Below are 139,738 nucleotides of genomic sequence, written 5' to 3'. Positions count from 1 at the left end.
CTCTATTGAGGATGATGTTTTGTTTGGATAGTGAGGTTGATTCAAAGCTGTCATATGGAATGTGTACGAAATCAGAAGTAAGTTCCTCTTTCTTAATTTATTTTATGTTAATCTTTTGACATCAACTGAATAGACGTGAAGGCAAAGCTTGATATTGTTTTCTTATTTATGTCGTTTAGAATTTGGACGTACCTTCCAAATTCCGTCCGGTTTTCAGTGGTAATTCCAGTTGGTTTCCAATTGGTTTGTGCATGTTTGGCATCATCCATTTTGCGAATATTTCAACCTACTTTTTTAACCATCGTTACTTTGAAAAGTTTTTGAAGAAAACATGTCTTTGAAAATGGTGTTAGAAATAATTAATTAATTATTGGGTTTGCTTATATTAATTACCAGGTAAGTTCCTACACCCATGGAAAGAAAAGAACTAAGAAGTATAGTGCTGATACTTTGTTATCTGAAGTTTCTTGTCCTATATTGACATCACCCTTGAATATCATTGTCTTGAATATCATCGTCTTTGAATATCTTGATTATCACCATCTTTGAATATCATCGTCTTTGATAGTGACCGTAGTTAGTGGTTTGGTTTCCACCATCTTTGTTATCTGAAGTTTCTAAATTTTGAAGTTTGTCTTGTTGCAAAATCAATTTTATAAACAATTAATTCTTTCGTATCCGAAGTTTCCTTCACGTGATTTAGCCAACGTATAAACACGTTGAAAACTAAAAATTATTCTAAAAATATGAGTGACCGTATTAGGTCAATTATAATATGATAGCAAACATATTATATTACTAATTAGTCGATATTAAACATATTATATTGTTGAACTACTTAGTCAATTATAATATGGTAGCAAACATATTATATTGTTGACCTTATTAGTTCAATTATAATATTGTAAAGAAGACATTAAGCTACTCATTACTATAGTTTGGTGGTATTTTGTTTTCACTTAAAAGTGAGAGGTCTTAGGTTTGAATATCATGGATAATGAATTCGATACTAAATTTGGTTGCACATTGTGTAGCTTAACTAAACTTTCGATTCTAACTTAAATTGCTTATTGTATGATTTAGCTAAATTCTCCCTTCGTGTAGTATAAAAATATATCGTTAAACTTAAAAAAAATAAAAATTATGAAAGCAAGCATAAGTTTGCTTTTTTAAATTACTAGGTAAGTTCCCAGACTTCTGACATTTTTCTCTCTTTGCCTGTCTATATATCTGCATGCACACTATTTCCTGAGCATTCAAATACCTCTTCCATTCAAACCATCAAATCTCACAAACCATATCATCATCAAGTACCTCTACCTCCCGATATATCTCCATCTCTACCTACCTTTGTGCAGAATAAAATGAGTTATGTTGTTAATGCTGCTTGGGATCAGTATTTAAAGCTTTTTCTCCTTGCAATTACAGTAACGCCAACCCAACGGCTCAAACTTCTGATAATTGGTCTCATTGATCGAGATCGCTATTCCGATCGTAATCTAGAAGCTGCAAGGCAAGAAGTTGCAGACGGGAGGACTAACAATAAGTACGACAACAACAACTTAGATTGGGCAACAATAATCGTAATGTTTTGCGGAATAGCACTTCTCCCCTTCCAAGTTCCCTCCAGTGAGCTCCATCTCCCTATAATCTTTTACTTTCTTGGACTCTCAATCTTACTTGCCTTCACTTGTATCTTGGTAAGCAAGTTTATTCACTTCAGCTACTGTCTCGCTGGAATAACAATCGCCCCGATTTTCCATCAATTTGGTGTCTTCTTTGGGGTCACAGCCTTCTACATATCCATCTCCATACCATTTCCTTCATGGTTCAAATGTGCTGCCTTGTCTATCTACGTCGTCACCTTCCTCCTTGTAGTTCTCTGCAATCTTCACTTCAATAAATATTACAAAAATCATGGTTTTAGGTACCCTACCCGCGCCATTGATCCTAAGGCAAAATCATGCGGAGGCAGTGCTAGCACCATTGATGATCAAGCATGCACCAGTAGTATTGAGTGACATGAAAATACTATCATCTAATAAGGATACGTGTGTACACACACACACATACTGATTAGTGCACTGAAGTACTAGTGGCTTCCTCATATTTGTCATAGGTTTTTGAAATGTCAACCATTGTTTATTCTATTTGGGGTTTAGTTGTCTCAAGCCTCTCACTGATGCTATGTTTCAACAAATCTAGTTAATTAATTTGCTACTTCTATATATTTCTTTTAGTGAAAGTATTTGTGTCCACCATTCGTAAGTGTTTAGAGTTATCGAACTTCTACATATTTCTTAAAAAATAAAAATAAAAAGTCGTCCAAACAGAGAGAAAACGTGGAATACAGCAAACCAACTCGCATCCCTACCATACAAAAACACGTGAGAGAATTCAGTTTTGAAGCCTGCACTCCACGGCATACAGCAAACCAACTCGCATGGCTGCAATCTTAGTTGTTCAATATTTGCTTGAAAAATACTAAGGGGATTCTCTTAAAAATAAGACATTTTATGGACTTCCTGTCATTTCATATTTTTTGTACAGTATTTTATATATTGGCACAGAAAATAACGTTAAACTTGAGTCTAAGAGAGTCACATTAGCATTTCTCATATTGGCTTTTAATACAGTATCTTCCAGCAATTAGAATCTACATGGTTCCCAAAATGTCTCTGGTTTATATTTGAATGTACCATCGTTAGTTGTTCAAAAAAATGTACCATCTTAAGAGTTATTTTCAGGAACTCTTAAATTTTATTGCAACCTCTTTGAATTCAGGAACTCTTAAATTTTAGTTCGAATGTTTCTTTTTATGTTTGTATCAATATTTTCAATTAGTATCAAATAAATCGTCATCATTTCACCTAAAAAAAGGTCATTATACGCCAATAATTTTCTGGAGTGGCATTATTATAATAGAATTATATGCGGACTTTTCCATTTTTCATCTTCTTTTAACAAAATTTTCATAAAAAAAATTAGGTAAATTCATAATTATTTGGTTTATATTTACTTGATAACCAGATAGTTTCCAACTTAATTTTTTTTTTTAACTCAACGATCACAGTGAGGATTTTCTACATTATATTTGGATGAAAGAAATAAAATTAGAATTCGGATAAAGTCAGAATTTATAAATTGACATGTACCAATTCTCTTGTTTAGATTTATAAACATAGAAATTTAGAGTTTCCGCGGAAAAAAAAAAAAAACTTGAAATTTGGGACCTCCAATTCTCAAGTTTAAATTACATGTAAATATGTGTCATTTCCTAATTTTTATGATTGAGAGTTTAAAACTAACAAATCTCGTATTCAATTCTATTGTTCTTTTAGGTTAATCAAATAAGAAAATACACAGATTCTAGAAAGTAAAATCTTGTCATTTTAATTTTCGTCATTTTAAAATTCTTAATAATCTTAAATTTCTTAATCCAAACATAACGTTAGAGTAGACCATACTGTGAATTTTGAAATAAATTCCACTAATCTCTAATAACAGATCATCAAATGTATCATGTAATGCTCTTCAAACTATATCTTTAATTTGCTTTTCTTGGTAGTCAAAAAGTATAACATTTCTGTCCAAGAAAAAAAGTCAAAAAGTTAACCATTATGTATTTATGGGTGTCACAACTTTAACCAATTGGAGTCATTGGACCTACCTCTCTTCCTTGTCTTTTCCACCTCTATCCTATTAAAGGAAATGAAAAAGCAAATACCTAACCTTCTTTGGTGATGAAAACGTCATGCATTAAAATGGGGCACATTTGTAGAGCTTAGGTAATCAAAAGTGAATAGATTTGCATGCTCTTCCATTTGTAATAATGTTCGAAGTTTTATGATATAAAAGAACTAGAGTATTGCTTTAGGATAAAGAAAAGGATTGATCGCCCAACCAAAGAAGCCAGTTAGATTTTTTTTTTTTTTTTTCATTTTGAAACAATTTTAAACTTTGCAATTTTGATATATATTGATGTGCAAATTTAAAGCTATTTTTTAAAAAATTTATTATTATTAACGGAAGAGGGGGGAGGGTTCAAAACGTAGACGTTGAGAAAACTCGATCCTCAAATTTCATATGTACTCAACCTTTTAGTGCATATGTTTTCATCCTGTAAGGCTATATATGCTTAAAAACATTCCTATCATCATCATCTCTACTAATTAATAAAACACTCATTGTCAACCAAAACTCTATGAAATTACTAGTTTAACTCTCTAATTAAAACAGAACATAAATAATAAATATGGGGTAGAAATGTAATTTCACACAACCAATTTTGCTCTTTTTTTTTTTCAAAGTCTCACATACATGTAATCATAACATATCTCTAATTAAATTAAATTTAAAAAAAAAAAAAAACACAAATTCCCACTCCCACATTCTCTATAACTCTCTTCCTCTCTCTTTCTATCTCAAAAACAAAAATCACACATTTTGTGTGTACCCATAAGCTAGTTTCTATTATAAAAGCAAATATGTTTAACAATCAAGGGCAATGTTTCATAGCTTATTTCGGATATCTTTGTAGGATTTTGTTTTTGATTCTTTCTTTCTCTCTCTCTTTCTCTAAATCTTTATCGTCGTATCTTTTTTTTTTTTTAATTTGGCGATCGGGACTTGCATTTGATTTTGACAAAGTCCGTTATTCCGTGCAAGATAGCTCAATATATAACAGTTTTAGGTGAGTCTCAATTGCCCAGTACATATAATTTTGTTTCAATTTGTTCATCTTCTTCCGAATTTCTATGCAATCTTTTTGAAGCCCAAATGATTCAATACATATAATTTTGCTTCAATTGATTGCTATACTTTTCGGCATCATGCTACTTTATGATGCATTGGTGCAACGAGTTCTATAGGCACTCAAAAGTTACATAAAGAATTTTCTATAGTATATACTAGGGTAAAGTACAAAAAATTACCTCAACTATTGGTGTCACGACACTTTCACACCTCATCGTTTAAAATTGACAATGTCATACCTCATCTTACGAATTTGTGTCAATGTTATACATTCCGTTAGCTTGGCCGTTAGTTTCTCATTTAAATTCTAACGTGGCTTGATCCGGGACCCTTTTTTATTAAAAAATTATTAAAAACAAAAAAAATCATTTAATATTATTTAAATATTAAAATAATAATAAAAAAGTACATAAAAAAATTTTAAAAAAAACCTCTCATTTCGTGCATCTCCCCTCTCTCTCTTCCCCATCATCTTCCTGCAACCCAAAAAAAAAGATGGAGAAAGAAGAAGAACAAGAAGAAGAAGAGAAAAAAAAAAAAAAAAACCCAAACCAAACCAAACCCAGTTCATCCCCTCTCCCCCCACCACAAACCCAACCCCCTGCAACCTAGAAATGAGGAGGAAGAAGAAGGAAAAAAAAAAAATCCCAACCTAACCCGAAGGAGGAAGAAGAAGAGGGAAGAAGAAAAAAGAAGAAGAAGAAGAAAGAAGAAGAGGAAGAAGAAGAAGAAAAGAAAAAAAAAAAAAAAAACAACGGGAAACCCAGTTCGTCCCACCCACCCAACCTGCAAAAGAAGAAGAAGAAGAGGTAAGCAGAAGAAGAGAGAAGGAAAAAAAAAATAACAACGGGACCCAACCTGCAAAAGAAGAAGAAGAAGAGAGAAGAAAAAAAAAATACCCAGTTCGTCCGGCCGCACCCCCCCCCCCCCCAAATTTTCTCCTCACCCAAGAGAATAGGTTTGGCGAATGTTTTTTTGGGTTGTAGGTATGAACAGATGAAATCAATCACCAACTTTAACAATTGAAGAAGAAAAGAGTATACGAAGAAAGCTTGTAGAAGAAGAAGACTTGAAATCTTTATATCTATTTGATTAACACTGAATGAATCTTGAAATACAGATAGGGAAAAATGTCTTATATATCTACTTCTAAAACTACTAGGCGTATCACATAAGCTAACATAAAAGCTATGCTGATGTGGCAATTGCTAACATGTCACATATACTCAATACCCCCCCCCCTCAATCGTAACTGGGAAGTCCCAGTTTGAGATTGCCAGTGTGTTGAAGAAAATCAGGACCATGTAAGCCTTTAGTGAGAACATCTGCAACCTGATCTTTGGTAGAAACATATTGAACTATCAAATCACCCCGTTGGACACGTTCACGAATGAAATGAAAATCTGTTTCTAAATGTTTAATTCTGGAATGCTGCACTGGATTTAAACTAAGGGCAATTGCTGACTGATTGTCACAATATAACAGAGGAGGATTAGGCAGAACAACACACAAATCCTTTAAAATCAACCTGAGCCAAGCAATATCAGCAGCTGCATGAGATAAGGCCTTGTATTCAGCTTCTGTGAAATTCCGAGAAACTGAATGTTGTTTCTTAGACTGCCAGGACACAGGATTAGCACCCAAGAAAATGACATAACCAGTAATGGACCTCCGTGTATTAACATCAGCTGCCCAATCAAAATCACTATAACCCTTGATTTGCATATCAGTTCCAGCAGTAAAGGTCAAGCCACAGGTCATAGTCCCCTGAAGAAAGCGCAATATTCGCTTAACCAAACCAAAATGTACATCTGTTGGAGCACTCATGAATTGACAGACATTGCTGACAGCAAAAGCTATATCCGGTCTGGTAAATGTCAAGTACTGTAAAGCTCCAACAAGACTGCGAAAGAGTGTAGGATCAGATAATAATTTCCCTTCAGCAACAAGGACAGAGTTATGTGGCTGACAGGGTGTAGAACAAGGCCTACAATTGTCCATACCAGTCTTATGTATCAGATCTGTGATATACTTTTCTTGATTCACAAAGATATCACCATTAGATTTATAGTGGATTTGTAAACCTAGAAAGTATGTAAGCTAACCCAAATCCTTAAGATCAAACACCCCAGCCAAATCATCTATCACAGATTGAATGAAAACTGAATTTGAACCTGTGATGATAATATCATCAACATAAAGTAAAAGAATGACTACATCTGTATTCACTTCTTTAACAAACATGCTGGAATCTGAGAGTGACATTCGAAAACCAAGAACAGTCAAATAGCTTGTGAATTTGGCATTCCATGCCTGTGGAGCTTGCTTTAATCCATATAAAGACTTGACAAGTTTGAGCTTGCTTTAATCCATATAAAGACTTGACAAGTTTACATACATGTGAAGGATACTCAGAGTCTACGAAACCTTGAGGTTGTTTCATATATACCTCCTCATGTAATTCCCCATGTAAGAAAGCGTTTTTAACATCAAGTTGCCTAAGGGACCAACGATTTGTAGCTGCCAAAGCAAGAATAATCCTCACGGTGGTATGCCGAACCACAAGACTAAAGGTTTCTGTGTAATCTAAACCTTTTTCTTGACTAAAACCTTGGGCTACTAATCTAGCTTTATATCTAGAAATAGTCCCATCAGGATTTCTTTTGATTTTATATACCCACTTGCAGCCAATAATGTTCTTATCGAAAGGAGAAGGAACAAGAGTCAATGTACCTTGAGCTTGTAAAGCATCAAACTCCTCTTGCATTGCTTTCTGCCATTGAGGAATTTGAGAAGCAATTCTGAAATTTGAAGGCTCAAAGACATCGACAATGTCTACAAGAAATGTAAACCCTCCAGAAAAATGATTACTGTCATGTAATTCCAAGGATTGAATGTGAGGAAACATTGTAGCAAGAACACTATAATCTTTCCGGGTTATAGTACCAGTCTTTAACCTTGTTTGAATACCGTGAGGAATGGAATCAGGTGATAAAGCTTCAGAACCCAAAGGAACAGTAGCTGGTACCACCACTTCCAACCGTCGAGAAGAATGGATAGGCACCACAGGGGAATGTGAAAGAGTATCATCTAAAGGGGAATCTTGTACATTGTGTTCAGAAGGAGATTGACTGGAAGTTGGAGTACCAACCGATGTAGGAGATGGTGCAGAGACATGTGGAATATCAGTACTAGAAGAAGCAGGTCCTTGTCTCGGAGAAGAAGAGACTAAATTCACAACAATAGGCCGTGTAGACACATTGGTATTATTAACAAGCCCAGAATTGTCACACTGTGAAGAAACTGAAGTACTAGCAAAATGAAAACAGTCCTCATCATGAATGACATGCCTAAATATTAAAAGCTTGCCTGTAACAAGATTGTAACAGATAGCACCTTTGTATCCAAAACAATAGCCCAAAAATACACATTGAGAAGATCGAGGTTGAAGCTTATGAGCATTGTAAGGTCTAAGATAAGGATAGATAGCTGAACCAAAAATTCTTATAAAAGAGATGTCAGGTGTCTTGTGGAACAAAATGCTAAAAGGAGACTTCATCCCAAGAATGTTAGCTGGCATTCGATTAATCAGAAACACAACATGCGCAACAGCATGATACCAGAACTTGAGAGGCAATTTTGCAGCAGTCATCATAGTAAGGGCAGTCTCGACAACATGCCTATGCTTCATTTCCACTAAACCATTTTGTTGTGGGGTGTAAGGACAAGAAATAAAGTGTAGGATACCATGAGTATGAATATAGTCTTTAAAAACATTACTCAAGAACTCACCACCACCATCAGTTTGAAGAACTTTGATCTTAATATTAAATTGATTCTCAACATAAGCACAAAATCGAACAAAAAGACCAAAAGTTTCTGATTTATTCATTAAAGGGAATATCCATACAAATCGAGTAGCCTCATCTACAAATGACACATAGTATCGAAAACCCTCAAGAGAAGTAACAGGTGAAGGTCCCCAGATATCACAATGCACTTTATGAAATGGAATATCAACTCTATCTATCTTTTCTGAAAAGGGCAATTTACTCATCTTGCCACTAAGACAATCAGAACAAACATGAGTAGTTACATCACTAGCTACTAAAACCTGAGAACTCTGTAACATGGCTGCTAGAATGTCATTAGAAGGGTGGCCCAACCGATGATGCCACAATGAAGACTTAACAGCTTTTCCTAATAACGCAGAAGAACAAAGAATACCTGGAGTCAGTAGCTTGGGGAACACATGCACAGGAATCCGAAACAATTCATTATGGCTACTCTTTCCTTGGTAAAGTACCACCCCTGTGGCCTTGTCCTGCACAAAGAAGTTTAAATCATCACAGATAAACCAACTGTGATTATCTTTGCACAACTGTTTTACAGAAAGAAAATTAACGGTCAACATGGGAACATGTAAAACATTACGAAGATAAAGATTATTAGGTGGATTTTGAATAGTCACAGTGCCAATATTTTGAACATCCAAACCTGTACCATTCCCAACAATAATCTTCTTATCTCCATTATAAGGAACAGCAGATTCTAATAGATTAATATCAGGACTCATATGATGTGAAGCCCCAGTGTCCACTATCCAACACTCACCCTCAGAAGCAGATTGTGTAGGTAAATCAGGCACATTTGACGACATAGGAACTCCAGGAATGTCAGAGAACATATTAGACTGTGAAGCCTGAGTCATAAAGGCAGAAGCTGGTGAAAAACCTGAAGAATAAGACTGCGCAGAAGTGTTGCCTGGAAGACCATAAGGAATATGATATGCAGGAGAAGGCCCCGAAGGAGGATACTGAAAGACGAAGCTTAAATCCTGATAAGCATAATTGGCACTGAGAGAAGGAGGTGGAGGAGCCCCTTGATAGGAAAAGTTCCCCCTGTGTCTACAGTCAACTGCAATGTGACCCCTTTTTTCACAAATCTGGCACTCCTGAGGTGGTTGAGTATTGTCATTTCGATACAAACAAGTGACTGCAGTATGTCCTTTCCTTGAGCAAATCTGACACTCAGGAATAACCTCTTACCTATTTGATGTATTGCCAGACCAAACATTGCCATTTTTAAAACCATTAAACTTGGGTTTAAAACCCCCTGAACCTCTGCCTTTATAACCTGTAGTATTGCCATAGGACCGATTGCCTTGACCACCAAAAGTGTTCCCATTAGGTTGAAAATTATTTCCATGAGGCCCATTAGACGTATGAGAAAAACCAGATTGCTGAGAAAAACCAGTAGGTTGTGAGAAACTAGGAGACTGAGAAAACCCAACACTGGAAGAACCAGGAGCTACAAAACCATATCCATAATTTTGAGGAAACTGAACTGCAGACCCTGAAACACTAGAAGAACCAGAAGAACTCGTCATAGGATTAAATGTAGGCAAACCAGCATTACCATACATTGCAGCCATAGTATGAACAAAAGACTGCATCCGAGTCTCAAGATTCTTTTCAGCCCCTAACAATTGTGCCCGAAATTCCTTCAGTGTGATTGGTGTTTCTCTTGCTAGAATTACTGTTCGAATCATGTCAAAATCAGGTGGAAGACCGGTCAACGCCGCTATAACAATATCATGATCTGAGACTTTCTCACCAGCAGCAACAAGTTTATCTTTAATGACCTTCAACCGCAACAAAAACTTGTCTACACTATCACCACCTTTCTGAATAGTGTGCAACTCAGCCTTCAAATGATTAATACTAGCACTAGAAACAACCATATATCTGTCTTGTAATGCAACCCAAGCCTCATGAGAAGTTTTACAACTAACTACATGCTTCATAGCATCATCACTAAGTGTAGCAATGAGAAGACTTAACAAAGCCATATCGGCCTTAATCCAATCTCTATAGGCAGTATTAATTTCCTTGGTAACACCTAACTCAGGAGTCAAAACATATTTAGGAGGGCAAACAGAATCACCAGTGAAGTGATCAAACAAATCATACCCATGAAGTACAGAACAAAACTGAAAGTTCCATTTGATGAAATTATCATCATTCAGTTTGATAGTCAACATCCCTAAAAGACTCTCCAACTTCACCGATTCATACATGATTTGGTAGGAAAGAGACAATTACAGAAAGACCCAGATGGAACCAAAATAACCCAGATGAAAAACTTTACAAAAAATCTTGAAATCGGAAAATTCTTCAATCAAAACTGTCAGATCTTGATGAACACAATAGTTATCGACCTTAATTCATCAAACGACATCGGCCTTCAGAACAAATTATTATCAACTCAAAAACACTATCATCATCAAACGAAGCAAGTTTGGCATCGGCCTTCATCATTACAGAAATCAAGATTGTAACAGACAGAACTATGATACTGATTCCAAAAAAAATACCCAGAAATTCAACTTCACAAAATTCTTGAAACAGCAAAGATCAGAGAAAACCTCGAGAAACGAAGCAGCGGAAATCCGTCCAAGATCAATTGCGCGAGCAAAAAAGGCTCTGAGATACCATATTAACAGATGAAATCAATCACCAACTTTAACCATTGAAGAAGAAAAAAGTATACGAACAAAGCTTGTAGAAGAAGAAGACTTGAAATCTTTATATCTATTTGATTAACACTGAATGAATCTTGAAATACAGAGAGGGAAAAATGTCTTATATATCTACTTCTATAACTACTAGGCGTATCACATAAGCTAACATAAAAGCTATGCTGATGTGACAATTGCTGACATGTCACATATACTCAATAGTAGGTAGTGGGTGCGAGGTTGGGTGCAGATGGTGGGGTGCGAAGGTGGGGAGGTTGGGTGTGTGGGTGCGGGGAGAAGAGGGGGTAGGGAGCAGGGAAAACAAATTGGTTTTTTTTTTTCTCTCTCTTCTTTTTGTTTCTGGGTTGCAGTTGCAGAAAGGGGAAGAAGATGAAGATGGGGAGAAGGGAGAGAGGGGGGAAGGGACGAACTGATGTTGATTTTTTTTTTTAATAACTTTTTTTATTATTATTTTAATATTTAAAAAATATTAAATGATTTTTTTTAGTTTTTAATAATTTTTTAATAAAAAATGGGTCCCGGATCAAGCCACGTCAGTATTTAACTAAGAAATAAACGCCCAAGCTAACGGAAGGTATAACATTGACACAAATTCGTAAGATGAGGTATGACATTGTTAATTTTAAAAGATGAGGTATGAAAGTGTCGTGACACCAATAGTTGAGGTAATTTTTTGTACTTTACCCTATATACTACCTCACATAGAAGGCAACAATCTGTCGAACACCTTGAAAGAATTCAACATGGTATCAGATTTCACGGTTACGGGTCCATACAAGTCAAAGGCTTGTCACCAAGAAGTATAAGCTTGAAAACAAGCCTGGATTCTTAACATAGCCTCTAAGTTCTTAAGAAGTATTTCTTGAAAAGATTGAAAACAAGTATGAACTTCATTGGAGCCGACCTCTGAGTTTCAATTGCCGATGTGTGGATCTCCACGTGTGAACCACTTTTAAATGAGCTTACACGTGAGGGGGCGTGTTGGCAGTCCCACATCAGTGGGGGTAAAAAAAAAAAGCAATGACTTTCAATAGGATTATCTTACTCTAACTAATACTCAGGCCTTTTGTGACAAAAACTCCAGACCTGATGAATTGGGCAGGTAGTAATTAACAAGTTCATGATTACCACCATCGCTGTTGCAAAATAGACCAGAACGTAATATTTATAAGAACCTCACAATGTTTTGGTCACTCAACAATCCGGATATCTATATATAAAGTGTTGATATTTCAATGCAGAACTCACTGCATTTCTCTCGAGTCAATTCTCATTCATCCTGTTATGAAACATAGAGAGATTCAAAACTTAAATCATTCCAGGTCTATCTATATAAACGAAACACATTTTTAGCTTAATTTGCTACATTGTGCATTGCATTGAACACCAAAACGCGATAAACTCTTCAGAACAGTTAACAATGTCATGATATAAACTGAATCAAACTAGACGAGGCAAAAATTACTATCTTCGGCACTTAATTCACCCTGTTCCGTTGTCCATAGTCAACCAACATCAGTGTTCCTTTCGGCTTTGATTAATTTGTAATTTTTGTGTATTGTGAAAGTTGAATGTGCGGGAATCCATTAGTTCATCTTTCGTGTATATGGAGACTGTCGTTTTCTGCTCTTTTATGTCTTGAGTCGGAAAAAACACGTGATTCAACTCTGGACCACGAACTTTCTCCCTGTGAACACGAAGGCAGTGAGTGCATGCTTGAACCTCCTCAAATAGTCCAATTAGGCCCCTGCTCAACATCAATTAAATTTAATATTCAAGTACAAATTTCGCAACGATTTTCAGAATTTTTTTTGGAAGACAAAACAAGTAAATAAATTACTTGTATTACACTCATAAATATTACAAAACACAATCTTTCAAAGAAAATTTTAAAAGTTATGACACTCTTTCACTTTTTAGCACACTTATTGCAAAGACTACTTACTTACATGACTCCTCTTACTTCTTATTCTTGGTTATTTGCTGGCTTCTCTGGCGAGAGATGAAGAGGAGGTAGCAACGAGTGTGGAAGAAGTTGCCTCTCCACCGAAATTGAAGAACGCGAGGCAAACCAGGGAGGCGAGAGTTGCTGAGGAGGAAGCAACGAGTGTGGAAAAAATAAATTGCTTATTCGCACACATCGAAGAAGCTGAGGCAAACCAAAAATGCAAGAGTTGAAGAGGAGGTAGCAACGAGTGTGGAAAAATTTGCTTCTCCACCTAAATCAAAGAATCTGAGGCAAACCAATAAGGTGAGAGATGAAGAGGAGGTAGCAACGAGTGTGGAAAAAGTTGCTTCTCTGCCGAGGAAGCCAGTGACTCAGGAGGTAGTTGCGGCTGACGAAGACGGAGAGGACTCGAGGTTTATTCGCAAACCGATGGAAGATGAGGAGGCTCGTAAGCAATACCCCAAGAGAAATGTGGGAGAGGTGAGAGATTTTGTTTCAATATATATATATATATATATATATATTTAAATTTAGTTTGTATTTTGTGAAAATGTTGGAGATTTAGGGGTTATAGATGATCAAGCACTGTGAACTTCAAGGATGGTAGTAATGTAAATTTGCTTGATTGGTTGGCTGGGTTAGCTCATATTGCTACGAAGGCTACCTTTGAGTTAATTTTGATGCTGCTGTGGAGTATTTGGCGTGCTAGAAATGACCTGCTATGGATTGGAAATCAAACGTCGCCAAGTGGTCTCTTTGCGAGCTATGGAATGGCTGGAAGCTTTTCAGAATTGGCATCTATTGGATATACATGTGCCACATAAGGCAATTGCCACGTTAGCACTAGCTTTAGAGATAAGCTACTTTTAATATGTGGTATAAATAGGCTTGATAGTCTTTCATTTTCGGTAGAATCAGTGCTATGTGTAAGAACAGAATATCAGAGAAATACAATTCAGCTTTCTTTCTTCCTCTACAAGATTACTAGGGTTTATTTTTCTCACAGATTCTTCAGCTCATACAAGAATGTTAAGATGGTATCGAGAGCCAGATATGCTTGCGCGATTGATTCTGGTTGTGTTCTTTCCGCTGCTCAGTGAGATTTTCTTGATTTTTTCTCTCGATTTCGGATTTCTGTTGTGAAGAAAATTTGGGGATTTTTTTTTTTCGGATTTCTTGGATTCATTTGTGTTAAAGGCCGATGCCTAGATGAATCATCACAGATTGTGTTTTTTAGTTGAAGATTTGATTGTTTTCTTGAAGGCCGATGCCAATTAATTTCATATTGGTTGATGAACTAAGGTCGATAACCAATTGTTCATCAAGATTGTAGATTCTTGTTGTTAAATTCTGTGTTTTCGAAGACGATTTCTCTGGGTTTTTTTGTTCCCATTTCTGTGTGGTGTTCATTTCTACTCACGCATGATGACTGACTCGGTTAAACTTGAAAATCTTTTGGGAATGTTGACTATTAAGTTGAATGATGTGGAACTTTCAATTCTGTTCTGTTCTTCGTGGGTATGATTTGTTTGATCATTTTACTGGTGCATCAGTTTGTCCTCCCAAATTTCTTATTACTCCTGAATCGGGGGTTACCAATGAAATTAGTACTGCCTATAAAGCTTGGGTTAAAACTGATATGGCTCTTTTGAGTCTTCTTATTGCCACTTTGAGTGATGATGCCATGGAATATGTTGTTGGTTGTAAAACTACTCATGAAGCTTGGACTGCCTTACAAGATAGATATATGTTTGTCTCGAGTGCTACTGTGAATCATTTGAAAGCTGAGTTACACACTATTCAGAAAGGAAGTGATAATGTTGATAAGTTTTTGTTGAGGTTGAAGACAATTAAAGACAAACTTATTGCAGCTGGTGAAAAGATTACAGACAATGATTTGGTTATTGCTGCATTGACTGGTTTACCTGCTGACTTTGATACGATCAGAACTGTGGTATTGGCAAGAGATACACATATTTCGTTGAAAGAATTCAGGGCTCAACTCTTAGGGGCTGAAAAGATTATAGAAGCTCGGATGCAGTCTCTTGCTCACAGCATGGCAGCTATGTATGGTAATGGTTCTGTTCCATTTTCCTCTGGTGGTAATTCTGCATATCAATCAGTTTTACATGCATCCAGTCCTTCTACTGGTTCTGATTCTACGGTGCCACTTTCATCCAATGTTGGCTTTGGTCTTGTTGCTCCTGATTACTCTACTTCTGGTGGCTCAGCTTCTCAAACTTGTCAGCCGTTTCATCCTCCTAGTGCCAATGTTTTTAATGGGCCTAGAAATAATTTTGGTAATCAGGGACCTAGGCCTTTTGGTCATAATACTGGCCATACTTCTTTTGGCAATACCTATAGTACTTAGTCTGGTCATAGTGGTTCTAATTCTTCTGGTCCTAACTATGGCAATTCATTTGGCGGTAATGGTTACAAAGGCAAAGGGAACAGTGGCTATCGACCTAAGTTCAATGGTAATCGCTCTGGTAATTACTGGTCAGGTAACACTACAACTAGACAGACTGTAGTTCCTGAATGTCAGATTTGTTCAAGGAAATGACATACGGCAGTGACTTGTCTGTACAGAAATGAAACTCCTCCGGTTGTGCAAGAATGTCAGATTTGTGGTAAGAGGGGCCATATTGCCATTGATTGTCGACACAGGGGTAACTATGCTTACCAAGGGGCTCCTCCTCCTCCTTCCCTCAGTGCAAACTATGCTTTTCAAGATTATCCTTCTCAGTTCCAGTATCCTGTTGTTCCATCTCCAGTTCAGTTTCCTGACCTTTCTGGTTATCAAGGGGTTTCTGTCACTACTCCACAAGTTCCTCCAGATTTTCAAGCTTCTGTAAATCAAGGCCAGTCTTCTCTTATTTTATCTAGTTCTCAAGATCATGATGTTTCATCTGATATAACTGCTTTGAATGCAAACGTCGCCAAGTGGTCGCTTTGCGAGCTGTGGAATGGCTGGAAGCTTTTCAGAATTGGCATCTACCTCCCAAGATTTCAAAAACTGTGCAGAAGTAACGATGGCACAAACCGGAGGGGGGATGGATCAAGTGCAACTTCGATGGGGCGTGGAACGAAAGAACATGAATTGGAGGTGTTGGGTAGTCTTATGTAACTACAATGGTGGTTTTATTGGAGCATGTTCAGGGAGTTTTGAATCAGTGACTTCAACCCCTGCATGCTAAAATGATTGCAGCTTGTAGGGCTATTTGTTTTGTAATTCAAGTTTGCTCCCGCGATGTTCGAGTGGTGTTTGAAGGAGCCTCATTAATCACGTTGGCTGCTATGAGGAATACAGGGGATGACACTTTGATATTGGGCCCTATTATGAATGACATCCGCTTGTTTTTGCTGGAACTTGCCCATGTTAAGCTTAATCATGTTCGAAATGAGGCCAATCCTGCTGCCCATCGACTTGCTCGATCTGGGATTAGCAGGATTGATGAATTTCAATGGAGGGGGACTGCTTATGAGCTATTGCTGGATACTCTTATGGAAGACAACTCTTTATAATTTTGCTTGTTTCTCTCTCTTGGTGTGAGGATAAGTAAAGTTAGTTGTTCGTGCATAACGCTTTGTTTCCCTTCGATTGGGTTAAAAGCCCCAACAAGATTTTTGTCAAGGCTCATTTAAGCATACTATCCTCCACTTTGTATATTTTTATCTTATATTAATAAATATCGTACTTTTCTATTAAAAAAAAAAAGTGGTACATGTTAAGACAAATAAATGGGCTTTAGAATATTTGTGTGTCTAAACGTTAATGTAGCTGTAACATTTGTGGTAGGATTAATACTTTACCCATTTCCTAAATTCATATGATTTTTACCTTTGGGTGTTGTCTAATATGGTATCGAAGCTTTGGTTACAAGAATTTTTGCCTTATAATATTGTACATGAGATCTTATGGAAACCGAAGTTGACTAAATCAATGAAGTTAACTTAAAGTCTTTTGGCCACTTAATACCATATTTTGGTGGTATTCATCTTCACTTGTAAGTGAAAGGTTTTATATTCGAATCTCGTGAATGGGAAATTCGATACCAAATTAGGTTGTCCATTGTGTAACTAAAAATTATGCGATGATATGATTTGATGTGATGACAAAGTTTGATTCTTGAGTAAATTTATTAATGAATTTTAATTTCATTGTTTGTTAATTATGTCATAAGTTAAAAAGGACAATTCACATATAATATTTAAGATGGGTGGAAAGAGATATTATATAAGTTTAAATAAAATTTCTCTTACACAAATTCTAATATATTTAACTCTTTCGAGAACCGACTTTGCGCTGTCATTAATGAAATCACCCGGAAGTTATACCACAGGTTGTATATAAACAAACCAACATTAACCATTAACTAATCTTGTTACTAACAACTATCTCTAAGACACCAATCTTTGTGCAGAATAAATTGTGTTGTTAATACTGCTTGGTATCGAAACTTAAAGCCTTTTCTCCTTGCAGTTATTGCAAAGACAATCCAACTACTCGGACTTCTCCTAATTAGTCCAGTCGATCGTGATCGCGAACCAAACCCAGAAGCCGCAATGCAGCAAGTTTCGGATTGGAGGACTAACTATAAGTCCCACAACAACAACAACTTAGATTGGGCAAGTATAATCCTCGTGTTTTGCTTGACAACGGCTATTGGACTAGCGCTTCTCCTCTTCCAAATTCCCTCCAGCCAGCTCCCTCTCCCTAAAATCTTCAACTTTCTTGGACCATCAGTCTTACTTGCCTTCACTTGTATCTTGGTTAGCAGATGTATTCATTTCAGCTACTGTCTTGGCGGAATAACAATCCCCTCGATTTTCCATCATTTTGGCCTTTTCTTTGGAGTCACAACCTTTTTTATATCCATCACCATCCCATTTCCTCCGTGGTTCAAATGTGCTGCCTATTCTATCTAGGGCACCGCATTCCTCCTTGAACTTCTCTGCAATCTTCACTTCAATAAATATTGCAAGCCTCATGGTTTTAAATATCCTACCCCAAACAATTCAATTTCAAAAACCACCATTGATGCTACTGTAGGATCATGTCGACGCAGTACTAGCACCATTGATGATCAAGAATGCACCAATAGTATTAAGTGATGTGAAAAGCTCTTATGTAACGAGGATGTATATATGTATATATACTGGTGACTCCCTTATATTTGTCGTAGGTTTTTCAAATGTCAACTGTTGTTTATTCTGTTTGGAGTTTACTTATTTGCAGTCTCTTACTAATGCTATGTTTCATCAAATCTAGTTAATTAATTTGTTAATTCTATATATTCCTTTTAGTGAAAGTACTTGTATCCACCATTCATTGTCTATAACATCGTGATGCATTTTAACCATCCAAATTGTCAAAACTAAAACGGTTAAGGGCTCGTTTGGGAGTATTTTTAAATTAACTGGAAGATTTTTTGTGAAAATGTTTTTGAAACCATTTATTAGTAAAAATTTAAGTAGATTCAGAAAAAACACTTTAATTGCTTCATGCAAGAAGCATATATTTGCTGCTTCCTGTAAGAAATACATATATGATGCTTCTTCTAAAAAGAACTTTAAGTATTTTTGGAGCCTAAAATTAGTTTCACCAAAAACACTTTTAATTATTTTAAAAATATTTACAAACGAGCCTTAGTTTTTTTTTAATATTTAATAAGTTAAGAGAAGTCCATAATTGTAAATTTGGGCCGATTCTTGTGTTGTGTAGGTCGAGACTTCAGAGTGAAGCCCAACTTTGGCCTTGGGTTATTTATACATATTTATTTACATTTTGGTTTTTTGATATAAGTGACTTTATATATCTGTATATTCTATAAAAACATAATTTTGCAAGTCCAAATAAAAAAAATTTCAAATGAAATAGGTAAAGAAACAAAAATTAAAAGCAAAAAAGACACAAAAATAGAGCAAAAAATAACATAGAAATCATTATTTTTTTCGAAGTAAAACCACTTTCATGAACCAAAAGATTAAAGAACCCACATACGTCTAAGTAGTAGGTAGCGACCATTAGTACACTTACACGAAATTGATTTCTCTTTTTGAGTTATTGAACTTTCTTAATTCTTTTTTATTTTTGTTATACACAATAAGTTATAATTTATGAAAATAATAATAAAAATATCGATTATCATACATGTGAGCTATCGTCAACAATTAATAATACTTAACATTACACCATATAATATTTACGAAATTAATACGTTGTCTCTCTCGTATTACAACTCTCTATTAACTGTCATCATGCATTCATCGCTTGTTTACGTTTACACAACTATAATACACATTTATGTTAAATTTGGTAATTAATATTATACAAATCGGAAAAAAGTCAAAACGTAAACAAAAATAGAGCCAAACACACCGAAAAGTTAACCCCCGCAACCAAACACCCCCCAAAGTCCTTAGGCTCCAAAACCAAACGTCACCTCAAAATTCAAACCCCACTTTCCAAATTTCCCGTTTTCCCGCCCACACGCCGCGCACTCCCCACTCCATAATTTCACGGCCCACTATAAAACATAAACCCCAATCCAATCACTCACGCCCTAAAAAAACCCTATCCCCCATTTCTCTCTCTCTTTCCTCCCCTCTCTTTCTCTCTCTAAGATCCACCGTCTTCTCCGGCGATTCACCCTCTCTCCGCCGTAGGCAGAATGGCGTGCAAGCGGAAGTCGAAGGCCGGAACCTCTTCAGGTTCTCCGCCGAAATCGAAGAGGCCAAGGCAAACCAAGAAGGCCAGAGTTGAGGAGGAGGTAGCCACAAGTGTGGAAAAAGCTACTTCTCCGCCGAAATCGAAGAAGACCAGGCAAACCAAGAAGAAGAGAGTTGAAGAGGAGGTAGCAACGAGTGTGGAAAAATCTACTTCTCCGCTGAAATCGAAGAGCCCGAGGCTAACCAGGAGTGCGAGAGTTGAGGAGGAGGTTGCAACGAGTGTGGAAAAAGCTGCTTGTCCTCCGAAATCAAAGAACACGAGGCAAACCAGGAAGACAAGAGTTGAAGAGGAGGTAGCTACGAGTGTTGAAAAAGCTGCTTCTCCGCTGAAATCAAAGAAGACGAGGCAAACCAAGGAGGGAGGAGTTGAAGAGGAGGTAGCGGCGAGTGTGGAAAAATCTACTTGTTCTCCAAAATCGAAGAAGCCGAGGCAAACAAAAAATGCGAGAGTTGAAGAGGAGGTAGCGACGAGTGTGGAAATAGCTGCTTCTCCGATGAAATTGAAGAATCCGAGGCAAACCAATAAGGCGACAGTTGAAGAGGAGGCAGCAATGAGTGTGGAAAAAGCTGCTTCTCCACTGAGGAAGCCAGTGACTCAGGAGGTAGCTGCGGCTGATGAAGACGGAGAGGAATCAAGGTTTATTGGCAAATCGATGGAAGATGAGGAGGCTCGTAAGCAATACCCCAAGCGATATGCGGGAGAGGTGATAGATTTTGGGATTTTTTTATTTTTTTTATTATTATTTTTTTTAAAGAATTTAGTTGTATTTTGTGAAAATGTTGGAGATTTAGGGGTAATAGATGATCACTGTGAACTTCGTGGATAAATGGTAAATGATAAGACAAATGATGGGTTTTAGAATCTTTGTGTGTCCAAGCGTTAGTGTAGCTGTAGCATTTGTGGTAGGATTAATTCTTTACCCATTTCCTAAATTTGTATGATTTTTAACTCTTGGTGTCGTCTAACATGGTATCGAAGCTTTGGTTTCAAGAATTTTTGGGTTTTAGGCTTTCAACCTTGATTTTACAGTTCTTTGTTGGATTTGCACAATGTTAAAGTAGTTGAATTTACAAAGTGTTTAGTGGTTGTGATGGGAACATGAGGGATGAATCTTGTGGTGGTGGCACGGTGGGGTGTGAAAACCTCCCTCCCTCCTGTCTGCCTCCTGTCCCAATAAAATGTGTAGAAGCAGGATAAATTCTTTCAGTTGTAATATTGTCACATACAATTATGCATTGCTAGTAATCAATTGTGAGTGTTCTATGTTATTCATTGGGTCATGAAAAGAAAGGAAGAAATGTTATGAAAGGACAACTACAAAGAGTATTCCCCTTTGGTTATAGGAAAACTTGAGAAGCAAACTGATACATTAGGTTAGTTATTATGACCAAAAGAGGTGAAGGTGATTCATCTACCACTGTATTTGCTTCATGAAATACATGCTGAAGATATTGAACTTGAGTGTCAACCAATGGTATTAGCTTGATATATGTTTGTGGAATGCTTTTTGATTTTTTGCCCTTGTCTAGTTTTGACCTTGATCCTTGCATTGGTGCAGAAGCCAAAGAGGAATGGGCAAAACAACTCCAACGAGTAAGTTTTAGTTCTACTTCATCTGTATATTTTTTTGTCAGCTTACTCCAAGTAGTCCTTCTTTGTTTCAACAGGTTGGTTACTGTTTGTTTGTTTTCTGAATGGATTTTAATATTCAAAATAATTGAAAACAGTGATGAAGATATCATTCAAGCTCGTTGTCACTACACAAAGGCGTTGGTGGATGGAATCACTTATGATCTCTATGATGATGCCCATGTGCAAGTGAGTTTTCATGATTAGTTGTTTAGCAGTAATAAATATAGGAACACGTACAAGTGAAAAGTAAGACTAGATAATCGGTTTACTCCATTATTTGATTGTATAATCATAATTGTTTCCCTTTTGCATCATTACAAAAATTAGCAAAATAGATAATTTGAAGATTTAGTTTTGATCACAGTAATGTTTTATTGCATTTGTATCCCAAGTTGACTGTTTCTTCCCTTCTTAGAAAACTAACTTTACCATTTAGCCGTATGGGTGGGATACAAAAGTGATGTCCATTTTTTGTAGCCTTTTTGTTTTGAGTGCTTTAACTTATTAACTTTGACAGAAGACTATATTGACATAAAGGGTGATGTTAGGGATGCTATCTATTTAAACCTTATTCTGTAAACCATATTATGTTGTTGTTAATGATTGGATTATTACTTAAGTGTTGATTGCTAATATCAAAATAACTTTTTGACCAATTTTCTGCTTATCAATCCATTTGGTAATCTCCATGATTGTTGGAATCCCCAAATTGTATGATTCCTGACATGCCAATTCATTGCAAATTTCACATAAATGGTTCTTTTCCACAACATAAGGGTTATATTTATAAAATTTGATGTGCTATATTTCAAAGTAGAAACATACTCAACTGAAATTTTGGTTGTAGTGAGTCTTCATGTGCACAGAATGTTTTTATGTACTTTTGTTTTTATTTGCCTATTATGTGATTTGAGTTTTGACGATGTTTCCCATTCATTTTTATGTTTAGGGAGAGACAAAAGAAGAACCCTTCATTTGTAAAATTGTGGAAATGTTTGAGGCAATTGGTGGGCTATTATATTTTACTGCACAATGGTACTACAGATCACGAGACACTGTAAGATATTTCAAAAGAAACCTTTTCATGATTTTCTTTCCAAATACTTTGTTTCATGGTCTTGTTACGTTAAAAAGTAAGAATCCTGCTATTGGGAGCTGAATTATTAGCTTTTTGCTTTCTTGCAGGTCATAAAGCACTGTGCTACTGTTGCTTGTGAGCGTGTATTCTTTTCAGATGTCCGAGATGACAACCCTCTGGATTGTCTTGTTGAAAAACTTCATATTGTTAGGCTGACACTAAATGTATGCTTGAGTTTCCATATTCATGCTTTTTTTGTTGTTCATGAAGTCCAACATGAATGAGTTATCCTTTTTCTTTCAGGTTGATCAAGATGTGAAGAGTAAATCAATTCCAGTGTGCAATTACTATTGCGACACCAAGTATTTACTACCATATTCTACTTTTGTCAATCTGCCAACAGGTTATTGTTCTCTTTCTACTTACTGTCATGATGCTGGTTTTTTCTTTCTTTCATTTGGAAGGCTCCAATGTGTTCACATGTTATTTCTGGTTTTGAAATTTCAGAAAATATGCAGTCTGGAAGTGATGACTCAACTATCTCTGTTGAGGATGATGTTTGTTTGGATAGTGAGGTTGATTCAAAGCTGTCAAATGGACTGTGTGCCAAATCAGAAGTAAGGCTCCTGGACCTATATTCTGGTTGTGGAGCGATGTCTACTGGCCTGTGCCTTGGTGCACATTTGGCCAATGTCAATCTTGTTACAGTAAGTTCCTATTTCTTAATTTATTTTTTGTTAATCTTTTGACATCAATCGAATAGACGTGAAGGGAGAGCTTGATATTGTTTTCCTGTTCATGTCTTTTAGAGATGGGCTGTTGACTACAATGAATACGCTTGTAAGAGTCTAGAACAAAACCATCCAGAGACAGAGGTTTGTATTTGTATCTTACTGTTTTCCTCACCCTTGATGTGATGCTTTAGTTTATTTATTTGCATAATTTAGTGTCTAATTCACACATCAGGTTCGAAATGAAGCTGCTGAAGATTTTCTCACAATGCTCAAGGAATGGAGAAAATTGTGCATGTGCTTAAAGTTGGTTGAGACTGACAATTTAGAGGAGGATGTAGAGAAGAGTATGCTTGAATTCTTTAGAAGGGAAGATGATGAAGAGGAAGATGAGGAAGAAGAAGAGGAAGAAGATGTTAGTGGAAATGAGAATGATGATTCTGAAGTTTTTGAAGTTGATTGCGTAGTAGGAGTATGTTTTGGTGACCCAAAAAAAAATGAAAAGAAGGGAATATACTTTAAGGTATCAACTTCGAAATTTATAAATGCATGTTCTTTAAATATTTATAACGATATAGTATGTGAGTGAATGGTTAATGCACATCTATATTCATTAGTTCCTCATGCAAAATTTGATTGCCCTTTGATGTATGTAGATTCATTGGAAGGGCTACGGGCCTGAGGAAGACACCTGGGAGCCAATGAATGAATTGGAGTATGCAACTATTCTTATTTATGCTTGCAGTATTATCTGTTGCATGTTTTAAATCATTTATGTACTGTGATGTTGTAAAACTGAAGCTCATGTTTTTCTGTCAAACAGGCATTGTAAGAAGGCTATCAAAGGCTTTATTACTGAAGGTTACAGATTGAAAAAATTGCCTTTACCTGTAAGTAAATGAAATTTTCACTGTAACCTTGAATTGGAATTCGTCGATGCTTGAGTATAGACTATTGTCATTTAATATTGTTTTGGACATTTTCTGATATCTTGCTGTAGGGTGATGTTGATGTGGTGTGTGGGGGACCCCCTTGCCAAGGAGTAAGTGGTTTCAACAGGTTTAGGAACACAGAAAGTCCATTAGCCGATGAGAAAAACCAACAGTTAGAGGTGTACATGGACATAGTTCAGTACCTTAAGCCAAAGTTTGTTTTGATGGAAAATGTTGTCGATATTTTAAAATTTGCCGATGGATTCCTTGGACGATATGCCTTGGGACGCCTTGTAGATATGAACTATCAGGCGAGGATGGGAATGATGGCAGCTGGTGCCTATGGGCTTCCACAGTTCCGTATGCGAGTTTTTTTGTGGGGGGCCCGTCCTACTGAGGTATGATGAATAAATTATCAAGTTTTACCGTAGTGCAGGTTTAATCTCATAGTCTAATTGTTATGACTTTTGCAGATCTTGCCCCAGTACCCTCTTCCTACACATGATGTTATTTCAAGGGGTGTTATTCCTACACAATTTGAGGTACGAGTTCAAGTGCTAGTGTTGACTTTTTTATTTTATATATATATTTTTAAAGATTTTGTACTAAAACAGTGTATGAAAATGCAGGGTAATGCTGTTGCTTATGATGAAGGTCAGAAGACTCAACTAGCAAAAAGTCTTTATTTGGAGGATGCGATTTCCGATCTGCCTGCTGTAATGTCTTCTAAAATTTTTCCTTTTGAGTATTATGTTATTTTTTCCCTTTAACAGTCCTTCATTCTTATTTCTATCTGTCTTCTGATATAGGTTGAAAATAATGAAGAAAGAAATGAGATGCCATATGGGGGCCCACCTAAGACAGAGTTTCAGAGGCTTATACGACTAAGCAAAGAATGTAAGATGCTCTATTGCTTTTGAAATTCGTGATAGTTGAATCTTTGGAATTGCAAGTACTGGTTGAATATATTGATTTTCATGCTGCTTTGTAAATGCTTATGTGTCTTACAACTGTCATATCGTACAGAAGTTGATTAACATTTGTTTGATGCAGACCTAATGGGGACTTCTAGGGACAAGTCTTTACAAAAGGTTCTTTATGATCATCGCCCTCTGCAGTTGAATCCTGATGATTATGCACGTGTTTGTGAAGTTCCCAAGAGAAAGGTCCATTCTTAATCATTGAATGCATGATCACATTGCTTTGCCATTTAAACAGTTCCTTGACAGAATCCTATGCTCTCGATAACAATTTATGTGTACTTTTGTTTCTTGGAAACTAGGGTGCATGCTTCAGAGATTTTCCAGGTGTTCGTGTGCGCGGTGATAACAAGGTTGAGTGGGATCCGGAAGTACCCAGGGTGTATTTGGCTTCTGGGAAACCATTGGTAAAAATCTATCTGTTTTCTACTGATTTAGTTTTCCTGCAACTTTGTGTGATTCTAATTACATTGTAATGGTAGGTCCCAGATTATGCTATGAGTTTCGTGAAGGGGTCTTCATCAAAGTAAGAGTTAGTGTTGTTTTATTCAAAATTTGAAACTTAGTGTGGTTCAGTTGCTTAATATGATTTTTGAATGAAATTATGCAGACCTTTTGCCCGCTTGTGGTGGGACGAAACTGTGCCAACAGTTGTGACAAGAGCTGAACCACATAACCAGGTATACTCTAATGTAATTTGACAATTATTTTCAGACGTAGAAAGACAATCATCTGCTCACAATTTCCTGTCTTTCTTTTCAGGCAATTATGCATCCCGAGCAAGATAGGGTGCTGACAATTCGTGAGAATGCCAGGCTACAGGGCTTTCCAGATTTTTACAGGCTCAGCGGGCCAGTAAAAGAAAGGTATCGTATTTATTTAAACTGTCTGTTCTCTGTATTTTTTGTCAATCAGGCTAAAGGAGTTAGAATTTGAGACATCACTCGATTAACCGCCAAGTAATTATTTTTGGAACCATTTCAGGTACATGCAAGTTGGAAATGCTGTCGCTGTTCCGGTTGCGCGTGCACTGGGCTATGCATTAGGTCTTGCTCTTAGACGTTCTGCTGGTGCTGATCCCGTGTTCATATTGCCTGAAAGTTTCCCAAACATTCAGGATCAGGTTCATTCGGTGTCATCTGAAGAAGCAGATTGATTCACTGTTGCCGTTACAATATGATTTATTCATTGCTGTTGTAACTCTATTGTTTTAGTACTGACATTGGGAGAACATATTAATTCAGAAATGTATTAGTTCTTGATCTTATAGAGCTATTGCTCGGATGAACAATGTTCTTTGATTACTCCGAAATGATAATTTGAACCTTTCTGTTCATTTTGAGATTTTAAATCCTTCTAGATTTTGGGCTCGAGTAACATCTAGTCAGTATGAATTTTGTTCTCATTTTACTTTGGGCTTGTTTGGAAGAGCTTTTACAAGTAACTTAAGCGCTTTTAGATTACTGAAAGTATCGCTTTTCCTGAAACACTTGCATCTTTTGATAGTTTCTACTACGAAAATGATAGGGAACTCCAGAATCAAATGAAACACAAACAAGAAATTGAGATGTGCCAAAAGGTGAAATGTTGAACCATCTAATGTTCATCGTACAATCATCATTCTCATTCACAAAATATAAAAACATCCATCAATGTTACGTCTGAGTTCGAATCTCATATGCCGTCACTTGGAAGAGTAGTTTAGAATATCGCCTCAACCGAGATAACAAAGAGTTCAACACATGTTGGGATGAGGATTTGTTGATCTGGCAGTTGGGAATGGCGGCTAGCGAAGCACAGCCATTGTTTGGAGAACTGGTTTGGTGTCGTCTTTGGCTGGAATGAAAGTAAGGAGGCTTTGTAGACTTGTCGTTGCTGCTGCTGGTGTCGCCTGAGCGTCTTATTGTTTCTTCTCTCTCTCAGGAATTTTGCTTCTCCCTCTAACACGACGGCGGCGCTATTTTCCTTGTCGAATGGTGGAGTTGTGAGCAAAAGTATGGGCTTTTTAGAGCCCATATATTTTACCCAAACGGCATGACATATGAATTTGGATACCAAGTGGTCCAATATCAATAAAATTTTCTTTTCCTTTTTTATAGAACGATCCTTACACATTTGTTTGATCACTTAGCTAGTCCGACCAATCAATAAATGACTCAACGTTATTAGTTATTTGTAAGGTGGACTTCACTGACAATCATATTGCGTTAACTATGTAGTTAAAGTATCAATAATGTTAATAATATAGACCACATGTTGATAATCTGTAACGGATCGATGTATTTATTGTTATTGGTTGGTCAGGCTAGCCGGCTAGTCATGTAATATTCAAAAAGCATACGAACAAGTGGAGTATTAAAAAGTTGAAAATGAGGAATGTTTAAACGTAGAACATAATATGTTGAATAAAAAGATCCTAATCACTAGAACAATTCATCATTTTTTTTGTATACATACAATATTATCCACACGAGCAAGCAATAATAATTTGGCTTCGAACGAAGGTTGGAACTCTTGGACTGGTCTCTGCAGAATAAAGGTGCCGGTTAGAGACAATCCACTATAATCAAACATGTACAAACGAGACTGACGTAAAGCCAACTTAATTACTAGAGCTACACACTAGAAGGAAGTTTCATGAATACAATAGAAGACTTGCTGCTATCTGCTCATCGTTTGTTTCCGCTGACACAACTCTAAACGCAATCGTCAATTGAATTGGAGCCTGAACCATTACCACAGTCTAAATTTTTTCCCAGATGGTGCTGTAAATTTCAGTTTAGGAGTGCACTTTTAGAAGTTTTTTGATCGGTTAAGGAACAAATACGATCCAAGGCCTCCAAAGTGCATGTGCAATAACCAATATTTGAAAAGGGAATTGTTATTAGCACTTCAAAAATCTCATTCTACACTCTAAACTTTCTATTTAGGAAAGAAAAATACATTTGTGAGGAGTGTAAAATGAGATTTTTGGAGTGCCAATAATACTTCTCTTTGAAAATCTCGGAATTTGCTTCCTGATCTGCTGTAAGTGATACCATTCAACCTTCGGACTGCAAACCAAAGAAGAATGCTTCATGTTATCAATTGTGGAAGTTCATACACTAACAGTAAAGTGCATAAATTTTTTTATTGGTAGCACCTTTAGCAGGAGTACGTTCAAACTTTCAATAAAAATGCAAGTATTACTTGAAAAAGTAGCGCCATTTCAAAAAAAAAAACTAATAAAAATGATTTAAAAACTTTGAGTTTTAACTATAAGGACAAAATAAAAGGTAAAATGAATAGTACCAGGCAGTTCTAAAAGATACTAGGCGCTAGTCGAGCGGCGGGCTGGAGCCTAGCACCTAGACGGTTAAGCGGGGTCAAGGCGGATTTAATTAAATCTATTGTATTTCGTGTAAATAAGTGCCTGTTTATACTTAAAATATATATGATTTCATCATAAACTACAAAATGGAATGACACGTATATTATGAGCTATTGGAACATAATGAAAACATGAGGAACAAGTATATAATGTGTGTTCTTTTAAGTATTCAACAAGTCTCTTACAATTTATTGAAAAATAAAATGCAAAATGAAAGTTATCTATTTTCTGTCTAAGTGAGTCGCAACCTAGGTAGAAGTCTAGATGGGTATGGGCGGGTTAGGTGGGTGCCTATGCGATCTAGGCAGGCACCTCAATAGGTCTAAGCACCATTTTTTAATTTTCAAATGCCTAGGCATTAATCGGGACAGTGGCCAACCGCCTAACGCCTAGGCGGCGCTAGGCTGGGATTTTTAGAACAGTGGTATCAGGATTGACTTTTTAGTGTAAAAATGTGATTTTTTGTTAAAGTGAACAGTAACAAGTGCTTTTCGTTAAAGTTCCATATTTTTAATCTATTCTATCAGACGTAGCCATATGCGTACTAAAAGTTTTTTTTTTTTTGTTATAATATTATGAGCCATTCAATGTGTGGATGGCCAACCCACTACATCCCACTCATCCCACTCATCCCACTCTACATGTCCTTCCACTAGGAGCTGCCACTGCTTGCTTTTGGTGCTCCTGCTTTGCCTATAAATCAAAGGAGCTACGAAGAGAATAAAAATATAGAAGAAAAACGGATGAAAGAAGATAGAAGGCTCATGGCAGAGAGAGGAAAAAGAGAGGGGAGAATAGAGAGAGTTATATTTGTAATCTTATTATTTTAGATTATAATGAAAGCACCACTACTGCCCTGAGGACATACTCTGGTCACACTGACTGTAGAGGAATCTCGTAAATTTTGTGTCTTGTTTATTTATTCCATTGCATACACTGTTAATTTTACAACATTTTTTATATTATAAAAGCACTTTTAAATAAGTTCTTTTATTTCAATCCATGCATGATACATCCAAATGGAAAGAGATCCTCTCCAGATCTCTCTCTCCAAAACCCAGAGATCAAGTGATTTGAACCTTTAAAATTTAATCAAATGGCTAAAAATTATTATATCTTTTAAAAGTTTTTACTAATTTCTTTGTTTCTAGCCATTGGATCAAATTTTAAAGGTCCAGATCATTTGATCACTGGATTTTGAAAGGAGAGTTCCTATGTTGAGGGAAAAGGATCCTCATCGGATCCATTTCCTGGGGATCTTAGGAATTCCGTGATCGTGATCGTTCATCGTACATCGTGCGGTCAGAAATTATTTTAGAATTGAAAATTAAAAATTAAATATAAATAACACTTAATAAAAACTGATCGTATGATATATGATAAATAATCACGATTACAAGATACTTAAAATTCTTAGAAAAAGAATCCAACGAGAATCATTTTCTAAAAGCAGTAGTAATTCTGGTGAATCACTTGAGTTGGATATGACTGTACATTGTCAGCACTTTAATTGCTCAAGCCACTAATATTACTCCTTGGGGTAATTCAAACATACTTAGCATCGCACCACCTGCTATTATTGTGGGAGACTTATGGTGGGAACCGAAAGTCCCTTGACAGTGACATTCTTATTTACAGCTTCTAATTTGAGCTGTAGAACATAGTGATGTGCCATATTTTATTATATAAAAGAAAAAAAAATTTACCTGTAATTTTACTTGTATAATGTATGTACTTGTGTTTCACACATACTAAAAATTCTAATTTAGACTCGGTAAATTTATTTTACAAATTACCCTGTGTAATAAAATACAAAATGGTACAAAAGTTACCGCATTGCAAGTCTCAATTATTTTTCCTTCCGAGCAGTACATTGTACGCACTACACTCCACCAGAGTAACTACAAGAAGGCCTTCGCTCTCTGCACACTTCACCATTTGCTCATGGCTTCAGCTCCTAGATCAAGCTCTTGGCTTTCCAGTCTCTCGGAGAATTGGCTCCCGATGGCTACTATAATACTCGTTTGCGGATTTGTTGGTTACGCTGTTTACGACGCTGTGATGGCCACCGTGTCCGAGCTGCTGCAACGTTTGCTGGTAATTTCCCCTTTGCTTATAGTCATTGTAGTTCATTGGCTCTCCACAGGCAGCCAAGTTAGCATCAGCATTCCGGGGTCGGAGCCCGAAGCCATCCACAGAGCCGGAGGATCGCCTTGGGGCGTGGCCTTTCTACTATCTCTGCTCTTCTTTCTCATATCTTACCAGCCTTCCTTGTATGGCCTTCTTTTCTAGTTTAATTTATGCCTCTCTTTTCAAGGGGTAAGTATGAATATGTAATGTCCGCTTCTCCTTTGTATGATTTGAGTATCTTTTGTGACTGTCTTTTCTCTATGGAAAATTATTGTGTGGAGAGACAATAGTAGTAATTTGTATGTAATTCTAATTAAGCATTTGCTACTTCTTCTCAACTTTGGTACTTTCTCAAGATTCCTCGAGACCGCTCGAGCAGTGCTTGAACCCTCTCGAGTGGTTAAAATTTTTTAAATTCGGAAGAAAAAAAGTACTAAAAGTAACAAAGTTAAAACAAATTTTGATACTCTCATGGGAGATGAATTCTTCTTTCTTAATTCCAACTTCGAATTTGATACTTTCTATAATGTTTCAAAATTCTGTATCACAATATTTCTGTGTGGTAGCTGTTAGATCTTAGAACCCGTTATCATGAAAAAATTCAGACTAATCCAGTTCCATATGCCTTACTGCTAATTTACGTTTAATTATCAAGTAATGCTAGGTATGTCAAATTTTTAGACCATATTTGTAAATCATGAGATGTGTCAATTAAGTATGTTAATCAACACAAATAATAATTCAATCATCAACAACCACGTCGTATAATTTACAAAATATATTAAATAGATAGTCTCCCAAGCAATATCATTAATTATCTGCCATTTTTGGTTCCTTCAGCCACATCGTTTCTTTATTGATATCTTCTGCCCAAGAAAGGAGCAGTTGGAAAACAAATGACATATTGCTGACTTTATTCTGTTTGATTAATGGGGAAATGAAATTATGCAAAAGCCAATCTGAAAAAGTGTTATTGTTTACTTGAGTGTACTACGAGCATTCCAATGGGAGAGCCGGTGCAACTTGGGAATGGACCACTTTCTAATTAGAAATCTAAACCGTTAATTATCGACCAATTAGTTTCAGTAAGCCAAGTTTAGACCTGATCCCCCACCCTAATGAATAGAGGCTTTATACAAAGGATATGGACCAACCGTATATGGTTCTAAGTGATCCTCTGCATATGTAATCAAAGATTTGAACATCTTTTTCTTTAAAACAATTTAGATTTGAGTCAGTTTTTGAAATATAGCCACTCTAGGTCCGCTGAGAAGAACTTTCAATACACTTGGTATGCGAGGGCAATATCATTGACTAATTACACGTTGTCACGCGGAAGTGATTGGATTGAGATACAGTAACCATAGGATTGAAATGATAGGTAGGTTTGTCTCACTCGAGCCCCTTGAGCATTGTTCAACTTCGAGCCCTGTAGAGACCCCTCAAGCAATGCTGGAACCTGCGGTTGATGATTTGAGCTCCTCCTAAAACTCAAGTATGTTTTGGTTAATTGCTATCCTTCTCATATTATTTAAGTCACTGTTGGGTAAAGGTAAATCATATGGCCATTTATATTTGACATTTCGAATATTGGGTTTAGACAACCATATATATGCTCTGGTGTGCTCTGCCTGCTGCAGTTTTTTGTGAAGTTTGGTTACAATCAGTGTTGAAGTTTTGTGAGTCGGACCTGGCCGTCCGTACGGACCCTGTGGGCGGTAGGGCTCCACTGCTTCATGTCAAGAGTCACGTGATACTGACGCCTCTGACACGTGATCTAGGGCCCTCGTCCATCTCGCTGACTGCGTTATATTGTCTCTCATTTATATTGGGAAGTGCTTAATAGCTCATAAATTAAATTTCTTATTCAGCGTTTCATTCAAGAAAAGAGATAAAACCTTTTCTTATTTTTCCGACCATTTTTTCAAATCCTCTTGCCTCTGAAGTATGGATTCCAGTTCCACGGTGAGCTATTGCTGGTAAAAGTATGGTACTGTTTTCCACATGAGTCCCATCTGAACTTTGAGTGGACGATTGATACAAAGGAAAACTAATGAAAATAGCTTGAAAACTTTGAGTTTTAACGATAAGGACAAAATAAAGGGTAAAATGAATAATACCAATATTGATTTTTTAATGTAAAAATATGATTTTTCGTTAAATTAAACAATACTATGAGCTTTTCGTTAAATTTCCCTTGATATAATTATAATTATTTTTAGAGTTATGCGTGATTACTTATTGCGGACGAATTTTAAGTTCATATTCACACGGGACGTCTGCGTTCAATTTATTCCGCTGATGAATCATAACAATGGTGGCTAGGAGAGGCATCAATCATGATGATCAAATGAGGCTGAAATGCTTCTTGAATCTTTTGGATACATGAAAAGGTAAATTGTCATAACAAAGTCACTAGTTGACCATTTTATAAAAGAAAAAGAACTTTATTATTACCCTTCATCTTGGACACCTTTTACCTTGCGTATACGTCTCTCCCAACTTTCCTTCCCGCTTTTATATAATTTATTTCTCTCATGTATTTTCACTATCTTCTTTTGGTCGATCTTTCTTCTTTCTTTAATTATTGTAAAAATAAAAATAAAAAACTAATACAAAATAATTAAGGGACATTTTAAACTGTAACTAAAGTACTCGAGACTACTAGCTAGTTAAAGTTTTAGACCCGTAAAAATATTCCTAAACCAATTTAGCAGTCTAGCTGTTTAGCAATTTAGTCCAACTGATTCTATTTGGTGATGTGATTCGAATGCCAATTCCAGCTATACATTACAAAAAATGGGAAAGGGATTTTCTCTGGATACTTTTTTTTTACTTCATTAAATTAGGAGATTTGAACTATTAAAATTTGATCTAACGACTAAATTTATTATAATTTTAAAGTATGCCCTTATTTGTAATCATTGAATCAAATTTCAATGATTGAGATCTTCTGATTTGATGAATTAGGAGGAAAGAATTCGAAGATGATCAATTTCCCAAAAAATAGAGCCAAAACGCCAAATGGCACCCTCATTTCGTTTGCAATTAACATCATTAGCTTCCCAGGGTCAACACACCCTTTATTGCTTGCATAGGCACGTACACTTTACCAACCACAGGCAACCAAGGATTAATATATGTTTTCCATGAACAACCACAGCCATGATTGAGGAAGAGAAGATTATTTATGCACCATATATTATATGTATTTAATATTTCTCCCACACAACTTACGGAATAATCCCGTCACTATGTAATGTTAATAAGAAATACTTACAGAAACAACACAGTGAAATACAAAATCTAACTTATAGTACAATAACTAATGTCAGTTGTTTTTTACCATGACATGGTTAGTTTTGATGGACTTAATTTGTGAAGAGTTGATCCAATTTTCCTAGCAAAGTAATATAATACAAAAGAACTCAGCAATGTGGGATATATCTTGTGAGGTAGTTGTATTGTAAGATCAACGGGCCAATTACATCCCGTTAGAGTGATGTTACACTTCACATTTTGTATAATATATCATATATACTAAAACCCGTAAGGGTTGAGCACTGTGGATGACCAGTGGGCGGACGGTTTTGCCCCTGGATTTTTTCTTGGTTTCCCTTGCTGCTTGCCCTTTTGTGCAGTGCAGTGACTGTTTTGCCCTCATTTGCCTATGCGTCCCTCATTGCTCCGCCTTCTTCGTTCGCTTTTCTGCTTTTTGTTTCTCTGTGCACAGCGTTGCCCACGCGTCCTCATCCGTGTGCCTTTTTGTTGGATTTTCTTCCTGCTATACACGTGTTGCTCATCCAAGAACGGAAGAAAGATGGAAAATCAGGGATCTTCCATTTGCTTCCACGGATTTCTCGATCTCTCTCGAGCTCAGGTTCGTCTCTCTCTCTCTCTCAAATTTTTTTTTTCAATTCGTGATCGAATTTTCTTTCCAAATAATGTTAGGTCCGTTGCCTTCGGGAAGAAAGTTTAAACCTAGAAAAGCATGGTTTTCAGGAAATCGTCAATCCTGCAGAAACCTTGGGTTTCCTGGTGAGTTCTCCAGCTTATTGTTTTTGAGTTTTCTTTTATGTGTTCAAATTTTTGTGATTTTAAAACCTCTCGGTGGCTACAGATTTCATCAATTTTTCGATTCGATCAGGATCGGTTTTTTACCCACGAAATCTAGCATGTTCTGGTGAGTTTCGTGACTTCTCCGTGTGGCTGTTTCGAATTTTGTTTATGTGGTTTTCAATGTCCACATGGGTTTTTTGTTTGAGTTTTGTATTTGTGATTTTGCATGTTGTTTTGAATTTACAGATGGTTTTTCTGTTTCAATTTTGATTCTGTGATTTTGAGAGTTTGTTTATATTGTCAGATCCAGCTTGGGTGTATGATCAGGAGACCTTGCTGTTTGTTTTTGGGCTTTGGTGTATAGACTTCGAAGCCCTTTGTGCACAAGGTAAATAATTTAGTATCTTCCTTTGAGGATTTTGTGTAAAATTTTTTTTACTTTTTGTATATTGTGGAGGTTGAATTTTGTATATTGTGAACGTTGAATCTGTGCAAATCCATTTGTTCTTAATTTTTTTTTTGTGTATTTGGAGAATGTTGTTTCCTTTTTTTATGTGTTTTAGGTGGTGTTGCATAAGTTAGTCTCTTTTGTTCTAAGTTGTAAATGATTTTCATTCCATGTTATGTTGAGTTATGTTATTGCAGTATTGAAAAGAGATTGAGGGTTTTGGTTTAGTCTGACAGATGGGAAGATAAAGAGAGAAGTGGATTATGTTCATGAATGGGGGATGTAGTTCATTGTTTCTAAGTATTTGAATTTCAGTTTTTATTTTTGTGGTTCACCTGTATTCATTTTGGAATTTTTTTCTTTCTATTTTTTTTACGTATTGTTTTTGATAATGTGATTGGAGCTTTTAAAAGAAAAATATAGAGGTTTTTCTTTAGCTAGAGAGAGGACGTGAATTGTGTCAATCTTTGGCTATTCGTGTGGACCATTTTGATCATGGGTGTATTAATCTATGGAAGATTTAATGAAAAAGATGTAATGAAAACACCATGTTTACTCAAAAAGCATATTGATTCCGATTTCAGTTTCTTACTGAAATGGGGATATAATGTAGGCATAATATACAATAAAGACTATAAACACGATAAAGAGGAAATCCTGATTAAGAGTGAGTTTTAAAACAAAAACAAAAGAAAAAATGAACACAGTGCAATCTCCTTTAATTAGCTCTTAAACCCTAATTTCTCTCTCTCCTCTCTCTCTCTCTCTCAAATCCATTTTTCATTTTCTGAAAAGGGTTCAAGAGATAATTGTCTCTTTGTGTAGGTGGTAATCGAAGAAGTTTGTTAAGCGCCAATGGGACAAGGAGGATTGGATTTCAGATTGGCAGAAATACAAGGCCTCCCTCTCTGTGCATTTCCAATCTTTACCCTCCTCCTATATTTTCATCTAAATCACAATTTATATGATTATTTTACTGATTCTATTTTTTGGTATTTGAGTTTTTATCTCCTGATTATTTTTTCCAGAGGTTGTATTAATTTTCCTTTGACTGGAAATTTTGGGTTTCTTCAGATTCGCCTATTCCTATTGGTACATAATCATATGAGAAAATTAGGATTTGAACATGTTAATTAGCTATGAATTAGTTTACATTAGAGAATATATGTGATTTTCGATTCGTGTTGGTGTAGCTAGGGGCAATTATATATGTGAATAGATGTTGGGTTGGAAGGTCTACTCATAAAGAAGAACAAATCTAAGAGTAGAGTGAAACTGAAAAACAGCCAAACTCAAAATGTAATTTGCCAAAGAGCACGATTGGCCCTTTGTTTTAAAATTTTCATACTTTACTTCTCATTCTTATGTACCCTTATGTATGGGTAACATGTATTCAACTTTAGAACTTTATCCGAAACCATTTGGTGGGTGTTTGGAATTTTGGAATTAGATTTTTCAATTTGTTTTTTGAATTCCTAACATTTAATCTCATTTGGGTCTAAGCCTTTAGCTATTTTTGTTATGAAATAGTTCATTGATTGCATATTGTTAACTTGATACATTCTGTTTGTGGTAGCTCCAATTTCTTGCTTTAAGAAAACCACTTGGTTGGTTTTAAGTTTTTCGTACTTTTCGTTGTCCTATTTGCAGAAAAACATGTTTTACAAGTTTGGGGACTGATCTGAAATCATTTGGTGGATGTTTTTAGTCCTAATTGGAGAAGACTCTTTTTGCTCTGAAGTTTGTTAGTTGACAGAGATTACAAGTATAACATGGTGTTGTGTTGGATTTTGGTTGGTTTAGGTTGCAGAAGATGGGGGCTTTGGATTTAAAGAAGGTGGTGACAGGCACCAGGGGTGGCTTCTCATCATTTGCAATTGGTTACATGGGGTGTTTTCTATTTATTGGCTAATATGTTGAGCCTTTTAGTCATCGGATACTGGTTGGAGAAAGAGTTCAACTTTGGTATGTATTTGAAAATCAGTTTTTTTAGTCTAATTATGTGGTATATATCTTCTGCAAATTCAGAGAACTTTGTGATTATAAGCATTTTCATCATTCAAGGGAGTCAGAGACTTAAAATTCTTGGCACTACAACTTAGTCATGTTAGGCTTTTATTAGCATTGAGCGAAAACGATTTGGTGATGTAGGTTTTGCAACTGATCATGTCAGACTAATAATTTTTCCATTAATTTCTCATCTTTTTTTTTCTTTTTGTTTTTATTTTTTTATTTTTTTATTTGGGGTTTACGAACGTTAATTGTTTGATCCATGTTATACTATATTGAATGATAACATGTTAACAGTAGTTTTAAACTAACATGATCTTGCCCCATTTCGAAAGCAAATTAAAGAAATAATGATGGACATGCATGTTAAAAATATTATGAATTTAAAGAGGTGAAACCCAACTCACAACTGCGACCTATTTAGTTGAACACAATTTTCCTCTGCTTGGTTGATGAGAAAATGTTGGGAAACAAAGGAGCACGATTTGAGTGCTATTGTTATGATGGATGCTTATTTTGACGACCTTATTAAGTCTTGGATAATTTATGAATTTAGGATCTTCAATTTTAGTATTTAAAGAGTAATATGGTTTTTTTTTTTTTTTTTTTTGTGGTGCAGCGGTTAAAGAGGGGTGCGAGGAAACTTTAGAAAATATTAAGGAAGGTGAATTGATCATGGTATTTAAATTTTAACAATTCAATTTCTTAAAATTGGGTAAATGCTGGCATTTAATAGTACTTTGAAGATGGATTTTTGACTTTGAGTTTTGACTCTTTGTTGTGCTTTTTATTTATTTATTTATTTTTTTTTTTCAGTCTTTGGCAAGCCATAATACATTATAAACAAAATAATTGGGTTTTAGTAAATATTGATTTTGTAAAATTCTTTATTTAAATTTCTAGGTTCTGATGAATTCTCATTTAGAGTTGGTGACAACCAATCGACTCATCACCAACTTTAGATCAAGATTCAAGCATGCCTTAAATGTGTAAGTCATGTTTTCATTCTATTTTGTTGATTTTGTCATCACAATTTATTAGAAAGTTGGGATATCAGTTAATTTTTAGACGTGGATTTTAACTTTTTATTTGTATTTCTGGAAAATTGCAGAAAGCTTGCATTAAGATTCAGCTCTCCGATCCGAAAGACCTTAAGATTGATGGCTGAATTATTGTAAGTATGTCTTTTGTCACAGGTTTACCCATGTTCTTCTGTCCAATGATTTCTTGACACTATATTAGTAACCCCAATTATTATAAGGATTAACAGATTAAGATCCATTTAGATTCGATATACACATTTTATATCTGGAACTTAGGTTAGGTATTGTCTATATATCAAACATAATGCATGAAATATATTAAAAAAATCTACGATTTGTTGTATGTGGATTGTATTTGTTAAATATTTTGTATATAAATTTTTTCTAACAATTTGAATGTAAATAGTATTAATCTTCTATCTTACAATCTTTCATATGTTTGGAATACAATCTTACATACAATTTTTAATCCCGCAGCAACGCGCGGGCATTGATTTCTAGTTTGTACTATTTCTGTAATATATGATACATATAAGTCGTGATAATATAAGTAAGTTACATCTATTAGAGATATGATACATATATAATGTACAAAATGTTATAAGATCACATTTTTGCATCCCACTAGCACCACCACATTAAAGAAACCATTGAGATATATAATGCCATCATCAGAAGAAAAATTATGGCCAAACTAAATAGGAGAATTAAACAATATGATGCTTGATAAAATTGTATTTATCGGATAACAAACAATTTTTATGTGATGAATACTCAATGATTAATGGTCAGAATTCATGCATATATAAATAATGAAGTCGTGATAACGGGCCTGACAAAAAGATAAAGGAATATCACAACACCAAGTTGCATACAGATCTCAAAACAACAGGTACTATTTAGGTATAGGCAGTTTTGTGTATGCCAAAACGATCAACAGACCAAAGCCAAAGCTTTAGTACTATTACAAATTCATATTACATGAACATCCATTTGTATATATATACCTAACAAAACCACATCATCATCTACTCAGTAAGGGAAACCAACGTTCCTGGAAAGAAGACTGGTAAGAGATCAAGATCAAAAGGAACACAAGCACGAGTCCAACGCCCCATGGAGACCCTCCGGCTCTATGAAGGGAATCCTGCTCCGGCAGCGGCAAGAAAAACGACAACCCACCCGATAAGCAGTGGACGATGAGTAGCAGAATGATTGGAACGATCATGAGGAAGAGTTTTACTTGTGTCATCAAGTCCTCAAACATGGACTCGTAGTTTATGTACCATGTGAACCCCAAGATGAAGACGAGGATGGAAATGAAGAAACAAAGGTGGAGAGGGATGGAGAAGTAGTCCCAGTAAGAATAATAGTTGTAGTCCCTAGCCATGTTAGGGTTTTGAAATTTGAATATGGGGTTTCAGTGAAGGTTTTTTGTGCGACGGCCTTCTGTGTAGAACGAACATGGATTATATAGGGAATTATGAATTTATATATTATATATCTGTATATATTATTCTCATATTTCTTATTTCAAATTTTATTACTTACTCATGTAAACAACTGTGTTCTGTCCTTTATTTTTTCATTTTTCTAAATGGTTCGAGTAACTTTATCTTTTTTGGGTTTATGTAGCTTTCTTTACTTGTATTATCGGGATTCTTCTTTTTCTTGCAAGATCCATCGGGATAATTCCAAGTGACGGTGGGAGCCATGCATGGTTGAGATTCGTTAATGGAGGTGCCAGCCAATGAGAAAATACCACGTACGACCGACCATGGACTACCATGGACAGCAACGTGGGAAGATGAGAAGAACAATATTTGAAAAAAAAAGGGGGGGTTTTGTTTCAGTGACGGCAAAGTTGGAAGGGGAACGAAAGTTGTGCCAGAATGGTGGTCCAAGTCACCTTTGCATGCTTTATGTATATTTTAAGCTGCTAATTAAAGGAAACTAATGAAAGGGAGAAGATGTATGTTCTTGGTTTTTGTACATCACTTTTCTTTATGTGCAACTGAATGCTTTCTTCAATTTTAATCGGAACATATATAAAATCATCAACACATGTACATGAATATGTATATTAGGTGTATACAGAAACTTTAGAAGCAAAGTAACCTTTAGCACGCGATCGACCAGTTATGTATTATTAGTTAAATAGTTATTTATGTCGCACAAAATGCAATCTCATTTATACATATAACAATCAAATTTATTAATATTTACATACATTTTGACATAATTTTTTTTTCTGATTTTCATTTTATTAAATTAAAATCGAACGGTGAGTGATCATAATTTTTTTAAAACCTTAAGCTGTAGGAGAATATGACTCACATGCATGAACTGTTGTGTGGCCGTTGAAAATGGTCAAGACTTCTCCAAGGCTTAGAAACCACACATGCACAAGCCGCTGAAAATCGTTCGGAGTCCCGTTCATAATTAACCGGGTTTATCTAAATATATACTCAATCTGGTTTGTGGTTAAAAATTTGGAAGGGGGCCTACTACTATCGAGCAATTTGAAATATAAAGATTATTTCCGCATCTCTTCCTCTTAATCTACTAAGTTTGGGGATCTAGACCGTTAAAATTTGATCCAACGATTACAAATAGAAATCCATTTTAAAAGTTATAATAACTTTAGTCTTTGAATTAAATTTCAACGGCTCGGATCTCTAAATTTGATAGATTAGAAAAAAAGATCCAGAGAAGATCATTTTCCATTTGAAATCACTTGGCACTTGGCAGCATCTTGATGTCTAAAATCAAAGTTTTTAATACCAAAAAAAAAAAAAAATCAAAGTTTTTTGGTTAAAAAGAATCAAAGTATATGTGGTGTCCTATTAAGCGTCAGCACATATGTGATGGACGGTGGACCCATCCAATGATCTTTACACCAAATTTCCATTTTATGTTGGTCCACTCTCCATACTCATTTCTGAAAACACTAGTAGAATTTAGACACACTTTGAAGCACCTAAAAATCATCAAAATGTCCTACATGATTTTAAATTCACCCATTATGGGTGTTTATGGGCAAAATTGGTTTCAACATTACTATTGTTCACATTATATACAATTAAAAAGAGATTTTTTTGAGTTTGCATGATTTTTTGAAAAAGTTCTCAGGCCATTCACCTAACTGATGAAAAAGTCCTCGAAAAGATGACCGGTTTTCATAAAGTTGATTGGCAATCGGAAAAGTGGCCGGAAAATTGGTAGAATTAAGTGGCAATTACATAATTATCTTGAAATATAATACCATTTATAAAATAATTTGCGTGGTGGAACTTGGTGAAAATATATTTCATGATGTTTTTGTAAAAATTCGCAAAAACATTAAGAGCCTGTTTGATATCATATTTGAAATTTTTTATCATTTCTCAAAACATTTCTTAAGAATATTTATTGAAAACAAATTTCTTTAATACTCAAAAAATTGATTGGTTTGGTATTTAAAAATTTTAAATCTTATAACTTAAACTAGACAAAGAGATCTAAAAAAAGGGGGTCGTAGGAGAGATTGAAGGAAAGAGAAAGAAGGGAGAGGATCGGATGAGATAGAGAGAAAGAGGGTGAGAAAAACCAAGAGAATGAAGAAAGTGGATTGAAGAAGAGACAAAAAAGGTAAGAAAAAAAAAAGAGGAAAGAGAAAGAAGAAAAAAAAAAGATTTGAAGTGAGAAGGGAGGAGTGAGAGAAAAGAAATGAGCGAGTTTAAGTTTAAAAACTCTAAAAACTCATTTTTTATGTTTTAGATAATATACTATATTTTTGAGTTAGTCTTAAATTCAGTTTTTGAAAATAGTCATATCAAACAAGTTTTTAAGGTCCAAAACTTGAAAATTATTTTTGAGTTTAAAAAGTTGAATTCAAGTAAAGTACCAAATATGCCCTAAAAAATTGGTTACCGTTTGCTCACATTTTTCGTGAAAAGTATCATCATTGAGTTTTATCAAGAGACTTTTTCATGAGCTTTATGGAAAATGTTGTAAGCCTTTTAGAAATGTTCTCAGCATTTATTAAGTTCCCAAAATATTGTTTACGATAATTTTTTTAATCTATAAATTAGAATAAATGATAGAGAAATACTACATGGGCTCTAAATTGATATCCGGGGTACTAAAATTCTTCAAGATTCCCCACATGTTTGTTAAGAAAATTATGGTGCGGCGGAACGTGAATGGAAATAAGTTTTATGATGGATTTCGTAGAAGTTCTGTTTGTACGCGATTTTGTACTTGGCCAATAAGTTTGGAGCCGCAAAATTAAAAGGTCAAGATGATTTTAGGTAACTTATTAGATGTTATTATGCTTTTGATAATCATAGTATTATCTGATGGGTGATTGACAATTATATTGAAAGTGCTTGAGGATCATGATTGGCATTTGGATGGAGTTTGAATTAACTGTATAATAAGATTAGGTTCAAAATCCTTGTTTGAGTTGAAGAAGGCGAGGCGGAGATAGATTTTTGGTCGAGAATAATTCCAAGTTTATTCTAAGAATATGCCGAAGAATCAGAATATAATCAGAATTGTACTATTCGGTAGACTTTGGCATCAAGGAATTCGTCTCTATGAATATAAGGTATTTGCAACGTAGAGAGGACTTTCAACTCAACACACAAACCCTCGCAAGACCTCACTCTACGCGAATTCTTCACACACTCTGAAAAATTACTAATTGTCCTAACTCCGTCACCACATCTTCAGTTTGGAGTAACATCATTGTGTTGAAAACCAACAACACTTTCAATTTAGATTAACAGCACTGGAACCGTAGAATCAGGCAGTCGAGAAGTTCTACAGTTTGGATTAACAACACTACTTCAAGTTTGGCGTGCTCTCATTCACCATAATGATGTAGTCAGCTCATTAGTTAATCGGCATGTGCGCCACGTAGGCTTAGTAGTTTGACGGTCAACAAGTTCACTCTATAATGGCCAAAATTGTATGTGACATGTGAGTCTATATATATATTTATTTAAAGTGAGTTTGAAATTATTTGTTTCTCTCTATAGGTCAGGTTTTCCGTCAAAACTCTGGTGTCTCATATCGCCAGAGAGAAAATGGCATATCCTATATACAATATACTGCATACAAAGGGGACATAGTGGTTTTTCTCAAAAGGAAAATGCTTTGTTCAAGTGCCGCCTTCCATCACATACAAAATAAATTCTTTTTATTCAATACTGCCGTCTATGAAACTAACATATCAATAAGAGATATCCAAGTCAGTCTTGATCGAAAAGCATTCCATTAAAACATAAAAACTTGTCACAATTCAATTACAACCAAGCAATGGCCAAATCAAATTCCAAAACCCATGATCAATAATGCAACACGTAAATATTATACTCCACGATAGCATCACTTGAGGTGAGATTAAAAGTGTGAGTTCTCAATTCAGCATAACCCCTAGCAAACCTGAAAGCCCCACTTCCACCAATCACAGGTAGCTCCCTCACCTTGTTTAATATTGAATTTCTTCCTAGCAAAGTTATGGTGCTTCCATTAAACTCACCTGCAACAAAAGCAAAGTTCTGTGCCATCAGGAGGCTGAGCTCCACCTGCCCTGCAAATCCGTAAAACCCTTGAGCCCTAGCCACCAATTTTGAGCTCAACTCAGGACCTTCAGTTAGTGCATTATCAAACATTCTCACTAACCCAAAATTCGTCTGGGACTTATTGGAGGGTGCCGGGACAACCTCTATGGCAGAGGGATGGGACCCACCAACAATGTCATGCCAGTATAAGCGAACGTGGGTGAGCTTTTCTTTCTGCAGCCCGAGAAGCTTACGGTCCACGGTGCTGTGAAACCCTAAATTTTCTCCAGAAACTAAGATCAAGGTAAAGGAAGAGAGGAGGGAGAAAATTGTGAATTGGAAAGCTGACATTTGAGACAGCCTAGCCATGGTATTGCTGGTATGTCTTCAAGGCTTTTGATTGTTTTGTAGGGTTTATGTACACTGAAGGACAATGATACCGCGTTAAGCAAAAGTCTTTTTCAAATGATGCGACTTGCCTTTATTGACTGGAATGGAATAATAAGAAGGAATGAGTTGTGATATAAATCGTGGAGTCATTTGCTAATTTGGTTCATAATCAATTATTTAGTGTAATTAGTAATGAACACTTGACAAAAGAATAATAATACTCTGGTGTGTTAGGTTAGTTAAAATAGCAATGTATCTGCTTTTTGCACATAACTTTAATTTCCGTTCGATGAATTAAGGTAGTTTAATTACAATATGATCTTATAGAGAATAAGAAATATTTCCCAGATCCAATTAACAATTAAGCAAGTTTTGTTGCAAGGTTATAATTTCATTGTATAGCCCAACAAGTTGGCATGTCTCATTTTCTTGACTGTTCCCATTAATCATGGGTTAAGTCACCCCAATATGGATGTACCGCCACCTGCATCTGTAATGTTGGGATTAATATTCTAGGAGGAGGCCGGTGTACGAGTGGACAGAATAATTTGGGGTTGGTGGGTTGATCTCACCTAACCCATTTCTTATTATTCTGATGGGAGAGGAGTTATATGAATTAAATAAAATTTTGTAGAAAAGTTGACAATTTGGTTATTTTTGTGTTAATGGTGCATAGGCTAGAAGACCAGAAGATCGAAAATAGTTCGAAAATCGTTTCCAACCGAGGGCTAGGTCAGAGGGCTTATGGGCCCCACAAAATCTGAAAGGACCAAAGGGCTGGCCGCACGTAGCTAGCCAGTCAGCCCGAGGTTGGCCAGAAATTCCAACAATCTTGTCGGATATAACAGACATGAATGCTTAAACAAAAAATTGAATCCAACGACTAGTTGACGCCAATTATTGTTGGATTCAAAATTTTGGCCTTTTTTTTAATTCTTAAAAATTCTAATTTTTTTTTCCTATAAATACCTAAACCATTCATTCACCATTCCTAAATTTAAGTTGTAGTTTTTAAATTTAAGTTGTTGTAGTTTTTAAATTTAAATAATAAATTATGTTTGGCCCTAAGTTGGAGACGGTTTTTTGTGACAGGGCTAAAACAAGTCCTATGACCCTCGGTTGGAGATGGAGGCAAATATGACCGTGTACTGTTTATTAAAATGTTAATATCTTGAAGGGCCAGAGGGCTAAAACGAGCCATCTGACCAGCTATCAATTGGAGATGGCCTTAATTTATCTCTCGTGGCATTTTCACCATACAATATGTTGTATGCCCCTCTTTATTAATTTCTCTCTCTCTCTCTCTCTCTCTCTCTCTTCACATTTTTAACCATCCAATGAGGGAGAGCTAGAGAAAGAATACCAGATATTGTTGAGAGATGAATAATGTTAGGGAGATTAGAATTTTTACATCAAATTGCAAATCAAATGATTTGTCATCAATAATAAACAAGCACGTTAATCGATACTTAATTAATAATTCAATCATCTACAACTATATCATTTGATTTAAAAATTTTGATCTTTCTATCATTATCCGAATCTCCCGAATCTTACTATCAATGAGATGAATGATTTTGCATGAGCTTATAAGTAAGTTGATATAATCTTCATATTGCCAATTAATTTTATGGTGGAACCTCAACTTCTTTATGGTATTAAAGCAGGTTGTCCATGTTAGAATTCCTTTGTCCCACATCGGCCAAAAGACTTGAGAGCAAGCCCTTTAAATAGAATTACCTCACTCTAACTATCACCGAGGCCTTTTGTATTAAAACCCCACACATGACAGATTAAGCAGGTGGCCAAGTGGGGACAGTATCGATGTTGTTGGAGTGGGACCATGGTCCGTCTACCTAAAATTTAACAGTCCAACATGTAAAGACCAATAGCCACACGTGCTTCACGTCACCCTATTCGTGTTGTTCATGTGTTAGACTTCAAAATTCTCCACACGTGGGTGAGCATGCTACATTGAGAGGAGGGACCTTATTTGGGCATGTAAGTAATTTCAGTTACTTTCCATATTGTCAATTAATGTTATGGTGGAACGTCAACATCTTTAAGCTTATTTTGGCTATGCCCACTGAAACTTGATTTTAATCGCACTTTGCTCTCTGTAACTCAAAAGTCATCACTTTACTACCTGAAACTCAAAGTTTGCTTCACTTTGTCCCTTAAACTCGATTTCGACCTTATTTTGCTCTCTGAAACATAAAAGTTGTCTCTATAAAACTCAAAATTCTATCCATATTACCTTAGATTTGTTAATTTCTTATGGGAGTTCAATTAGGGTGCGTCAGGCTAATCAATTTCTTTTTTATTTTTTTCATCTCTTCAATTTCTTTGAAACTTAATATTCCCTTATTGTTGAATGTTAACGTGCAATAGAGATTTATAATCAAATTTTTTGTACATGTGACATAGTCTTATTAAGTGTTGGTCCCACATATATTTTAGGAGGCGCCTTATAAGTTTCAGGGAGAAAAGAGAGTTCACAAGTCAAATGAAATAAATTTTGAGTTCTAAAGAGTAAAATGATGACTTTAGAGTTACAGAGAACAAAATGAAATCAAAATGAAATTCCATGAAGCATAGCAAAAAATAAGCCAACTTCTTTATGTAGTTATTCCAATTCCCATCCAATGAACCATAATTTATTTTATTTTCATTTATCCGTCCTCTGTGGAGTTATTGACACCAACCAAATGCATATAGCCGGCCAATACTTGATAAAGTAAACTCAACCACGCCCGCTAAAATGAAAAGAAATGAAATGGTGGGTGGCCAACATATTTAGAATCTACAACCTCCAAAGAAAAAAAGGAACAAAGCAAAAGCCATCAAGAAAAAAAGAAAAAAAAGACCTTCATCAATAATGCAGCACATAAATATTATACTCAACAACGGCATCTCCTGTGGTTGGATTGAATGTATGAGTACTTGCTTGAACATAACCTCTTGCAAACCTGAAAAGCCCACTGCCTCCAATGACAGGCATCTCCCTCACCTTGTTGAACACCTGGTTCCTTCCTAGAATCGTTATAGTGCTGCCATTGTACTTCCCTTGGTTAAAGTGAAAATTCATGGCCATCAGCAGGCCAACTTCTTTCTGTGAGGCAGACGCATAGAACCCTTGAGCCTTTCCCAGCAATTTTGAGCTCGACTCAGGGCCTTCAGTGAGAGGATCATCAATCATGCTAACAGAACCAAATAGGGTTGATGAATTGATGGGTGGATTCACCACTCCTACTGCACTTGGATTTTTACCGCTGTAGATATCATGCCAGTACATCTTAAAGTGGCTGAACTTCTCTTTCTTGAGACCCAGAAGCTTGCGGTCCAAGGCTCTAACAAAATCTTGATCTTCTCCTTGGACAAGAATTAGGGCAAAAGAAAATAGAAGTGAGAGAATTATGAACTGAGTAGCCAAGATTTGAGGTGTTGTAGCCATGGTTGAAGCTCTATAACTTAAAGTCACTACTTTGGTTTGGAAATTGGAGTAGCTTTGTGTCCACATATATAGTGTGGAATGAGTCAGAGCTTGACCAAGTTGGGGTTTTTTTCATCATGGTGACCACCAACCACAGGCTGCCAACATTTTCTTTGTTCCGTTTCTTTTGGGTCAGGTTGTCGCATTGCATAATTAACTTAACTGTTCACAAGTTAATCCAATTGGGTCTTAATTAATTTTCTAAAACGACTAGACAACTAATTGGTATATGGCGTGCTGTCTTTGCAGGAAATTGTGTTGAGGTTATTATGAGAAGGGTTTGGTAAAGTTGTCAAAGAAAAGGAAAGAATGATCTTTTAGGTAAAGTACTGAAGGGGTTGAAATAATTCCAGGCTTCTGGAATCATAGTGCATAGGTTTTTTTTTTTTTTTTTTTTTTTTTAAATAGTGCATAGTTTTTCATGACTAACATGCAACACTATGATGAGACGACTGGGTGTTAATAATTATAGTGCATAGTTTTTAATAATTATAAACTTTAAATCCATGCATAAAAAAATTAATTAATTTTTATTTCAAATTATAATACGTGTATTTAACACCACACTCACATACTTGCATACTAAATTTCTATACACTTCAATCAGTTCGGTGGACCTAAGGCCATCCTCAGCCGTAGACTAAAGATATAGGAGAATGATCGTCTCTCCTCTTAATCTCTCTTTCTTTTCATTTCCTCATATTTAAACAGTTATGTTTAAATTACATTAACATCTTGTATTAATTTTTTTATATAAATTTAATAAGACAAAAAACAATATGTAAGAAAAGAAAATGAAAGAAGATAAGAATCTACTGTAAAAATATAACCAAGCACTATTCTTTAGAAAAATAATTTTTGGGTTACAATCATAGCCCTGACTAGAGACGATCTACTTTTGATCTCTCCGTTTTGGTGGACCTAAGTCCTTTTGTCTTTTCGTACAAAAGATGCATTTTATTTATCAAACAAATCAGATTAGGATCCTCTTCTAACCTAAGAATGAGGATCCTCTTAATTAAGCTCATTAGATCGTTGAAATTTTATATAACGATTACAAATAGAAGGTCTCTTTAAAGTTGTAATAATTGTAACCGTTGAATAAAATTTTAACAATCTGATGAGTTTGGTTAGAAGAATCCTCATCCTTAACTCAGGAGAGAATTCTGATCCATCAAATCTTAGAAATTGGGTACGTCAACTCCTCCACGAATAACGCCGTGAGCCATTTTGGAAACCCCGCACCCACTCACCCACCCACCCACCCCTTTTTCGTAGTATATACATCATCCGTGAGCATACTGACTATATATGCTCCTCTACAAAACACAATATCGGATATATATGTTCCGCTAACCCAAAGCCTTACTTCATCTGTTTGTCTATGTGAAAGGTGCTGTATTCTTTTTACTCTAGTCAAAGTTATATAGGAAAAATTTCAGTGGTATTCGTACCTAACTTGGAGTGAAAGTGAAGGAAGCCAGAGAATCATTCCTACAACACCCCATATAACTTATTGTATACACATCTCTCATCGTCTGTATATACAAAAATATACATTTCGGTTACACGGCATAATATATTCTTAATCTTACTTAGCACAAGGATGGTCTTTTAATTTAATTGTGACTTATTTTTCCCCAAAAGCTGCAACTATATATAGCAAACGAGTGAACCACGGGACATCTTTTTGTGGGAAAATTTGAGAGGGAAAAACTAGTAATTATTGCACAGTCAGGGACATCCCGAAATCACAAGCAAAATGGTACCTGTCTAGATGATTTCTTGCACACTTGGACATAATAAATTGGTTAATTACCAATTTAAGTTGTATGGTTTTGTACTAGAAAAAGTTCATCATTAGAAGGGACAACATGATGAAAAATCAGCATATACTTATTACAAGAACAAACCAAGCTAGACAAGTAAAGGAAAAATTAAGTGTGCCAAGAAAATAAGCATGATCAGTAATGCAGCACATAGACATTATACACAACTATAGCATCCCCAGTCGTGACTCGTAAGACTGGAACCCTGTAAGAAAGCAAAATTCATGGCCATCAATGGGCCAACATCTTTTTGTGAGGCAGATCCATAAAACCCTTGAGCCCTCCTAGCAATTTAAACCCTTGAGCCCTTCCTAGCAATTTTGGGCTCAATTCAGGCCCTTCAGTGAGTGGATCATCAATCATGCTAATAAAACCAAACCCTGTTGATGTATTGGAGACCGTTGCACCACTGAAACTGAACTGGGATTTGTACCGCTAACAATGTCGTGCCAATCCAACCAAAAGTGGCTAAGTTTTTCTTCTTTTTTTTCAGCCCCAAAAGCTTTGTTCTCACTGTTGAGAATTAATCCCACATTGAATGGAGTAGAGATCTTGCATGGGCTTCTAAGAGGTTGGGCTACTCCCTCATATTGCCAATTGGTTTTATGGTGGAACCCCAATTTTCTTCATGATATCACAGCAGGTTGTCCCACGTGTGAAGTCAAACGGCCACAAGTGTTCCACATCACCCCGTTTTATTGTTTACACGTTAGGCTTAAAAATTTGCTACACGTGAGGGGGTGTGTTGAGAATTAATCCCACATTGATGGGAGAAGAGAACTTGCATGGGCTTATAAAAGGTTGGGCTACTCCCTCATATTGCCAATTGGTTTTATGCCCCAACTTTCTTCATGGTATCAGAGTAGGTTGTCGCTACACGTGAGGGGGTGTGTTGAGAATTAATCTCACATTGATGGGAGAAGAGAACTTGCATGGGCTTACAAGAGGTTGGGCTACTCCCTATATTACCAATTAGTTTTATAGTGGAACTTCAACTTTCTTTACTCACAACGCCTGGGTTTTTTCCTTGGTCCAAAATGATGAAAAAAGGCGACAGAACTATGACTTGGCTAGCCAAGAGGTGAGGTATTTTGATCATGGTCGCACCACTTTGGTCACAAACTTATCACTACTATGTTCAGAAAATATTGCAATAGGTTGTGTCCATATGTATTTATCGTGATTCAGAGCTTGACATGATAATTGACCAAAATTGTGATTTCATCATCGTTTTGGCTAACACATCTAAATAGAAGAGTTTCGTTAAGAAAAAGAGCCCTATACTTTAGATGAAGGAGAATTACTTTTCTTAAGACTTTCATCATCGTTTTGGCTAACACATTAGGACTAAACAGAAGAGTTTCGTTAAGAAAAAGAACCCTATACAGGGATGGCCTTTAATTTAACTGTTTTTGTTGTGAAAAGAAAAAAAAAATTATAGAGAAAAAAAAATTTCAAAGTGGGATTTCAACCTAAACATTGATCGCGAAAGTCTTAAGAAAAGTAATTCTCTTTTATTTCCAATTTACTGTCAATTCAGAGGGTTATTTATTCTAATATAATCCTAGAAATCAAACAAAAGCCCTAATATGTATCTATCGGTGTTAAACATTTGACTAAATGCATACGGGTGTAGAGCATATTACAACCAAACACTTCGAAACTCACCTTTGGAGATTATAATCACATATGACCTTTCGTGACTTTTCCCCTTAGAGCTGCAAAACTGCAGAAGCAAAAAAAGTGAACCAATTGCAAGCTTTTGTGGTAAGAATGAGAGGAAAAAAACTACTAAAATGACACGTTTTGTGCTGATATCTTGCACAATTCGAATCACAAATACCATACTAATAATTATACCTTCAAAACTTGTGTCATGTAATTCCATTTTGCCCTTTAATTGTAGCCCTCTGGCCTCTGCTAAGACCCTTCAGTGCAAAAATTAGCAGTTTCTCATCAGCCCACCTGCAGTCTTCGGTTCTGGGAGCCAAAACCTGCTCAAAGATACAACCATATTGTGTACACTGATCCATATGAGGCAGCCAAAGCTCACTTCAATCCCTTCGAATTATAATTATTAAAGCACCCATTTTGCTAAATAATTTCAAGACTGTTAAATTTTAGAGATCGTTTATCATTATTTCGATTTCGTTGTCAGTTTTCTGTTATCAAATAATTTAAAGGTGGAATGTATAGTTTGATTTTACAAGGCATAATGAGAATTTTTAAGAATATCCATTAGTAATGGCGACAAATCAAATCAAAGCATATGTGTACCGATATTGGATGGGAAAGTTCGATAAATTATTGAAAACGTGATTTTCATTTAATTATAAAATGCATGCATGTGATCTTTGAGGTTGGCCCAACGTCATTGGTGATGCAAATGCATATGGTAACGGCCATACCAGGTTAGCTTAGGCAAAACCCCTTCGAATCCAAGCCACCATGACGTACATAGATACATATGGGGATTTCCCTACACCAGCATATACTTATGCACGAACAATATGGACATAATATTATAGTTCTAACTCTTTGTGAGATTCACACGCATAAAAATAACGAAGAAGACATCCGCATACGGGAATTTTTTCAGTGGGTTGTTACAAACTTTCTTTGTCTCATGTGGGTTGTTACAAACTTTGTAATTATTGTCGCTAGGGTTCACACGAGAAATTTCTCAATATTCGAAAATACAGTCTGATACTCCAAGCGTAATAATACAAGTAATTGAATTTTTTATTTTTCAAATATGCTACGCAAGAAATAAGTTGAGAATTTTAAATGATGATCTGAAAAAAAAAAAAGGAAAAAAAAAAGCATATTTGAAGGATTGTTCTTTTTATAAGAATATGATCCACTCCCAAACCTTAGTGTCTAGAGCCTAGAGACGAAAAAATTTGGACCACACAAATTGAATCCGACTGATTCTCATTAACTCATCCCATTGGCCCACTTCACACAAACAAACAACTCTGATTTTTTTTAATACACAAATTAAAGGAGCCACTGGACACTAAAATTCGGAGTGGACCTAATTCTCTTTTTATATTTGTTTTTTAACATGGTTCTCATGTTTGTCCCTTTCAATCCTACACATTTAGAAAGCCCAAGTGTCTAATTAGCTTCTTACTAGAAGTTACATACGTAAGGAATTTATATAAATTAGATGTCCTAAGCTACACCCTTAATTGCATATATGTCTTTTTCATTAGCCATTTGCCATCAATTTTGTTAGAGAAGCAGTTGATGCTGATCATGTGTTCCATTATCCAATATAAACAAGGTCATGGTAAAGTCTTAGTAATTTATTTCGCCTAATCCTTCGCCGTATCTTGAATATGTTAAGTTTTAATATTTTTTTATTAGTATTAAAAAATTTATTTTATCCAATAATATAATATTGTCTTTCCTAAAAAATTTAATTAATAAATGATCAGCTATGTGTGTCATCAGAAAACTTGACTCCCAAGAATCTCAATATAGCCGCCATTGAAACTTGTATCAAGTTTCGACTGTACAGCTACAATCTTTATATCTATCATTCATTTTAGATTAAGAGAACTACCACTGCCTCAAAATTGGACTCTTTATAACTCTCTTTCATCTCATATTTTTAGCACAATATTTTATATTATGAATTAACGTTAAACTGTAAGGTGAGATAGAGTCTAGAGAGATTCCCCTTAGCATTCCTCATTAAATCAAATAAAACAATAATTAGGAACTTTCCTTCTTCTTCACAAAAAAAGGAACTTTCCTCCTTCCCTGGTATATCTAAAATACGGATATGTAGTTACTAAATCACTTTAATTATAACGTATGTATTTTTTACATAAAGTGTTTCATGATACACACGAAAATTGACCTTTTTCACAATCAAAATCAACGACCCCATAAAACATCTTCTTGAAAAAAATGGTTTAGAGGCGTTGGGGATTATCTTTGACGAGACACAAGAAGTCCAACACCCTCATCTACCAACTTCATATACGGATGAGAAAGAGAAAATATGTTTATTCGGGACAAAATAGAAGGACATGAACAATTGTCATAATTAATTCTGCGGTAGTGGCACGGCGCACGCAAGGTGGATAAACTTTCAGTACGGGAAAATGGAGAGATCCCCTATTTATATATGTTGAGAAATGACACATGCGATGACACATCTTTTTAATTTTTTTTTTTTGCGGTAAAATATATTGGAAGATTAAGTGACATATACATATATTAATATGTGAATGACACACTCATTGGTTTTTTTTTTTTTTTAATAGTTGGTTTACTAATCGATATTGAGACTTAAACTTTGCTCAATGTAAGTGGTGAATTGCTAGGTGGTTATGATATTTTTTTTCAACTTATTGTATTTCGAGTTTAAACTCTTCTTCATCTTTTTCAAGTAAATAAGTATAAAGCTTATAATAAAAAAGCAAAACAAAAAGTTTGCTAGTTTTTTTCCCCTTCTATATTCACATATATACATACCAAAATAGTCAATAGATCATGAAGAAATTTCGTAGTTTCGTGCAAGAAGAAGAAAATGAGCAAAACATGGGAATCCAAAATGCTAAGAAACATAAACCAGAATGATCTATTCTTTGATTCTGTCACTCTCACTTGTAATGACTAAAATGCCCGTGATATAATGTATTATATACATTTATGTTGTAGAAAATGAATTCATATGTTAAAGAAGACTTTCATCGCAGGCTTCTTTCACCTGATCAGTCCTTTCATTGACTAGTTTTTTCCCCTCATCAGATGGATCCCTAATCATTAACAAGCTAAACGAGCATAAAAAATTAGTGACTAATAGAACAGTTTTTTACAAACTAAAAATGGGGTGAATTTGTCATTTCAAATGTGGATTAAGTGAAAAACTCAAAGTTGTGCCCCTATCATTCTAGTAAGGCAACTCAAAGTTCTGCTCCTATCATTCTAGAAAAGCTTGATTATGGTCAATTGTCAACTAATGTGGTTGTCAACTCAAAGTTGTGCTCATATCATTCTAGAAAACCTTGCACTTCAAGCCACCAAACAAACATTTCAAATAAAAATTCATAACCTCCTTGGCTTGGAAGCCTCTGGACTCCTTAGAATTTCAACCCCTTTCCCCTCCCCCAAAACTTTAAAATCCCTCTCATTTGCCACCCTTATCCATCACTCCTTCCCTTTCTTCCTCTAGGCTTAAACAACACCACCAACAACATAAACAACCTCTCTCTCTCTCTCTATTCTCTCTCAACACAAACCAAGCAGTTGGAAATGGGCACTTTAGTTGGGCATGTAGCACCGGGCTTTGGGTTTCTTCTCATTGGATTATGGCACCTCTTTAATCACATCAAACTCCATCTTAACCAACCAAACACCTACACAGCTCCATCCTGGTTTCCCACCTCCAAATTCAAGTATTTGGAGCTCTTCTTAATCATGGGAGGCTCATCTGCCTCCATTGCCATGGAACTCTTCATAGGTCCACAGAAACACCAACCGCTCGATGACGATGGAACGATCCCCACCAACCATCTCCACAACTTCGAGCACTCTTCAATCTCCATGACTTTCTTGGTCTATGCAGCTTTTGCCATCGTTCTTGACAAAATTTCCCCAAAAGCACAACATGGTTTGACCCAACTCCTTGGAGCCATAGCGTTTGGGCAGCAGCTTCTTCTCTTTCACCTTCACTCTGCTGATCACATGGGACCTGAAGGTCAATACCACATGCTTCTACAGCTTGTGGTTCTTGTTTCTTTGACCACAACCCTTATGGGAATTGGTTTGCCTGAGAGTTTTTTGGTCAGCTTTGTGAGGTCACTAAGCATATTTTTCCAAGGTGTTTGGCTTATGGTCATGGGGTTCATGCTTTGGACACCTGATTTGATGCCAAAAGGTTGTTCCATGAACTTAGAGGAGGGTCACAAAGTGGTTAGGTGCCATGGAGATGAGGCACTTCACAGAGCCAAGTCCTTAGTGAACCTTCAGTTTAGTTGGTTCTTGTTGGGAGTTGCCATTTTTGGGGTGTCCTTCTATTTGGTTTTGGTTAAGGTTTATGGCGAAAAGGTTGAGTATTTTTCATTGACCAGACTAAGCGAAGAAGATGAAGAGGATCCGGATCATGATGTTGAATATCAAAAGACAAGCAAGCGTGAAGACTCGAAGAGTTTTGTTAATCATATGGGAAAAACAGCTTTTGCGTCCATAGACATTGAAAGGTAGTAGGAAAAAGTGCAAGCTATAATGAAGATATGGGATTTGGTATGTGTGTACAAATTAATTAAGTTGTGGGATATATGCCATTTTATATTTGATTAAACCAACCATAATGTTGGCTTAATTTATTAAAAGAGGGATTTGTGGACTGTCAATGTATATATGCCATTTTTACTTCTCACGGACCTCTTTTTAATTTTAGCATTTGATATTCTTCAACTCCTTTTATATGAAGATAAAAATTTGAAAGGAGTTTTCCTTGTACCTTGTTTTAATGAATTCTTTATGATATGTACTTGTGTAGTAGATTAAAGACGCCGTTTAAGGATCTCATTATTTTAAACTTAAGCATCATTAAACAAAAAACTTTAAAATATTCACAGGAAGACATTGTTTAAGTTCATAAAGATAAGATTAGGCTTAAAGACTTGTCACTAAATCATTACCATCCATGGTTATTCATTGCCTTGGACTCAAATATGTTATTTATCTAAACAACGTCTGCTCTGATATAATAAGTTAATAAATGGGAAAATTAGTGTAATACTAAATAGTCGTAATGAATAAATAAATGACAAGACAAGCCACTTAGTCATGGTCTAGTGGTATTTATTTTCACTTGTAAGTGAGAGGCCTGTTCGATTCCCGCTAAAAGTGAATTTGAACCACATTATTATGACTGGCGCATTATGAGGTTTAGTTCCTTTAGTGTACATAATATCATTTGTTAAAAAAAAATGATAAGACGATGGGTTGTGAAACTAATATTTATGGTTTTCAATATATAATGTTATTCTCACCATGATATCATTTAACGTGGACATCCATATCATTTAAATTAATCATAAATTTTAATGTTTTATACCCACTTTGTGTTTGAGTTTGACAAGCAAGTGCAAAGCTCCTCAACCGCATAAGGAGGATAAAATACATTTGATATTGTTGGCCACTGCTCATACATAACGCAATCATTAGTTCCGTCCTAAAGTCTAAAGAGTTGTAGGGGACCCCCATACAAAACACACTAGTAGGATCTAAATCTAATTACCAATAAAATTAAACAAACATAACTAATTAAAATTTTCGGGTGATCTTTGGAATTGTCTAATGTTATGGTGCAAAATGAAAACAAAATATTTTTTAATGATAGTTTTAGTAGAAATTCACAAAATTGTACAATTTTTGTTAGAATTGCTATTGTTGAGCTTAATTTGCATGATCTTTTACGTACACATACAGTATAAATTACCATTTTTTATTTTTTTAAGATAGAATATTTAAAAATCTATAAAATCAAATTACTAGCTGACTCAAAGTAGATTTTTGGCGGCTAGAACATCTCTCAAATGTCTTGCTTGAAATTTAATCGCTTATAAACCCTGAGTTATATGATATTTTCTTTGTGAAAATATGATGGTTGAGAAAATGTGTGCCAAAAATGGCACGAGATAGTATTAGGTGTAGAGAAAATGTGAGTTACAACTCATAAATTTTGTGAATTTACTGTTGAGTTTTCATCACATCATTTGTGTTTGTTTTGATTTTTAAGCTGGAAAGGATAACAATCAATAAATAACGTTAGCAAGACTCATATAAGCTTTTCCGAAGCTAAAACATCTTCCAAATGTCTAACGTGAATTTTAGTAACTTGTAGTGCAACGTAACTGACACGAAACCATTTTTAAGAAGACTTTTTTGAACTTTGCTAAACCAATTGATAACCATGAGTTACAACTCATGTAGTTTTATGTGAAACACAAAATACATATACATTGCACATTTGTTTTCACTAGGAAATAAAAAAGGGTTGGGATCTTGGTTATGGCAGTTATTTACAACTTGGCAAACATTAAAAATCACGAGTTACTAACATTCTTGTGAAAATATAAAATATGTATTTGTTGCATGGCTTTTGCACAGGGAAATAGAGAAAGGGTAAGAATCTTGGTTTTCTTTTTTAGTACTTCGGTGGTACGGAGAAAAGGATAGGAGGGACAAAATCCTTATCAGCAGAGGTAACAAAAACTTGCCCCCTCCTGAAGAATGTAGATTAGCTAGTCTTACTCACAAGGACTGGGCTTCCAAACAAAAATGGTATGAAATAAGTATGTTAATTAATTATTAAATAAGAGTAATGTTAGAAGATTAAATTTATAGATAAGATTTACAAATTAAATAATGTGTCACCAACATGAATGAGTACGTTTATTAAAACTTAAATAATAATTCAATCATTAACTTCCATGTTATTTAGTTTACAAAATTTAGTCTACAAATTTAGTCTTTCTAACATTACTTATTAAGTAATACTGTAATGCTAGGGAGATTAAATTTATAAACTAAATTTTGAAAACTAAAGGACATTGAAGTTGATGATTGGTTTATTACTTAAGCGTTGATAAACTTGTTCATTCTTATTGGAGACACATCATTTAGTTTGCAAATTTAGTCTCCCTAGCATTACCCTAAGTACTAATTCAATCATCTACTTCGATATCATTTGATTTACAAAATTTTGTCTACAAAATTATTCTCCCTAGCATTATCCTTTCCCGTATGGAAAAGAAAAGCTCAAAAGATTAAAACAAGAAATTAAGCCTCCGTAAATTAACTTGAATGCTAGGTTCGGTTTTGTATATTTATACGTACTGAAATTGGCTTCTCATTACAGGCACATCACGCAAGAAGACAATGTACGGCTATTTCTAGGCTTGAGCTCCTTCCTGGATGATGCGTAAAGCTGATTACCCTTAAACCTTTTTTTTTCGTGAAGCAAAGAACGCCACTTTTCATGATTACTATGCACATAAAGTGTGGGAGTTTAAAACCCTTTTGTTCTACATTGGTAATAATATTTGTTCACTAGCTTTTATATAGGCTTATTCTTTTTTCTTAGTAATTAGAACTTGGACCATTTGAAAATAGATTGAAGGCTTGGGCCTTATGGTTGTGTGGATTAAGCTTGAATATAATATAGCCTAAATACAATTAGGCTTGTATAAGTTTTGATTAAAAGACACAGCTATTAGAAAGAGTTGTATCATTTTTTCTTCCTCTTTTTCTTCCGTACGAAATTTCCAGAGAGTAAACACACAAAGCAAATTTGCTAGAATTCTAGAATCCAGTGCGGGTTATAGAATTAAGTAGTTGAATCTTGGTCGAGCAGACGTTGTAGAACCACAAGCACAAAAGTGGGATGAAAATACTGTTCGAAGAACATAGCATTTACACTAGCCTCTACCTTCTGTGATCAAGTTAGTATCATTGATATTCTTATATTAGTTTCTGTATTTATTATATAATTTCATTATGCAAATCAAGTATTTTTTATTAATAAAATATTAGAATTTCAAGTTCTGTTTATTTCTGTTATTTTTGTTTATTTCTGAATTATTCTCCAACATAAAGTACATACTTATTTTTCTTACTACTTTTATTTAGACTTAAATTTTGCTTAATGCAAGGTGTGGATTCTTCTTTAACTCATTATGTATCAAGTTTAAACCCTCTCTCGTTCTTTTAATGTTGATGAGTATAAAATATCGCTTGTAATAAAAGAAATAAAAAATGCTTAAGTACGTGGACAATCTGCTAGGGGTTTTTTTCCCCCTTCTCTACCTCAAGTTTTCTGTAGGCTGTAGAGTATATATGTACATATACATACCAAAATAGTCAATAGGTCACGAAGAAATTTCGTAGTTTCGTGCAAGAAGAAGAAAATGACCAAAACATGTGAACCCAAAATGCTACGGAAGTTCTCAATGATCTGTCCCTTGCTTTTGGATAGCCAAAGTGCCAAACAGACATTAACATGGATAACTTGTCGCTCACTTGTAATGACTACAATGCCCTTGATATAATGTATTATATACGGTTATGTTCTACTTTATAAGAAAGAATGAAAGACGACTTTCTCGCAGGCTTCTTTCAACTGAGCACTCTTTTCATTGACTGCTTTTTTACTCATCACTCATCAGGTGGATCTCTTATTGACAAGCTAAAAAAGCATAAAAAAGTTACAGACTAATAAACCAGTTTATCACAAATTAAAACAGGGGTGCTTTTGTCATTTTAAATGTGGATTAAGTGGAAAACACAAAGCTTTAAATTCCCTCTCATTTGCCACCCTTCTCCATCACTCCCTCTTTTTAAACCACCTCCAACTGTTGGGTTAAAAGCTAAATTTTTCCCTCTCATTTGCCACCCTTCTCCATCACTCCCTCTTTTTAAACCACCTCCAACTGTTGGGCTAAAAGCTAAATTTTTTAGTTCGAAAAATTTAGCTTTTAGCCTAAAAATAGCTTTTCTGCTCCAATCCTTTTGGTCTAAAATTTTAGCCCGGTATTATTAAAAAATGAACTCAGGCTATTTCTTTTCTTAAATTAATATTTTTTTTAAAATAAATATGTAGACTATCTTTGTGACATCCCGTCCCGGAAATACCGAAATGTACGTATGAAATTACAATTTTACCCCTAGTGTGCTTTCGTCACGTTTTGGTTGTTTGTTGTGTTGTGGCATGTGTTTGGAACCTCACACACTCCCACACACACACAGACACTATCCTTCTCTCTCTCCCTCTGTCTTCTCTCTCTCCCGAGTCCTCTATCCTTCTTCTTCTTCCTAAAAACGTACGGACCAACACACATACCCCTCAAACCGTGACAGATCGAGGAAACTAAGGACACCATTCAACTCGTGAGGTCGAGGCGAGCACAACCATACCATTTTCAGGTAGGAACCTCAACGTTTTCACGTCGAATTCACAAGCCCCGATTTATGTACTGTTCATGCAAAATTTATACGTTGAGTTTTTGGGATTTCTAAGCTCATAGGTAGCTTGGTGGTGTCCCAAGGAGCCTCGGAGTGCTTCGTTGGACGAAATTGGACGTCGGGATCGTCCTACTCGAAGTTGGCCGGTTTTGGTTGTTTGCACAGGTAAGATTTCGTAATTTTTAGCCTTTAAAAGTGGTCCAACGTGATTCTTCTAGTCTAGGGCTTTCTTTTGGTCCAAGAATTATAGAAAATGGTTGAGAAACGAAGGAGATTAGTAAGTTTAAAGTTTTTCCCAGTTTCCGGCGACCGGAGTCCGGCGAGGGTAGGCCGGAGAAGAAAGGGGAATATTCCGTCAAGTTTGACGGAATATTCCTAACGGCAGTGACGGTATCCGGTTAGATTTGACGGAATATTCCGTCAGTTTAACGGAATATTCCTGACGGCGTCTGTTGACACCGTCAGTGTGCCTGGCACGTGGCCGCGCGTGGGGGGCGCGTAGGTCCGTGCCTGTGCTGGCGCGTGGGGGCGCGTGCGGGGTCCAAAAATTATTTTAAAAATATGGTTGTGATCCTGAGGTTGTGTAGAGCACGTTGGTATATTCATTTGTCCATTTTGAGCAATGTATGAGAAGTTATTACGAGAAACGGGTTATGTGCTTTAAAGTTAACGTTTTTATAGTTGTTTCGCATTTAGGTGACACGTACCCAGAGGACGAGCGTGCACACGCGAGGCAGGGGGGCTACGACCCTTCTACATACCAGTGAGTGGGCTTTTGTTTTCCGTATATACCTATATACATTTATATTCCCAGAAATTGATTTAAAAAGGGTTATTTGCCTTATGCCATGCATGTTATTATTATCGTTTATGCATCATCACATTTATTAGTAGTGGCATGCATATACATATTTATATGTGGGTGCTGTGGAGGCATAGGTAAGTGCCAGGTAAGCGTTAATTAACGATTGCATTAATTAGTGGTTAGAGATGTTTAGAGAGCTCATAACCTGCACCCCCGGTGTTAGTGCTCCCGCCCAGAGTAGGGCACAGTCCTTCACGTGTTGTTCACCTCCCGCAACATACGCTCAACTTGGATCCAAGCTAGGTGCATAGGCCTGTCGTACAGACCACAATAGGTGGTTCCGACTCGTAGGTGACCCGCGATTATTCGCACAGCCTTCACGTGATCGTAGCACTAGAGCGTATATATATGTTACACCCAGGCTTGTCGTACAGACCACTTTAGGTGGTTCCGACTCGTGGGCAGGTTTAGATATTGAGATTGAGATTTGAGCTCTAGATGCAGCCGTACAGGTCACGTTAGGTGACTCCGGCTGCCAGATTACATGATATTGATATGGTTATACCTGGGCACTTGCATATCACTTTGAGATTGTGGCATGGCATATCTTGAGCATGATTGGTATACCCTTGAGCATGTTTTGCATGTCTATACATACGTACATATGTTATCTTTCTGGGAAGTATACAGGTTTTACGGCGAGGGGTTAGAAAGTATTTTGTAAATGGTTTTAGAAAGAATTGTTTTTGCCCACTCACGCTTTTGTTTTGCGCCCCTCCAGGTTCTAGTTGCTTAGCCGTTGCGGTGGTTTCCCTTGTGAGCTTTTCGGCGTTCTGACAGACACTCCACATTGTAGGGTCGCCTTCGGGCGTACTACTGTTGTCGTTTTATTTGGACTGCTATAGACCTGCTCTGAATTTGTATCGCACTAACTAGCACTCATTCTAGTACTTGTATGCTATTTTTTAATTATTCGTACTTTTATATTACTACTTATTAGCTTCCGCACGTGCACATGCCTACGTCACCTTTGTGTGACGGCCAGCACGCTCCGATCTCGGTCGGGGTGTGTCAATCTTAAATTAATTTTATGAACATTTTAATCTAAAAATATTTAAATTCCAATAAATATTGAAAAATCACTAAATTTTCCACAAATCAAGCCTTCAACTTTCACCAATCTTTCAACTCTGGGCTAACTTTCAATTCACTAACCGTTCAACACCAAATTTTCAATTCACCAACTATTCAACACCAAACTTTCAACTTTCACCAACCGTTCAACATCTTCCTCACATGTCCAATGACGACCTCTAATATGCTCTCTTGCCATGTTGAACAATTTGGAAATGGAAAGAAATGGTAGAAAGATAAATTGAAAGAATTGTAGGAGAAAATTGAGTTTTGTGTGGATGTTTGAACAAATACATAGGTATTTATAGAGTTTTAGGGTGAATTTTGAGTTAAATAATTTTTTTAATTATTTTAGCCGTTGGATTTAAATTTGGGCCGTTAGATCTTTTTTTACTGTTAGATTTGATTATATTCAATCTCAACCGTTGAATTCAATGTATTTTAAAATAACATATTCTAAAAAAATGAAATTTGAATTTGGACCAACGGCCCTTAAAGCCCAGCCCTTGGATGTGAATTATAGCCGTTGGGAATAATTGGGTGGCCGACACACGCCCTAACAGTGGGGCCCACCTTGTCGGGAAACCCTTGCAAGCCCACTGCATGGGGCGCGTTGGCGTGTGGGCGAGTCGAGACTGGCCCAAGTGCCAACGAGTCCACTCGCGGGGGGGGGGGGGGGGTGAAATTTGGCCTAGCTTTAACATTTAGCTTTTAACCCGTTATTAAAGATGATCTTAAGCTTAACCACCACCGTAAACAAGCCCCCCCTCGCGGGAGGGGTAAAATTTAGCCTAGCTTTTAGCCCGTTATCAAAGATGATTTTAAGCTTAACCACCATCGTAAACAAGCCTCCTCCTCCTCCTCCTCCTCCTCCTCCTCCTCCTCCTCCTCCTCCTCCTCCTCCTCCTCCTCCTCCTCCTCCTCCTCCTCCTCCTCCTCCTCCTCCTCCTCCTCCTCCTCCTCCTCCTCCTCCTCCTCCTCAACACAAACCAAAGCAGTTGGAATTGGGTTCTTTAGTTGGCCATGTAGCACCGCTGCACCGGCCTTTGGGTTTCTTCTCATTGGATTATGGCACCTTTTTAATCACATCAAACTCCATCTTAACCAACCAAACTCCCACACAGCTCCAACCTGGTTTCCCACCTCCAAATTAAAGTATTTGGAGCTCTACTTAATCATGGGAGGCTCTACTTAAAGGAAATGAATTCTTTATGATGTGTACTTGTAGAAGATTAAAGACGCTCTTTAAGGATCCCATTATTTTAAACTTAACCATCATTAAACAAAAAACTTTAAAATATTCACTGGAAGACACTGTTTAAGCTCATAAAGATCAGTTTAATCTTAAAGACTTGGCTCCAAATCATTACCATCCATGGCTCCTTGCCTTGGACTCAAATATGTTATTTATGCAAACAACGTCAGCTCTGATATAATAAGTTAATAAATGGGAAAATTAGTCTTAGCTAATACTACAATATTTGTAATGAATAAAGAAATGATACAACGAAGATTTCGGTTGCGAAACTAATATTTATGGTTTTTAATAATACTATTCTTACCATTGTAATATCTAGAAAGTCACATCATTTAAATTAATCATACTTTTTATTCAATTAAAAACAATCTAAATAACCAATAATTAAAAAAAAGAAATTAGAAAAACCCTAAAACCAATAAGTTTTATACGCATTTTGTGTTTGAGTTTGACAAGCAAGTGCAAAGCTCCTATAAAGTCTCAACTGATTTTACTGAACTATTAACGTGGAAAACCGAGAAACCGATAGAACATTCTTAAGGGTTCCAAAATAGGGAGTATAATTCTCTTTCTTAGTATTTTCATTCTCTTCTCTTCTCTTCTTTTACATTTTGCTTTTTATCTTATTGTCTTTATTAAAAAATCAATATAAGACATTGACGTGACTTAATCGTAATCGTTCAAGTAAGAGGAAAGGGAAAGGGAGAGAGATTAAGAGGGAAAGAATCCTCTTTCCCATAATATATTGGGGTCTTGAACATATTTGGATGTTTTGCATGAAATTTCAAAAGTTTAAGGCGTGGCGAAAATGGCACGAGATAATTTATGGTGTGGCGAAAATGTGAGTTACAACTCATGATTTTTGTGAAATTTGCGATTTCACAAAATCGTTAATTAGTGTTTGTTTTAGTTTTGTAAGCTACAAAGAATAACAATTGAATAAAATAACATTAACAAGACCCATATATCAGCTTTTCGAGGGGTAAAGCATCTTCCAAATGTCTAACGTGAATTTTTAAAAAGCTTGTAGCAAGAAGATTTTCAGAACTTTGCTAAACCAATTGAAAACCATGAGTTACAACTCATATAGTTTAATGTAAAACACAAAATATGCATTCACTGCACATTTGTTTTCACTAGAAAATAAAAAAGGATAGGGGTCTTGGTTATGACGGTTATTACAACTTTGCTTCATTTAAAAATCACGAATTATTCACAATTTTTGTGAAAATATAAAATATGTAATTTTTGGACGTGGCTTTTGCATAGGGATCTTGGTTATGACTAATGTAGATTAGAGCTAGTCTTAAGCACAGGGACTGGGCTTCCAAACAAAAATGTGTTTTCTCATACGAAAAGCTCCAGAGATTAAAACATGAAACTAAACCTCCGCAAAATAATTCCATTGATCGGTTGGTGTCTATTTCGTATATGAGTGGTGCTATCCACACATGTTTATTTCTTTGGTGTTATTCATACAATTATTTTTATCTTCCACACACTTTATTTTGATTCATACTTTGAATTTTTTTTTTTTCAATTCATTCGATTTGACTGTTAGATGTATAAGATTGAGACAAGTGTCACTAGCTGTTAGGATTGTCTGTTAGTCTAGTATAAACAGATGGCAGTGGTTGTTATGAAGTTAGTTAGAATAGCTAAGTCTGTTGAGAGCTATCTTCGTGTAAAGTGAACAAATTGCATCTCCTTCTTCATTTAAGCGAAATATACAGCTTTCTCTTTCTTGATTCAATCTCTCTTTCTTTCTTTCTCTAAATCTCTGTTCTTGATTTACATTACATTTCTGCATCATTAGCTTGTATGCTTAACATCAAGGTTTTAAAAAACGCTAGGCATTAGTTGAGCGGCGGGCTGACGCCTAGCGCCTAGGCGGGGTTTAGGCGGACGCCTGGGCAGCCTAGGCGGATTTAGGTAAATTCCTTGTATATCTTGTAAATAAGTGCATATTGATACTTACAAAAAATTAAACTTGTATGAAATCCATGGATAAGGTAATAAAAGAATAATAAATGCAAAAAGAGTATCCAACAAGTCCAAAATTTAAAAACACATTAAACATATATGTCATAGAACCATAGTGAGGAGTATTGTAGGATAACACATGTACAATAAGTTCCCAATTTTAAACCACACAAAATGCAAAATATGAGGAAAATAAGGAAATATAGTAATGTAGATAAGATTTTTTTTTTTCTAATTTCAAAAAAAAAAAAAAAAAAAAAAAAAAAAAAAAAACTCCTAGCCGCCTAGCACCGCCTAGGTGCCACTTAGAGCCGCCTCGCCCGCCTAGGGCCACATCACCCGCCTGGAGCCCAACCGATTTGCAAGAAAACGTCTCGGGTCACCACTGCCTAGCGCCTAGGCCCTTTTTTTAGAACATTGCTTAACATCAACGACCAAAAATTAAGAGATAAAAATAAGCGTGTGAATAGCACCCCCGCTATTTTGTTTCTCATTAGACGCATCACGCATGCAAGAAGACAAAAAATGGCTACTTTCAGACCTGAGCTCCTTCCTGTAAGATGCGTGTTAAAACTGAACTAGGTTTACGTGAAGTTTGTATGAATATGAACACAAAGTATTTTAGTCTTGAAAACTCAGAAGCATTCTTATTGAACTAAAAGACTTCAACCAGCTATTAAATAGCTTTACATCAATAAAGGAATAACAGCCCACGATAACAACAACCCTAGAATCGTGGTAAACGACTAATTCAAAACAGATAGCAAACTTGTCCCTCAAGTATAGGAGGGTTATTAGCACGTCCAGGGAATGAACCCTAGAAACAAGGAAACCTATCAGCTAGACTCTTTGACAACTTCAACATTTCCTCCCTTAAACTGAATACTGTTGATTCAGTTTATTCCAGGCCATCTGCATACACCCATTTGGTCTCGCAGTTTCTGAAATACTTCAAGTTTCAGTGGCTTTGTCATCACATCTGCAATCTGCTCCTGAGTAGAACACTGCAGCAGCTCCACTACTTCATCCTTGACAAGATCTCGAAGAAAATGAAACCTTACATCTATATGTTTACTGCGACCATGCATTACTGGATTCTTTGGCAGCTTAATGGTTGATCCATTATCACAGTAAACCTTTGTTGGACCAGTTTGCCTCAGAGTCAAGCAACTCAAAATTCTTCTTATCCACACCACTTGACATGAACTTGAAGCAGCTGCAATGAATTCTGCTTCAGTAGTAGAAAGTGTGACCACTGGTTGCTTCTTCGAGGACCATGAAACTGCTCCTGAATTCATCATAAATACATAACCTGAAGTACTCTTTCTGTCATCTTGATCACCAGCATAATCGCTGTCTGTATAGCCAATGAGTTCTTCATTTCCTCCCTTCTTGTAAAATACCCCAAAGTCACCAGTTCCCTTCACGTATCTTAAGATCCTTTTGACTGCCAACAAATGTGTCTCTGTGGGATTCTCCATATACCTGCTAATTAGACTTACAGCGTACATAAGATCAGGTCGTGTAGCTGTTAAATACATAAGACTCCCAACCATTTGCTTATACAGCGTGCTATCTACTTTTGCTCCCCCTTCATCACGAGTGAGTTTGAATCCAGGTACAACAGGGTTGTGCACTGAGTTGCACTGACCCATGTTGAACCTGTCTAACACTTCCTGTGCATATTTACGCTGACTTATAAAAATGCCATCTGGTTTCTGTGTTACTTCAATGCCAAGAAAGAATCTCATACTCCCGAGATCAGTCATATCAAATTCTGTCATCATGGATCTCTTAAACTTCTCAAACAACACACTATCATTTCTAGTAAAAATGAGATCATCAACATATAGGCATACAATCAAAATTTTACCTTCACTGGCTGTCTTGACAAACAGTGTGTGTTCAAAGGGACATTTGTTGAATCCCTCTTTGATAAAATATGCCTCTATTCGACTATACCATGCTCGTGGAGCCTGCTTGAGCCCATATAGTGCCTTCTTGAGACGATAAACCTTGCATTCCCTTCCCTTCTGTTCATATCCAGGTGGTTGTTCAACGAAAACCTCTTCATTGATCTCTCCATGCAAGAAAGCTGCTTTGACGTCGAGTTGGTAAATTTTCCAGCTCCTTTGTGCAGCAATGGATATTACCATTCGAATTGTATCCATTCGTGCCACTGGTGCAAATACTTCAGAAAAATCCACTCCATATCGTTGGCAATATCCCTTTGCAACAAGCCGGGCCTTATACTTGTTCACCTCCCCATTTTCATTCAATTTTGTCTTGAAAATCCATTTGACTCCAATGGTTTTTCCTCCTGTTGGTAGGTCAGTCAATTCCCATGTATGATTCTTCTCTATTGCTTCTATCTCTCTATCCATTGCTTGTTTCCACTTCTCACTTTTCACAGCTTCACAATAGCTAGTAGGATCACCATTTGTAAACAAAGCTAAGTGAGCCAAGTTCATACCTTCTTCATCAAAGAGACCTTCACCAGTGTCATAGTCTCTCATCCAACTTGGTGGCCTTCGAGTCCGTCCCTCTGGAGGTGCACTGCCTTCAATTATGGCATCTTCTTCTGATTCAAACGAATTATTGTCATCTGACCCATGAACAATAGTTTCTTCTTCATTTCCTTCATCTTCAGTACCTGCTTCTTCATCAAGATCAGCTAAAATATCTTGCTCATGACTGTTATCCCAATTCCATAGTTGATCTTCTTCAAACACTACATCTCGACTTATAATGATTTTATTTGAAATAGGGTCAAACAGTCTATAAGCTTTGGACTCCTCACTTACCCCTAACAGTATACATTTGAGGCTTTTGTCATCAAGCTTCAATCTCTTGCTATCTGGTACGTGCACATGAGAAATGCAACCAAAAACCCTAAAGTGCTCTACTGAGGGTTTGCGCCCACTCCATGCTTCCTCAAGTGTTTTGCTCTTTACTGCAAGGGTTGGACTTCGATTTAGCACGTGGACAGCCCAGTTCACTGCTTCAGGCCAGAAGGTCTTTGGAATTCGCTTCTCTGATAGCATACATCGAACCATATTCATGATGGTTCGATTCTTCCGTTCAGCAACCCCGTTCTGTTGGGGCGTATAAGCAGCTGTTAACTGCCTTTGAACCCCATTCTCATTGCAGAAATCTGTGAATTCATTTGATGTGAACTCACCACCTCGATCTGTCCTCAAACCTCTTATGAATGATCCCGTTTCCTTCTCCATTTTGGCTTTGTATGTTTTGAACACGGTGAAAGCTTCTGATTTCTCCACCAGGAAATAAACCCAAGTTCTTCTACTATAGTCATCAGTAAAAGTGATGAAATATCTCTTCTTACTGTTTGAGATTGGGTTTATGGGACCACAGATGTCAGCGTGTATCAATTGTAGGATCTTTGAGGCTCTCCATGTACTTTCCTTAGGAAAAGATTCACGATGTTGCTTCCCCACAAGGCAGCCTTCACACACGTTCTGAGAAGCTTTGAGCTTTGGCAGCCCCTTAACCATGTTCTTTTGTTGTAACACCTTCAGACCACTCCAACTTAAATGTCCATATCGACGATGCCAGCGATCAGCTTGATCTGTGGTTGTCATGGAGAGACAACTTTGTTCATTTCCTGGGCAGCGAGCATTCAAGGCAAACATCCTGTTATATGTCATCTCAGTTTCGAGAATGAGACCTTTCTCAGGGTGAAAAATCTTACACTTTCCATGTTGCATGAGCACTGCGAGTCCCCTCTCTTGCAGTTGACCAATACTCAACAAGTTATTCTTTAATTCAGGGACAAAGAAAACGTCTGTGATCACATGCACGATCCCATGCACCTCCATTCGTACTTTTCCCTTTCCTTGCACACTGAGACTGAAGTTCTTTCCCAGCTTGACTGACTCTCGAAAATTAGCATCTATTTCGACAAATGCTTCCTTTCTGCCACACATGTGATTGCTACATCCTGAGTCAAGAAACCAAATCTGCTCCGTTTGAGTTTCCTTGTCATCCACCAACGCCATTAGCAGCATTTCCTCACTTGTTTCTGCAAAGTGAGCATTGGAGTCCCTAGTCTTCTTAGGACATTCCCACTGAAAGTGTCCTAATTCGTGACAATTGTAGCATTCTATGATAGATTTGTCGAACCCAAATCTACCCCTTCCTCTACCTCTTCCCCGATAGGAGCCACGGCCACCACTCCTTCCTCCTTGTTGGAAACCAGTGGTGATTTGGAGAGCTTGTTCATCCATCACATGTTGACCCATCCTTTGTTCATGCACAAGCAAACTGCTTTGAAGTTCATCAATGGATAAAGTATCCAAATCATTCGACTCCTCAATCGAACAGACCACATAATCGAATTTTGACGTCATAGACCTCAAAACTTTCTCAATGATCACTATATCCTCCATTCTTTCGCCATGTACCCTCATCTTATTAGCTATAATGAGTGTCCTCCCAAAATAATCATTGACGGTTTCTCCAGCCTTCATATGCAATATTTCGAACTCCTTTCGAAGTGCTTGCAACTGAGCTCGCTTCACACGTGCAGTCCCTTGGTACTTCTGCTTCAAAGAGTCCCATATGTCCTTTGCCGTGTCCTTCTTCAAGATCGTTTCAAGGATAGAACGATCAATGGCCTGAAACAGATAGTTCTTGGCCTTAAGATCTTTCAACTTCAGTTCCTCCTGTGCCTTCTTCTGTGAATCACTCGAGTGCTCCTCCTGCGACTGCAGTGATCCCCGTCTCCACCAGGTTCCAATACTCCTTGGAACGCAGAAAGTTTTCCATAAGCATGCTCCAGTGATCGTAGTGCCCGTCGAGCCTTGGAATGGCCGGTTGCACAAAACTGTTCTCGGACGTCATATTCTTGTTCTTTCACGTAAGCAACTGTGTTTGCTGGTTTTGGTCAGGCCCCTGTGATGGGGCTCTGATACCAGATGTTAAAACTGAACTAGGTTTACGTGAAGTTTGTATGAATATGAACACAAAGTATTTTAGTCTTGAAAACTCAGAAGCATTCTTATTGAACTAAAAGACTTCAACCAGCTATTAAATAGCTTTACATCAATAAAGGAATAACAGCCCATGATAACAACAACCCTAGAATCGTGGTAAACGACTAATTCAAAACAGATAACAAACTTGTCCCTCAAGTATAGGAGGGTTATTAGCACGTCCAGGGAATGAACCCTAGAAACAAGGAAACCTATCAGCTAGACTCTTTGACAACTTCAACAATGCGTAAAGCTATTTACCCTTAAACTTTTCTTTTCGTGAAGCAAAGAACGCCAGTTTTCATGATTTCTATGCACATAATGTACGTACTTATGTTTTTTATTACTTTTATTTAGAAGGCTAGTTGGTGATGTGAGGGAACCTTACCATGGAGATAATGGTATATGAAAAATCAGTTTCTTGTCTCTTCCCAGTTTCTCTCTCTCTTTCTCTCAAACCAGTTCAATCATATATAACGAAAAAGACAACTAATAAAATGATTTGAAAATTATGAATTTTAACGAAAATGACAAAAAGGTGTTGTAAGTGAATAGTATCCTAAATGATTTTTTAGAGTAAAAATGTGGTTTTTCGTTAAAGTGAACAGTACCGTAAGTGTTTTGTTAAAACTCCCATCATCAAAATGGCCGACTTGCAGTTCGAATATGAGTTTGAAATCAATTTATTCTTTCCCTCTAATATATTGTTGTAAACAAGTAATTATAATAATAAAGCGTAAATTATGTATTGAACATATATATGTATATAATGAGTCATCACATTAAGATATGGCATGGAAGCCTAGTCAGTGGATGAGTTCTTTAAGATTGAGGAGGAGTTACTCTCAATTGACTTCGTGACTGTTCACAAAATTTTGTGTGTATAATTGAAATCATTTATATTATAAATCAATTTGTATAGATTATCTCTACAAAATATCAAAACTAAGATCATTTAGTCAATCGAATGTAACAAATAGATAGACGGTTCATAATGCTTGTATCGAATATGTGTAATTGTTTTTATATAGTTTGATGACTAAATGATCTCATATTTGAATGCTTTTTTTGGGTTTTTTTAGTTTAAATACCTATTCTAACACATTTATTTATGCCAAAACCCAAAACTCCCGGTTACTGTTCGTGGACAGTGGAGTGGCGAAAATGCCCTCCAAATTTTTATCTAGCTGTGCTTTATTTCAGCTTTTCTACAGTGAAAATGCAGTTATGCCCTTCCGCTCCACCTGTTGACCATCGCTACGTCTTCTAGCTTCTTCCCTTTGCTTTTCACTCTTTTTGCTTCTGTTGCTTTTCACTTTTTCTCCACTAATTTCCGTTCGATTGTTTTGCATTTTGTGCTTTGGTGAGATATTTTATTAGCCTATGCTATGTGTTCTAATCAAGGACTGAATTAGGTTTCTTAGTTAAGCGAAACTGGGCTCTTCCTTTTGCTTCCAATACGTTCTTCCAACCCAGCCCCAATTCTCTCTCGACAGTTTTCCAGGAAGCAAAACATGAATCCATTCCCGGTTCTCCTGATTCAAAGAAAATTCTTTAACTGGCTAAGAATTGAAGGTAACTCTTATCTCTCTAGAATGTTGTTTAGGATTATCTTTTTCTCTCTGTTCCGCTGAATCTCTATGGCCTCTGATTGAATTTTTTCTGAAATGGGTGTTCTAAAGCAGCTGTTATCTTTGCATACAACTTCCTTGCTGCTGCTTTGGGGCGACGATCTGAAGTGAAAGGCCTTAAATTTACAACTAATACAAATAGCAAGTATTGCTTATCGCATTTTATCTTCGAGCTTAATCCATCACTTGATATGCAGTACTAACTCAGTTGTTCGTCAATTTGTTTCACTTTTAGGTTTTATTATGGTAAGTAATTCCTCTATTTTGAGTATCATGTATCTGTTCTTGATTTCCACTGAATGCATGTATTTGTGTTAAAGTATTAATTTTCGATTTTTTACAATTTCGCAATGCATTCTTCTTTTGTCATGTCATTAATGATCATATGTTTGCTAAGCATGATCATGTGCAATAAAATGCATCTGGTGACTTAATTAATCCTGTATATAATATTTGTATTAGTTGATTGAGAATTAGAGTCATGCAATTTCCCAATAACGCATTGAATTGAAGGGCTTTCTTGGAAATTTTCGTTTTTTTGTAATGATAGTTGCAATAGACTTGGATTGTATTTTTGCTAAATACTATGATATGCGAGTTGGGGAACTTTGATTAGTATGCTAAATTCTTAAAACTGGGACGTCTTGATGTTTCCAGACGGTTCTTCCAACATCATCAACTATATCAATTTTGCACCAAGTCCCAAAAGGTCATGTTGGGGTATATTGGAGAGGATGCGCTCTTCTGAAGACAATTACAGATCTAGGTGATGTGCATTGAGAAGTTGCTTGCATAGGGCCTTAACTTTGCCTGCTTCTCATTATTTCAAATTTCAGGTTTTCATCTCAAGCTGCCTATTGTCACCCATTTTGAACCCATTCAAGTGACCCTGCAGACTAATCAGGTAACTTTGGTAATCCATGTTTGGAAGATTGAGGATTCTGTCTTTCCATTCATTATAGTTTTGAAAGCTTCTGTTAGCAACATTGTAGGTAAGAGATATTCCATGTGGTACAAAAGGGTGTGTCATGATCAATTTTGAGAAGATTGAGGTAAGGCTATGCGATATTATTCTTTAGTGTTTGTATATTAGTTTCAATTAGTTGAAGGTCTTGAAAAACTCCATTTAATAAATCCAGAATATGTAATCCTTTAGGAGTCGTCTAATAACCATTTGGTTTTTAGTTTCAAGTTTTCGTTTAGATTTATTTTTGGGCATTTACGATAACTTTACTTTAGTATATGTAGATTTAATATTCCAATTTAATATAAATTTATATGTTATCTTCTTCTTAGGTTCTTTAACCATTTAACTTCTTAGAATATCATTTTTGAAAAAAAGTTGGAGTAGTGCATTTTATAGTGTGGCCTAACTTCCTTTTCATTGAAGTGAGATTTTTGAGAAGGACTGGTGGATCTCTGAAAAGGAACTTGGTGGAAATTCTTTATTACACTATTCTGTCTCAGAAGTTGTGAAGTATATGCAGGTATGGATGTTGTCTTAGCTAGATCGTTGTTTTAAACAACTGACTCATTTTTTGCTATTACTTTTCAAATTTTACATATGTAGATACTCTCTCTTCATTTTTCAGATGGTTGACAAATTGGATGATGAAACCATGGCAATAGAACTTGGTCCACCTGATTCTAAAGAGGCCCTATAAGGTAATATGCTCTGTCTCAAATTTACAGACCTCTTACATTAGTTTTTTCTTGCTCCTTTTTAGCACTTGACATGATTTCAGGATGTTGAAAGAGCCCTATTCCGAGCACATGTCGAGGGTCAACTAAAGGTTAACAGATTTGTATATTTATTATTAGCTAACTCTTAATTATGATGCCGTTAATTATTAGCTAACTCTTAAACTTACCTTGGTCTAATTACTTTCTTGAATTCGATCTGTTTTTGTAGAAACTTGGTTGCAATGCAAGTTGGAAACGCACAAAAGTTTGATCGCGTCCAATATAATTGCCAGAGAAGGTCATCTCCATTTCTTTCAAAATCAGACTTCTTTTTGCACACAAAAACACTAGGTAAACACTTATTATCCTTAGTTTGTTCATGATATAATTCCACTGTCTATAAATTTATTTCAATTTTTTTCCCTTGCCTGGGATGCTTCCTTAATGACCAACATAGCAGAGGACAACTTTTAATGTTGCAGTAAACAACATTTTTAATACACGATATAGGTTTCTCTTTTGATATTTAAATTCATTCAGGATGAGGTTGTGTATAATTTGCATTGGCATTGGTAACTCAGTTTTTGACTCAAACATTGTTTATGAAGATTGAAAGGGAATTGTTATTAGCACTTCAAAAATCTCATTCTACACTTCAAACTTTCTATATTAGGAAAGAAAAATACACTTGTGAGGAGTGTTGAATGAGATTTTTGAAGTGCCAATAGCACTTTTCGATTGAATCATTCAAATAGTTTTCAATCCTATAGTAACACGCGAGTACAAATTCTAGTTTATATATACTAAAACCCGAACTAAATGCTACTGTTTATTAATAGTAAAATGTCAAAAATGCCCTCCAAAGTTTTTGACCACTTCTCTTTCTATCTGTGTTGCACAGGAAATGACAGTTATGCCCTTTCGTTCCACCTGTCCGTCATCGTGTGTGTTTTGCACAGTGAATGACAGTTATTCTAGATCTTTCTTTGCTTTTTCACTTTCTTCTCTGGGATACCTCGACTTCGTTGGTTTTTCGCCCTCTTCGTATGTGATTTTGTTTTCTGTCGTTCTGCTGATTCGTCGGTTTCTAGCGATGTTGTTCTTTGATTACTCATCAAAGTTCTTAATTTCTACCTGGTTGCTCGCATAGTTTTTTTGCATGTCTGATGCCGTTTGGTTTTCGATTTCAGGGATTTTTACCCATTTTTTATTCGATTGGAAATTGGTTTGGGCTGGTCTAATCCAGCGTTTCCAGGTAAGTTTTGCATGTTTATCAGTCTATATGGTTTCGATTTTCTGTGTTTGGTTCGATAGTTTTTGTAAATGTCTGATGCAAATCGATTTTCAATTTCAGGAAACGGTGCCTTTGAAAATTTGGGATTTTGGATTTCGATTTTCCAAGCTCTCTGTGTTAAAGGTATGGATGTGTTTTAATTTATTTTCCCTTGTTTTGCTTGCGCTTGTTTTTTTTTTTTTTTTTAATTTTGTTTTGCTAATTTGGAAAGGTTTTCTGTCCGTGTTTGTGTTGTGAGTTGGTTCATACTTCATAGTGTATATAAATGCGTTAGATTTTATTTATTTATTTATTTTGTTTTCCTAATTTGGTGTAGTTTTCTCTATGTGTTTGGATTGTGGGTGTGTTCATAGTTTTTTCTTTTGTAGGATTTGAGGGTTTAACATTGCTGGATTTGAAGTGTGAATTATATATTCATTTTTCATGGCGGGCGTTAAGTTATTAGTGTATAGAAACAAAAAATGTGTTTGTTTCGGTTTAGGCACTATTGGAGGGTTAGAGATGCCGTTAATATTTTTGATTAAAATTGTTGCTGTTATAATATAGCACATATTAAATTATTCGTATCTACAAGCTAAAAATGTATTCATTTCAGTTTAAACAGTATTGGAAAATTAGCGATGAGTATTGGTTAATCAAATTGTTAATGTTATGATGAATGTTAAAAGTTTACTTTATGAATTTATTATTCATGATAGAGGTTAAATTATGAGTGCTAATATACTGATTTTGTGAAATTTTTTGTCTTTGCAGGTTTTTCTGGCTAATGAAATACCTTTGCCATCGCTCTCCAGGTATAATTATCTTTCTGTTTTTTCTATTTCCAAATTATGTATACTGAATTTTGAAGGCATATAAACTTAAATTGATATTACTTGACAGGAGGTTCCTGCTTATTCTCGAACCTCGAGTGGTCATATGTAGAACCTACTTGGTTATGCATGCTCAATCCATTTTGTATATAAAATGATTAAGGTATGAGATGCATTTTTTTTTACTCAATGAGATGGTTACATGGTTTGCCGAAGTTAATATTATTTTCTTCATGTTAACGAAGAGGGCAAATTTCAAATTGGTCCAAGTATTTCTTAAAGTTGCTAGTTTGATTTTTGGAAAAGTGTCAAGTAGTTTTAATTTCTCTGTGCAGTCTATGCAATGTTTTTTTTTCTTTTTCAAAAAGGTATTTCTTCATGATTGGGTATTGCTGCGACGACGACAAGAAGTTGCTGGTGGTGGAGTACATGCATCATGATACACTTGCCAAACATCTCTTCAACTGTATGTGCCTCCTATATTCAGATATTCAATGAATTTGTTTTTTATACAATTTTTGGCCTTTCTTTTCTGCACAAGATATGGGAACATGTTTGACACATTGCTTGAAATATGAGGAGGAACACCCTTTACTTGAAAGTTGCACTGCGTTTCAATGAATACGAATATGAAATGGTTGCATCTACTTGTCTATTTGTAATGTGAAAAGCCATGCGATTGAAACTTAAAAAAATTTCAATCTAGATTTGATGAGTCCTACAAAGACATAATTTTCTCTTCTTTTACATAAGATATTGATTTCTTGGGGCGTTAATTGCTTTAAAGAATGCATTTGTTCCACATGAGCAATATTGTCATCTCAAACCACTTTCGCAAATTAAGCTGATTCATTATCTGCAATATGTGCCATTTTCATTTCAATTTGCGACTCCCATTTTGCTTTTCCCATTCTCATATTCTTGACAATTGGTCACTGAAATTTATTGCTTATAGCTATTCAAAATGCTTCATGTATAAATTCATCTCACATGTTCTTGATAGGGGAGAATCAGACCTTTGAGTGGGCTATGAGACTAAGAGTTGCTCTGAAAATTGCCGAAGTATTGGATTACGGCAGTATTGAAGGCCGCCCATTGTACCATGACTTAAATTCATATATGGTTCTCTTTGATGAGGTGATGTCTCCAATTTCCTTTCCCAAATTTGTTTATTTAGTTTTTCAATTTTTACAAGTGAGATGATTTTGATCACATATCATTGTGGACCTTTTTTTGATAAGTAGACATTTTTTTTGCTCTGTTAAAGACTTTTTATTTGACAGCTACATGGATTTATATGAGATCAAAGTGGTAATTTCATGGATGGTGTTGCAAGAATGGCAATCCTCCGCCTTCGACTTTTGGATTGATGAAAAACAGTAGGGATGAAAAAAGTTACAGCACTAATCTTGCACACACCTCCTGAATATCTAAGAAATGGTAATTGCCTATTTCCCTTAATCATAATTATTATTTATTATACCATTTTTTATACACCTTTCTGAGGGATAAACTGAATTTCTGACTGAGTCAATGAGTAAGATTATATGAATAAGGAGCTATGTTGTATAATCTGCTGAATATTCCTGCTATACCCTCATCCTGCGAGATTAAGAATACTTGAGAATGATGAGTTGAGATCAGTGTGCCAATTATTGCCATCATGTGCTTTACACTAAGACTAAAGTCACAATGCAATTTTGAACTTTGCAAAATGAGTTCTATGCATTGCAAATCCATCATTAAGACTAAACTCTCAGTGTAATTAATAGTGTGACTAGAAAGTGTTATGTTCAACTTTGGGACTGTCCTTTTGGACATTCTGAGTGAAAAACACCTCTTCTGGTCATGTTATCTGCTACTTTTTTGAATCTCGATATCCCCCTTTTTTTTGTCTTTCTTTTGTTTTTCTGCTGCTTTCACGCTCATTTGTTGCTCTTTGAATTGTTTTGAGGATACCCAATTGCCCAAATTGTTCAAATTTGGCCCTTCAGTAAGCTTTTATGTGCATTTTTTGTTTGGTTCTTTTTTGAAATGAATATAATTTGTAAGAAGTATGTTGGCATAACCAAGTTTTTTTTTTTATGAATTCACTTCTTTCAGGAACTGTAAAGGAGAGAGAGGTCTGTTGTGTTTGGTGTAAAGTTTATTTTTTTGTATTTAAATTATCTAGATGAGCAATTGGTGTTTTGTTTTTCTGTCAGTGAGTATTTTTGCATTGTGTGGTTAGCATTTATGCAGAATACCATATACAATGTCTGCATTTTGTATTGTTAGCATATGTTATAAACAGTTAGATGGCACATATGTTATATGTATATGTGATAAATTTATATTTACATTATCTAGATGAGGCTGTATCAAAGCGCGAGGCAAAACATTGGCGTCAATGGAAGAAAGAAAAAAAATCTGCAAAAGGGGCAACTGAAGTGATGGAAATTGGAGACAAAATGAGAAATTTGATGCTTTTTATCACAGTGGACAAGTCATTACAAGCTAATCATACTGGTAATAGAAATTACTCTCTGCTTGCATGCTTTTGAACATGGAGAGAAATTGAATTTGTATTTTAGAATTAGCGTTCTTCTTGATGTTCAACTGTTTGGAAAGGGTTTTTTGTCAAATTGTATTTCGAATTAGTGTTCTTTTTTGGTTTCTACTAGTTAGTGTTCTTTTTGATTTAGAACAAAAGGTCAGTAATTTCGTTCCTACATTCCACATGTATGTAAATAGTATTGCTTATTGTTAATGAACAATGAGACATCAATCACATGTGCTAACATAGTATTTCAGACATGCTTTATATGATTTTAAAACCCGCAGCAACGCTTGGGCACCAGTTGCTAGTAAAACCTAATTCCTAACCCCTCTAAACCAAAACTTAGTAGGTCTAAATCTGCAAAACATGTTGAAAAACACCAAAATGTTAGGAAAAAACAAGGAAAATCTCCAATGTCTTTGTTAAGTGGAGGGGTTGGTTTAACAAAAATACCCTTAAAATGGTGGTCATTTAGTCGTTCACGTGACAACTTAACAAGGATATTTGATAAGTTTTGAACGGAAATATCAAAATGATTTATGATAGACAAACTTAGGGAAGTTCTATCAATTTTCATTGTTAGAGATCAAAATGAGGAATTATGTCAGTCTCAAGAATTTTTTTAGCTAAAAAGACAAAAAAAAAAAAAAAACAAAACAAAACGAAAGCTGGAAAACTACATTTCAAAATCCATCCAAGGGGGTACAATCATTCACATTTATAATGTTAGGGAGATTAAATCTCTAAATTAAATTTTGTAAACTAAATGATGTGAGTGTTGATTTGATTATTACTTAAATATTGATTAACATGTTTATTTCTAATTAGTGAGTGAATGACATTTATTTAGTTTGCCAATTTAGTTTAAATATTTAGTATGTCTAGCATTACTCTTACGACCAATATCCAAAGGGGTTTGAACTGGTATGATTAGTAAGATAGCAATAGCTCTGGTAGCTGACTGCAAAGTCAATGTATTGACAAAGTATGAAGTTTGTTATTTTGTTCAAAGACAAATGTATTGACAAAGTATGAAGTTTGTTATTTTGTTCAAAGACAAATGTATGAAGTTAAGTCCTACGATTCTTTAAAACTAACTTTCCACGAAACATGTACACCAAGAAAATTCTATCCACATGTCTTTGATATAGACGAGGAGTTTCCAAGAAAAATCAAAGACAACTACAAGAGTAATTCTAAAGGTCATATTTCTTGCCATGCTAATAATTTGTCCATTATAATCAATTAATATAATAAAAATAAAGGAAGTTGAAGATCAACTATAAAACTAATTAGTAATATGAAAAGTATTTTAAATTAATTTTTTAATAATAGCACATGAACAACACAAAGCAGTCGTGTAGCATGTGTGGCCATTAGGCTTCACACGTGAGACAACCTACTATGATACCATGAAAAAAGTTGAGGTTTCACCGTAAAATCAATTGACAAAATAAAAAATAACCCAACATTTAAGTCAATGCAATTTTTTTTTATTTATTTATTAATGTGAGATACATTCTTAAAATATAAAAAAAATAAAAAACCATCAAATGCGTACAATCAGTTTATATGATTGGAAAATATAATCACTTGAAATATTTTATTAACAATAATGAGGCACGAGATAATTCACTAAAAGAAAGGCATTTGGAAGATTCACACCATAATAGTCTCATGACACCAAAGATGCTTTTTTTTTTTTCCATCTTCTTCAGATCGTTGGTAGCATTTTCTCCCTGACTTATCCGATTCACATTTGTGGCAAAGATTCTTCGTGGAAAGTTAGTTCGAACTGGTACTGGTTGTCGTTGAGTTATACATGTGACTAGTCGCTGTCCCGTCACATGTTAAAAAGAAGAGAAATGCTAAGGGTATTATCTCAAAAATGAAATGAACTTTTTATCATCTTAACGTTTAATATCAATTTATATACTAACATTATAAAATATTATGAAAACAAAAATAGTAGATGGACTATAAAAAACCTCACTTTTGAAAAAGTTAGTTAACATTTCCCTAAAAAGAACAAATAAGAAAAAAACAAAAAAGGAGGACCACTAGACCCAATTGTGGGATTATATAATAATTGTCTTTTGTGATCACTGATTAGGCTGGATGGGTTAACCAAATTCAAAGTCTAGTTTTTTTGCTAAAATTAATACCATATTTTAGTTTAGGCACCAATGGAAAAGTCAACTAAAACAATTCTACAAAATTATTATATTTCAAAATAATTACAAGATTGTCACTCAATCCTACCATGTTTTCCGACTAACCAACTTGTATTAATGGTCGATTCCGATCAATTTTTCTGGCAACTGGCTAATCAATTTTTCTAGTCTAAAGGTAGCTATTCAATAGTGACTTTCATAAATACATGTAAAGCGATGGATTTTCTCTTAATTAAGTTCTTTGATTTTATTTTGTATACATGTGAAGAAATAATAAACTTGGAAAATAAACATAATTGAAGATAAAAGGTTGAACTTATTGCTATTTTTTATGTAATGTAGAACAATGACTTCAAATTTTTCGGCACCAATGATGGTGGCCGAAACGAGATCCGACACTGGCGCACGGAGACCAGCGAGCTGTGTGCAGGGGGAATGTAAATGGTCCTATCACCTATGAATATAAATGTCATGGCCTACAAATTGTGGCTTAATCTAAATAGAATGGGTTGAGTTTGGTAGTTTTTCTTGAATTTGGTATTGTTCCTTTAAACCTACAAAAGTGTGGTATGTGTAGCATTACTCTAAAACTTATATCCAACTTGTATTTAATCCTAGTTTACATATGTTTGTTTTTTTGTAAAAATAATCTTTGGAAATTGATTTATAATATTAACGATTCCGATCATAAACTCGAAATTTCGTGCATTGACCACGAATCTATGAACTGAGAGGGAATGTTGAGAAGTAAACTCTAATTCTTAAAGTTAGAAATAGATTAAAGGAAACAAATTGAATAGCCAGCGGAGTTGTAGGCAAGCTATATATTCTGTCTCATGACTAATGAAATAAGAGTATGCCCAAACTATGTAAAAATAATCAAGGGCAGCAAATTGCCTTGCAAACTGTATTATAGCTCCCCATTCTCGAAACTGTATTCTGATGATTTTCCAATAATCCGCAGCAACAAGACCGTAACGATTGTGAACCTTTAGCTTAAACAAGATGATAGCCTGATGAAAAAGCATTGGCCGTTGAAGACAATATTGTTGCTAGCTCTTGCTTTTGCACCAGGGCCTCATGTCGGATGGAGGATGTCCAACACAACTATTGTTGTTGTATCCGTATGCCTGAACCCTTTTTGATTAATGAAGGACAATATTAATTTTTCAATGATAAAATTGATTAAAAGCGATATTTTAAAAAATTGTGATCAAAACTGCACCAATTTGTCAAAACGTATTTATTGTGGCTAATTGCCTTTATATTATTCGAGCAATGTGATATATATATATATATCTTAGTGATGGTACTCGTTCTATGAAAATTATTCACGACCTCTACATTTTAGATTAGACATATGAATGAATCATTCAAAACATAATATCAGTTTTTTTTTCTTTGTCTATTAAACGTTAAGTTTCTCTTCACACGTTATTGCATTATTTATTTGAAGTACTGACACAATAACGAACCTAATATAGATAAGTGAATCTCGTAGAAAGAATACAACTTTTCAACTTTTCTAGCATGTGCTGTTCATGGAATATTGCAGCTTTGGGATAGTGGAATTAAGGTCTAGTTGCTAGGAGGGTTATGAGTAAAAGTAAAACTATATCGTGAAGACACAAGTAAATTATTTGGCACTAAAATTCGGTTAACCGAGCTTAATCTTCAATTTTTCATAAGAAAACAATTTTACTTGTTTGGCATGCAGCTCCATCTTTTGGCATTCTTCTTTTCTTGTATTCAAATTTTTTGAGCATACAAGTCTATAGGTTTGTCACCCCTTCTTAATGTGTAATTTTCTTTTTTACCTAATTCTTTTGGAATTTATTTGTTTGTAAGTTCTTACCTTTTAGGTTTTGTTATAAAGGGTTTGGTTTTATGTCTCATTTTTTTTCTTTGTATTTTATTTTTCAAGAGGGGTAACATTTATTTCCTCCTTTTTTTCCTGTATTTTTTTTCTTATTTCATGAGAGACAAGGTTTATATCCTCTTTATAACTTCTTTTTTCATATCAATAAAATTCCATTGTATCACTGTGGTTTTAAAAAAATGACAAACGACAGATAATCTACAATAAATTCATATAAATTATCAGATCGAAAGAATTTGAACCCAAGATATAGTGGGTTAAAAAGAAAAACCATATTTCAAGGACAATTCACCATGTGTAATAAGTTCACTCCATCATGAAGATCTTGCTCAATTTTCCTTCCTTAAACATCGATTCCAGGATATTCTTATAAAACACATTTCTCTTCATCTTCAAGACTTCAAAATGAAATCTAAAATAAATTTATTTTAACTTTTTACACAAATTAAAGTGTGGAGATTAGTTACAGCCCTTGTTACTAAACGATGGTAAGGCTGAAGCAGGATGCATGGTAACTTTGGTAAAATCTAGTGTCGAGATGATAAAGAGCCCGGGGGGGTTGCCATGCGTTTTCCTTCTGCCAAACTGTCAACTTTGTTTTCTTTTGCTTTGTGTTGTGTGGCTCAGGACAAAGAGGGAGAGATATTATAGCCAATTGAATTATTGAAGAGCACTAAAGTCTTTGTCGCCAAGAATCTGAATTTGTTGATTTTCATAAGCGATCAGATCAACGGAAACAAGTTCCTTCATCTTCATGATCATCTGAAAACTTCAATTGATGCAGTAAGTTCTTCTTGAAAATATATGGGAAATCTATTTTTTATTGATTAATTATTTCATTTTATTCAAGTTTATATACTGAATTTTTTTCATCAATAACCAGCTATACCATATATGGTTTCAGGTTCAACACTTTGTGCAGTTTTAAGCTCGAGAGCTCAAGCTTCCAGGGAACTACTCCTTAATCTTAATTGGATTAAAGTTAACCTCAACTGAAACCTGATCCTCGGAAGCAAGTGTCCTCAAGATCTGACGACTTCCATGTAAGTTATTGCCATATATCCGATCCCATATTTATGCGAATTTCGATTTGTGTAACTTGTCGCGTCCCAAAAATTAGTAGTGCTATTTTAAAATGTAAAATACATATGATTTTTAATCTCGAATTTTTCTTTTGTGCTTTGTCTTTCAAATTAAGCAATTTTCAGTAAAACGTAATTAAGCCCCTGTGTAGCCGGTAGGACCGTTATGGAATTGAATAAATTTTGTATACAATAATTAGTTTCATCTGTTTTAATTGTGCAGCTGTGACTACTTGTGAATCTTAATTGGTATTGGTCAACGGATCAGACTTCCAGTTCAAGAAACTATGGCGGCAGAGGCTTTTCTTGTGGCATTTCTTCGAGTGTTGGTTAGCAAGTTGGCGCAGCGCGAGGTCATCAAGTACTGTGGACGCGTAAAGGGCGTTGATAAAAATCTGAAGAAATGGAGTGCCACCTTGTCTGCAATTGGAGCGGTTCTGCATGACGCGGAGGAAAGGCAACTGATGGCTGAGAGCAGCGCACTGAAGCTCTGGCTCGATGATCTCAGGGACTTGGCTTTTGATGCGGAAGACGTGTTGGATAAATGTCATGCTAAAATGTTGAAACGTCAGATACAACATGCTCATTCCAGCACAACAAGCAAAGCATGGAAATCAATTCCTAATCGTGTTTCCAAATTCAAAACAACAAGCAAAGCAGGGATATCAATTCCTAATCGTATTTCCAACTTCAAAATGAACTCGGAAATACAGAAGATTACCGAGCGATTACAAGAGATATCCGATCGAAAAGACCAGCTTGGTTTGAGAATTGATACTGTGACGTCGACTATTACGGCACGCCAAAACATATCCCCTAGTTCCAGTCAACCAGATGGTCCTGTGATTGGAAGGGATGAGGACAAAAGGCAGATTGTTGAGCTACTGTCGAAACAAGAGCATCGTGCTGCCAATTTCGATGTAATTGCAATTGCTGGTATGGCTGGAGTCGGAAAGACAACACTTGCTGGACAAGTACTCAAAGATATGGTTGCAGCCCAAACGTTTCAACCAGCCGTTTGGGTGTGCGTATCTGACGACTTCAACCTTGGAAGAGTGACAAAGCAAATTCTTGAATCAATCACATCTCGGCAATGTGCCACAGAAGATTACAATAAGGTTCAAGATGATCTGCATAAGGAGTTAGTGGGGAAGAAGTTTTTAATTGTTTTAGACGACGTTTGGAAAACGTGTAGCTACGGTGATTGGATGAAGCTGCAGTCCCCTTTTCGTGATGGAGCACAAGGAAGCAAGATAATTGTGACAACACGTGATACAGATGTTTCAAAAATGATGGGAGCTGCCAAGCTGGTTCACAATTTGGAGCCCATGGAAAATGATGTTTGTTTGCAAGTATTTGAGCAGCATGCATTCTTAAATTCTAACAACGACAAACCACCAAATTACGAGTTACTGAAGGAGAAAATTGTTGCAAAGTGTAGGGGATTGCCTTTGGCCGCGAGGACTCTCGGTGGTGTTCTACTTCGTAAAGAAACATACGAATGGGAAGAAATATTGAACAACAAACTCTGGAGTCTATCAAATGAGCCTGACATACTTCCAGTGTTGAGATTAACCTACTTTTATCTTCCTTCACATTTGAAAAGATGCTTTGCCTATTGCTCAATACTTCCAAATGACTATGAATTCGAAGAGAAGCAAATGATCCTTCTATGGATGGCCGAGGGCTTTATTCTTCCCCGACCAGAAGATAATAAACAAATTGAAGATTTAGGTGCTGATTATTTTCGGGAGCTCGTATCTAGGTCATTGTTTCAAACGTCAACCGAAAATACTTCAAAATATGTGATGCATGACCTCATTGGTGATTTAGCACGATGGGCAGCTGGAGCAATTTGTTTTAGATTGGAGGATAAGCAAAACAATGATGGTGTACAACTTAGATGTTTTCCAAAGGCACGCCACTCGTCTTACATCACAGGTGATTATGATGGAGTTAAAAGATTTGAGGCATTTTCTGAAGTGAAATGTTTGCGAACCTTCCTGCCACTAAGAAAGGATTATGTTTGGGGTTATTTAAGTCATCAGGTTCCTTTTGATTTATTGCGAAAATTGCAATACTTGCGGGTGCTCTCTTTTAATAGCTATAAAATAACTGAGCTGCCAAACTCAGTCGGTGATTTAAGGTATCTTCGGTATCTCGACCTTTCTTACACGCCCATTACCAGTTTACCTAAATCAACAAGCACCCTTTACAACCTGCAGACATTGATATTGGAATGCTGTCGTAAGTTGAATTCATTGCCTGCAGACATGAGTAATCTAATTAATTTGCGCCATCTCAACAACTCAGGTGCATCTCGGTTGAAAGGAATGCCTCCAAAACTAGGTAAATTGGTGAATCTCCAATCTTTGCCTAATTTTGTGGTGAGTGGTGGTGGTAATCAATCAGGGATAAGAGAGATAGAGTTCCTGATGCATCTTCGGGGGACATTGTGCCTCTCAGGATTGGAGAATGTGACTGATGTCGAGGACGCTCGGAGGGCAAACTTAAAATGCAAGGAGAGGCTTGATTCGTTGGTCCTAGAATGGTCTCATTCAAGCGACGCAAGAAAAACGGAATCCGATGTGCTTGACATGTTACAGCCTCATACAAAGATCAAGGAGCTCACCATCAAGAGATATGCCGGAATGAAATTTTCATCATGGGTGGGATGTCCTTTGTTCTCTAATATGGTGCTTGTGCGCTTAGAGGAATGTAACAAATGTTTATCGTTGCCACCCCTCGGACAATTGCCTCATCTCAAAGAACTTTATATTGAAGGAATGAATGAAGTGGGAAGTGTTGGTGCTGAGTTTTATGGAGAGTGTATCTTGCCGTTTCCGCTATTAGAGATTCTTGAGTTTGTGGATATGCAGCATTGGAAGAAATGGCTTCCTTTCCAAATGGATCACGGAAGTGGTGTTTTCCCTTGCCTGAAAAGGCTTTCAATATTTGGATGTTCTAAGTTGGAAGGTAAGCTGCCAGAGAACCTTGATATGTTAGCCAAGCTTGAAATTTTTAAATGCGAGGAATTGGTGGTTTCGATTGCCAACTACAAACAACTTCGTCAAATAAACATTGACGGTTGTAAAGCGTTGGTGCATACAGCTGCTAAGGTTGAGTTTGAGTTATTAGAGTCCTTGTGTCTTTCAAACATTTCGGAGTTGACGTCTCTGCAAACAGGGGAATTGTGCAGAAAGGGATTAACCAAGGTTAGAGAATTGAAGATTAATGGATGTAAGGAGCTGAAGTCTTCATTGAAGAATGAGGCAGGATTATTGCAGCAGTTGACTTCTCTTGGCCGTTTGAAGATCGAAGACAACTCTCCTCTAGTTGAAGAATTGGGAAAAGAAGCAGAGGAGTCACAAATATTGGAGTGCAGGATTGAATGTCTGGAGTTAATCAAGTGCGAAAATCTTTTGAAGCTACCAAAGGGGTTAAATCAGTTGTCGTCTCTTCAAGAGCTTCGCTTACACAAATGTTCACGTCTAGCTTCTTTTCCAAATGTTGGTCTGCCACCTTCTCTTAAAGACATCGAGATTACCAAGTGTCATTCGTTGATATATTTGGCAAATTTTCAGTTTCCCCAAAATCTCAGAAGAATAGAGATAAGTAATTGCAAAAGTTTGAAATCACTAGTAAATGAGGAGGATGTTAGTTCTTGGTCGTCTTCTTGTCTTGAGCACTTGATTATCCGGAATTGTCAATCTCTGACGTCGTTATCATTAAGTGGCCGGCTTCTCAGGACACTTAAACACCTTCAGATATTTGATTGTGAACAGCTGGAGCTAATCGCAGAGGACGGGTTCTTCCGTGACAACACCAATTATTATCTTGAATATATTAAGATCTGGAAGTGCCAAAATCTGAAATCCTTACCGGATGGCTTATGCCACCTCAGCAATCTTCAAACTCTAATTATTGGGTATTGTGGAAGTCTTGTTTCTTTCCCGAGACTGAGTGGGGGGAGAAGACCCTCCAACCTGAGAACGCTCTGCATCATGGGATGCGACAAATTGGAGGCGTGGCCCGAAGACATGCACAATCTCAACTCTCTTGAGAAATTGAGGATCGACTACCGTGAAGGTTTGACTTTTCCTCCCAACCTCACGTTTCTTGAAATTAACAAGGTCAAGAGCTGTAAGTCATTGTGGGAGTTGGAGTGGGGGTTGCACAGACTCACCTCTCTTAGAGGGTTAATTATCTACGGTAAAGACCCGGATGCGGTGTCGTTTCCACCCGACTTGGTCCGGATGGAGACGCTCCTCCCCAAATCTCTCACTCAACTCGAAATAGGTGGCTTCCCGAATCTGAAGAAACTGAGCAGCAAGGGCTTTCAATTCCTCACCTCCCTTCAATTTCTTACACTCAGGCATTGTCCAAAGCTAGCATCCATTCCAGAGGAGGGTCTACCTGCTTCACTAGAGAAATTAGTCATCGAAGGGTGTCCAGTGCTAGAAGAGAGATGCCAACCAGGGAAAGGACGCTACTGGCACAAAATATCCCACATTCCTCACATCGCGATATAATTTTAGAGGTATCATCGTATCAAGAAATGTTTTATTATTATTATTAATATTATATTCATTATTATTGTTAAGCATCTTTGGTTGGATCTTGGCATCATGTCCACAATATTTTGTGGGATCATGATATCATGCCCAAATAATATATCCAAAGGCAAATAGAGAAGAAGTTAAAATCTTTTTGGCATTTTACTTATGTCCTCAAGATTTTGGGGTTTCACTGTTTCAGCATTGGATGCTTCTTCGCTTTGGGAGTCCAGTGGCTGACACAGTACAGCTGGTTCTGTCCTGGTCTGGGAGCGATTCTTTGACGACAGCAATGGCTGTTTCTAGGCCAAGCTTTCTTCTCCCAAGTTTTGAGTTTTTCTCACTGGGTTTTCTCCGGGCAACATTGATTTGTAATACAAGTGTGCTACTCTTTCTCCCAAGTTTGGAGTTTTTCCCACTGGGTTTTCTCCGAGCAAGATTTGAACGAGGTCATTTAATCCTAATCATTTGTAATTCCTCCTGAATGATTGTGACTTGTGAAGCTAGTAATGCATTTAATTTAGGGTATATTATCAATTTCCCCCCTGAACTTGTGACCATTGGCCAATTTCCCCCCTGAACTTTAATTTTGGCCAATTTCCCCCCTCAACTCTCATAATTAGTCAATTCCCCCCCTGAACTTTAATTTGGCCAATTTCCCCCCTCAACTCTCAAAATTAGTCAATTTGCACCCTACTGTTAATTTTTTTTTTTTTTAATTTTCCATCTATTCTTTTCTTAATTTTCAATCTTTCTAATTGCTTCCAACAAAGTACTAAAATTAACATAAACTCACCTGCATAATATAGGGTAAAATGTACAAAAACATAATACAGTTAGTATGTGACGGGTTGATTATAAGAAAAAGTTATGAATCGGGTTTAAAGCATGTAGAAGAAGAAATAATAACAAAAAGAAATAATAATCCTAAACTCATGGATCAAACCTATTTCAATAAAATAGGTTATTCTTAATAAGGAGTCGAAAATTATGAATAGACTAGCCATTTTTTTTACTAAAGCTCGATTCTCTGCAATTTACTTGAACTTAGCTTTCACTTTTATAAAGAAAATTGTATTCACATACAAAAATTTACACATCAATCCTTTTTGTTATCAATTTTGTATAGTCAAAAATCAAATAAAATTACTCCATACTGATTTATTATGACTAATAATACTATCTATGATAAATTGTAAAATTCTAAATTTTAATCTATTTGTAATAGGATAAAGATATAGGAACATGATTAACATACATCTTATTTAGTTTCTTACACACACTTGTTTAATTATGATCAAATTAAAAATTTAACAGTAGGGTGCAAATTGACTAATTATAAGAGTTGAGGGGGGAAATTGGCTAAATTAGAGTTGAGGGGGGAAATTGACTAATCATGAGAGTTCAGGGGGGAAATTGGCCAAAATTAAAGTTGAGGGGGGAAATTGGCTAATGGTCACAAGTTTAGGGGGGAAATTGATAATATACCCTTTAATTTAATGTGTCGAGAATAATGCCATTAAAGAGGAATGGGAAAGCCAAGGGGCTTGTTGCTCAAGTGGGTAAGAGCGTTTTTACCCTTGCACCTGAAGTTATATGGTCGAATCTCACCTGATAAAGTGAAGAACTGTGTTTAACGAAGAAGTATTGTCCTATCAGAAATTAGATTACAGCAACACATGACCTATAGACTACAAAAACCAAATTCCATTTTTGTGACCTTTTTCGCCAAATCCTAAGTTGTATAACTCCAACCAACGGAATCAAATCCAATTAGTATAGATCATTCGCTTGCTTTCACATCTTTCCTGGATTACCACCACGCTGTTGATTCGCAGCAGTGGGCGAGAATGGATCAAAAAGTTGCTGTCCTCCTCTAGGACCAGACGCGGACTTGCCAGAGGCAAATGCGAGATTGTTGCTGAACTGTTGATTTGGAGGACGTGGGATCTCAGGTTGAGTTGAGGGAGCAGGATAGTTTTGTTGAATTTGAATATGATTTCCTGGCCTTGGAGGCAGAGGACTGGGCAAATTGGGAATCTGGTGAGGTGGATTGAAGTTAGCTGGTCTCATTGGCGACTGGTGTCCGAGGTAGAACGGTACTGGAGTCTATAAAGGTTGCGAGTCTGGGAGGAACTGAGATGGCAGTTGAATTTCTGGCGTAGGGAGCAGTAGATATATAAGCAGATGGATGCTGACCCAATGTCGTCACCGAGCTGTGGTCTGTGGTCTTAATAACACCTAGACTGCCTGGCTAAGGAAACTGGCAAGACAGGTGCCTGAGGTGCTGCAGGTGGCAACATTGGTCTGGCGAGAGAAGCATTCTGTGGTGAGAAGTGACTGCTTGACTGGGGAACCGTTTGGAAGGATGGATTCTGTGGTCCGTGAGGCTGAAAAGTTAAAATGCCAGGGCTTGGAGCCGTCATCATTGATGGTTCTAAGGGAGCAAAACTTGGAACACTTCCAGAAACAGAACTTGGAACTCTTGCTTGCAGAGAAGTATAAGGAAGTCCCGCTTGAGGTCGTGGAATAAAAGTAAAGCTTGGTGCTGCAATAGAATGGTTTATAGAAGATACCATATTCGCCGTTGATATATTTGGAGGTGGCGGCATGGATGCAACACCTGGTTGTGGAGCTGGTGGACCGCTTGACCATCCAGTAGAGCTCCCAGCAGGCAGTTATCCAGGACAATTAATAGACATATATTGCAGAAATGAAGGTGCAAAATTTGTGGGGGTCGGTTTCCCATGAATGTGAGGGGGAACTGAAACATTATTTTAAACTGATTCAGCCTGAGAAGCCATATATGTATGCGGCAAAATTTGTGTTCTTGGTGGGTTTGGTATAGGGGAAACAAGAGATGTTGTCTAGGGGAAACAAGAGATCAAGGAAGCCCAAATGATGAAGGCAGGTCTGTGGGGTTGAAAGGTGATGTTGACAGATGGGATGGACTGTTGAGAATTGGTCGGGATGGATTGTTGAGAATTGGTCTTGAAGAATTCAGCGGATTGAAGCCAGGCATATTCACAGGAGCGGAAGATGCGCCCGTCAAGAAAAAATGGACCAGGGTACTGAAACTGCCCATTCAGTGAGTTTGTGCAGGTCCTGCCAGTGGTTGCACCATTCCCTGATTTACCACAGTTGACGGAACCATATTAGAGGTGGTACCGTCCTGGACTTGACTAGGACCATGAGCATTATCACCAGAAACTGAAGCACCTGTACCGGTAACCGCTACCAGATTTCCCTATATGGAAGTAATTCAAGTAACGATAGTGAGAAAACAACTGTAGAAATCGTAATAAATAGCATGAAAGAATAAAGTATAAGAAACTGTTGGATGTAAAGCTTGATGTTTAAACATAAAACGAAACTCACTGATACAGAGGTGACTAGCAGTTTAATTATAGCAACCGCTGCAACTACTTTATCAAATGTGTCAGCTGATATATGAACGTATAAGTTTTCATATTCACCCTGGATTTCACTCCTATCAGATGGTTTTATTTCAGCCTGCAAATAAGTTGAAGAATAAAAGAGGGAAAAGTCAATACATGTATGTATGGGCATTATGTCACATCTCGAAGCAACCAATTGATATGTTGAAGAAAAGATGAAAATGGGTAAAACCGATAATAAGAACCGTTCTATATTATTTACTGATAAGTACCTTCGGTTCTATCCCTGCTTTGGTATCATAGATTTGAATCTTGGCTCCACCTTCTTCGTTTCCATCACAATCCCATTGCCTCTCTGGTTCAAGTGTGCTGCCTCTGTCATCTATGTGGCCTCAGGCCTTGTAATACTATTTTGTCACCAATATAGCCGGCAAGAATTAAAACAACACCAAGATGAAAGTGTTCGAGAGAGGAGACATAATTAAATTGCACTGTTGAATATTACTCTTGTATATGTGTGTCCTTGAATAAACTAGGACTAAATTCGATGAAATTGAAAGGACATGGATCAAAGTGGATCTTTTTGAAAACTATATATAACATGCAGAAAAGAACAAAATTGTCACCTTTTCAGGAGACAGTCACGCAATGCTTATATACATAGGCAAGCAACTAAAGATATTAAGCAGTGGAACTCCCCAAACAATAGAAGAATATCCTTCAGTATACAAGAAATTCAATCTGGGACTGTGAGAAAGGCACAAACTTTGAAAAGCTCTCATCTGAGACTCCTAGCTGAACACTATAAAACAATTGGATGTAAGCAAACACATTAGTTAGGAGCCATTATACAGGTAAAACGGTAAAAGATACTAACGTGGAATAATAAAGGTTAATCAATCCCTTTGGGCACACTTCAATAACTTAAGCGAATGATAGCAATAAATTAACAATATGTCATCATAAACCATTGCCTGTTTAAAAGTAATACCCTGACTTCTGGAGGAGTATTCCGCTAGAGAAAAGAGCACAGCAGCAGAATCTTTATCCTCAGGAGGAGCACGGAAACCCAAAGAGAAGAAAGTTTCAGGCTTTGAGTTCGCATAATGGACAATTGAGCAAAGTGCCAGAGAACAGTAGAAAGTTTGGCAACCGTTTAACTTGGAAGTATCTCAAGAAACCTACTCCCGTGGCATCAAGGTAAACCATCAACCATACATAATTTCTATTTTATTCCAATTTTATATATTTGACAGTATTATTTGCACAGTATAAGTATAAAAAGCTGAAACTATACAGATATATATGGAGCCAGTCCAATTACCATTCCTTGCAAAATCAAATACTATTTATTGATGATTTTCCAATAATCAGCCAAACAAGGACCCTTTCTGTAACATTGCTCTTCAGCAACAATTGACAGTAATGATTGTGAACCTTTATCTAAAGAAGAAAAGAGAAAGTGGTAGCCTGATGAACAAGCCTTGGTGGTAAAAGATCGCATACCAATAATGACTTTGAATATAATTGTACAGCAACGGTATTCTTGCTTTGCACCAGGGTCTCATATTGGATGGAAGATGTCCAAGACAAATATTGTTGTATCCATATGCTTGAAATGCAACAAAAGGGACAAAAATGCATATACAACGCAGAGCTCCACCAACAACAGCCTGCAATGCCAACTGCAACAGAAATGAAAATTATTAAGTGATCATCTTCTTCACAAGTATAAATCAACAATTGCTTTCTGCTACATAATTGACATGTTCCTTTTTTTCTTAGATACGGTACAAGAATATTCTAACTGCATCCCCATAGTATTGCTGAATGAAAGTCTACTTTCATGGAACTGGGTAGGCAAAATAAATTATTGATAATCATGATACTGACCCTTAATCTTTCATATATACAAATTTAAAAATCATAAATAAAATAAAAAATTGAAACCTACAAAAGGACGCTTCCTCAAGAAAACAGCATCATAGGTCTGATGCATAGTCTGAAAACAGAAATAACCAGCATTAAGCACTCCATTGGACCTTGAAAATCCAGAGAGGGCAAGCCAAAGAACAGCAATAACATCTTTTCCAGATATTAGATGATACAATCCTCCAACAGAAAAAAGGGTGAACAATGTCTCTGAATATTTGCAGTATAAAGCAGATGAAAACCCCAGCCTGATGCAATATCATAGGTACCAACAATATAAAGCAGATGAAAACAGGAAAACTACATTGATGAATAGAATATGGAAGCTGGATTGAAGCAAAACAAGATCGAAGCCCTCACTGCTGCTTCATGGTCCAAAATAACAACTGAAAGCCTGTTAAAGTGACAAAGGGAAGATAACTAATCAAAAGTTTTAAACCAAATAAAAAGTCAATGTCAAAATAATCAAGGGCAGCCAATTGAATCCAGGTTCATAAATATTATAGTTCCCCATTCTCGAAACTTCATTCTTATATATTTCCACATTATTTCCCCTTGATTGTCGACAAAATCCAATTTCAGAGGAATAGGGTCTCATTAAGGAAAGGTATTTACTTTCATTTGTAAAATGGTGCAAGTAAAGCTCTAACTATTGTTGGAAAAGAAACACACTTGAAGCTACCAAGTAGTTATACACCGGATAAAGTTTGCCTAATCAAATTGAGCTTCTAAAAATCCTAACCGAACCAGCTCACCTGTATAGATAAACAGCTGCAAACACTGCAAACACGAAGCCAATGTTGTCGATCACATAGCCAGATAATCCTAACACAGCTCTCTGCCCAATGACCGGAACCAATGGTGCCAAAACTGAAACCACAAGGCACCACTGCCTAGTTGTAAAAAAGCACTTATCCAAAGTTCAGAGATTGCCAATTGGGTAAGCTCAAAGTTCACTAATTGCCAATTGGGTAATCTCAAAGTTTACAAGTTGCCAAGTGGGTAAGCTCAAAGTTCACAAATTTTCAATTGGATAACCTCAAAGTTCACAAATTGCCAATTGGGAAAGCTCAAAGCCATAAATTGCAAATTGGGTACTGCTCAAAAATCCAGAAACTAAAAAATTTACCAATTGGTATTACTAAAAACTGCTAATCCGAGCCTAACCTGTGCGGGATAACATCGACATGCAAAGAGGAAGAAGCGGGAAGAAAGCGTAGGTCTGCTCGTACTCATAGCCACACTCTGAAATCCGAACGAAGTAGACACTGTCCCACACAATGCTGGACTCGATAGCGGAGATCAGAGAAGGAAGAGAACCTTTTGTTGTGAGGGGTTGGTGGATAGGCAATTGGGGTTGATGGGGGCGGAGGTGTATTAAGGAGACAAGAGAATCCGCCATAGGAAGTTTAGAGTCAGGACTAGGAGTCTGGACTGGATTGCTGATCTGATAACTCTGGTTTCGTGGTGGAGTCTCGGTGAGGAATTCGTCGAAGAGACCGGAAACAATGGGAACGGGATGCATGGAGGATGAGTTTCAGGAGTTCAAATCTTCTGCGCCAAAATTTCACTGTGGTCTCTCTGTGACATAACCAGATTTTGACACGTGTCCACACTAACTTCAAATTATAAACGGCGTTAACTCTTTGGAAAAGAAAAACAAGATAAAGAACCAAGAACTCCTCGTAGTGTTAAACAAGTAGGAATTCTCCATCCTCAAAAATCGAATTCAAATAAGTATGAATCCTCTTTCTCTGGATTTCCCAATGACCCAAATATCCCTGCAAAATAACCAGAAAGCACATAACTTTTTTATAATTCTACAAAAAGCAGGCATTTTTGAGATTTATTACAAAAGATGTAGCTAAAACGAATTGAGTAAAAGCATTGCATGCGGCCCAGATGAGAAAATTGAATTCTGAGAAAACCCCAGATGAGAAAACTGACCTGAAATTGCAAATCTGATCAGAAATGTTGGATTTTTGCCTGAGAACTCTCACCCAGATGTGGTTGGGGATTGGCGCAATACCAGCTGATTGCCTGAGAACTCGACCTTCTGCGTATCGGTTTCCTTTTTTTTCGTCGCCGGCGTCGTCTTCTTGGCGGGTCGTTCGGATTTGCCGAGGTAGATGGGCCACAAGGAAATGAAGTGTTTAACAGTGTTTACAAGAAAGATTAGCCTTTTTGTTTTTTTCTCAAGGTTTAACAGTGTTTAGCGTTGGGAATGGGTCCAATAGAAAATTGGAGCTTATAAAAAGTTGGAATACTCCTCATGTTGTCAATTAGTTTTATGGTGGAACCTTAACGTTTTTCATGGTATTCATGAGATGAGGGACCTTGCATGAGATTATAAGAGATTAAACTATTCCTTATATTGCTAATTAATTTTATGTTGGAATTCCAAATTTCTTCGTTTAGAACTACTTTCTTCGTTTAGAACCGTAGAACATGCAAATTTTCGGTTCAGAAGATTTAAACGCATACATGACATGTGAATAATGAAGAAGAAAGATGGTTAAAGGTAGAAGATAGAAATAAAGAAGATCAGATGAAAACAAAAACTCGAGATTGAAACCAAACAAATGGTTATAACCGTCCTATTAATGAAGATGGACACTAGTGATCGTAATGTGATCGATCGACGTGAAGTTGTTAGAAGGTACCGATCTTAAAAAACAGGTTTAAGCAGGAAAAGGGCTTTAAATATGAGGGTGTGATTTATAACTAACACCTATGTGCTGGTGTGATCTGATTACGTGGTTTCCTTTTCCTGGCCTGTTTCTGTGATCCTCAAATGACCTAAATATTGATAGAGAGAGTGGTCCACTTATCTAACTTGAACAAGAAATCTATATCCATACATTATTTGTTTAAATAAATGAAATTTGTATATGATAAGTTATTGAATTTGATGTTCATCTCGTCCCGTGTCGCTACTTATAAATATCTTTAAAAGAAAAGATTATCGTGTTCATTCATCTCAGTATTGTGTATGATAATTCTTTATTCATTCTTCAAAGATACTTACAAAAATTAAAAGAAGCGGCCAGAAATAGTGTTCAAATTTATGTCATTCGATTTTGTTTAAGAAAGTGTTTCTTCTGTCTGTCTAAAACATTAATTCTGGAAACAACCTTACTGTACTTTATATTGCTCTGTTGGAAGTTGGAAAGAAAACCAATTTTATAGCATCATGAGAACATGGAAACAAAGTTCTAAACAGTAGAGCATTTGATCACATGGGGAAGAAGTTAACCCCTAGTTTCTAAAAGCAAAACAAGTCCAAAGCTTCTTTACGACTTCCTTGTTCACCAGCATCATTGTAAGGCAGATTTGTCTGCCTCCAAAGATTATCAGAGATATAAAGTAAGTATTATCTAATCACGGATGAATGAAAATGGTCACAGGTTCGAGATTTTAATCCAGATAACCACGAGTTTCCAAAACTAGATACGTAGAAAATGATCTTGAGTGAAACAAATTAGAGAAATATTTTAAATTTTGTGTTTTCTGCTTCTGGTTTTGAGATTAATACTGAAACAAAAGATACCATACAACACAATACAATGAAGTGCCCCTTTGTTTATGCCATTACAGAACTCATCCTTCAGGCCAACTGAAAGATCCCCCAACTGTCCTCTATGTGTGGAAAAAACAGAAGAAAAACATTACAATATTAATGTACTTTTAAGTAGTATGTACTAATTCAACGATTGTGAAACCTCATACGTAGTGTATGATTAAGAGTTACATATAAGTTATTGCACCGGTGTCTCTTTACTGAGGAAGTCTTACTAATTGAACAATTTTGATTCATACAATCATTGTAATTCACATCATATATATGATTAAGAGTTATATAAATTATCACATTGGTGCATCTTTATTTCGAAAGTCTTACTAATTGAATACTTTTGATACGTACAAACACCTTAAGCCAAGTTTTATGTACAATCAAGGGAAAGAGAAGTTACCACACCGGTGTCCCTTTATTCCCCTTTTTTTTTTGGGTGGGGGTGTTGCTGTTGCAAAAAGGACAGTATTTCAGTTCATTCAGGGTTTGCGCAAACGAGGGCACTACAGCAGATGAGTCCATTATTTCTTCTAGTTTCAGATGTGATATTTTGGTGCACTATGTGACAGGCACCCGCGATTTCAAGATAAAACATGTCCTTTCACATGTGAAGCCTCCAATGAAACTATACGAAGATGCTTGCACAATTATTGCCACTCCACCACCCAACTACCTTCAAAATGGCATAAAAACCAAAAGGGCAGCCAAGAAAAAGCAGAAAAACCACACACAAAAAAAAATAAATAAAAAAACCCATTTCTTCTCTCTCTCCCGGCCCCCATCTCTCCTTTCTTTCTGCACTACCATGAGTAACTCAAAGGATGTGAGTGTGCAGGCACTCACATGCGCCTTGGTGTTGATATTTCTAGTTGGTTTTGGCAGCTGCAACATAGACCAGGATAGGGCAGAATGTACAGACCAGCTAGTAGGGCTTGCCCCGTGTCTTCCGTACGTCGGCGGTGATGCCAAAACTCCAACCTTAGATTGTTGCAGTGGAATTAAAGAAGTGGTGCAGAAGAGCAAGAAATGCCTCTGTATCCTAATCAAGGACCGCGACGATCCGAAACTCGGCCTCAAGATCAATTCCACTCTTGCTTTGAACCTTCCTAGTTCCTGTCATGTACCTGTCAACATATCAACATGTATTGGTAAGTACATATATATAATCAACTGAAGTATATTCTAATTAGTTTAATTTCTCTAGAAATGGACATGATTATATATATCACTAGTTTGATCATTTTCAACGTTGTTGATGGATTCAGATCTCTTGAATTTGCCATCAAACTCTCCGGACGCGAAGATGTTCCGGGATTTTGAAAACCAGACTGAAGCGAGAAGCAACACTACTGCCCCTTTATCCAGCGGTATTCTAACAAATTTACTCCTAGAATTTTAGCATACTATGAATGGTAATTAATTTAATTACAATTTAATAGTTTTTTATCTAGTAATAAATGTTTAATTTACTTGGTTTTATGTTAATTGTTATAGTGAATTCTACAAGCAGTGGTACAGTTGCTCAAGCAAAGAGTGATGGTGGGAGGCTGGAAAAAAGATTGATGGGAATAGAGATGCTATTTGGGACTCTGCTGGTGTTTTATATTTCACACTTGGTGTTTTATGCTTGATACAAGACTGCCTTGTCCTTACTGCTGATCGTTTTGTGTGTAATGATCTCTCTCTCTCTCTCTCTCTCACATCATCTGCACTTATCTCTCTAATTATATATTAATCAATTGGATATTATTATGGGGCGTGTATGGATCAATTGGGATCATTCGAACCCTTTATATCATGTTTTGTAATTTGTAATGACAAATGTTAACAAAATTATAGCCTGCAACTAAAATGGTCACTTTTGGCAACAAATATTGATCACTTTTATGTCCTATATGTTAACACTAAACCACAAGCAAGATTCAGTTACTCGAATCACAACTGAACAAAATACAAAACACCAATTCATATAAGGTTGAAGCATACTAACCTGAAGAACTTTCATTGGATGCAACCATGGTTATTCACGATCAACCTGAATGCAGCTGCACTTCTTCTCTCTATCACGATGAATATTGATCACTTTTATGTCCTATATGTTAACACTAAACCACAAACAAGATTCAGTTACTCAAATCACAACCGAACAAAATACAAAACACCAATTCATATAAGGTTGAAGCATACTAACCTGAAAAACTTTCATTGGATGCAGCCATGGTTATTCATGATCAACCTGAATGCAGCTGCTCTTCTTCTCTCTGTCACGATGCTTATTGCTCAAACTAAGAACAGAACTCAGTTCCAAAAAAGCGTGTTCTTGTGAGAGGAGAGGTCGCTATATGTTCATACACATATCCCTTCTCATAATGGAATGAGGACTCCCTATTAGAATCCTTATGGAAAACAACTTATATTTTCCTAATCCATATCAATTCATTACTCCAACAGAATTCTCAAGTTTATATCAATTGGTTTCAGATAGCCAATGCCGGATCACCTAGTCTCAAGTTTATATTCTTAACACTATATATCTTCAGTTTCTCTTCTTTCTTTTTGGTAACCCACAAAATTTGAAGAAAATGAAATTTTGGTGAATGTTTCGCGGGCTCGTTTTTCAGACAATCTGATACATTGGGTTAGTAAACTGTCAATCTAAAACTCTAGTTTGTAGACACAGTCAAGAATGTTAGTAGACCTCACTGTTTTCACAGTCCTGAAATATCTCATTGGGATGTTAATGTTTTGGCAAATGATCAAATTTTCCTCACTTCCTTAATATTAAAGAGAAAGAAGTGCCTCTTGAGAGGAGCTAGAGCTAGTGGCTAGCTATCCCTCTTTCACGACGAAGTGCCTCTTTCACGACCTTATACAAATCATGAGACTCGATGCGAAAAAGCTAAAATATGTAGCAATTTTTAATTACAATAGAAAACAGTCACTTTGTCGTCTCTTTTTCATTTTTGTTCGTAAAGCACAAACCCTTTTTCATTATTGTTCGTCATCTCCAATTCAAGCCCAAAGCTATGGCCATGGTACATTACAAAGCCACATGGGCTTCAAGCTTCTATACCGGCCTTGCATTGAAAGACAATATCATAAGTATGCTCATGCGTAAAATTTAACAATATGCATCGCCACCAGCTGTGAGCCACCAGAAATTATCGTGATAAAACCATTAGCTGATCCTCTTGAAGAAAAAAAAAATTACGTATGTGCAGACGATCTAAACTTAACGAAACATATTCCTTAGCATATAAAAATGCTAGAAACTTCATGTAGTATTCGTGTCACTTCTGTGTCAAACCTTTTATATTAACAAATCGTTTCGTATCAAACTCATTATCTTAATGGGTTCTTAAGAGGTGACTCAACAATAATCTGACTCGCTAACGTGTCGTTTCGAGTCAGATTAATGGATCGTGCAAGAAATTGTCATGCCTAATGTCTACACCAAACAAACAAATTGTATTTGTGTCATTTATGTGTCATATCCATTATCTTAATAGGTGATCTAATAACGACTTGATTCGTTAACGAGTTCTTAACGTGTGATCTGATAATGACCCAACTCATTAACAAGTTGATTAAAAAATTATTACTTTCATATCATTTCGTGTCAGATTAATAAGTCGTTCAAGAAATTATTACGTCTTTTTTAGACTCAAATTCTAATTGTGGTTGACGAATCATGAAATGTAACCCATGCTTTGGTGTACCTTTCTATTTATATCTTCTTCCCTCTTTTTGGTTATAGTAGTGACTCATCCATATATATTTTTTTTATCAATAGTGACTCATCCATATATATTTTTTTTATCAATAGTGACTCATCCATCTTAACTGTTCTTGTGTTTTTTTTTTCCCCTTAATTGAGAAATTCATTGGATAAGGTGAAATCAAGAGGTAATTTTTGGGGTTTTTTTTTAATATATAAAATGGTATTTTTTTGGATCTGGCATGATAATATTTTTACCGTAACCTAAAGTATGACATATCTAAATACTTTAAATTAGAACGAATATCTCATACTCCGAGATATCGTAACCCAACATTGTGTACAAGTCATAATATCCTTTTCTTTTCGTTTTTAACCAATAAGGCATTATCCATTATCTGATTCTTCTGCCACCAACCAACCTGGACTTCAAGAAAAACCCATGATTTCCCATAAATACCACACCAACCTCAAAACAAATCCAAACCGTCCAAGCCTCTCAAATCCAACGGTACAGACTCCTCTAAACCCCTCACGTCCTCAATATATACACCCAAAAATCTTTCCCGGAAAGTCCAACCTGCAAAGGATACTCAAGAACCCGAAAAGCACAGAACTTTGTCAAAACCCACACACACTCTCTGTAGCACCCGACCCGAATATGGCACAGAACCCGAAACCCCATCTGGGTCTGATCCCGATCCTCCTCTTCTCTCTCTCCGTCCTCCCAAGTCTCTCTCTTTCTCTCTCTAACTCCCCACCCGCAGTCTTCGACATTTTACCCGAATACGGCCTCCCCCGCGGCCTCTTACCGTCGTCGGTCTCCAACTACACGCTCTCCGACGACGGCCGATTCGTCGTCGTTTTGCCCAAGACCTGCTACATTCAGTTCGATTACTTGGTCTACTACGAAAAGACCGTAACGGGCAAGCTCACATACGGGGCGATCACGGACTTGAAGGGGATTCAGGTCCAGAGGTTCTTGTTCTGGTTCGACGTCGACGAGATCAGGGTCGATTTGCCGCCCTCGGATAGCATTTACTTCACTGTTGGGATCATCAACAAGAAGCTCGACGTCGATCAGTTTGAAAATGTCCGGTCTTGCCGTGACGGGTTATCGGGTTCTTGCGTCGGGTTGTTCAAACGGGGCATTCAGGTATTTTATTTATTTGATTACTTAAGTAACTGTTTATTTATCGCTTCTTGATTGCTTTTGGGGTTTTATAATTTTATGTTTTTTTATTGAATTATTGTGTGTAAATTGGATTTTTGAGTTTTGAATTCTTGCAACTTTATGCTTCTGGGTTTGTAATTTTAGAGCTAAATTAGATAATTAAAGTATAAATTGAATCCTTGAAGTGGTCATCTTTGTTAAAAAGAATTAATTTTGTTTGTAAAGATTGTGTTTTGTGTGTGATTATATGAGAAGTTTAATTCACTTTCTGAATTGTCATTATTTTTCCTGGTAATTGGGGAGGTAGTTAAGTTATTTGAATCTGTGGATGTAATCGATACGAACCGAAATGGAAAACAACAAAAACAAATCAATTTTGTTTGTAAAGGTTTTGTGTGTGATTATATTGAGAAGTTTAATTCAATTTCTGGATTATCATTGTTTTTCCTTGTAGTTGAGCAGGTAGTTAAGTTATTTGAATTTGTGGAAGTAATTGATTCGAACTGAAATGGAAAACAACAAAAATGCATAGAGTTGAGTGGTCCTATTGAGGAAAGCTCCTCAAGAACTTCCTTAATCATCAGCTTGCTTATAAGACCAGAAAGAGTGTTAGGTGTCCCTAATAAACTACTGGGACAGTTGGGCGGCTGCATGCGAAAGGCATGAGCATATAACAGCTTGGACAGCAAATTATTCTGTCTACAACCTGACGACATGCGTAACAAACGACACAGTGTGCAGAGTCTGCAAACTTGTCTTATGCGAAGCTTATGCATTACATTGAATTAGACTGTACTGGCATGTTTATTTGTTGAGTGAAGCTATGGTCGGTTTCATTGAATGGTTGAATTCGTAGGGAATGAGATCATGTTTTTAAGTCTAATGGAAATTGAATTAAAGTCTAGTGTGGGTGTATCATGAAAACCAAGTCACCAAAATTTAGGAGCATTTTATTGGAAGGTAAGTACACTGAAAGTTCTTCATGAAAGAAAGGGACTATTCATGCGTAATTTTTATCCTCTCATCCTCTGCTAGTTTGTCGGGTTAGATACTATGAGGCCGTTTCTGTTTTGTGGTTTACGGTTGGTTTGATATCATAAAAGGGTTTCAATATGTGGGTTGGAACTGGGATGGGGGGTTGTGGATGCTCAATATGTTTCTCATGCATAACATTATCAGTTCAAACTGGTGTGTGCGTGTTGCACCTTAAAGATTGATCTAGAATCTACGATATTAAATGAACGATAGGAAATTGGGTGGTCCCACCATGGGGAAGAAGGGTGTGTTGGGATTTATTGATTGTTATCTCTCTTTTGAAAATGTGAGAAATCTTGAGTTTTGGGAGTAAGCATTTGCATAGGCTTGTGTCTTGTGAGGATGAGATTGTTGTATCTGTGGCTTCTTAATGTTAACTTGGGAGTTAAAGGACAAGGAATGTTCTCTAGAGATCTCTGAAAATCAAACAAGTGGATTTCATGGAACTCTTCAATCACACGAAAATTAGTACCTCCATTTGGTTTTTATTTTTTTATTTTTTATTTTTGGGTTATATTTTTACACTGACAATGAGCGACCACAGTTTCAGAGTTATTAAAGATGCCATAGGGTTTAGTTAATTCTTAAGTCATTTTTGCTCTGTTGGGAACCTTGGCACAGATAAGAACCTTAGAATCACATGATTACAAGTGACTAAACCTTTGCTATAGGTTGTCTTAATCTCTGCATTAAGTGAGCTTTGAGGTTAAAAGTTTATCTTCCTGAAATTTTTTATGCTGTGTTCAAATTGGAATCCGTACTCGTTGTGCTTCACCCTACCGATATGTATGTAACATGTTCTTTTCCTGTGGTGATTTGCAGCTTCCAACCCCGGTGGAAGAAATTGAGATGCTAATTACCGAATAGACACCACCAAGTGGTTATGCTGTACGATGGAGTGGCTGAGCAAAGGGGCTCTCCAAGAAGTAGTTCACACTTCCAGACTCACAAAGCCGTCGAGTTTGGTTTTAGAAGAAATCAGTGTTATGTACTCCATAAGGGAATTTACTAGTGTTACTCGTTCGAACTGCGTAGTTTGTATCTGCAGACTGCATTATCGTCAAATATCGTGTATGACGTAATCAAATCTTGTATATATTAAGCTGGATGTTAAAACTCAAGACTGTTACTTCTACCCGTTAATATCAAGGGTGAAAGTTGAAATGGATATGTGTGCATCTTGGTGATATTACCTTGTTAGCGTTGTCGTGAGTGTCGGTGGAAATCGGAGGCAAACTATCTCCTCTCTTTGACATCCTTCTGAAATGAATGTTCGTTTTACTTTACTTGACAGACTAATCTGGAAACATAACACGAAGGCAACATATTAATGTTGTTAGCTGAAGATTATGCCAATTAATCGAAGTATGCATGATGAACCGCAATCGAATTCAAACCCTAAAGCATGCATGTTGAAATTTGATGATCGGGACGTTGAAGATTTCGGAATCCATCGAACTCAACCAAGCCATAAACAGCTGGCTGGAATTTGCTCGCCCAAAGAATTGATTGAATGGGGAAGGGATAGAAATACAAGACATTTGTAACAAGTCGATATACATAGGTCGATTTGCTGCCATCGAGGGAGAGGAAGGACAAGGATTTCAAGGAAAGAATCTCAGGTTTTCCTCTATATTGTTAGAGCTCAGTGACCCAGTCGCAGATTGCTTTCGAGGACTTTCTTGGAGGAAAGGCTCATTGGCAAGACACCAGTCGAGTTAGTATGTGGTGAATCAAATTTACGAGCTTGAAATAACAGAATCTCAAACTGGCAGCAGCAGTACATTCGAATAACAGATCGTGAGTGCTCAGAGAGGCTGCATCGCATTCTATAACACGTCAGGAAAATAACAGCAGAAGCTGTAGAACATCCTGCAGTCGTAGATACATTTGTTTGCGGTGGAACAGAGTAGAGCCTGCCAGCCACTGTGATGAGCTCTGAAGTGTGAGTAGCTTGACAAATATCACATGGTGTCATCGGCGAGCCTCAGTTTCTTGAATGATTTTGACTGCTCATACAATACTCTTGAAGGACCAACACCGTAAAGCACTCCGCTCCAAGGCTTCAGTTCTTCTGCATTTGAGGGGAATCCAAAACTTTGTGGCACTCCACTTCCAAATGAATGCAGACAGATCAATGGTGTTGATGACAGCATGACACGGCTAATAAGAACAATCGGGATCAAATTCCATGGTTTCGTATTTTCGTTGTACTTGGGTTCATCGTAGGATTTTGGGGAGTTTGTGGTCCTTTGATGGTTAAGAAGACATGGCGATATTCAGATTTCCGATTCCTAGACAATGTAAATGATAGGCTGTGTGATGATAACCGTGTGGATGACCAGGATGCAGGGAGCGCTTAGAAATTTGATTGTGTTTGCTTTCTTCTTTTGACAACATGTACTTTTTATCTTACGTTATCATTTTCTTGTTCCATAACGCCATCAATTTGCTTTATGAGTGTCGTTCACGTTACCAAAAATTTATATATATATCCATATAACATATGTAATCAACAACATAACCATTTTTTTAAATACCGAAATCAATATATTTATAATAAGAGGATGGAGGAATAAATTGATTGCCAACTCATTATTTTTAAAATTCAAACCTAAGACCTATCACTTAAAGTGAAGAGAAATAATATTAAACCGTAGTACAAAGTGGGTGGGGAAATATAATCATCTTGTATTGGACTTTCACATTTGTCCTTGGGAATGGATGTTACAATTTGGAATAATTGAACATGGTTAAAAATGTCATTAACTTGCCCTCGTAACAAAGAATTGCATTGGACTTTCCCTCCAACTAAAGATACCTACCAACAACCATCCAGCCCAATCATAGAACAAATTTTTCTTCCTATATTACCCCTCAGCATTCTCCTAAACTTCCATCTCTCTCCCTCCTCTGTTCTTCCCCAAGTCAAACTCTCACCTTTCTTCCTCGGAGGCAACAATGGCACCAGGCACCGCTCAGATCTCTCTCTACCTTCTCCTCCTAATCCTTTTCTCAAAAACCGATCTAACTCTATCCCTCAGATACCTCAAACCCAATCCCAACGGTCCATCCAACACCTCCGTATCAATCGCAGACGTCCACGACCTCCTCCCCAAGTACGGCCTCCCAAAGGGTCTCTTACCCAACAACGTAAAATCCTACACTCTCGCAGAAGATGGAAGCTTTGAGATCTTCCTCGGAAGCCCGTGTTATGTACACTTTGATCAGTTGGTTTACTACAACAAGCATATTAAAGGGAAGCTGAGTTATGGGGCAGTTTCTGATGTGTCTGGGATTCAAGCCAAGAAGCTTTTTATTTGGGTTTCTGTTACCGGGATTCACCGTGACAAAGGATCGGATTCCGTTGAGTTTTACGTTGGTGCCTTGTCGGAGAAGCTGCCGGCGAAACAGTTTGAAGATATTCCTGAGTGTAAGAACAAGGCTTGCCATGGTGTCGGAAGTGGTTCTGTTGAGTCAATCTGAGGTATTATTCTTTCCTTCTAGAAAATACAGAATTATTGGTTTTATTTGTTTTTTGTTGGATTAAATGGGAAAGACTAGAATTTTTTGTTACTGGTTTTTGCGTGTAGCTCAAGTGGTTATGAGCGTTTACTCGTGCACTTCGGGTTTGTGTAAATCCACCTATCTAATAACGCTTGTAGCAACAAAACAAAACAAAACAAAAAATCCACAGAAGCATTTGGATTTTTCAGGAAGTTCAGCCCTTTATATTTTTCCTCTGAGTTTGATATTTGTAAGATTAATTGTAGGCTAGGCTATTGAAAAAAAAATAATCGAATCAAACCGGAGGAAACTGAATGTTTGTTGATTGTTTGTCTCGGCAGATTAGATTATTAGACCAACAGAAGATCAAAAGATTTATTGCAGACAGATTGAAAGGAATATATCTGTCTTTGGCTTTGATTTCTCTTCAGGACCTATGATAAACAGTGAAGTTGTGTGTGTGTGTGTTTTTCTTTTTTTTTCTGATTAACGACTTGTTCGATCTGAATGTAGAATGTTGTGATCATGCTCAAGAAAGATCAAGGATTTCAATAATATTCGGGTGATAATATAGGCACTTGACATTTGAATCACCAAAATTTGGAATCTCGCATTCTTTACTTCCATATAGGCACTGGACATCAGAAATGCAAATTTTGTTCCAATCTTGTTTCGCTTTGTTTCACTACTATCCATGCTCTGACTCTTTGGGGCATTGCTTAGTTTTCTCCTATAGATAGTGTTCAAATATTGGAGGTTCAGGTCTCAGGTCGAAAGATCAACTTTATCAACCCCATCTTGGACCTTATTTTCTTAATTTCTGATGCAGGAAGTTCTCAGTACTTAATGAGCTGGTTCAGTTCCGATGTGTCATTTAGCAATTTGTACTAACGTGTCTCTAAATCTGTTTATCGTTAAGGGCGGCATTGCATTATCATTTCTCCATTTAACGAGATTTGGTGGAGCTATGCTGGTGAAAATCTTGTAATCTCTTCAAGTTTTCTGCAGGGATCATTCAAAAAGAAGTTTATAGTGATGCTGCATGATGAAAAGGCTTTCTAGGTTACTATAAAAACAAATCCAAAATCAAAACCAAATTTGTATTGTTGAAGCCCTAAAACCTTCATATGTGAAGCACTAATCATACAGCTGGGAAGCTGGACAACATTGTGCAGCTTCCCGGCTGTATGTTTTATGTTCGAAAGACAACATTTTAAACCCAAATTTTCACCAATTATTGAAAGAGGGAGGATTTGATTCTATTTAAAAGTAAAAAGTTTCTGTCTAGATTTCTTAAGCAAAAGTATAACTAACTTGCTTCATTAAATTGGCTTCATGGGCATTGGCCTAATGTAGGCTTTACTTGCTAAAATCGAAAATTAGGGTAATCTTGGGAGGACTAATGAAGCTGCCCCGATATTGTTGCAGGTAGAAAAAGTACAATGCAATCACTGCATGGAAGAAGGAAACCATCTGCAGATCTTTCCATCGATCTCTTGCAGTCATCTGTATGCTTGAACAAGGTGGCCAGGAGAAGCAAATAAATGTGCATATGAATTCTTCGTAGCAGAGAGAGAGAGAGAGCGCAAGAGAGGGGTTGCTCTGTTGTAAACCTTGTGATTAATGAGTGTGTGTGTGTGTGTGTGTGTGTGTATACGTATAAAAATTTCATGCTTGTCAATAAATTATTTGGTGGACCTTCTTTCTTCTTTTCTTCCTAAATTTGTAAGGGAAAAGATACAGCAGCATTAAGCTGTTTCTACAAGTGAAACAGTATGCAGTGGATAGGGATTGAGTCTCCCATTGTCCCTGCTGCTTGGCTTTCATACATATTCTAAAATTTACCTTTCTGACGTATTCTTGGCTTTCATATAACGAATCCGAAGGCAAAGCTGTTTCTCTAGTAAACCATTCGACGTCATTTCTGTGACGAATCCGAATGCAAAGATGAAATGATCTAAAGAGAAACATGCAAACACAAAAGAACTTCAGATTCAACCACCAAAGCCTCGTAAAACCTACTCGAGCCACAACGCACAATACAGATCGACCATGTAACGGCGTAAAGTGGCAGATCCATACTGAAAGCAAAGGTAAAAACTCTCCTAGAGAGATTGGTTAATGTCTGTACAATGAAGTATGAACTAGAACCAAATCCTTGTGGTCAACTATTATTATGTAATTAGATTTGTTTAGAAACCGAAGACTTAATTAATCATATTTAATCATGTATTTTAGAACCAAATCCAATGTGAACTCTACAAATAACACCAATTTTAAAGTCTTGGAGGGTTGAATCTTGCAATCAATAATGGCTAATATATTTAAATTAAAAAATAAATATTACCATAACAATCGGCATGCACTATTAGTCTATGATTAGGTCATCTAAGATCAGCCTAATTAATTAATGATTAGGGTCTCAATTATCCATCCAAATATTTGAACAAAGCTTGGCTGCTTTAAAACAAGCACGAGCTTCTATTCTCACCCAATAACAACTTGACAAGTATCCAAAAAAATTAAAAAATTAAAACATGAACTAACAACTTGGACACTGGTCAACTTGTTATTGGGAGAGAGTAGGAGTAGCCAAGCTTTGTTCCAAATATTTTACTTAATTTTTTTCACCAACTTGCCAATAGAATAGTAATTATATATTTATATACAATCTTTGACCTATTTGACATGCATAAAATTATAAAAATGCTTTTTCACTATGGGTAAGCATAATTTTGTTACTCTTTTGTAACTTCTTTGCTCTTTCTTTCCTTTCCTTTCCTTCGCTTCAATCCATGCTTTTAAGTTTTTAGAAACGTTTGAAGCTATAAATACATTCATCGTGCTCAATCCAAACAACGTAAATCGACTTTGAGTTTTGGGGCACGTTTCTCTTCAATCCCTTGCCGAATCCGACGTCAAGAAATTGATCAAACCCTTTAGGGTATTGAACTTTCCGAGCAAGCTGCTGCGATGGATGTTTGTCGAGAGGTTGCTGCTGCCGGCGGGAGCAAAAGGATTCAGAAGGAAAAGGAGAATACTAAGAAGAAACAGATGGTGAGCCGGAGGAATGCGGCAGATGATCAGGAAGGCGACGTCAATGAAATGGCTGATGCCTTCATCATAAAGTTCAGAAACCAGCTCAAGATTCAAAGGGAAGAGTCGTTCAAACGGTTTCAGGATATGATTGCTCGTGGAGTTTGAAATATGTCTGTTGTTACTCGTTACTTTGCGCTTATAATCGGAACAGTTCATATTATAAATCACTTTGCATACTTCTACCATTTTCGTCCATTTGTGATTATACAATTCGATAACTAAACCACCTTAGTTTTAATTGATTTTTTTTGCAGACATCATCTTTATAGTGATTTATACAGTTCTAATAAAAAACACGAAAGCATATGAATTAGAAGCAAAAAGCTTTGAGTAGCCAAGCATTATTCTAATGAAAAAAATATATTGAATGATCTCTAATGACACGTATATTCACAAAAGCATCTCTAAGATTACATGCTACTAAACATAAAATCCCCATAGCACAAGACAAAAAGGCCTAGACCAATATAACTAGATTTGCACATTTATCTGCTCTCTCTTGATCATGAATGTAAAGAAATGGCCTCATAAATCTTTTTCCGAGGCCAACAACATCGAAATTCTATTTCCGAAACCAGTATCTCCAGTCACATACCAGATCTCTTGCAAGAGATGACCGCCTTGGCTCTACAGATGCACCAACAATGCTTCTCATCTCTACTCTTCCTTAACACAAAGCACAAGCAACACCGACGCCAGTTCTCAGCTTGTCATGCTTGGAGCACTTGACAGTGTACAATGTGACTCTTCAAACCAGTTCGGCCTGCTATACTTGACCATAAATTGGAGACCAGAGTTCTGAAATGACCTTTACCGGCGATATTTTCCCAAAGCTGAGGGTTGCTTTCGACATGTTTATCCGGACTTGAAACATCAACTAAACTGATGCTCATGTTATTACGAATAATGCAAAGCTTCCCGTTAAGGGGAACAAGTGCAGCAGCCTCCAAAGCACGAGAACTCCCTAGATGAAGCTTGCTATCTATAAATTTGATCCATGAATCTGATACTCGATCATAGACCCTAAGCTTGCACCCATCACGGCAGTCCAGAGCATAGAGCTGCCCATTTAAAGAAATACTCGGGTTGCGCCACCCAGCAACCATCCCGTCACTAATAGGGGTCCAGGTATTGGCTTCGGGAGTATAGGCTTCACTCATTACCTCACGGTGTGACCCAAGTCCTTTTAGGAACCACATTCCATCATGAACCACCCCAATAAAGGGCACCATAGCTGTGCTCATATCGGAAATAAAGCTCCACCGATTTTTGTTCGGATCATAAATTTCAGCAGAACGAAGAGTCCTTTGAATTCCTTCACACTCCCCACCGGCTACATAAAGACAATTATTAATAACACAAGAGCCAAAGAAATGGCGTTTCCGAAGCATATCTGGTGCCCTGTGCCATTTATTTGTCCGAGCACTGTAAAAAATAACCCTTCTCATAGATCCCTTCAATGGATCTTTTCCTCCAAACAAGTACAGGTGACAACCGCTAAGGACAGCACAACCAAAACCAAGCGCGGCAGAATACTCACCAGGAACGGGTGGAAGCGGCTGCCAGAGCTGGTATGTAGGATCAAAAGCATGCCAAGAGATCCTTCCATCACGGTCTCTTTTGATAACATAAACCCATTCTTCTGCCATTCCAAGACTTTTTCTAAGCGAATAAAAGAAGTTTCCAGCTAGAAGGCGATACCACCTTTTGCAAACTAGACGGAGTTTTCTATGTTCAACACGGGGTACTCTGATTAAACAAGCAATTGCAAGATCATCAGGTAGACCAGGCAGGAGGGGTGGCTGGATTCTCGTCCTTTCCCTGCGCAAGTTTTTTCCCCTGTGCGCATTAGGATTGATATCAGGCTGGATGCAAATTTTTGATCCTGGGACAAACTTTCTTGCTCCTGCAACTGTTTTTAAGCCCGCATCTACTTTACAATAGCATGATACGGAGTCAACCTGCAAACCAAGGCATGTCAGGATGCATGAGATAACAAAAGTAAAAGGTAAGTTAGAAACACCGAGGGGAAGCTAGTGGCCACAAGTCCGTGACATATAATTTGACGTGCTTATGACAATAGATATACGGTAGGCACAGAGTTGGTGACATTATATGGTACTGCTTAGGTTAATAACATGAATTACACCACCAAAATAAAAAAACAAATCTGGGATGGTAACAAAAGTATAAAATACAAAAAAATGATAGTAGCAATTGAATCCTTTTCCACAGCACGAAAGAGGTGGAGGAGTTAAAGGATGTATGTATTTATCTACATATAATTTATCATGCAAAAAGAATGATATGGTTGCCCAACAAATGAACTACTCAAGCACTACAAAGCTATTACTAAAATACACTACAAAGACACTAAACACAGGACTTTCATATGACAACTTTACGGAACTCTAAGGAGTCATTTGAAAGTTCTCTCAAACGCATTGCATCTAGTCATTTCGAGATCCTCTTTCTAATTTTTGTAGTGCATTCCTAATAAATTTGGCCCAAGTCCCTCATCCAAATGCACACCAGAGAACAAGATAGAAATGGCTTGAATAACCCTCGAAGTACTGAAAAGTAAATGCAGTAATTTCATCCAAAAAAACTTGTAAATGTTACAAGAACATAATTGAAACTCATGTTGAAGGCAGCTAATTGTGAAAAAACACTAATTTCTTAGCAACAAAAAGCTAGGACAGGATAACATGAATGACCTCCTTTCTCTAACTTTGTTCTTTAATGCGGACATTTGGGAAGAACACACTTTATAATTAAACCGAGAGAGAGAGATCTTAGGTTCCAACTTGATCATCATTGATTAGCAGCCAACACAATCCCAACACCACGAAATCAGAACAGGCACCTCAAGGGCATTTATTAGAGTACTCAAGAAGCAAAAATCCGCAGCTTGCGGAGTGAGAACAATCCTAACAAATGATCATCAAATTCCTTCTTCGAAAAAGTTCACTCTGTTAATAAAGCACTAGGATTTAATCCTTAGATCACCATAACCCCCATGAAATAAATCACAAAAGAAAGAAGTTAAGCTTTAGCATTTCCAGAACCTGTATGCTCAAAAAATAATTCCAAAGTTCCATAAAAGCTCATGAAAACAGAAGAAGCAAAAGGACAATGCAAAGCACGAAGAACCAGATAACCTCAAACACGCAAGCTCACAACCAAATGTCCAATCTTTTCTCAAAAATTTTGCATAATTCAGCTAAATTCTCATAAGAATCAAAGTCAAACATTTCCCCATCCCCTATGGAAAAGTCCGTTAGATAATGAACTATTGGTTCTAAGCCGTCTCTGGCGATGAATTAACAATTCAAAGTACCTTTCTTGCGTATTCTTGGTATACCAGCGTTTATACATAGATGTAGGAAGATCCATTTGGGAAGAAGCCTCATACAATAAAAATTCAAAACCTTTCCCCAAAGAATCACACATTCAACAAAAATACTTGCTGAGCACCTCTACAATCTTAAGAAAACACAAACCGAAAAGAAAAATCCAAAATTTCTTCACAATTTTTCACAATTTAGCTAAACTTTCATCTGGGTATCTCCCAAATGCCATGAAAAAATTATAAAAACATAAAAAGGAAATTGGGTTCAGATATCAGCGAGGAGACTAACCAGTGGAGCTTGAACTCTGAAGCCCCTCTGAGCATTGGAAGACTGTTCAGTGTTCTGGTCCATCTGCGAATCACAAGCTCATAGAAAAATGGTTGGAGGAAGCTTGGATCGAGAAGCCACTTCGGAGCTGGAATTTCAATTTCTTGAATCCGATCCAGCAGATAGCATAAATGAACTGGAAGCCTTCTGTTTTCTTCTGGGGAGGTTTGTTTTTCCTTTTTATCACTGCAAATGCAAACAAAAAAATGCAGAAAATAAAAAAATAGAAGTCTGCCTCCACCAACTGAGAAGTTATACTTAGAACAACATCAAAATGTGAGGGCACATCTTCTCTCTCTTTCACTCTCTCTCTCTCTCTCTCTAGAAGAGAAGACTTGCTTGCAGTCTCTTGTTTCTTTATCTCTCTAGACCAAAGAGTACAGCTGGACCATGGGCTCACCAACATCTGATTTTGTATTTTGATAAGTAATTTCTGTACGTATAGGCTGAAAAACTAAAATGGTTAAAGCTTTTTGTTCTTTCCATTTAATTAGAGCGTTACTCTAACACGTTGCACAAATGCAAAGACTCGCATATATAAATTAACGTCAAATTAAATAAGATGGACCAGCGTTGCCATTGACGGGATGAAATACAATGACCTAATTAGTTAAATTCAAACACACAAATTTGTTTATACAACAAAATTTGAATGTGATTTTGGCTTAAAGTGCATAATTAATCAGTATAAATAGGTATTGAACTCGTCATTCATTGAAATCAAACAAGTGACCAAGAATGTCACTAAGCCGTAACGGAATGACCTAACTCAAAACACAAATTTGTATACACAATGAAATTGGAAGGTAATTTTGGATTAAATGCATAATTAATCAGCATAAATAGATATAAAACTCATCATTCATTCAAATCGAACCTGAATTTTCTCACTTACAAGCGAATAAGAATACCACTAAAGCGTAACGCAATTTGAAAGTTAAATGTAAAACATAATGAATCAAACAAAATGCAAGCAAAATAGAGGGACTAAAATGGTGTTTAACCCCCTTCTTAGATGTTTGATTTTAACTTCAACTCCAACATGGGTGATAGAGCCCATGTCAAAACCCCAATTTAGGGGAGAGGACAAATAACAAAGTGAGGGAGACAGACAAGACATTGGGAAGGGTTGGATATTGCTTTTGGACTCACAAAATATTAATAGCTCACCTCCATCACTCTTTAATGAGCTTACCTATCCATTGGCTACTGTTTAATGAAATTTCATTTTCTGTTTCTTACTTCCACCCAACTCTCTCTCTTATCCTTTTCTCAAAGTTTGGTGTCCAATTGTTTCTATTGGATATGAATCAATTGAAATCGATTATTTTTAACGTGGCTCATGAGATCTGAACTCATGACTTAATCCAACAAGTTCGATAAATTGAAGACTTTGCACTGCTAGACCAATTTTCATTATGTTAGTCGCGTTGATACTGATTAGAAACATTACCAAATGAAAATAAAGGGTTTGTCTTTGGTAGTCCAGCCTACCAAGTCGTCTGATTTTTTAAACATTCACCCATTTAATTTCTTAGTGTCAAAGTTCCACGGTTTATTTTTCAGACTACTCACGGATTAAAGAAAATTTGAAAAAATAAGAAAAAGAAAGGGGAAAAGGAGAATATAAAAATCAACAAAGAAAAGAAAGAGGAGATATCCAACATTTTGATTTGGATGTGAGAAAGATAAGATAAAATGTGTACTTGCTCTTTTGGCTCACATGCGCATGTCAAAAGAGATGAAGGCTTGGTTTATGTCTTGATATGTCAAAAGACTCAAAAGGGAGTCGAGACCTTTTATTTCCTACGTAATTAACCACTTATTTCGAGTTGCTGATGGACACTCACCTCTCCATGTCCCGCACGCCAAAAATAAAAATCAAAGTGTCTCTCTCTTTGGGGTTAGACTTCGACAATGCGACACTCTAAACTACTCTAATATCCAAAGAGGGTTGAGCTCGCAAAACACAAGCAAGTTGCTATAGTCAACTGGCCCAACACACATTTGCAAATTTTTTAATACATTCTGTACCCATTTTTTATAATATTAGAAACGATGTCAGCAAAGAGAGAAGTAGAACATGGGTCCTCAAGAGTATGATACAAAGGCAAATGTTGTTAACCAACTGAACTATCAATCCCTCACACACCATATATAGCTATTTTAAATTGTCATTCAATCCCACATCAAAATTAAATCGATGTTAACTTAAGGTACAATATGAGGCTAAGCATCCAAAACAACAGAAGATCGATCTGAAAAAACTTTTAGACTTTCTGAATTAACATAGCTTGCATAAAAATAACAAACGTTTCGCGTTCAACAATGACTGGCAACTAAGACTAATCCTGTCCGATTGGTACCGAAAGGTCCCATTCAAATCGGAGAAATCTGGTTTTCCAAGAGCCTTGTATTTATTTCAGTCAGTACCAAAACATTACAAAAGCCCTATAACTCCGCGTATTCAACTCCGTGAGAGGAGGAAAGAAATGGCAGGAACAGAAGAACCCTCTAACACTATAAACCCCATAAACTGGGTTGAAACGAACATGCCTATGAGATAAACAAAGATGCGGCCGAAAAGAAACCCTCTCCCCTCTCGCGCTACATATTCTACAACCCATCCAAACTCACGCGCCAGAGTATATAATAAGAGACTAGATAAACTAAAATGACAGTAATCCCTAATCTGTTAGCACCTTTTAAATCGACACCTACTAACATTACACAAACCTTCTATTCCTGTGGCACCAATACCAAAGATAAGTCCCCCCTCCCTCAAACATTGATGAGTGTTTCCGACAGTATAAAACATTGGTTGTTTAGACCAAACGTTACAGAAACAAAAATATGACCTTATAAAGAAGTGTGCATCCATTACCTAAGACACTGTAACTGCTTTGAGGAGTTAGCGGTTAGTCCCACGCACTGGCCACCCCTGCACCATATCCTCCTCCACTGTACCCACCATAAGCACCCCCATATCCACCACTGCTGCCTCCACCGCCTCCACTATAGTAATCATTGCCACCTCTGCTGAAAGAGGAATCCCTTCGGAAGTCACGGCCACCAAACCGGCCTCCCCCAGAACGACGGTTCCTCCCACCACCAAATGAAGCTCGAGCTGCGTACCGGGACAGCCAAGCAGGTACTTCTTGATTTGATTCTTGCATCAATTCTGCCAAAGACCTAGCGAGCGACGAATTGTTCTCATTAAAGAAGGCAGTGGCCAAACCAGACTTCCCAGCTCGTCCAGTACGACCAATGCGGTGGACATAATCATCAATGTCATTTGGAAGATCAAAGTTGACAACATGCGCAACATGAGGGATATCAAGCCCACGTGCAGCCACATCAGTAGCCACCAAGATCGGAGTATTGCCACTTTTAAATGACCTCAATGCTTGTTCCCTTTCCTGCACAAAAGTACAGATAAACAAATATATAAACAAAAGGTAGAATTTAAACATTAATCTTATAACAATGTAACTACTACATGACCTCAAGCCCCAGGCATAACATCCAATCCTAAGTCTCAAACTGATTATATAAATTATTAAGTTGGCCTCTAAGCCGAAAATTTAAACAGTGTATATCCTAATAACAGCTTTTCCACACCGCTTTATCACCCAATTCATATTTCATATATCAACATATATAAGGAAGAATGCATCTCCAATCACTGCCCAGTGTGAACTTGACAACAAACCAACAAAAGTCCCAAACCCAAAACTCATGTGCTACAATGTGATGTGACATGGATCAATACCAAAATAAAAGGACCAATGCATGCTTATAAACACCAACAAGCCCAAGTTCACTGGAAAAGATGATATTCAAACAAGGCATTTCACAGTCCTCTTGTTCTCTACTTGTTATGTACCTTGCCATTATTAGCTAACATGCTACTTCATGTTCACTGGAATCTCAATGTCCAGGAAGGAGAACCATAAACACAACATTCCCAAGCATGAACAATCTACTAACTCAAAAAATCTGAGTAAGAATGTCCATGTTTGTTCTACTATGACAAGATGCCGGGGTCTGATAAATATTATCCAACCATATTAGTGAGGTGTGATAGCACCAATTACAAAACCACACCAAGGTAACTCCCCTTAAAGTTAAATACATAACAGTATATCAAGACATGTACCCCTGGAATGACAGAAACCAGATAGCAAAAGCCATGTACCTGCTGTGATCTGTCACCGTGAATAGTAGTTGCAGGAAAACCATTCATACACAGCCAATGTTCAAGAGAATCAGCTCCCTTCTTTGTCTCCACAAAAACTAATGTCAGAGCTTGCTGCAAAATCAAAAAACAAGGTAAGCAGGGGGATGGAGAAGATCCAGGACCGCACAAATTTGGATTTTCCAATTGGTAAAAGTTTTCACTTTAATAGCTTAAGTGAAAAGAGCTACATGACAACCCCACAAACATATCAAAGGCATATAAAAAGTTCAAAAGAAGTACCACCAGAATACCTTGCCCTGTGCACCATTGGCCCTCTGTGCATGAAGAAGGTCCATGAGGTGACTTCTTTTATCAGATTCATGAACAAATTCCACCCTTTGAACAATCAAATCAGTACTAGAACCCACCCTTCCAACTGCCAGAAAGATGTACTTTGCAAGAAAATCAGAGGCCAGTCTCTGCACGCAAAACAAAGTTTCAAGTGAAACACAAAGTGTGATACTGTTTTAGTTTGCAAAATGTCTGCAAAAACTATGAAGAAAGTCTTGCATTTATAAACTTTTTCCCACAAAAAAGAAAAATTACCTGTATTTCCTTCGGAAAAGTGGCACTGAATAGCATAGTCTGTCGCATACCTGGTGGAGGCATGTCCATTTGCTGCACAATTTTCCTTATTTGTGGTTCAAAACCCATATCCAGCATTCGATCAGCCTCATCAAGGGCTAAATATCTAATCATCTGCAACGAAACCCTAGCTCTCTCCAGCATATCCACCAGTCTTCCAGGAGTTGCGACAAGAATATCAACACCTCTTTCAAGCTCCCGTAGCTGTCCAAAAATACATCATCAAGATCTTCTATATATCTCAAAAATAACAATCCGGTTCAGTAAACAAAAAAATTAAGATGCAATAAGATCCAGTAAAACAGTCTCAGTCCAACTCCAAAACCATATCTACAAAGAAATTTCCCAAGCAGGCCTAAACAGTACTTTGCTTATTGAATTTAAATGCATATATAAACCCAATGCAACATAAAATACAATCAACAAAGAACACTTGAGCTCGCTGTTCAGTCCAAAATCCATAGTCTGTGAAGCTATAATATTTTTCATGCATGTATATAATCCCAACTACAAAATGCAAAACAGAAACCTTCATAGTATACAACAATAACAACAACAAAGCCTTTTCCCACTAAGTGGGGTCGGCTATATGAATCCTAGAACGCCATTGCGCTTGGTTCTGTGTCATGTCCTCCGTTAGATCCAAGTACTCTTAAGTCTTTTCTTAGAGTCTCTTCCAAAGTTTTCCTAGGTCTTCCTCTACCCCTTCAGCCTTGGACCTCTGTCCCGTAGTCACATCTTCTAACCGGAGCATCAGTAGGCCTTCTTTGCATGTGTCCAAACCACCGTAACCGATTTTCTCTCATCTTTCCTTCAATTTTGGCTACTCCTACTTTACCTCGGATATGGCATAACAAAATTGAACTTCATGTGATTTCTTTCAATTATCATTTAAACGAAAAAAAAAAAAAGAAAAAAAAAAGGAAGAAGGTGCAATCATAGTTTGTAAATAAAGTTGTAAGCAAATAAGACCATAGGTTCTAAACTGTAAAGTTCATAAGTTAGACAATATAAACACCATTCTCACATGTATTAGCAACATAAAGTCAACAATTACAGAACAGTACATGAGGGCAAAGCCAATCCAACGTGGGGAAAAAAACCAAGTCAACAGAAGAAAATAAAAGGATGACACACCTGCTGGTTAATTGGTGCTCCTCCATACGCAACAACCACCCTAACACCTGTTTGATATGAAAATTTTCGAGCTTCCTCATGAATCTGAAATACAAAGAGAAATTTTCAATCTTGATCATGTGGCCTGCAAGGACATATATAAAAGTAAGAAAACAATTTTTTTATACATACTTGAATTGAAAGCTCCCTAGTAGGAGATAGAATGAGAGCAAGCGGATAGACTGTATGTGCACCGCGGGGTGGTCTCTGTGCAGGTTGTCCCTTCATGATTCCACTGATGATTGGGAAACAGAAAGCAGCTGTCTTTCCAGAACCAGTTTGGGCGCATGCCATCAAGTCTCGGCCTGCAAGGGAGATAGGAATGGCATGACGCTGCACAGGTGTGGGTTTCACATATTTGCACCTCTGAATATTTTTATTAAGTGCGTCACCCAAGTCAATATCTGCAAAGGTATTCACAGGAGGGGGAACATTGTCTCCACTTGTCTCAACCGGTATATCTTCATACGCATCAAAGTTAATACCACTGTTATCTTGCTCACTAAACGGCTGCACTGTTTCGTCATCATCTCCAAAGGGGTTCACTTCTCGTGCCCTCCCATCCCAACCACCACTTCTGCTTCCCCAACCACCACCGCGACCAGGATTGCCACCATATCCAGTTCGACTGTTGTCATTTCTGGGACCACCCCAACGAGGTGCACTGAGCGCACCTGGGCCACCTCGATCATTGGCAGGCCCAGTGTAGCTTGGAGCAGGTAGGTCCGAGGAAGGTGGACGGTTACGGAGATGTGGGGGGACGTAGGTGGATCGATTAGGAGCAGAAGCAGCAGAGTTTCCTGAACCAGCATTGCCAGACGAGCCAGAACCTACATTCTCAGCTGCAGAATTTGCAGCCAAATCTGCCCAAGAAGTGCGCATAGTTGATACAACTAGGACAAAATTATCACTCCAAAATAGCCTTAAAAAATATATAATCTTTGAACCCACTTCAAAAATTTCCACCAATTGAATCACTAATTCAATTACAGTTCCAACAAAGTCCAATCAACGCAGACGACAAAACCCTGAACAAGTAAACACAAGTAAGAAAACATTAACAAGCAAAAAACTTTACAGAATTATCAATTCAAATATGCAAAAGGAATAATCACCAAACACAAAACCAACAACCCAACAAGAATGCACCCAAAATCACCAAAAAAGAAAACCCATTTCACCACTCAACCTAATTAATAAAATTTTCCCTCACTTTCTCTTCCCCTTTTGATAAAATTTTCCCGGCAACCAAACAGAACCGAATCAAAAGCAATTGGAGACGAACAATCCCCGATCTATAATGCAATGAAAACAGCAGAGCCGCAGAATCGATGCTAATGCAAGGCAAGAGATTGACATGCACAGTAGAGAGAGAAATATATATAGAGAGAGATAGGGAGAGAGAGAGACCTGTACGATGCAAAACCCTGTAGAAGTAGCGCGGACGTGAAGACGACGGGAGGTTGGAAGAAGGAGAATAAGGAAAAAGATCTGTGAGAGAAGAAAACCCTAATGTTTTGTTGGTGCAGCACGCAGACAAAAATATCTCAACCCAAAGCCGTTTCCTTTCTCTCTCTCTAAAAAATAAAAAAATTTATTTTTTATTTTTCAATTTTTTTTAGAAGTAACTTTACAATGACAGTTTACTCTTTCACATGAAATAAAGACTCACAAAGTTATTTCAACCACCACTATCGTGTTATTCATAAGGGTTAAGTTTGACAAAAAAAATGGATCAAGAATCAAACTTAAGGCGTGCCGTGTGAAATACGAGTTTGAAATTCGTCCACAATTATTAAGCCTTTGAAATTCGTCTACAACTATTAAGCCATCTTATAGTGATTTTTTTTTAGTACATCGATATTGGGGGAGGGGAGTTTGGTTAAGCCACATAATAAGCAACCTAATTTGGTATCGAAATTGTCATCCACAAGATTCGAACCTAAGACCTTTCACTTTCAAGTGAAGAATATCATCAGACTGTAGTATTCAGTGGCATATCATAATGATTTTTAATTATTACTTCCTATTTTATTGCTTTTTTAAAAGGAGGAGGAGGCTTTTTTTAATTATTTTTGAAACTAGGAGGAAAATAAAAGGGGAGAAGAGAAGGAGAAGCCGAATATCCAACAAGTATTGCGGCTGGAGTGTTGGTGGTGAATTGGAATGAGAGGTCTTAATATCTTCACCATCTATCCTAATTCCTAATATCTATCAATTCAATCCTATTTTCATTCACCTCACCTCACAACTTATCCCTTATTTCTGGTCATTTTTTGCGCGAATCTTTGTAATTACATGCGTATTGGAAATTGCATATGGGCCTTTTGTCATTTCATCTAAGTGTTGTAGGTAAGGGAACTTCAAAATTCAACTATAATAAATGATTTAAGCCAAAACTAATACAATTGATCCGGCATCGGGATTCAGACAATTCGAACCCCGCCCCGGTGCATAGGAGCTTGTGACTCGGCCACCTAACATCGATACTCGATTGACTTTGGTGCTTGAAATTGAACATATAAAAGCTCATTTAGAATTATTTTTAAAATGACTAAAAATATTTTTAGAGAAAACATTTACTTACATTTTTACTAAATAATAGTTCAAAAAATAATTTCACTAAAAGCGTGTTCAACCATTTTCAAATATTTTCAAACGAACTTTAAATCTAGCTCTCTCTCACAAATTTAGACCCGAAGATTCGTGGCCTGTGATTTGACTCTTGGGGTGGTGAATCAAACCTAACGACCCTCTAACCTGATGCGTAGGACTTGGAGACATGGCACCTACAACGCAGGGATCAATGTGTGCCATGAGAGCTCAATTCTCACCCTGGATTGGACTTGGTGACCTAATGCTGGCAAATGACCTCATAGACATGCGCCCATAAGTAACCAACGAGCAAGACGGAGCCCCAACGCCTACGACTAGACGTAAAGAACTTTATGCTCGAGATTGAACTCGAAGACCCAACGCAAGAACCATCCATGATCTAATCTTATCTAACACTTCAAATTTCTAATACAAATATCACAATAGCTATTACCATAATGCATGAAACCGAACTCAGTCATTTGTCAATATTCGTAAATAGCAATGTGGATTAGTTGTGAAGAGTAAAGTCTTCAATTAAAAAAGAATAGGTCATTTTACATCATGATACGTCCCTAAATCTAGATTGTATTGTTAGTATTTCTCATATTGGTATGTGTTTTGGTGATATATATGAAATTGTTTTTGAAACTTAAAACATTAGGGAAACACCTTTGGCGTCGAAACAGTGCATCTCGATTGGGATCGAGTTTATGGGCGTGTCATTCCTTACTCGAAAACCTTCTTTGGAGTATGTATCATGTATGAAACTTATTGTGTTGTAAAACTTTAATTTCTGGGGACTCTAAAATATGAAAGACTAGATTCATCGTTGCTTTAAGGGTTTAGGGTTAAGCCATTGAATTTCACATAAAGGTCTTAAGGAGTAATGATATTCATACCATGTTTTTATACCACATTTCTATACCATCTTAGGTGGCATCTGATATAAACAGCTACATCATTTGAAAAATTTGCAAAACCCAAGGAAAGGAAGGAGAAAGACTCTTTGTATACCACAATCATCATTTAATTAACTAGTTTATTAAATAATAAACTAAATTTAAAAAATTGATTAATTCAAATGATGTGGCTGCCCACATCAAATGCCATCTAATATGGTATGAAAATATGGTACACAAACATGGTATAAATAGCATTACTCAAATCTTAAGTTTTGGATCTTATATTTGGCTTCCCTGATCTATGTCACAAGTCTCATGCTTAATTTTGAGCTCAAAGTCAAATATATCAACTGAACATCTCAAGCCACGAGGATTATAAATTTGACTTCCTTAGAGCAAGTCCAGCGTGGTTAAACGCCAAGGGGACCAACTTCATTTGCAACCCAATCCCTTCCTAAACTAGCTCCAACCCATTCAGGTATTTGGGCTAAGGGGGGCCGTGGGAAAGAGCAGACGAGAGTCCAAGGCTCGAGTGCCTGAGGGAGACTGATGCAAGGCTGATGTCAGCCACGTTAAAAAAAAAATTGCGTCAAGCGCGTGGGCAACACACTTGCGTGGGGGCTGTTACATCCTGACCTGGACGGGACCACTTCCTTCGTCCAACTCTACCGTAGCACGATATTGTTCGCTTTGGGCCCCTAGCACACCCTCACGGTTTTGTTTATGGGAACTCACACGAGAACTTCCCAGTGGGTCACCCATAATGGGATTGCTCTCACACGCTACTCGCTTAACTTCGGAGTACCGATGGAACCCGAAGCCAGTGAGCTCCCAAAAGGCCTCGTACTAGATATGGATAGGAATATACATATAAGGATCACTCCCCTGGGCGATGTGGGATGTCACAAGGGCGCATCTCGGTCATATTTTCAGACGATGGGGCTTGCGTGTTAGCCCCACTCAGTCACTTTGAATCTAGACCATTTGATATCTAGATCAACGATCCAGTTTTTTCAGTTAAAATTTTTTTAGAAAAAGAAAAAAAAATCAGAAATGTTTGGGTGGGCCACGTGTCTTATTTTGGACTGTTGGATTTCAAATTTTTTGTAATCCAACGGTCCAGATTAATTAAATTAATATTTTTTAAAAACTAATTAAAAATTCCAAAAATTTAAAAAAAAAATATATAATATATATATATATATAATATTTTTATATAAATACCTTACCATTTTATTACACCACATTTCAATATTTTCAACGATTCTAAATAAGTAAGGACATGTCGCGTGATGAAATTGGTTAAAATTTTTATTGAAATCTATTCACAAAAATTGTATTTTCGGATAATGACACGTGGCGTGACGAGATCGGTTAAAAATCTTATTCGAAATTTAAATTTAAATTATTATTTTTATTATTTTATAAAATAAAAATAAAAATATTTTATTGTCTATTGCCATGACTATTCAATTTAGGGGTGGAGATGCAAAATGTAATTACTGTTCATTAAAGACAGTTACTATTCAGTGGAGGGGATTCAATTGTCAATTGTCATGGGGGCCTTCTTACAGTGGGAGTGCTCTTAGTTTATGTAAAGAGATAAAATTTAGAGAGTTTTAACGAAAAACCCGCGATCTTGTTTACTTTAACGAAAAATCATATTTTTACACCAAAAAGTCAATCCTTGTACCATTCACTTCACCCATTATTTTGTCCTTATCGTTAAAACTCAAAGTTTTCAAACAATTTTCATTAGTTTTCCTTAAAATTTAGCCCTTTGAATATGAAATTTACAAAGTATGTGCATATAACTCCTAGATGCGTCTCAAACCTTTTTTTTTCTTCTTATTAGATAGAATAAATTAGATCAAATACAAAGATTAACTCGTAAGCAATGAGAGAGCCCCTTTCTCAAGAAAAATTTCAGTCTATCGAGCCTTATTATCGACACTCTAAAAAATCTGTCTTCCTCCATTTAGCTCTACTTCCGTACAATATCATGCTTAAAGCATATATAACCATTTGATGAGCTACTTCATTACAATTTGTAGGACTGAAACAAAACAAAATGCATGAAAATTGAAAATGAAAAATTAAGTTGTTCAACATTCGATGTCATCTGTAATAACAAAGGTCAATGATAATTAACACCATAGTATTTTTTTTCGATCGATCATTGATTCCTCAACACATTATTCATAATATGTTAACCAGATTAATTTTAAATTAAACTCGCCATCTACGTCAACAAGATTTCATACATACCAACAAATTTGAATTGAGTGTTAGAGTCTCACTCTCATAATTTGTTAGAAAACATATCGAACCATTGGCGATCCATTATTTACATCCACAATCTCAAATAACAACACAAATACCTTTGTTTCTCACGCGCTCTTAAAACCAAGTGTTACGACCGCCCAATCAAAAACCTCCAACGCCCGGTGCAAAAGCCATGCACGGGTCCAATCATCCCACGCGCGTACCACTCCATCCTCCCTATTTTATCGTTTTAAACTCCCAACACCAAAAAAAAATAATAATAAATAAAAAAAACCAAAAGAAAAAAGAAAAATTCAAAATAACTTAAAAACCTCTGATTTCTCCACCACCGCCCCCCCCCCTCTCTCTCTCTCTCTCTTTCTTTCTCTATCTCTGAGTGGCTTAAAGAAAACGAAGAAGAAGAGGAGGAATCTAGGGTTTCCTGCAGATCTAGGGTCAGGGTTTCGGAGGGGCATCTTGATCTGCGAAACACGGTGCGTTTTGGGGGAAGAGGAAGAGGAAGAGGAAGAGGATGGATTCGGTCCCTTCGAACTCCCATGGGAATCTGGATGAGCAGATTGCTCAACTCATGCAGTGCAAGCCCTTGTCCGAGCAAGAGGTAACCAAAGCCTTTAACTTTTCAGTTTTATTTATTTTAATTTTAAATTTAGTCCATTTCTTTTTCTTTTCTTTTCTTTTTTCTTTTTAATTTAATTTTTGTTTGAATGTATTTTTGGGAAGATTTTGTGTTGAATTTTGGGAAATGAGACGGATCGGGTTCTGAAATGTTATGGCTTGAGTGGGGTAGATCGAGAAATTTGGTGCATTTCTTTGTTTGCAACTGTGTGCGTGATCTGTAAATTGAATTTAGCTGAATTAGGGTTCGTGTGGGGCCGATCCAAGGCTGTGATTTCATATAGTTTGGGGATCCATTGATGAATTTTTTGATTTCACTGATGTGGATTTTTTATCTTTTATTGGATTTACCACTGGGTTAAAAATTCTAAAGAAATGCATGAACTTGGTGTTTATACTGATTTGTTCTGCTGTTAGGATTGGGTATTGGCAATGTGGTCAGATCCCATTTTCTGTGACACTGCGGGTTTCCGCCTTTGGGATTTGTGAACAGAAAAAACAAATTTTGGGTGTCTGAGTCCAAGGCCATAAAAACTGAATCTTTCAACAGATTTTTGCGGAGTTGTGATTAACAGAGACTTCATGGAGCGCAGTATTTGAGTCTGGTTTTGGCTAAATGTGTACATTGTAATACATTGTTAAGGAGATACCTTGAATTCTCCCTTATTTGGACAGTACTGAAATCAGTAATGTTAAACCTCCTTAGTTTACGTTCCGTTGTTGGAGGAAACTCTATACAACTTTTGATTTGCCAAATAATCTGCCGGCTGCGTATATGCTTTATAGTGCATGTAAGCATATCGATATTTCTTGGGGATGGATGAAGGGTTGTGTGGGTATGCTAGGCTGATAGCGTACTTTATAAGAGTGTGAGCTTCGAAACTGAGTTGCTATGGTGCTTCTTGGATTTCCGAACATTGGCTATGTTCTATGGTACACCAGCCTATGTAATAAGACCAAAATATTCGCTTTTTGAAAGCGCTAATGAGCAAGAAAACAGAAATTTGTTATTAAAAATGCAAGCATGTTCAATTTAATGTTTGTTAAAGGGCCTTTTTTTATTATGGTTTCTTGGGAGTTTCTTTTTATTCAATGATGTAAATAATTTTTCATCCTAATTTGTTTGTTTAATATAGGTAAGGGTGCTCTGTGAGAAGGCCAAGGAAATATTAATGGAAGAAAGCAATGTCCAGGTGGGCCATTTTAGTTGCAAGTTTCTGTTTCATCTCTTTCTTTGTATTGTTTCATACAGGTTTTGGACCTATAATGATTTGGGCATGTCATGAGGTAAATGAATAACCATTTTGGGTTTTATGTATTGCAGCCTGTAAAAAGCCCTGTAACTATCTGTGGTGATATTCATGGACAATTCCATGATCTAGCGGAGCTTTTCCGCATTGGAGGAAAGGTATTGTTCTGATTTGGGCTATTTAATTTATCGTATGTGTTCTTCAAGGTTGTTAATTGTTTGCTACTTATTGGTGATGTTTTCTCTTTCTTAATTTGTAGTTTTCTGGTTTGTTCTGTTGGATGTTTCACTTTCCAAAAATAACATTAATTTCCCGTTGCAATTTTTTTTGCAGTGCCCAGATACAAACTATTTGTTTATGGGAGATTATGTGGACCGTGGCTATTATTCAGTTGAAACAGTGACTGTAAGTATTGAGTATTTTTATTTCTACTTCTTATCTTTCAATTAGTTAAGCTAGAATTTTAGGGTTCTCCTTCTGGCACTAAGATAAAAGGTATTTTGGAAACTCTGGGCAATGATTTGGTTTGATTATTTAGGGTTTTGATCAAGGCAATTAAATTTTCAATTCCTAATGAAAGATCTTAAAGTTTTACTTTTGAGAGTTGGATACATGTTGAACATGAGCCATAATGAAATAGTTTGGCCGGCATATGTTAGAGCTTGCAAGCTTCCAAGGTTGTATATCAAACCTATTGTGAGCCCGTTTTGGTTGATATGCTTTGCAACTTGATTAGGTCAGGTGGGGTAGTAAAATACTCGAAACCTGATTTGTCTCAACCTGTGAGATCCCTTGATTTTTTGCTAGCAGGGGAGACTGAAAAAAGGGTAGTACGCATAAAGATAATGAGATTGGGTGTAAGCTATATTGTGCTTTACTACTTAATGTTCTTATGATGGGAATTTTGGGGGAAAAAAGAGGATGCTTCATCTTCCCTTTTGGCACTATTTATATATATCCTTATGATACTAACTTATTTATTATTTTTATTCAGCTCCTTGTGGCCTTGAAGGTGCGTTATCATCAGCGTATTACTATCCTAAGAGGAAACCATGAAAGCCGTCAGGTATTTTTAACTTCTAGTCTCTCTCTCCCTGATGCAGTAGCTTCTACTAGGATTGCCAATTAGTATTGGAGAGCCTTGTAGATGCTCCTGCATCACTCACCCTCCCTACGTTAGTTATTGCATTATTGTTCATATCAGTTTGGTACTACTTGCATGTGTGGTATTTGATTGTGGCTTTATGTTACCCCTATGCAGATTACTCAAGTTTATGGTTTTTATGACGAGTGCCTACGGAAGTGAGTTTCTAAACATTATTTGTTTTGTGGGTCAATTTTGATACAACTAAGATTTATGTGTGGCTTGTGACTTCTGGAAGAACTCCATTTTTCATTTTCCTTTGCTCAGGCCTAAAAAATATATACATGTAAAGGTGTTCTTTATGTTTAGTTTTCCTTAGAAAATTGTCAGTATATAGAAGTCAGTGTGCTTCAATTGAAGAAAAACATTAATTGCACCTGTGGACATTGTTGCCTTTTAGGTTCGATGGATATTGTATGAGTGGCCGGTGAGCTATTGTGTTCATATATTTGTACACGCATGAATGTAGGTATGCATATTCATGAACGCATGTATATTAGTATATTTGCAGCTGCAATTGCTATTCTACAACATAATCTGCACATATCATATTCACATTCATGTGATGGTTTTTCAGTATGCTTATTATGCTCTTGATTATTTGTTTATGCCCTTGCATTTACTGGTGATCAGTTATCTAGTTTTTGTCTTCCTGCTTCACACTTCTCATTCCCTGATTTATCGTCTTGGTCAAGCTTGTAAAGTGACCCGTTCTTTTTCGCTTTGCAGGTATGGTAATGCCAATGTTTGGAAGATCTTTACAGATTTATTTGACTATTTCCCGCTCACAGCATTGGTTAGTATAGCTATACGTGACATAATTATGATGCTTAAATGGTCTTTGTAGATATCACCAGTGCCTGCACTTTGTTTAAGTTAGCCATCTGCATGACCATGAACATTCTTTTTATTGTTTCTATTGAAAATAAGTACCCTCAAAATTTCTGGGTGCAACCTTCTAGTGCATTGCTGCCAGTTAATTGCATGAGTACCTAGTTCCGTTTCTAAATGCCTTCGTCAATCATGTTGCGCTGCAGCATGACTGTAGCTATTACTTGTACCACCACGTGATGCATTGATCTGCCCTGCATCATTTGTTATACATCCATTGTTGATAGTCTTAGGTGTGGGTGAATAGTTCTGTTTCCAAGTATTGACATATATTCTTTTATTTGTTTGAAGGTTGAATCTGAAATATTCTGCCTGCATGGAGGGCTGTCTCCATCCATTGAAACCCTCGATAACATACGTAATTTTGACCGTGTACAAGAGGTTCCTCATGAGGGTCCCATGTGTGATCTTTTATGGTCTGATCCTGATGATCGCTGTGGTTGGGGTATCTCTCCGAGGGGTGCTGGATATACATTTGGCCAGGTACTTTACCTATTTATTCATTTCACTTTCTGTTGTGGTTGATAGTTTGAATCAGTTGGCCGGTCTTCTAGATTCCTGACTGAGTAGGCTGATTTGCTTCCTTTTTGTTGTTTTTAACAGGACATATCCGAGCAGTTTAATCATACAAATAACTTAAAGTTGATTGCTAGAGCACATCAGCTGGTCATGGAAGGATACAACTGGGGTCATGTGAGTATTTATCCTCATTCTTTGGCTGTGTTTATTTTGTGAAGGAAAGTTTTGTGTAGTTAATTTGTTTACCTTTTGGCAGGAACAAAAAGTGGTCACTATATTTAGTGCACCCAATTATTGTTATCGCTGTGGAAATATGGCATCCATCCTGGAAGTCGATGACTGCAAAGGTCACACATTCATTCAGGTTGGTCATTACTTTCTCTCCAAACTCCCCTTCCTCTTCCTCAACTCTCTCTGCTATCGCAAACACATGCTGGCCAAATAGTACAAGTGATATGTTATAGTTCACTGAATGGTTATTCATATGGGTTCACGTGATCTATTCAGTTGCATGCCTGCACAAATTGCATGGAAATGCTTGAAACTTTGTTATGTTGTATTTCAGTTTGAGCCAGCTCCAAGGAGGGGAGAACCGGATGTGACCCGAAGAACACCTGATTACTTCCTATAATGAAACTGATGAATCAGTTGCTGAATTACCTGCTGCTGCTGCTGCCTGCAAGGTCTCCGTGTCAAGGTCTCTTCTTTAAATTTAAGATTATGAATTACACAACAGTGGTGGTGGTCGGTTTGGGAAAAAAATCATGTAGGATTGGCAGGTGAGGCTTCCTTGGATGGCGCACGAGTCTCTGTGAAAGGAAGCCGTGGAAGTGGCGACACTGTTGCAGCATATGTACCATTTCCAGCAAACAATGTGGCATCTTCTGTTCTGATTTGTCAATCTTTATTTTTATTTTTAAATTTAACTTTTCTGTAGAAGGATGGTATTTTTGGGGGGTTGGTGATTTTGTAGAGGGATGATGAGCTCGCTTCCTACGATGGGTGCTTTTTTAATTTTTAATTTTTTATAAGTTCTCCCTTAATCAATGAATTCTCAATGTTCCAATAGGTTTATTTAAATTTTTTTTTTCATAGTCCATTTGGTAGTCTTGTTGGTTTCCCGTACACGAATCTATTTTTTGTCAATGTTCCAATAGATGCTAAAAGATATTGCAATCAATACAGTTTAGGCTTTTCGGTTAAAATGATTTCAGAGATTGGTTAAACTTCTTACTTTGGTCTTGAGATTTAAAATGATTGACGGTCTTGAGTTAGCATAACCCTCCACTTGAACTAAAGTGGAGGTGGTTTCTTCAATTTAATGGAATTTTTTCATATAATAAAGTGAGGAATTATGATAATTTCAGGAACTATTTTGACTAAAAATCCTCCATTTAAACAAGTTCTTAGATGAGCTATTCTTTTCTTTCGACAAGAGAATGCCTCAGTTTATTAGTACAGATAATATTCTATATTACTTTTTGCTCTAGCATATTGGTTACTATATTCTTCGCTTTAGACATGAGAGAGACTTAGTTTGTTGTTTTAGACAAGAAAACCAAAGTCTATTTGGAGGCTAAAAGTTTAATGTCATTTGCTTTGGACGAGAGAGATTCTATCGAGATGAGGTACAAAGAGAAAGAAAGTTCCAACAATCATTATTTGCATTTTTGTTATGAAAGTAAATTCTTCAATTGATACAGCCTACATACAGTAAACGCTCTTAACTGCTTGAGCTATAAGTCTCCTGAAATTTATATCGAGCAAAAATGTACACGATTTATACACAGCTTGAACACGCGCAAAACATGTCTAAGTAATTTGATGTATAACTTCATGTTTTTGTTATTGGGACATCAAAGAAATGTGTTGATAGAGATCTTGTGTATGCCAAAGGCAGCATGAGAAGTTTCTTGGCACTCTTTACGTATGCTCTTTTTGTCAAGTTATCGTAATCGTTGTCTTCGATTGCGTCCAATATGTTTCGATATATCAGTAACGATGACCATACCTGCAAAATTACAGCAGATAATTAGACAAAGAAAAAGGGAGACAATCTCTGAACTATCATGAATGGCAAGAACGTGCATGGTTGATGAATAAACAGGTAAAACTGCAACAAAGGGACAACAACAACAACAACAGATTCGTATTGTTGTTTGTATTTGAATATTCTATTAGTTTATTTATCCTATGAAGTAGAATGTTTTGTTTTCTAACAATTTGGAATTGCTTCTGTAGGCAGCACTTTTGTTAGAAGTTCTATGTTAGAAACACTTTAAATTCATAATTAAAAGTCTTAGTGCTTCCTAGATAAATACCGAAAAGTGCTATCTAAAGACTCACCTAACAATTTTAAGACCCACAAAGCTCTTCTATGAACAAAAGCACTTTTAAGTTTTTTTACAAAATATAATCAAAAACACTTTTGATTGTTAGAAAACGCTTTTAGCCATTCCAAAAAAGTCTCAAACAAGCGATGGATTGTTTTCTTTTTCGTTCCTGACATCAATGATGCTGGTAATGGAACAAAATCACTTAATAAAATTTTGCAAAGAGGTATATACCGGCCAACGGCTAGCCTTATCAAGCTGAGAAGCTCCTTCTTCTGCTAGGTTGAAATAAAACCTTGCTCTTGCAATTTGTTCTTTCATGAACGCTCTCCATTGATCAGTCACCTTTCTTGAAAAAACATCGTTATCACACAACCCAAACTGTGCAAGCTCGTCTTGGGGAAGATAAACTCTCCCTCTCATTGCACTAAAAAAACAATAGAAAAAAAATCAGATCAAATGCGATGAGCGCTCAAACTTGTGTGTGAGAGATCATGTTGGTATTTTACAGTTTACTAACTCAATACCAAAATATGTGGGTGATAAGTTTACAAACTATATCACACCTCTTTCACTTTGCACTCTCAAATAAAATTGGACAAAGAAAGAAATAGAGAAAGGAGGGAAGCAACAAACTATTGGAATAAGAAAGCTTACAAGCTTCTTCACAATTGGAAGTGGGATTTGGATGGGATGATTTACAATGCTTGAGAACTTGGGTATTTATAGGAAACCAAATGATTAAACTAAGATTATTTATTACAACACAAAACACATTAATTGCACCTAATAATTTTTATTCAACCATACCTAACATTGCCTAACTTTCAATGCCTAACTTTGACATTGATTTTCAACAATGGCTAGCACCAACTTGTTTTGAGTTGAATTTCCAACACACCTCCTCAAATCAAAACGCCTTCATTCCTAGCATTTCACGTAGTAGCCGGAATGTTTCAATTGGCAATGGCTTTGTGAAGATGTCTGCCACTTGTTCCTTGGTGTGACAGTAGACAAGTTCAATTGTCTTTTGCTTCACATGGTCCCTTAGAAAATGGAACCTGGTATCAATGTGCTTGCTCCTTCCATGTTGAACAGGATTCTTTGCAAGTTTGATTGCAGACACGTTATCTACGTGAATCACAGTCGATTCCACTTGTGGATGACACACTGACTTCAACAGATTTCTTAACCAAATTGCCTCACACACGGTTGAGGCTACAGCAACATACTCGGCTTCACATGATGACAAAGCAACAATTGATTGCTTCTTTGAAGTCCATGAGAAAGCTGTTGATCCTAGAAAAAACACATAGCCAGTTGTGCTTTTCCTTTCATCTTGGTCACCTCCCCAATCACTATCTGAATAACCAAATAATTTTGCATCTTCACCAAAATTATAAAATAGACCATAGTTTAGAGTACCTCTTATGTACCTCAAAATTCTTTTGGCGGCCAGCCAATGAGACTCCCTTGGTGTTTCCATGTATCGACTCACGAGTCCAACACCATAAACTATATCAGGTCTTGTGATTGTAAGGTACCTTAGGCTTCCAACGAGGCTTTTGTACACTGTTGAGTTTACAAACTCACCCTCTCCTCCTTTGGACAGCTTCAATCCAGTTGCGACTGGGGTATTGACAGTGTTGCACTTGTCCATGTTGAACTTCTTCAGTATGTCTCTCATGTACCTTTGTTGAGAGATGTAGATACCATCACTTTCTTGCTTCACTTCTATGCCAAGAAAGTATGACATTAATCCATTGTCAGTCATCTCAAATTCACTGAACATGGATTGCTTGAACTCATGGAACATTGCCTCATTGTTTCCTGTAAACAATAAATCATCTACATAGAGACAAATAATTAAGAACTCCCCTTTTTCACCATTCTTCATGTAAACTGAATGCTCGTATGGACATTTCTGAAATCCATTTTGGTGAAGGTAGTTGTCGATCCTTGAGTTCCAAGCTCGTGGTGCTTGCTTGAGGCCGTACAAAGCCTTCTTCAAACGATACACCTTATCTTCTTCTCCTTGTACTTGGAAGCCTTCCGGTTGTTCCACGTACACTTCTTCCTCAAGTACTCCGTTAAGGAAGGCTGACTTGACATCTAGTTGATAAATTTTCCATTTATGATGTGCGGCAAGAGAGATTAGCAATCTTACCGTGTCAAGTCTCGCAACTGGAGCATAGACTTCATCATAGTCCACTCCATACTTCTGTTTGTAGCCCTTTGCTACAAGCCTTGATTTGTATCGATCCACACTCCCATCTGCAGTGCGTTTGATCTTGTAAACCCACTTGACACCAATAGCCTTCTGATTTGGTGGGAGCTTTGTCAGCTCCCAAGTGTCATTCTTCTCGATGGCATGGATCTCTTCTTCCATGGCTTTCTTCCAACAATCTTCTTCCACAGCTTCATTGAATGAGAAAGGCTCGTGGTCTGCATACAAGCAGAAAAGGTTGGTTTCTTCTTCTTCTTCTTGTCCATAAATCTCTGTGAGACTCCTTAACCTCACTGGAGTTGAGGAGCTGCTTTCCTCACTAGATGTAGGACCACTCCTTGCAATTCTGTGCACTGGAGTTGTTGTGATTGTTTGAGCAGGCTGTTGCTCAATCGGTGGTACAACTTCTGGTTCTTCAAAATCAGTGGAGACGATCTTCTCTTTACTGACTTCTTTGTTGTTCCACGTCCATGTCTCTTCCTCACTGAAGATGACATCTCTACTAACCACTAGTTTGCCAGTTAGTGGGTTGTAGAGCTTGTATGCCTTGGACTCTTCACTATAGCCCACAAACACACACTTCTCACCTCTATCATCAAGTTTCCTCCTCTTGGCTTCTGGAACTTGAGCATATGCAACACACCCAAAAATTCTTAGGTGTGTAACATTCGGCTTGTATCCACTCCAAGCCTCTTGTGGTGTCATCTTCTTGACACTCTTTGTTGGACATCGATTCAACAAATAAATCGAACAAGCTACAGCTTCTGCCCATAACTCTTTTGGCAAATTCTTCTCCTTAAGCATGGACCTTGTCATGTCAAGGATGGTTCGATTCTTTCTTTCGGCTATCCCATTTTGCTGTGGGGTATAGGCAGCAGTAAGTTGATGCCTAATTCCTTGCTCCTTGCAGTATGCTTGGAAAGCATTGGAGGTGTACTCTCCACCTCTATCTGATCTCACAGCCACAAGCTTGTGGTTACTTTCTGCCTCTGTGAGTGCCTTGAACTCCTTGAAAATTTTTAGGGCAGCTGACTTCTCCTTGAGAAAATAGACCCAAGTCTTTCTACTGAAATCATCAATGAAGGTAATAAAATACCTATTACCTCCATAAGACATGGGATCCAATGGACCACATATATCTGTGTGCACCAACTGCAGTGGTGCCTTTGCTCTCCATGTATCACCAACAGGGAACGATAGTCGTGCTTGCTTGCCAAGCACACAACCTTCACATACTTGGCGTGTGGCTTCAATCTGGGGTAGACCACGAACCATTCCTCCACTTGACAGCAACTTTAGGCCATTGAAATTAAGATGGCCAAATCGAAGATGCCATTTCCATGACTCATCTTCCATTACACCGATGTTGCAGCTTCCAATCTTTGTGTTCAAATTCAACGGAAACATCCGGTTCTTTGACATTCGAACACGTGCAATAAGCTTTCTCCTTGCATTCCTGAGAGTGAGAAGCATGTTCTCCATATGTATAATGTACCCTTTCTGGAGCAGTTGACCAATGCTCAGAATGTTGCTCTTCATACCTGGTATGTAGTAGGTATCGGAGATGTATTCTTCTCTTCCATCCTTCTGGATGATCTTGATCTTCCCTTTGCCTTCAACTGGCAACTTTGAGGAGTCACCAAGACTTACAGATCCATAGGCCCCTTTTTTGAGTTCGGCAAAAAACTCCTTCTTTCCACACATGTGATTGCTTGCACCAGAGTCCAAATACCAAACATCTTGTTGGCTACTGGAATCATGGTGTGCTAGTAAGACTGTAAGTTCTTCATCAGTATTTCCACTTGATTCTGCCATGTTGACATGCTCACCATTTTTATGTGAACATTCATTGGCATAATGTCCATATTGCTTACAGTTGTGACACTGGATATGCGCCTTTCCTCGAGTAGATCTCCACTCCTGAGACTGACCTTGATTTTGTGCATAGCCTCGACCTCTTCCTCGGGCTCGTCCTCGGCTACGGTTGGATGAGCTCCCACGACGTGAGTTCCACTGCCCACGACCTTTATTTGGTTTGTCAATATTCAACTTTGACTCCAAAGCTTGCTCTAGCGTTGTGGGGCTTGCATTCTTCTGAATGCGTTGCTCGTGAACTAGGAGGGATCCTAGTAGCTCTTCTGCGCTCATCACCTCCAAATCCTTGGATTCCTCAATGGCAGTCACCACATGCTCAAACTTAGATGTGAGTGACCGGAGTATCTTCTCCACAACTCGTACTTCATCGAGTCTCTCGCCATTTCTCCTCATCTGATTTACTATCACAATGAGCCTTGAGTGATAGTCGGAGATGCTCTCCCCTTCATTCATATGAGCAGTTTCAAAATCTGCTCGAAGTGATTGTAACCTCACTTTCTTGACTCGATCTACTCCTTTGTAGATTGTACTGAGTGTATCCCATACTTGCTTGCTCGTTGTTGCTTCTGCAACCTTCTCGAACGTTGAATCTTCCAAACCCTGGTATAGAAGATACAGCGCCTTTTGGTCCTTTTTTCGTAAGTCCTTGAGAGTGTTCCTTTGATCCGCAGTATATACGGCTTCTTGCTCGGCAGTGGGTACAACATACCCATTACTGACAACTTCCCATAGCTCCTGTGATCCAAACAATGCTTTGAATTGGATGCACCATCTTTCATAATTTTCTTTCTTCAATGTGGGAACTTGGAGTTGCACTAAGTTGGACGCCATAACTGCTGCACCTGCCAGAATGGTATTCTGGCTCTGATACCAATTGTTGGTATTTTACAGTTTACTAACTCAATACCAAAATATGTGGGTGATAAGTTTACAAACTATATCACACCTCTTTCACTTTGCACTCTCAAATAAAATTGGACAAAGAAAGAAATAGAGAAAGGAGGGAAGCAACAAACTATTGGAATAAGAAAGCTTACAAGCTTCTTCACAATTGGAAGTGGGATTTGGATGGGATGATTTACAATGCTTGAGAACTTGGGTATTTATAGGAAACCAAATGATTAAACTAAGATTATTTATTACAACACAAAACACATTAATTGCACCTAATAATTTTTATTCAACCATACCTAACATTGCCTAACTTTCAATGCCTAACTTTGACATTGATTTTCAACAATGGCTAGCACCAACTTGTTTTGAGTTGAATTTCCAACAGATCAGACATATTACCCTAGTCAACTAGCCTAATTAATGTTTGACAGTGAGGAACTTAGAAATGAGCAATTAGTGCATATCAAAGAAACTTACTCCTCTCCAACATCTCTAAGGATGTTTGTGAGTTGGTTTCCTATGCCCAAATATAATGCAGAATCATATGTACGTTGTGCAGAAATCAGAGAATCTGGTGCAATTCCCATTACAGGAACACTCATTAGGCCGACTGTCCCTGCCACGTAGTAGCAATAAAGATAGAGCTCTTGGAAATTTTGGTATCGGCATTTTATTGTGTCTGTTCGCATACCCTCGATCATGTCCCGAAAAGGCTTTTGGTCACAAGAAGGGGAGATCATGAGATGAAAAATTTGACAAGCACCAAATGATCATAAGTTTAATGAACTAAATGATACATTTTATAAGCACCTTGATGTCTAAAGGGAAATTGGAAACAGTATGAGTTAGTGCAACATCAAGCATGTCATAAGGCCGTCCTTCGAAAATGTCTTCCAATCTTTGTTCCCATCTATCAAGAACTTCTGAGGTCATGTAGCCAGAATTCGGGCCGTCCACCAGTTCATCTGTCCTCCTACACCAAACTGCATTTCATTTTTCAAAAATCACATTATAATCATTCAAAATTTATTTGGACAAAGAATGATTTCTTGTGTGGCAACTTTATGAACATGATTTTTCTTCCAATTATGTTGAGTTGTACAACACCACTTTTTTGTTAACAAAGTGCTACTCTAAAATGATCTAATCTGCAAGACGAGAATTCAAGCTTGATTGCAAATGACATATTGCTTTGATCAATTGGCCTAAATAACATCTACCAGGTGATACTACATGAACATAGAGAGTTGAATTCTCACCATAGATTGCCCATATCGCCTTTTGACGTTCTTCTGTCATAAGTAAAGTGCCTGCACCAAGAGAGTGTACCAGAATTAAATCCCATAGTCATGAAAAAATTGATCATTATTTTGAATTCAGTAGCGTGGCAAGCAAAATATCATGAAGTTAATGCTTTGGAATGCAGTTAAAAAATTTGATGGAGAAAGAAACAAGGGTGATGAAGCTGAACCTAGATAGAATGTCTTGGCATATTCTGCACAAAGGTTCTTGCACCTCTCATATGCTTCTTCAAGGAAGCTAGGGTTAAACTGCGGACTGCTCCGGCCGCCTTCCCCGTCCACACTATAAGTCTGAGACTGCCTTTGAACGACTTCTTGCACTTGTAAATCAGCAAGAGGAATGCCTTGAATTGAAAGCTGAGGAAAAACAGGCCTGCTTCTATGCTTGGGAGCTGTAATCACTTGAGCTTTTGCTGCTGTGACCATAGATTTTCGACACCGAATTCTTCCATTGCTCTCTCCAATGTAAGTCTTTCCTGCGAAGGAAAATGTGGAACACATTTGGAAGTTTTTCAGTTCTTTTCAAAAGGGTCTAGAGAGTAAGATAGAAATGTGAAATGGAAGACATCCTCTGCATTTAAATAGATACCCTTCGCTCTTTCATGATGTAATATCACTGTAGCTAGGATTTTTTACGACGTTGGATGTACTGCAGAAAATGCCCACGGGTAAAACAAGCCAAATCTTGGATTAAAAGTCCAAGACATTTTCACCTCACTTTCTTCCCAAACGCTTCTTGTTTGTAGTAAATTGAAAATCCAAAACGTTTTTGTCATGGTTTGCACTATAAGGACACTAAACATGCGGTAAAATATGTTTTAGTGCTATTTTATTGTTGGTTTAGTGCCCTCTAATGAAATAGAATATTTTTAAAAATAGAATTAGAGGGCACTAAACAAATAAAAAAAAAAGACTCTAAGTCATGTTATGTAGCAAGTAGTGAACTGTCTTGGTGAATTGGGTCTTCCTTTAGAATTTTACCCAATCCGTCTTGATCCAAAACATGTTATATGAATGGCTTATTGTCCATTATTCTAATTAAAATTTTGTAACTGGTTTTATTTGGGCATATTTCTGTAGATTATACGGTGTCAACTAACAAATACACACACTTGAGTACAAAACCCTTGTTGTGTAGGAGGTGACGTGAATTACAAAGATGCTGTTGTGTTGTGTTGTTTTTAGCTTATCTACTCAAACGTTGTTGCAAAGGCTGTTTTCTTCTGCAATCTCATCGATAGAATCTTTCTGCAATCTCATCGACAGAATCTTTCTGAAAATATCAAAATATGATGCTCCTTTGAGCTTTTTGAATCATTTT

General features: G+C 36.7%; 15 protein-coding genes, 2 long non-coding RNA genes and 2 pseudogenes across 57 annotated transcripts; 10 read left to right on the top strand and 9 right to left on the bottom strand.

The window, feature by feature from the left end:
* Positions 1 to 19,792: 19,792 nt before the first annotated feature.
* On the top strand, positions 19,793 to 26,666 carry LOC137742238 (DNA (cytosine-5)-methyltransferase CMT3). The gene is made up of 21 exons (XM_068482053.2): positions 19,793 to 20,680; positions 21,536 to 21,570; positions 21,705 to 21,795; positions 22,559 to 22,666; positions 22,795 to 22,911; positions 22,991 to 23,090; positions 23,195 to 23,394; positions 23,497 to 23,562; positions 23,654 to 23,941; positions 24,075 to 24,133; positions 24,242 to 24,308; positions 24,419 to 24,748; positions 24,824 to 24,892; positions 24,980 to 25,066; positions 25,160 to 25,247; positions 25,404 to 25,516; positions 25,633 to 25,737; positions 25,813 to 25,856; positions 25,941 to 26,010; positions 26,093 to 26,196; positions 26,315 to 26,666. The coding sequence occupies exons 1-21, from the start codon at positions 19,919 to 19,921 to the stop codon at positions 26,484 to 26,486; spliced, it is 3,075 nt and encodes a 1,024-aa protein (XP_068338154.1). The 5' UTR covers positions 19,793 to 19,918; the 3' UTR covers positions 26,487 to 26,666.
* Positions 26,667 to 34,603: 7,937 nt separating this feature from the next.
* LOC137741372 (uncharacterized) lies at positions 34,604 to 38,901 on the top strand. Of its 5 annotated transcripts, XM_088679087.1 has the most exons (9): positions 34,604 to 34,868; positions 34,978 to 35,013; positions 35,194 to 35,277; positions 36,163 to 36,247; positions 37,141 to 37,302; positions 37,967 to 38,011; positions 38,251 to 38,336; positions 38,459 to 38,521; positions 38,868 to 38,901. In XM_088679087.1, the coding sequence occupies exons 1-5, from the start codon at positions 34,775 to 34,777 to the stop codon at positions 37,247 to 37,249; spliced, it is 408 nt and encodes a 135-aa protein (XP_088535213.1). In that variant the 5' UTR covers positions 34,604 to 34,774; the 3' UTR covers positions 37,250 to 37,302; positions 37,967 to 38,011; positions 38,251 to 38,336; positions 38,459 to 38,521; positions 38,868 to 38,901. The 5 variants fall into 5 exon arrangements, with proteins under 5 accessions (XP_088535213.1, XP_088535209.1, XP_088535212.1 ...); XM_088679083.1 differs by lacking the exon at positions 38,868 to 38,901 and having other exon boundaries at positions 38,459 to 38,826; XM_088679086.1 differs by lacking the exon at positions 38,868 to 38,901 and having other exon boundaries at positions 37,967 to 38,025; positions 38,459 to 38,826.
* A 341-nt stretch (positions 38,902 to 39,242) lies between these two features.
* LOC148692613 (uncharacterized) lies at positions 39,243 to 39,863 on the bottom strand. Its single transcript, XM_088679231.1, has one exon. It carries the CDS (start codon positions 39,778 to 39,780, stop codon positions 39,415 to 39,417), a length of 366 nt encoding a protein of 121 aa, XP_088535357.1. The 5' UTR covers positions 39,781 to 39,863; the 3' UTR covers positions 39,243 to 39,414.
* A 3,695-nt stretch (positions 39,864 to 43,558) lies between these two features.
* On the bottom strand, positions 43,559 to 44,349 carry LOC137743542 (dirigent protein 22 pseudogene; annotated as a pseudogene). The gene has a single exon (XR_015953035.1). The product of XR_015953035.1 is annotated as a dirigent protein 22 pseudogene (transcript).
* A 2,621-nt stretch (positions 44,350 to 46,970) lies between these two features.
* Positions 46,971 to 47,836, bottom strand: LOC137742553 (dirigent protein 22). The gene has a single exon (XM_068482455.2). The coding sequence runs from the start codon at positions 47,781 to 47,783 to the stop codon at positions 47,202 to 47,204; it is 582 nt and encodes a 193-aa protein (XP_068338556.1). The 5' UTR covers positions 47,784 to 47,836; the 3' UTR covers positions 46,971 to 47,201.
* A 1,864-nt stretch (positions 47,837 to 49,700) lies between these two features.
* LOC148692612 (uncharacterized) lies at positions 49,701 to 51,840 on the bottom strand. The gene is made up of 2 exons (XR_015953553.1): positions 51,512 to 51,840; positions 49,701 to 51,377 (listed from the first exon to the last, which is right to left on the bottom strand). It is a non-coding gene; the product is annotated as an uncharacterized LOC148692612 (long non-coding RNA).
* A 2,871-nt stretch (positions 51,841 to 54,711) lies between these two features.
* LOC137743770 (uncharacterized) lies at positions 54,712 to 56,048 on the top strand. Its single transcript, XM_068483711.2, has one exon. It carries the CDS (start codon positions 54,923 to 54,925, stop codon positions 55,871 to 55,873), a length of 951 nt encoding a protein of 316 aa, XP_068339812.1. The 5' UTR covers positions 54,712 to 54,922; the 3' UTR covers positions 55,874 to 56,048.
* A 4,409-nt stretch (positions 56,049 to 60,457) lies between these two features.
* Positions 60,458 to 62,381, top strand: LOC148692611 (uncharacterized). Of its 3 annotated transcripts, none has more exons than XR_015953768.1 (4): positions 60,458 to 60,601; positions 60,696 to 60,805; positions 61,337 to 61,403; positions 62,227 to 62,381. It is a non-coding gene; the product is annotated as an uncharacterized LOC148692611 (long non-coding RNA). The 3 variants fall into 3 exon arrangements; XR_015953767.1 differs by having other exon boundaries at positions 61,322 to 61,403; XR_015953766.1 differs by lacking the exon at positions 62,227 to 62,381 and having other exon boundaries at positions 61,322 to 61,627.
* A 9,643-nt stretch (positions 62,382 to 72,024) lies between these two features.
* On the top strand, positions 72,025 to 79,030 carry LOC137742223 (putative serine/threonine-protein kinase PBL17). 27 transcript variants are annotated; one of them, XR_015953287.1, is made up of 17 exons: positions 72,050 to 72,389; positions 72,500 to 72,691; positions 73,103 to 73,211; positions 73,282 to 73,349; positions 73,438 to 73,497; positions 73,836 to 73,932; positions 74,038 to 74,110; positions 74,191 to 74,238; positions 74,358 to 74,479; positions 75,030 to 75,172; positions 75,319 to 75,383; positions 75,483 to 75,545; positions 76,176 to 76,216; positions 76,603 to 76,700; positions 77,238 to 77,371; positions 77,518 to 77,674; positions 78,584 to 79,030. XR_015953287.1 is itself a non-coding variant. In XM_088679562.1 (16 exons), the coding sequence occupies exons 10-16, from the start codon at positions 75,091 to 75,093 to the stop codon at positions 78,665 to 78,667; spliced, it is 600 nt and encodes a 199-aa protein (XP_088535688.1). In that variant the 5' UTR covers positions 72,050 to 72,389; positions 72,500 to 72,691; positions 73,103 to 73,211; positions 73,282 to 73,349; positions 73,438 to 73,497; positions 73,836 to 73,932; positions 74,038 to 74,110; positions 74,191 to 74,238; positions 74,358 to 74,426; positions 75,030 to 75,090; the 3' UTR covers positions 78,668 to 79,030. The 27 variants fall into 27 exon arrangements, 17 of the variants coding, with proteins under 17 accessions (XP_088535678.1, XP_088535688.1, XP_088535690.1 ...); XR_015953284.1 differs by having other exon boundaries at positions 77,502 to 77,674; XR_015953289.1 differs by having other exon boundaries at positions 74,016 to 74,110.
* A 4,369-nt stretch (positions 79,031 to 83,399) lies between these two features.
* LOC137741877 (putative disease resistance RPP13-like protein 1) lies at positions 83,400 to 88,986 on the top strand. Its single transcript, XM_068481578.2, has 4 exons — positions 83,400 to 83,609; positions 83,731 to 83,869; positions 84,132 to 88,448; positions 88,667 to 88,986. Exon 3 carries the CDS (start codon positions 84,196 to 84,198, stop codon positions 88,438 to 88,440), a length of 4,245 nt encoding a protein of 1,414 aa, XP_068337679.1. The 5' UTR covers positions 83,400 to 83,609; positions 83,731 to 83,869; positions 84,132 to 84,195; the 3' UTR covers positions 88,441 to 88,448; positions 88,667 to 88,986.
* Positions 88,987 to 90,181: 1,195 nt separating this feature from the next.
* Positions 90,182 to 92,254, bottom strand: LOC137743257 (uncharacterized; annotated as a pseudogene). Its single transcript, XR_015953196.1, has 4 exons — positions 92,135 to 92,254; positions 91,843 to 91,977; positions 91,343 to 91,711; positions 90,182 to 91,142 (listed from the first exon to the last, which is right to left on the bottom strand). The product of XR_015953196.1 is annotated as an uncharacterized LOC137743257 (transcript).
* A 186-nt stretch (positions 92,255 to 92,440) lies between these two features.
* LOC137742517 (uncharacterized) lies at positions 92,441 to 95,468 on the bottom strand. 6 transcript variants are annotated; one of them, XR_015953410.1, is made up of 5 exons: positions 94,962 to 95,468; positions 94,550 to 94,664; positions 93,369 to 93,547; positions 92,854 to 92,904; positions 92,441 to 92,664 (listed from the first exon to the last, which is right to left on the bottom strand). XR_015953410.1 is itself a non-coding variant. In XM_088679922.1 (5 exons), exons 1-4 carry the CDS (start codon positions 95,317 to 95,319, stop codon positions 93,831 to 93,833), a joined length of 597 nt encoding a protein of 198 aa, XP_088536048.1. In that variant the 5' UTR covers positions 95,320 to 95,468; the 3' UTR covers positions 93,395 to 93,535; positions 93,817 to 93,830. The 6 variants fall into 6 exon arrangements, 3 of the variants coding, with proteins under 3 accessions (XP_088536048.1, XP_088536046.1, XP_088536047.1); XM_088679922.1 differs by lacking the exons at positions 92,441 to 92,664; positions 92,854 to 92,904 and adding exons at positions 93,817 to 93,864; positions 94,099 to 94,188 and having other exon boundaries at positions 93,395 to 93,535; XM_088679920.1 differs by lacking the exons at positions 92,441 to 92,664; positions 92,854 to 92,904 and adding exons at positions 93,817 to 93,864; positions 94,099 to 94,188 and having other exon boundaries at positions 93,408 to 93,547.
* A 2,565-nt stretch (positions 95,469 to 98,033) lies between these two features.
* On the top strand, positions 98,034 to 99,852 carry LOC137742292 (non-specific lipid transfer protein GPI-anchored 6). Of its 2 annotated transcripts, XM_068482121.2 has the most exons (4): positions 98,034 to 98,516; positions 98,634 to 98,735; positions 98,863 to 99,038; positions 99,584 to 99,852. In XM_068482121.2, exons 1-3 carry the CDS (start codon positions 98,174 to 98,176, stop codon positions 98,997 to 98,999), a joined length of 582 nt encoding a protein of 193 aa, XP_068338222.1. In that variant the 5' UTR covers positions 98,034 to 98,173; the 3' UTR covers positions 99,000 to 99,038; positions 99,584 to 99,852. The 2 variants fall into 2 exon arrangements, with proteins under 2 accessions (XP_068338222.1, XP_088536045.1); XM_088679919.1 differs by lacking the exon at positions 99,584 to 99,852 and having other exon boundaries at positions 98,863 to 99,120.
* Positions 99,853 to 101,607: 1,755 nt separating this feature from the next.
* Positions 101,608 to 104,482, top strand: LOC137742119 (uncharacterized protein At5g01610). The gene is made up of 2 exons (XM_068481876.2): positions 101,608 to 102,242; positions 104,118 to 104,482. The coding sequence occupies exons 1-2, from the start codon at positions 101,748 to 101,750 to the stop codon at positions 104,160 to 104,162; spliced, it is 540 nt and encodes a 179-aa protein (XP_068337977.1). The 5' UTR covers positions 101,608 to 101,747; the 3' UTR covers positions 104,163 to 104,482.
* A 1,703-nt stretch (positions 104,483 to 106,185) lies between these two features.
* On the top strand, positions 106,186 to 108,504 carry LOC148692610 (uncharacterized). The gene is made up of 2 exons (XM_088679918.1): positions 106,186 to 106,782; positions 108,231 to 108,504. Exon 1 carries the CDS (start codon positions 106,257 to 106,259, stop codon positions 106,779 to 106,781), a length of 525 nt encoding a protein of 174 aa, XP_088536044.1. The 5' UTR covers positions 106,186 to 106,256; the 3' UTR covers position 106,782; positions 108,231 to 108,504.
* Positions 108,505 to 110,242: 1,738 nt separating this feature from the next.
* Positions 110,243 to 114,009, bottom strand: LOC137742433 (F-box/kelch-repeat protein At1g55270-like). The gene is made up of 2 exons (XM_068482299.2): positions 113,543 to 114,009; positions 110,243 to 111,862 (listed from the first exon to the last, which is right to left on the bottom strand). Exons 1-2 carry the CDS (start codon positions 113,603 to 113,605, stop codon positions 110,612 to 110,614), a joined length of 1,314 nt encoding a protein of 437 aa, XP_068338400.1. The 5' UTR covers positions 113,606 to 114,009; the 3' UTR covers positions 110,243 to 110,611.
* Positions 114,010 to 115,840: 1,831 nt separating this feature from the next.
* LOC137742564 (DEAD-box ATP-dependent RNA helicase 52) lies at positions 115,841 to 121,139 on the bottom strand. Its single transcript, XM_068482469.2, has 7 exons — positions 120,993 to 121,139; positions 119,715 to 120,610; positions 119,544 to 119,627; positions 118,368 to 118,610; positions 118,073 to 118,240; positions 117,780 to 117,893; positions 115,841 to 117,000 (listed from the first exon to the last, which is right to left on the bottom strand). The coding sequence occupies exons 2-7, from the start codon at positions 120,462 to 120,464 to the stop codon at positions 116,500 to 116,502; spliced, it is 1,860 nt and encodes a 619-aa protein (XP_068338570.1). The 5' UTR covers positions 120,465 to 120,610; positions 120,993 to 121,139; the 3' UTR covers positions 115,841 to 116,499.
* A 4,498-nt stretch (positions 121,140 to 125,637) lies between these two features.
* Positions 125,638 to 130,886, top strand: LOC137741653 (serine/threonine-protein phosphatase PP2A catalytic subunit). The gene is made up of 11 exons (XM_068481346.2): positions 125,638 to 125,966; positions 127,120 to 127,176; positions 127,308 to 127,391; positions 127,567 to 127,638; positions 128,228 to 128,299; positions 128,495 to 128,535; positions 129,107 to 129,173; positions 129,560 to 129,751; positions 129,872 to 129,961; positions 130,044 to 130,151; positions 130,353 to 130,886. Exons 1-11 carry the CDS (start codon positions 125,880 to 125,882, stop codon positions 130,416 to 130,418), a joined length of 936 nt encoding a protein of 311 aa, XP_068337447.1. The 5' UTR covers positions 125,638 to 125,879; the 3' UTR covers positions 130,419 to 130,886.
* Positions 130,887 to 131,433: 547 nt separating this feature from the next.
* Positions 131,434 to 138,949, bottom strand: LOC137743258 (phytoene synthase 2, chloroplastic-like). Its single transcript, XM_068483129.2, has 6 exons — positions 138,588 to 138,949; positions 138,376 to 138,426; positions 137,927 to 138,099; positions 137,594 to 137,829; positions 132,355 to 132,547; positions 131,434 to 131,798 (listed from the first exon to the last, which is right to left on the bottom strand). Exons 1-6 carry the CDS (start codon positions 138,916 to 138,918, stop codon positions 131,622 to 131,624), a joined length of 1,161 nt encoding a protein of 386 aa, XP_068339230.1. The 5' UTR covers positions 138,919 to 138,949; the 3' UTR covers positions 131,434 to 131,621.
* Positions 138,950 to 139,738: the final 789 nt, after the last annotated feature.

The sequence above is a fragment of the Pyrus communis genome, chromosome 11, assembly GCF_041283825.1.
Source record: "Pyrus communis isolate YQ-2024b chromosome 11, ASM4128382v1, whole genome shotgun sequence".
In the NCBI taxonomy this organism is placed as follows: domain Eukaryota; kingdom Viridiplantae; phylum Streptophyta; class Magnoliopsida; order Rosales; family Rosaceae; genus Pyrus; species Pyrus communis.
The sequence above is the reverse complement of the archived record's forward strand: the minus strand, read 5'-3'. Positions and strand labels throughout refer to the sequence as shown.

Bases quoted from the DNA above. Each gene is read 5' to 3' on its own strand.
- LOC137742119 (XM_068481876.2), top strand. From the start codon at position 101,748: ATGGCACAGAACCCGAAACCCCATCTGGGTCTGATCCCGATCCTCCTC. The intron at 102,243-104,117 runs GTATTTTATTTA...GGTGATTTGCAG, and splicing joins TGTTCAAACGGGGCATTCAG to CTTCCAACCCCGGTGGAAGA.
- LOC137742238 (XM_068482053.2), top strand. From the start codon at position 19,919: ATGGCGTGCAAGCGGAAGTCGAAGGCCGGAACCTCTTCAGGTTCTCCG. The intron at 23,942-24,074 runs GTATCAACTTCG...TGATGTATGTAG, and splicing joins AGAAGGGAATATACTTTAAG to ATTCATTGGAAGGGCTACGG. The intron at 24,893-24,979 runs GTACGAGTTCAA...ATGAAAATGCAG, and splicing joins TTATTCCTACACAATTTGAG to GGTAATGCTGTTGCTTATGA.
- LOC137742553 (XM_068482455.2), bottom strand. From the start codon at position 47,783: ATGGCTACAACACCTCAAATCTTGGCTACTCAGTTCATAATTCTCTCA.
- LOC137743258 (XM_068483129.2), bottom strand. From the start codon at position 138,918: ATGTGTTCCACATTTTCCTTCGCAGGAAAGACTTACATTGGAGAGAGC. The intron at 138,427-138,587 runs GTTCAGCTTCAT...CTCTTGGTGCAG, and splicing joins TGCCAAGACATTCTATCTAG to GCACTTTACTTATGACAGAA. The intron at 138,100-138,375 runs GTGAGAATTCAA...AATGAAATGCAG, and splicing joins GGCGATATGGGCAATCTATG to TTTGGTGTAGGAGGACAGAT.
- LOC137741653 (XM_068481346.2), top strand. From the start codon at position 125,880: ATGGATTCGGTCCCTTCGAACTCCCATGGGAATCTGGATGAGCAGATT. The intron at 127,392-127,566 runs GTATTGTTCTGA...TTTTTTTTGCAG, and splicing joins TTTTCCGCATTGGAGGAAAG to TGCCCAGATACAAACTATTT. The intron at 128,300-128,494 runs GTATTTTTAACT...ACCCCTATGCAG, and splicing joins GAAACCATGAAAGCCGTCAG to ATTACTCAAGTTTATGGTTT.
- LOC137743770 (XM_068483711.2), top strand. From the start codon at position 54,923: ATGGGCACTTTAGTTGGGCATGTAGCACCGGGCTTTGGGTTTCTTCTC.
- LOC137741372 (XM_088679087.1), top strand. From the start codon at position 34,775: ATGTTAGGTCCGTTGCCTTCGGGAAGAAAGTTTAAACCTAGAAAAGCA. The intron at 35,278-36,162 runs GTAAATAATTTA...CTCTTTGTGTAG, and splicing joins CGAAGCCCTTTGTGCACAAG to GTGGTAATCGAAGAAGTTTG. The intron at 36,248-37,140 runs GTGCATTTCCAA...TGGTTGGTTTAG, and splicing joins AATACAAGGCCTCCCTCTCT to GTTGCAGAAGATGGGGGCTT.
- LOC148692613 (XM_088679231.1), bottom strand. From the start codon at position 39,780: ATGGCTAGGGACTACAACTATTATTCTTACTGGGACTACTTCTCCATC.
- LOC137742564 (XM_068482469.2), bottom strand. From the start codon at position 120,464: ATGCGCACTTCTTGGGCAGATTTGGCTGCAAATTCTGCAGCTGAGAAT. The intron at 118,611-119,543 runs GTGTGTCATCCT...ATTTTTGGACAG, and splicing joins GAGCACCAATTAACCAGCAG to CTACGGGAGCTTGAAAGAGG. The intron at 117,894-118,072 runs GTATTCTGGTGG...TTGATTTTGCAG, and splicing joins CCAATGGTGCACAGGGCAAG to CAAGCTCTGACATTAGTTTT.
- LOC137742433 (XM_068482299.2), bottom strand. From the start codon at position 113,605: ATGGACCAGAACACTGAACAGTCTTCCAATGCTCAGAGGGGCTTCAGA. The intron at 111,863-113,542 runs GTTAGTCTCCTC...CTTGGTTTGCAG, and splicing joins TCAGAGTTCAAGCTCCACTG to GTTGACTCCGTATCATGCTA.
- LOC137742517 (XM_088679922.1), bottom strand. From the start codon at position 95,319: ATGCATCCCGTTCCCATTGTTTCCGGTCTCTTCGACGAATTCCTCACC. The intron at 94,665-94,961 runs GTTAGGCTCGGA...TTGTGGTTTCAG, and splicing joins GTCGATGTTATCCCGCACAG to TTTTGGCACCATTGGTTCCG. The intron at 93,865-94,098 runs GTAGTTTTCCTG...TTCTGTTTTCAG, and splicing joins TCCATATTCTATTCATCAAT to ACTATGCATCAGACCTATGA.
- LOC137741877 (XM_068481578.2), top strand. From the start codon at position 84,196: ATGGCGGCAGAGGCTTTTCTTGTGGCATTTCTTCGAGTGTTGGTTAGC.
- LOC137742223 (XM_088679552.1), top strand. From the start codon at position 74,371: ATGCAAGTTGGAAACGCACAAAAGTTTGATCGCGTCCAATATAATTGC. The intron at 74,480-75,318 runs GTAAACACTTAT...TTTCGATTTCAG, and splicing joins TTTGCACACAAAAACACTAG to GGATTTTTACCCATTTTTTA. The intron at 77,372-78,583 runs GTGATGTCTCCA...TACATTATCTAG, and splicing joins ATATGGTTCTCTTTGATGAG to ATGAGGCTGTATCAAAGCGC.
- LOC137742292 (XM_068482121.2), top strand. From the start codon at position 98,174: ATGAGTAACTCAAAGGATGTGAGTGTGCAGGCACTCACATGCGCCTTG. The intron at 98,517-98,633 runs GTAAGTACATAT...TGATGGATTCAG, and splicing joins CAACATATCAACATGTATTG to ATCTCTTGAATTTGCCATCA. The intron at 98,736-98,862 runs GTATTCTAACAA...TAATTGTTATAG, and splicing joins TACTGCCCCTTTATCCAGCG to TGAATTCTACAAGCAGTGGT.
- LOC148692610 (XM_088679918.1), top strand. From the start codon at position 106,257: ATGGCACCAGGCACCGCTCAGATCTCTCTCTACCTTCTCCTCCTAATC.